Below are 117500 nucleotides of genomic sequence, written 5' to 3' on the forward strand. Positions count from 1 at the left end.
CATGCTACTGATTAGCATTAGCGACAATTTTAACACCTCCAACTTTGTTAATGAAAACTACAACTAAGATGCACGTTGCAATTAAACAGCTGGTGGGTAATAGATACAATACTTGCAGTATGAACACATTGATTTTAAATCATTTCAGTGGGAGACATTGATTTGAGATTAGATTTAGATTTATTGGTCCCCGTTGGAGAAATTCATTTTCACTGCCGTACATTTAAACAATAGACATAACACATCACAAACAAAAATAACAAAAAGACATCATACATGACCAACACATTTACAGGCTTGTCAGACAGGTCGGCCGGGCCTGCTGCTTAGGGCGGCTATAGCTGCAGGGATAAGGCTTTTCTCGAGATACAAGTGTTTTGAGTTAAGAGCTTCATCACCGAACCAATTAAGCGTGTAGGTAGGTTTAGGTACTGCTGTACATACAAAACCTAAATAAGGCTTAATTTAACACTTAATTTCGGCCAAAAATATGTAGAATATGCTTTAAAAAAAAACCTGCTATGTAGTGAAGTTGCGGTATTTTGAAGCGCGATGTAGCGAGGGACGACTGTACACAGTCCGGCGCTGAGGACTTTAACATTAACGTAGTTTCTGGAGCTCAAGCAACGAGCAGGTAGCAGTGGTTTGTCAGTCACATCCTCCGCCACCCCAGCTCGGACCTTCTTTTGCCAACAACACCTCAGTGGTTGGGGGGAAAGCGGGCAACATATAGTACAGTCCAGCCTAGAGTAAAGGTTTGTCCTTTTTTTGACGTATTAGAAGCAAATATGGCACTTTTTTTTTAAACTTACCTTGTCATTAATTTGTATTTTTTTGTTTTTATTCCGTTAGAACTACGCCATTGTCTGTATTTAATTATTTTTCTGATACAGTTGGTGTCTTACTTGTGTCGGGTGCGTCCCCCGGATGGAGCAAAGCCATACAACTTCATCAAACCTGCACATGCAAGGTTCCGTCAGTCACAGGCATGTCTGGAGAGTTGTCCCTAGGGGCGTGAATCTTTAGGCACCTAACGACTCCTGGGTGACGATTCAATTCTCCATTCAACACGATTCTTAATTCAAACCGACTCTTGCAATATTATATTTGGTATAAATATCATATTGAAACTATTTCAACACAGGTTAGAATAGCTTCTTCCGGTTGCACGGTGATGCCTCTAAAAATATATTTAGAAAAATGGATTCTTCTTGTTTTAATTGATTTTTTTTTTTTAATTATGAATCTATTTAGAATAGAGATGAAGAAGACTTGCGATTTGGATGTAAATCGATTTTCCTTGTGCATCCTTACTTGTTATAATTATAAGGAAACTTTTCCAAAACAGTTTAGAGGTTAGAAAAGCTCCTTCTGGTTGAATGCAGATGGCCTAAAAACATATTTTTTAAATGTATTCTTAAATTTTTTTTATTTTTTTTTTACCAATCGATTTTTCAAAAAATTATGAATCGATTTAAAATCTTAGATTTTTTTTAAATGTATCAATCTATTTGGAATCGGTATAAAGAAGAATCACAATTTGTGCACACTTATTTTGGTATAATAATTATGAGGAACAGTTTACACGTGAGAAAAGCTCCTTCTGGTTGCATGGAGATGGCTTAAAAACCTATTTAAAAAAAATGTACTCCTAAAAAAAAAAAAAAAAAAAAAAAAAAAAGTTGTATTCTCCCAATCAAATATTCAAAAAATTATGAATTGATTTAAAATCGGGATGAAGATTCATCGCGATTTGGATGTGAATCGATTTTTTGTGCACTTTTTAATTTGGTATAATTATAAGACCTAAAAATTTATTTTTGAAAATCAATTCCTAATTAAAAAAAAAAGTCTTCATTCCATTTTTTTAAATTATCAATCTATTTAGAATCGGATAAAAGAAGAAAAAATTATGAATCTATTTAAAATCGGGATGAAGATTCATCACGATTTGGATGTGAATCGATTTTTTGTGCGCTTTTATTTAGTATAATTATAAGACCTAAAAATGTATTTTTGAAAATCAATTCCTAATTAAAAAAAAAACAAATTCTTAATTAAATTTTTTAAAATTATCAATCTATTTAGAATCGGATAAAAGAAGAAAAAAATATGAATCGATTTAAAATCGGTATGAAGAATAGTCGCGATTTGGATGTGAATCAATTTTTTTGTGCACTTTTATTTGGTATAATTATAAGACCTAAAAATTTATTTTTGAAAATCAATTCCTAATAAAAAATACATTTCTTAATTGATTTTTTTTTTTATTATCAATCTATTTAGAATCTGATAAAAGAAGAAAACATTATGAATCAATTTAAAATCGGGATGAAGAAAAGTCTCGATTTGGATGTGAATCGATTTTTTTGTGCACTTTTATTTGGTATAATTATAAGACTTAAAAAGTTATTTTTGAAAATCAATTCCTAATTTAAAAAAAAAAAATTGTTCTTTATTAAAAAAAAAAAAGATCAATCAATTTAGAATCTGATAAAAGAAGAATCACAATTTGGATGTGAATCGATTTTTTTGTGCACACTTATATGGTATAACAATGATTTAATTACTTATTTGGTATAATAATTATTGTTTCTTTTGATATCAACAAAAGAAACAATAATGTAATACAAAATGTTGTCTGTCTGTAAATAAATAAATATTTAAAAAAAAATTCTAAGGAAACTTTTCCAAAATAGTTTACAGGTGAGAACAGCTTCTGGTTGCATGGCGATGGCTTCAAAACATCTATTTGAAAATTGATTCTCATTAAAAAAGTTTTAAAAAAAAAAGTTTTTAATCAATATTGGAAGTTTATGACCCTATTTAGAATCGTGATGAAGAATAATCGTGATCTGGATGTAACACAAATTATTTTTTGTGCACCCTTATTTGGCATAATAACTATAACAAAATGTGTTCACAACAGATTACAGGTTAGAAAAGCTATTTCTGGTCTTTTTTGAAAATTGATTTTTATATTCAAATAAAAAAAATATTATGAATGGAAATAGAATCGGGATGAAGATTTGCGATTTAGATGTGAATCAATTGTTTTGTGCTGCCTTGGTGCTCACTAAAGTAAACGTCTCCATGTATTAAATAGGAAAGAAAAAGATAATTGGGGGAAAAAAAATCTGTTTGTACGAATTGGCTTTTTTTTTGTTTGTTTTTTTTTTACAAAAAAAGCCAAAGATGTTTAAAAGATTACCAGAATGTTCTCATGCTACACTTTTTAATCACCAACTCCTCAAGATTGGATTTTTTTTTCAAACCTGATTGAAATGTCCTTAGTGGGAGTGAGTGTATAGAGGATGTGGGGGGGATGACAGTCCGGGGGGGATGACAGTCCGGGGGGGATGACAGTCCTGTTGGGACAACATGGCCCAGCAGTGCGCAGGGTGGCCACACTTGGAGTGGAAAACTGTCCCCTGAAGTCAATCTAATCCCCCCACAAAAAAAAAAGAAAAGTCCTCGCGTCCCTCCGGGGAGACATGGATGCGCCCGCTGAACTCAATTAGCAAAATGACAGCTGGGAGGATTGTGCCAAACACGGGCCGAGCCTCGCTTACGTTGTTTCAACGCCAGAACTTTTCCCGATGGCAACTTGCAGCAAACTTGTCAAATTGTAGCTGATCTGTGCGTTCTCCAATCACTGTGATTTCCATTGACCAAATCTGTTGTCATCGGTCTTATAATTGGTAGTAATCACTACAGGAACTAATGATGCTGGACCTCTCAGGTAAACGCAGAGTGACCTATACGTAAAGTTTACCATAAACAAATATAGCTGATTAAATAAACTATATGATTCCATAAAAGGATCTGGGGTTTTTATTTTTACTTTGTGCGTGTGTTTGTGTCTACCCTTCTTGAGACATCAACAAGGAACATTTTTGTACCTTCCATATGAAGACCGGTGAACAAGTTAGGACAGAAAAGCATCGCATCTAATAGAAAATGTCACGTTTGCACCTGTGGTGGTGAAATCTATCAAAATTAGAAATGAGGGTGGTCCCAAAACACAGGGATTTTTCAAATTGACCGTGTGTCGGTTTTAAAAGTGCTCCGCCCTCTGGTCAGCATATGAAATAACAAGTTTGTCAAAATTTGAAGTGCTCCCCCTCTGGTCAACATATGAAATAACAAGTGTGTGTAAGAAATTGAAATGCGCCCACGGAACTCACGCTTTTTAGTACATTTCTCTCCCATGAAGAGGACATTTTGCACCTTCCCCACTCTCACCATGACTATAAATAGTATCATTTGTCTATAAAGTGTTTATAAGTACACCTCTGCATAACATTGTCTCTTTATTAACATTAAAGAAAACATAAAATAAACTACCATAATTTTATTAGTCTGTGACAGAAAATGTTTAACGTGCATCAATTTGTCTGAAAAAAACAAAAACAAAACAACCATCCATTTTCTACCGCTTATTCCCTTCGGGGTCGCAGTAATCCTTATTTAAACCTTTTTTTTTTTCTGACCAACTTGAACTATTTCATACTAAAAAAATACAGTCAATAACTTTATTAACATTGTTTTTAGTCTGTAACAGACAATTTAAAAGTGCATCAGTTTGTCTGGGGAAAAATGTCATCCTTATTTTTGACTGACTTGAACCAGTAAATAAACTCTGTGATCAATAATAAATTCCAATAGACTTTAAGTCTCAAATAATAATCATATAATAAAACTGTTTATTTTTAATGTTTTGGATAAAAATGCAAAAATAAAAATAGTTGTTTTGCCTCTGAAATTATGTAGTTCTGTCGCTGCGTGGAGTGTCAGTTTTGCCAACTGATTGTCAGCCGTGGGTTTATTTAAAAAAAAAAAAAAAAGATTTTCTTCCAATTTCTGATTTTTTTTTAAAAAAAGTAACATTTTGAGAAATATTGGAAAATCATAACTCAATAACCATGCTTTATAAAAAAAAAAATTAAAAAACGTGTTTTTTCTAACACTAAAATCTGAAGGTATTTGCTTAATATTTTAGATTAAAAAATATATATATAAAAACAATTTTGCGGTAAAAATTAAATGCCATCAAAATCGTAGCTTGAAGCAAAAGTCAGTTTAGCTCGCGTCAACATTTGGCCATGATTTATTGTTTTAAATTGTTTTGTTTTGCCATTAAAAAAAAAGATAAATTTGAATGTTCTGAAACTGCACAACATTTTTGGTTGGGAAAATCTTGAAAAAAAAATCCTGTAAAAATCTTGAAACTTCTGCATTTTTCAAGCAACGTGAAAAGGGAAGAATTTTGTAAGATAAATATATCTCGATCAAAATCAACGCAGACTTTCCTTGTTTTTCCAGCAGTTCACTTCTTTTTATTAACACAGTGACTAACTTATTTTTACACTTGCACGATAAGAAACATCCCAAATGTTGTTTATTCTTATGTCTACTTATTTTTACACTGATCATGGTTTTATATGGCGACAGTTTGACCCTGGAACAGATGAGTGATATTTGCTAGAGTAAGGTTGTGTCTGTGGTCACTGAGTAAGTTAGGGAAGCGTGTCATCATGTCAACAACAACAAAAAGTGTCGGATAACGTTCCTCGTGTGTGTGTGTGTGTGTGTGTGTGTGTGTGTGTGTGTGTGTGTGTGTGTGTGTGTGTGTGTGTGTGTGTGTGTGTATGCTCTCTCCGCTCAGATGCGGAAAGACGCCCGGCCTGAAGTGTTGACGTGAAACGCCCTCCCTGCGCTCCCAACCGCAGGCGAGCAACAAAAAAAAAAGGTCAGGAGCTTTTTGAAGGTGAAGTGCAGTCGCCATAGTAACACATGTTGTCTCCCCTGTCTCCTAGCAACGGGATGTGGAGTGATGTCAATGGAAAGCATGCTATTTTTTCCCCGCTGACAGAATGTCACTTGTGTGCGTGCGCATCTCTGCCCTGCTTAGGGAATGGAAATGGGGGGGGGGGGGGGGTGGAGGGGAAGGTGGGGTGATGTTGCGACATATCCCTGGGAGAGTCGGTGATAAACTAAAATATCCACAGGGAGAGGAATGATGATGCACGCGCCAATTAAGGCTGCAATTAATGCTACCGGCGCTTCTGACAGCATATCCCCTCCCCCCCTTTTCCCCCCCACCCAAAACAAACAAACCAAAAAAAAAAAAAAAAAGCGGCGTCATCTGCATTTAGAAACGTGCTCCGATATTTAGGACATGTCATCACTTCGTCAACACATTTCCCAGTGAGAGATGACAGTGTTTCCCACACGTTTATTTGTGGCGGCCCGCCACGAAAGAATTACGTCCGCCACAAATTTTAAAAAATAAACTTTTTTTTTTTTGTCCTGTCCAGCTTCTCAGGTAAATCATATAGCAGATGTAGATGCCCATATAGGCTGTTCAGATTTACTTTACAAAAGAGAAGTGTAGGATACTTCTCTTGTTGCCTTATTTGTATTTGACCACTACTGTTTTCTGTTTATTTTGTTACTGACTGTGGCAGGACACCTCTGCCTCTGTTTCACTTTATGTTGCTGGTAAATAATATGGTTGTAGTAGTAGGCTAAAGTAAAATTATTTAGTATGCACTAATTAAAGGGGCAGAGCTTTAAGAGACATTTTAGCTTTTATATTTTATAAGATATTTATTAATAAATGTATTTCAGTGAATAACTTATTGTTCAAATCTGTATATAAATATGTACATAAAGTGTAATTATATTGTAAAATGGATGGATGGACGTTTAAAACAAAACTGCTATTATTAATTAGTAAGTATACATTTTTTGAGCCTTTTTAGAGAAAATCATATCATTGTAGTACATTGTGCAAATGACTCGATGATGTCATGGTGACCACGCCCATAGCCACGCCCCCACCGCCACAGGTATCTTGGCAGTTTATGGGAAACACTGGATGATCACTTTCTCCACATGTTGTGTTACAGCCTCATTCCAAAAATGGAATACGTGCATTTTTCGCCTCAAAATTCTCAACACAATACCCACCCATTGACAATGTGGAAAAGTTTGTTTTCAAGATTTAGCAAAAAAAAAAAAAAAAAAGCAATACTTTGTGATGATGCACTTATCTTACTAATGAATGCCGTATTTATCTTTACTGTCGTGATTGAGGTTCACGCCCAAGTAAGTCCCTGCAACAGCCATCTCTGTGGCCGACGTTTCTCCAGGAAGCACAAATAAATTCACATTCCGTTTGTAGTTGCAAGTTGATGCTCTTGTTTTGAAGTGATTCATTAATTAAATGATTAATCAGTGATTAATCATCATTCATATTCTTATTGATCACATGGATGACAGCCCTAATATAATATATAAGTATATACATAGGCGACGATCTACATTTCTGCCAGTGGGTGCTCGGTGTGTGTGTGTATTAGTGTTGTCCTGATACCAATATTTTGGTACCGGTATCGGTACCAAAAGTATTTCGGTACTTTTCTAAATTATGTCATTATTGGCTTTATTTTAACAAAAAAATCTTAGGGTACAAGGCTTAGTTGGCCACATGCGTGGACAGCACCTTTTAGGGGGGGGTGTATATTGTAGCGTCCCGGAGGAGTTAGTGCTGCAAGGGGTTCTGGGTATTTGTTCTGTTGTGTTTATGTTGTGTTACGGTGCGGATGTTCTCCCGAAATGTGTTTTGTCATTCTTGTTTGGTGTGGGTTCACAGTGTGGCGCATATTTGTAACAGTGTTAAAGTTGTTTATACGGCCACCCTCAGTGTGACCTGTATGGTTGTTGACCAAGTACCCTATTTTTCGGACTATAAGTCGCAGTTTTTTTCATAGTTTGGCCTGGGGGTGCGACTTATACTCAGGAGCGACTTATGTGTGAAATTATTAACACATTACCGTAAAATATCAAATAATATTATTTAGCTCATTCACGTAAGAGACTAGACCAGGGGTCGGCAACCCAAAATGTTGAAGGAGCCATATTGGACCAAAAATACAAAAACAAATCTGTCTGGAGCCGCAAAAAATTAAAAGCCATATTACATGTGTCATGAGATATAAATGTAATTAAGAGGACTTAAAGGAAACTAAATGACCTCAAATATAGCTACAAATGAGGCATAAATGTACACATCGCTAGCCTAAATAGCATGTTAGCATCGATTAGCTTGCAGTCAAGCAGTGACCAAATATGTCTGATTAGCACTCCACACAAGTCAATAACATCAACAAAACTCACCTTTGTGCACTCATGCACAACGTTAAAAGTGTGGTGGACAAAATGAGACAGAAAAAGAAGTGGCATAAAACACGTCCTAGAAAGTCGGAGAAAGTTATGCATGTAAACAAACTATACGGTGAGTTCAAGGACCGCCAAAATAAGTAGGACAAAACGGCGCTCGCCAAATACTTGAATCAGTGAAGCATGTTTAATATAAACAGTGTGATTTATAACAATTAGCGAGGTTTGTGTCATGTTTGTCCTCCTGCAGAAAACATTCTAAAACAAAAAAAATAGATTTTTTTCCCCTCATCTTTTTCCATTCTTCATACATTTTTGAAAAATCTCCAGAGAGCCACTAGGGCGGCGCTAAAGAGCCGCATGCGGCTCTAGAGCCGCGGGTTGCCGACCCCCGGACTAGACGTATAAGATTTCATGGGATTTAGCGATTAGGAGTGACAGATTGTTTGGTAAACGTATAGCATGTTCTATATGTTATAGTTATTTGAATGACTCTTACCATAATATGTGACGTTAACATACCAGGCACGTTCTCAGTTGGTTATTTATGCCTCATATAACGTACACTTATTCAACCTGTTGTTCACTATTCTTTATTTATTTTAAAATGCCTTTCAAATGTCTATTCTTGGCGACTTATATATGTTTTTTTCCTTCTTTATTATGCATTTTCGGCCGGAGCGACTTATACTCCGGAGCGACTTGTACTCCGAAAAATACGGTACACGTTTGTGTACTTATGGACTAAGTACATCATATCAAAAGATGATTCTTAATTTTTATTCTAATTAGGGTCCAATAAGCCCAAATAGCAAAGAGAAATAAAAAAAAGCATTTATCGGCCGATAATATCGGACATCCCTAATTGCTGTATGTATACTTTTGACCCAGCAGATTTGGTCACATTTTCAGAATACATTCATAAAAGAAGCAAACTTCATGAATGTTGCTTGTGACCAACAAGTATGTGCTCCCATCACTCTATCACACAAAAATAAGAGTTGTAGAAATGATTGGAAACTCAAGACAGCCATGACATCATGTTCTTTACATGTGTATGTAAACTTTTGATCGGGACTGTAAGTATCGTGGATGGTTTTGGGGGGAAAAGTCCAGTTCCCTTTTTAAAAGAGGTCCAGATTTGTGTGCAGTCCGGTTATTATTATTATTCTGGCGATGAAGCGGCGGGGTGTAATCATCCTTATCAGGGCCAGCTGCCTTTTTTCCCTTTCAGAGACGTAGCAGACGACGGCGAGGTTGCGCGGGGACAAAGTCAAAAAGACGAGTATGGATTATAAAGCAGCGGGAGCTCTCTTGGAAGACGGCGCCCTCGGTCCTGTCCGGCATTTAAAGACCCCCCCCCCTTTTTATGTGGCGTCATTTGTCATCTTGCCAGCACCGCGGCTGCTGCATCTGCTACGATTAGTAATCAATGAGGAGGCTATGAATAACTCCACTGCAACAAACGTGGAAGTGGGTGGATTGGGTGAGTGAATCACCCCCCCGGCCTATTTATAAAGCCACTCAGACCCCTGCAGGAGTGGCGGACCACGCAGGTAGAAGGGAATCGGATGTGTGCTCCGCTCACCCTCTTCCATATTTGTTTTTTTCTATGGCTGCAGGGAACATCATTTTGCAGTGACACTACACACTATGTGCGAGGCGCTGACGTCAGAGGGATGGAACATCAGGCCTCCCTGGATCACATCTTCAGGCACACTTAAAGAGCTTGTAGCGACACTGCCACCTACAGGCCGGAGAGCGCCATTGTCTCCCTTCAAGAACACTGCAAAAACTGAAATCTACCGTATTTTTCGGAGTATAAGTCGCTCCGGAGTATAAGTCGCACCGGCCGAAAATGCATAATAAAGAAGGAAAAAAACATATATAAGTCACACTGGAGTATAGGTCGCATTTTTTGGGGGAAATTTAGTTGATAAAACCCAACACCAAGAATAGACATTTGAAAGGCAATTTAAAATAAATAAAGAATAGTGAACAACAGGCTGAATAAGTGTACGTTATATGAGGCATAAATAACCAACTGAGAACGTGACTGGTATGTTAACGTAACATATTATGGTAAGAGTCATTCAAATAACTATAACATATAGAACATGCTATACGTTTACCAAACAATCTGTCACTCCTAATCGCTAAATCCCATGAAATCTTATACGTCTAGTCTCTTACGTGAATGAGATAAATAATATTATTTGATATTTTACGGTGATGTGTTAATAATTTCACACATATGTCACTCCTGAGTGTAAGTCGCACCCCCGGCCAAACTATGAAATAAAACTGCGACTTATAGTCCGAAAAATACGGTAAGTGAGATGAAATATCTCAAATAAGGGTGATATTTGCTTATTTTCTGTCTGATAAGATAATTCTTCTCACTAAGCATATTTTATGTTACAGTGTTTTGTTACTTTATTTTACTTGTTGTTGCTGAGATTTTATGACCTATATTGAGTAAAACATGCTTATAACTAGAATATCAATCAATCAATCAATCAATGTTTATTTATATAGCCCTAAATCACAAGTGTCTCAAAGGGCTGTACAAGCCACAACGACATCCTCGGTACAGAGCCCACATACGGGCAAGGAAAAACTCACCCCAGTGGGACGTCGGTGAATGACTATGAGAAACCTTGGAGAGGACCGCATATGTGGGTAACCCCCGCCCTCTAGGGGAGACCGAAAGCAACGGATGTCGAGTGGGTCTGACATAACATTGTGAAAGTCCAGTCCACAGTGGATCCAACACATCAGCGGGAGTCCAGTCCACAACTGTTGCAAAGCTGTGTCATCATCACTCACAAGTATAAAACTGCTTTTTTAAAGTAATAATTTCTTATTTCAAGCATGAAAAAAAAAATCATGATTTTGACACAATTGTGTCTCATAATTAAAACGACTGTTTCATTTTCAATGAAACAAGAAAAATACGTACTCATATAGTAGTACAGTTGGCACAGTACAGTAAATGGTGAGTTAATATTTAAACATTTAACATTTCAAACCATTTTGAACAGAAATAGTTCATGCACGTTCAGATAAATTCTTCAAAATTACAATTAAAAAATTGTATGCGCACTAATTGACTGAAAGAGCACGCACTTGTCGCGATGATGTCATGTTATCGATGGAAAAATGCATTTTTAGACAGTATGATTTGCCTGAGCGGCTAGGAGACCCCGAGAGTAACAAGCGGTTGCTTTGTTGCCTTTCCATTAAGAACAATAAATTAGTTTTTAGTATAAGTTTGCTGGTTTTAAGAAATGTAATGCCAAGCACATATCATTATGTCAAGATAATGGCACTAGCATTTACTTAATTTAAGAATATTTTTCAACATATTGAGCAAAAAGGTCTCTTTTTTTTTTCTACCAAGAAAAGTGCACTTGTTATTAGTGAGAATATACTTATTTTAAGGTATTTTTGGGTTCATTGAAGTTAGCTAATTGAACTTGTTTTGGTAAGTCTTGACAGCCAAATTTTGTTGTTCTATTGGCAGATAATTTTGCTTAGTTCAAATAAAATACCCCTAATTTTTTATATTTTTTTCCTTGTTTTTGAACACTGACTTTTTACAGTGAAGCTATTACTTTGTTACACTGCAGCCCCTTTTTGTTTCTTTTTTTTTTGCATATCTGCAGAAGACACCCTGGTGAATTTCCACTTGGAGGTAGTATGAGTGGCGGGAATTAACCCTTATGAGTGTGCGGGTCAAAAAAAAAAATTAGAGATTTAATTTTGGGAGAACATCCGCACCGTAACACAACATAAACACAACAGAACAAAATACCCAGAACCCCTTGCAGCACTAACTCTTTCGGGACGCTACAATATACACCCCCCGCTCCAGGTAGAATTTAGCATGCTACTTTTCAGCTAGCGATTAGCGGCACAATACTGTTATTTGAATATAGTCAGTACAGCACAATAACAAAGCACTAGTTTAATATACATTTAATTGTCAGCGAGCGATTAGCGCTCGAGTTGTTATTTAGTGATTATCACGCTAGTTGTCAGCTAGCGATTAGCGCTATCGTATCCAGCTAGACATCAGCAGCACAGTACCATTATTATTTGAATATCGTTAGTTTATCGACCAGTTTACAATTAATTTTTCAGCTAGCGATGGCACCCAAGTTGTCAGCTAGCAAATGGCACGATTGTTGTCAGCTAGCGATTAGCGCTCTGGTTACCAGCTAACAATTGGTACGCTAGACGTCAGCTAGCGGTTAGAAGTCTAGTTGCCAGGTAGAAATTAGCGCACTAGTTTTCAAATATTAGCGGCACAGTACTGTTTTTATTAGAATATTGTTAGTATTGGACGATAAAGTACCTTTGGAACCAGTTTAATTTAAATGTAATTGTCAGCTAGCGATTGTAGCCCTAGTTTGTCAGCTAGCAATTAGCGCTCTGGTTGCCAGCTAACAATTGGTACTCTAAATGTCAGCTAGCAGTTAGCAGTCTAGTTGCTAGGTAGAAATTAGCGCACTATTTTTCAGATATTAGCGGCACAGCACTGTTTTTTTTTTCAGTTTCATTTAAATTTAATTGTCAGCTAGCGATTTGCGCTCTAGTTGCCAGGTAGCAATTGGCACACTAGTTTTCAGCTAGCGATTAACACCCTAGTTGTCAGCTAGAGGTTGGCACTATTTTTCAAGCGATTAACATTTTAGTTACCATCTAGCGATTAGCGCCACAATTCTGTTATTTGAATATTGTTAATATTGCACGATAAAATGGTCCAAAATGTACTTTGTTAAAACAAACTACAATCATGATTTTATACAAGATATATAAATAGGGGCCCGTGCTCCTTCTCTCCATCAGTTTGGGGTCCTTGACCTACTCAGTGGCCTAGTGGTTAGAGTGTCCGCCCTGAGATCGGTAGGTCGTGAGTTCAAACCCCGGCCGGGTCATACCAAAGACTATAAAAATGTGACCCATTACCTCCCTGCTTGGCACTCAGCATCAAGGGTTGGAATTGGGGGTTAAATCACCAAAAAGTATTCCCGGGCGCGGCCGCCGCTGCTGCTCACTGCTCCCCTCGCCTCCCAGGCGGTGAACAAGGGGATGGGTCAAATGCAGAGGACACATTTCGCCACGCCTAGTGTGTGCGTGACTATCATTTGTACTTTAACTTGACCAAAAAAATTTTTGACACCCCTGGTGTAAAAGATGCCAGAGATGAGCCTTAAAATAAAAACTACTTAAAACTCATAAAAGCTACAAAAACGTCACAGCAAAACTACATTTTTATTCATAAATTACATCACTTTTTTTAGCCACCCAAGTTAAATGTTTTTCTCCAATCAAATAAATGCACTAAATGTGGATCAAATGATACAACAAATAAAAACAACACGCCTGTAAGAAACCAACAGCCTGTCATATTCTTTTATATAAAATGATAGAATCATAAGCAGGCGCAGGGAAAAAAAAAAAGTTATGATAAAGATGTGAGTTTTGTTCCCATGAATATGTATCATCTTTACAGAAGAGTCCCAAAAACCGAGTTGAGCACACGTGAAGGGACCTCGGCGCGTCTTCTCTGATTAGCCACAGAAAAACTAAAGGACCTTTCCAAATGTTCTTGTAATCAGACAATATTTTCGGTATATTAGATGGAATTTTGTAATAAAAAAATCCATCTAATATACCGAAAATATCAATCAGACAATATTTTCGGTGTATTAGATGGATTTTTTATCCAAAAATTCCATCTAATATACCGAAAATATCAATCAGACAAATCCTAAACAAATGTTCATTAGATCTAGAAGTATTGATCATTGAAAAGTCAAAAGCTGAGCAGTCAAAAAAACTTGAAACCATAAAAGCTCTTGAGACAAAAATTCACAACCTCCAGGGATTAGAGGAGGTCACCCAAATGGAAGAGAAAATGTTGAAGTCATTGGACTCATTCAAGATACAACTCAAACAATACAAAATGAAGAAATACCAACGTGATTTGAATGACTACAAAGAGGGAACAGTTTACCAATGGCAAAAACCAACCTACAGAGGAAGACAGAGAATCAGAGCCAAACCAGGTGTCTATCGTCAATCTGATGACTATCCCTCAGCTGTGAGTGACCAATCAAGTGAGAGTGAGGATCTGACAACCAACCGCAGAGCACCTTTTTTAGATCTACCCCACCCACACCAACGTGGAAGAGGAAGAGGAAGACAGCGTTCCTCTTTTTTGATGTGAGCAATAAATCAAGTGAAATGTGAGTATTTTGTCCTACTAGTCTTAATTTTGGGATGTGCTACCTTTTCAAACATTTTTGAAACATTTACTGGATTACTTTTTTTTGGGTTTGGCACTCCATCTTGAATCACATTGAGAAGCGCAATCTCCTTTTTGAACCAGTTATCTTTTGAAATTGCTGCTCCAATCTAAAATCGGACAAATACAACCACAATGGCCACATCATTTGAGCTACTCAATCAGCAGACCGAAGCAAGGTCAGAGACATTTAACTATTCAGAGGAAGACATAGAGAGTATTCTGTTGCCCCACACTGAATTTGAAAACTGGGTCCAAACTGAAAATCAAAGCACACATACTAAAGGCCTTTTTTCTGAACTTGAAGATTTAAAGAAACAGGAGACACGATTACTGTGGCATGCTGTTACACTGTCTGAGTACAGACGACAGCAACGTATCCCCAGAGGGCTTCGAATCAACAAAATTCCAGCCTTTGGCACAGATGACCCTGACTTTATGAAGAAGTGGGAACAAATCCTAAACAAATGTTCATTAGATCTAGAAGTATTGATCATTGAAAAGTCAAAAGCTGAGCAGTCAAAAAAACTTGAAACCATAAAAGCTCTTGAGACAAAAATTCACAACCTCCAGGGATTAGAGGAGGTCACCCAAATGGAAGAGAAAATGTTGAAGTCATTGGACTCATTCAAGATACAACTCAAACAATACAAAATGAAGAAATACCAACGTGATTTGAATGACTACAAAGAGGGAACAGTTTACCAATGGCAAAAACCAACCTACAGAGGAAGACAGAGAATCAGAGCCAAACCAGGTGTCTATCGTCAATCTGATGACTATCCCTCAGCTGTGAGTGACCAATCAAGTGAGAGTGAGGATCTGACAACCAACCGCAGAGCACCTTTTTTAGATCTACCCCACCCACACCAACGTGGAAGAGGAAGAGGAAGACAGCGTTCCTCTTTTTTGATGTGAGCAATAAATCAAGTGAAATGTGAGTATTTTGTCCTACTAGTCTTAATTTTGGGATGTGCTACCTTTTCAAACATTTTTGAAACATTTACTGAATATTTTCGGTGTATTAGATGGATTTTTTATCCAAAAATTCCATCTAATATACCGAAAATATCAATCAGACAATATTTTCGATGTATTAGATGGATTTTTTAATTAAAAAATTCCATCTAATATACCGAAAATATATTCATTATGTCTCCTTCTTCATATAATTTTAAATTTTTCTTCCAATCAGACAATATTTCCGGTGTATTAGATGGATTTTTTTAAATCTAAAAATTCCATCTAATATACCGAAAATATATTAATTATGTCTCCTTCCTCATATACTTTTAAAATTTTCTTCCAATCAGACAACATTTTCGGTGTATTAGATGGATTTTTTATCCAAAAATTCCATCTAATATACCGAAAATATCAATCAGACAATATTTTCGGTGTATTAGATGGATTTTTTAAAACTAAAATTCATCTAATATACCGAAAATATATTCATTATGTCTCCTTCCTCATATACTTTTAAAATTTTCTTCCAATCAGACAATATTTTCGGTGTATTAGATGGATTTTTTATCCAAAAATTCCATCTAATATACCGAAAATATCAATCAGACAATATTTTCGGTGTATTAGATGGATTTTTTTTATCTAAAAATTCCATCTAATATACCGAAAATATATTCATTATGTCTCCTTCTTCATATAATTTTAAAATTTTCTTCCAATCAGACAATATTTTCGGTGTATTAGATGGATTTTTTTATCCAAAAATTCCATCTAATATACCGAAAATATCTATCAGACAATATTTTCGGTGTATTAGATGAATTTTTTTATCAAAAAATTCCATCTAACATACCGAAAATATATTCATTATGTCTCCTTCTTCATATACTTTTAAAATTTTCTTCCAATCAGACAATATTTTCGGTGTATTAGATGGATTTTTTAATCCAAAAATTCCATCTAATATATCGAAAATATCAATCAGACAATATTTTCGGTGTATTAGATGGATTTTTTAATCTAAAAATTCCATCTAATATACCGAAAATATATTCATTATGTCTCCTTCCTCATATACTTTAAAAAATTTCTTCCAATCAGACAATATTTTCGGTGTATTAGATGGATTTTTCATCCAAAAATTCCATCTAATATACCGAAAATATCAATCAGACAATATTTTCGGTGTATTAGATGGATTTTTTAATGTAAAAATTCCATCTAATATACCGAAAATATATTCATTATGTCTCCTTCTTCATATGATTTTAAAATGTTCTTCCAATCAGACAATATTTTCGGTGTATTAGATGGATTTTTCTTTCAAAAATTCCATCTAATATACCGAAAATATATTCATTATGTCTCCTTCTTCATATACTTTTAAAATTTTCTTCCAATCAGACAATATTTTCGGTGTATTAGATGGATTTTTTAATCCAAAAATTCCATCTAATATATGGAAAATATCAATCAGACAATATTTTCGGTGTATTAGATGGATTTTTTTTATCAAAAAATTCCATCTAACATACCGAAAATATATTCATTATGTCTCCTTCTTCATATAATTTTAAAATTTTCTTCCAATCAGACAATATTTTCGGTGTATTAGATGGATTTTTTATCCAAAAATTCCATCTAATATACCGAAAATATCAATCAGACAATATTTTCGGTGTATTAGATGGATTTTTTAATGTAAAAATTCCATCTAATATACCGAAAATATATTCATTATGTCTCCTTCCTCATATACTTTAAAAAATGTCTTCCAATCAGACAATATTTTCGGTGTATTAGATGGATTTTTCATCCAAAAATTCCATCTAATATACCAAAAATATCAATCAGACAATATTTTCGGTGTATTAGATGGATTTTTTTATCAAAAAATTCCATCTAACATACCGAAAATATATTCATTATGTCTCCTTCTTCATATAATTTTAAAATTTTCTTCCAATCAGACAATATTTTCGGTGTATTAGATGGATTTTTTATCCAAAAATTCCATCTAATATACCGAAAATATCAATCAGACAATATTTTCGGTGTATTAGAAGGATTTTTTAATGTAAAAATTCCATCTAATATACCGAAAATATATTCATTATGTCTCCTTCTTCATATGATTTTAAAATGTTCTTCCAATCAGACAATATTTTCGGTGTATTAGATGTATTTTTCTTTCAAAAATTCCATCTAATATACCGAAAATATCAATCAGACAATAGTTTCGGTGTATTAGATGGATTTTTTTATCAAAAAATTCCATCTAACATACCGAAAATATATTCATTATATCTCCTTCTTCATATGATTTTAAAATGTTCTTCCAATCAGACAATATTTTCGGTGTATTAGATGGATTTTTCTTTCAAAAATTCCATCTAATATACCGAAAATATCAATCAGACAATAGTTTCGGTGTATTAGATGGATTTTTTTATCAAAAAATTCCATCTAACATACCGAAAATATATTCCTTATATCTCCTTCTTCATATACTTTTAAAATTTTCTTCCAATCAGACAATATTTTCGGTGTATTAGATGGATTTTTTAATCCAAAAATTCCATCTAATATATCGAAAATATCAATCAGACAATATTTTCGGTGTATTAGATGGATTTTTTAATCTAAAAATTAAATATAATATACAGAAATTATTTTTCATTATGTCTCCTTCTTCATATACTTTTAAAATGTTCTCTAATCAGACAATATTTTCATCAAAAAATTCCATCTAATATACAAAAAATATTGTCTGATTGGAAGAACATTTTAAAAGTATATGAGGCAGGAGACATAATGAACCTTTTTGAGCAACTAAAGAACCGTTCCTGCTTCTCTGCTCTTCAAACCAAAAGACCGGGGGTTAAGAATGTTGTTTTTTTGTGTGCGGACACAAAGCCTGATAGGCGTAGTGAAAATAACAAGTCACATGTGTGCACGCTCTCCGTGGTGATGAATGAAGAGAAGAATGGCGCCTAATTGCACGGCGGCATGAGTCAGACCCCCCGACCATCATGCTCGCCCTTTGTCGTACGCTGCTCTCGCTACACCCGTGTGACGTCAAAGCTGTTCTTTCCACCGCTGTGCAATGTCTGGATCACAATGTGGGTAATGATTCTAATAACCTCGCACGAGCTCGTGAAGCTAATTATGATGTTTTGTTACAGGTTCGGGAGATTCATTGTTGACTACTGAAGCAAATGTACCCATCTGAAGTCTCAGCTGCACGACCTCAGCCCCGACGAGTTGAGCGACATTCTAGATTTGAAAGCAACATTTTTCTTCCTTTATGACGCTGGCATGGAAACAGGAGCTCAGAACGTTAAAAATAATACCTTCAAAGTCCAAAAGCCCCCAAAGCGGTCCACAATCGTCCGAATAAAATATCGCTCCAAAGTGCATGGAATTCTTATTGGTATTGATACTGTTGTTGATGTTATTCATTTTTGTTTTGACTTCTTTTGGATTGTTTTGTGTCATGTTTGTGTGTCCTCTCAATTGCTCTGTTGATTGCTATTCTGAATGTTGCTGGCTCGGGTTTGGTTTTGGAATTGGAATTGTATTATTATGGTATTGTTGTGTATAATTTTGTTGGATTGATTAATTAAAAAAATGTTTATTAAATAAATAAACACCCTGTAATTTGATTTTGATATTATTTTTTGATCTTAAAAGATTGAAAATTAACACCAATGAGTTGACTGATGAACATTATCAGATAATTTATTCAGAAAGTATAAATAATGACAATTAAAAGGTAGAATACTATTATTAACTTAACATATAAGTGTAAAAAAAACAGCAACATTATGATTTGTACATTTTCAGAATGTGCTTGTTCTATTTTTAAACAAAGAAAACAATCTGAAGTTGTCTTTGTTTTTAAGTTATCGTGCCATGATTTTACTAGTCCGGCCCACTTGGCAGTAGATTTTTCTCCATGTGGTCCCCGATCTAAAATGAGTTTGACACCCCTGATATAAATGATATTTCAATATTATGGTCAAATCACTGTAGCTTCCTCAATAGCGAGCTTGCTTCTAAATTACTATCTTATTTTGCGGGCAATAGAGAGCACCCACCAAATTTCAGAAGGAATAAATGTATACATATATTTTGTAAATGTACCTTACTTGTTTCCAAACGGTGCCTGTCACACAGAAGTCATCGTCATGGACCCACTAGCTGCGGAAGCTAGTTTTCCAATGGCACTCAGCATCAAGGGTTGGAATTGGGGGTTAAATCACCAAAAATGATTCCCGGGCGGGGCCACCGCTGCTGCCCACTGCTCCCCTCACCTCCCAGGGGGGTGAACAAGGGGATGGGTCAAATGCAGAGGACAAATTTCACCACACCTAGTGTGTGTGTGTGACAATCATTGGGACTTTAACTTTAACATTAAACAGACCCAGTAACGCCACAAAGACTTTTTGGTAAATTTACGATATTGAAACAATGTAAGTTAAAAACTTGTAAACGTGTTAGCATATTAGCTAATGCTAACGACACTAGCTTGATTATGTTACGATAGCACGTACAAATATGCATGACAGCACTCCGACAGACATCACACATGGGACTGTTTAGTAAGTATGGATTGTTTTAGTTATATTGTAAAACTTACAAACGTTGCTTGGAGCGACCAATGAAGAATCCTTTCGAGCAGAAACGCTATGGAAAACTAGTAGATGAAAACGGGATATACCGTATTTTCCGCACTATAAGGCGCACCTAAAAACCTCCAATTTTTCTCAAAAGCTGACAGTGCGCCTTATAATCCGGCGCGCCTTATATACGGACCAATATTGAGCGACAACAGGTCTCGCATCCCCAGCCTCTATTGTAGCGTCTATTCTACGCACCTTATAATGCGGTGCGCCTTATATATGAACACAGTTTTAAAATAGGCCATTCATTGAAGGTGCGCCTTATAGTGCGGAAAATACGGTAACATGTTGCATTAACACTGCGTATCACGAGGGGAGGTGTTGACGTGATTGGATTATCGCTGTCATATTTTTTTTTACCAGTAACGGAGCAGGAGGCAGCTCAGAATACGTTTATGGAAAATTTCATATGAAGTACCCTGCCATTCATTAACTGACATTTCATGTTTCTTCATGCGAAATGCGTGTAGGAAGCGTACAATTTGTAGTTCTATACCAAAATGTACAGGGAGGGGAGGAAGCAGGGGGGAATGCCTCAAAAGTCGAGTCACTTTAGAACTCAGTATAAAGCGCTTTAGTTTTTCTCTGGCTTTCTTGTGACGCCCCAACAGATGGATACCAATAATGGCCAAAGAGGAAAAGTGTGACGATAGCCATAGATTTGTCTGCTCAGTACAATATGACCAATTAAATAATACATCTTCAATTTCATTGTGCCTAGCTGATGCTAGCATGACTAATTCAAAGAATTGTCCACCGTAGTTGACTTTTGTGAAATGTCCTCGTATTTGTGTCCTAGGTTGGGGTATTAAGTTGTGCGAACCAGGAAGTACTTTTAGCAATAACGTCACTAAGTCTGCCGACGGCATGTGGAGGTAAGCTCACGAGTTGTCGGAGGGAACGTGCTCCTCGAAGCCCTCGCTCTCGCGGACCAGCGCCCTCTCCAGGATGACGCGGCCCTCCTTGTAGCGCTGGCTGTCCTCGGTGGCGAACTCGTAGATCCAGCCCAGCTTGCTGTTGCAGTTCTTGCAGCTGACGTCTCTCACCATGTGTCTGCCGGTCAGCATCACGCGGTCCTGGACCTCGCTGTACTGCAGGTTGACCACCTGCGCGCACAATTGAAAGGTACGTAAGAGTATACGCAATGTATATGCTGAAACACTAAATTGGCCCTAGTGTGGGAATGTGAGTGTGAATGTTGTTTGTCTATCTGTGTTGGCCCTGCGATGAGGTGGCGACTTGTCCAGGGTGTACCCCGCCTTCCGCCCGAATGCAGCTGAGCTAGGCTCCAGCACCCCCGCGACCCCGAACGGGACAAGCGGTAGAAAATGGATGGATGGATGGATGGTGTCTTATATTGTTCCGGTCTGAGCCTGCAGGTGGCGATAATACGCACTTTGCTCCTGTGTTAAAAGCATACTTGCCAACCCTCCCGATTTTTCCGGGAGACTCCCGAATTTCAGTGCCCCTCCCGAAAATCTCCCGGGGCAACCATTCTCCGGAATTTCTCCCGATTTTTACCCGGACAACAATATTAAGGGCGTGCCGTGATGGCACTGCCTTTAGCGTCCTCTACAACCTGTCGACGGGTCCGCTTTTTCACCATACAAACAGCGTGCCGGACCAGTCACATGTTGTATGCGACTTCTGCATACACACGAAAGTGACTGCAAGACATTACTTGATCAACAGCCACACAGGTCACACTGAGGGTGACCGTATGAACAACTTTAACACTGTTACAAATATGCGCCACACTGTGAACCCACACCAAACAACAATGACAAACACATTTCGGGAGAACATCCGCACCGTAACCAGGGTTGGGTATCGTTTAAATTCGAACGATTCTGATTCTTTGTTTCGATTCCGATTCCTGACGATTCTCGATTCCGATTCTTTTAAGAGGCAGGGTCAAAAAAAAGTTTAGGATATTTTAAATGAGCTAGCTAACCTACAATCTTTCTGAATGAAATAGTATGACATTCTCCATCAATTTTAATTCTATTAACTTTTTATGAACTTTACTATAAATTCCTCACAGGGCTGTTTTCAACTAGAATATAAATATTGAATCTATGAACTTGAATATAAATATTATAAATTATGAATACGTTTTCCCAGGGGTACACTTTCCTCAAGAGAGCTTTATTTTTGAAAACCTCATGAAAACACATTTACACATAAGTGTATGATGCTGCAGGAAACCTCATGAAAACACATTTACACATAAGTGTATGATGCTGCAGGAAACCTCCTGAAAACACATTTACACATAAGTGTATGATGCTGCAGGAAACCTCATGAAAACACCTTTACACACAAGTGTATGATGCTGCAGGAAACCTCATGAAAACACCTTTACACACAAGTGTATGATGCTGCAGGAAACCTCATGAAAACACATTTAGACACACAAGTGTATGATGCTGCAGGAAACCTCATGAAAACACCTTTACACACAAGTGTATGATGCTGCAGGAAACCTCATGAAAACACATTTACACACACAAGTGTATGATGCTGCAGGTACTTAAAAATGTTACCGTGCGCCCACTGATGGGCTAACCTGGTGCAGAAAAGCAAATAAACAATAAGAAACAACTTGCAAAACCCAGTCCAGATTAGCAGCAGGTACAGTATAAAATCAGAGACAGTTCTTGTTTAGGAAAATGACCATATCCGCCTTCTCAGGCAGGATGCGTGAGCGTTCTGGACAGATAGTGTCTCCTGCTGTGGAAAATACACGTTCGCTGGGTGTGGAAGAAGCTTGAACGCATAAATAGGAGAAAGCGAGATCTGACAGCAAAGGATAAGTCTTTTGTTGGCTCCACCGGACCACCACCATGCAGCAGGGTCGTCAGACATAAGTATCGGTGGAACGTCCTGGTACATCTGCAGCTCTCTCTCCACTCATTTCTTGATGGACATGGAGCTCTGTTATTTCGCGGTTATTTCATTTTTTTTTGTAATGTAAAGCCACACTTTCGACCGCCGACGCCCGCTATCCATGCTTGAGCTTGACTGACTCGCTCGGCTATGCTAACACTTCCGGCGGTGGGCGCTTCTTCGTTGGTGTTCAGCGGCTTCTTCTTCCGGTTCGGCGGATATATTTTTTTCCGGTCGGCGGACTGGGTATCGAAAACAGGAATCGAAATTTAAACTTTTGAACGATTCCGGGGGAATTGGAAAGTTAGTCCCGGTTCCAATCGATACTCGATACTCGATACCCAACCCTAACCGTAACACAACATAAACACAACAGAAAAAAATACCCAGAATCCCTTGCATCCCTAACTCTTCCGGGCTACAATATACACCCCCGCTACCACCAACCCCCCCCCGAATTCGAAAGTCTCAAGGTTGGCAAGTATGATTAAAAGCCTTTGTGTGGAAACAAGACTCGCCTCCCAGGCCCACTCAGTAATCATTAACAGAGCTACTGGTGAGTCGTTCATTTGTTTTTTAATTTGCCGATACTTGACTTATTTTTACACTTTTATGACAGCTTTGAATGTAACAAGGCACGATGCCTCCTAAGTATTTGTTCCTTTGAGTTTTATTGGCAGTTAGGAATGTTGAAATAATAATTTAAAAAATCACTTGTACAGTTAATAGACAATTTTGTCAACTGGTTTAAGTGTCTGAGAAGTGCCACAATAGTGACTTAAAGTGCTAACATGAGCGATGTCATTCAAGGCTAGCCCGGTCGCTAAAAGAAAAACGAAATGATCAGAGAGTTATCACAATCTAACTGACGGATAGTCAACAAAGGATTTTAGAATGTATAGCGAAGCTTGTTTTTTTTTGTTTTGTTTTTTTAACGCTATACAGTCTGTGAAGTTGTAAGCTGATGTCATTGAAACCCACAACTTCAAAAGCCACCGCATTTGCAAATAGTGGGTAAAAAAAAAAAAAGAAAGTCCTAACAAAAATGTTTAAAACTACATACAGTGGAACCTCTATCTGCGAACGCTTTTATTTGCGATCTTTTCGGTTTACGAACCTTGACATCGCGTCAAATTAGGGTTGTACGGTATACCGGTATTAGTATAGTACTGCGATACTAATGAATCATATTCGGTATTATACCGCCTCTAAAAAGTACTGGTCCCCCCCTCCAAACCCCACCCCCCAAAATGTATATTATGTTTATAAACTCAGTAAATATGTCCCAGGACACATGAGGATTTTCAATATGACCAATGTATGATCCTGTAACGACTTGGTATCGGATCGATACCCAAATTTGTGGTATCATCCAAAACTAATGTAAAGCATCAAACAACAGAAGAATAAGTGATTATTACATTTTAACAGAAGGGTAGATAGAAAATGTTGAAAGAGATACAGTCAATAAGCAAGTGGATTAATAATCAATGTTTTACAGCTTGTCCCTCATAATGTTGACAAAATAATACAATGATAAATGACACAATATGTTACTGCATATGTCAGCAGCTAAATTAGGAGCCTTTGTTTGCTTACTTACTACTAAAAGACAAGTTGTCTAGTATGTTCACTATTTTATTTAAGGACACAATTGCAATAAAAAACATTTGTTTGATGCACCGAAATATTTTTTGTTCAAATAAAGCCAATAATGCAATTTTTTGTGGTCCCCTTTTATTTAAAAAAGTATCGAAAAGTACAGAAAAGTATCAAAATACATTTTGGTGCCGGTACCGGTACCAACATATTGGTATCGGGACAACACTACACTAAATATGCCCCTGTGGGCGAACCATGTCTCGGCGTATGAACGTTTCATTAGTTCATTCATTTTGCGTGCCGCTGGAGGCCATAGGACGCTGCCATTTTGACGACATCACTACCTGTACACAGGGGTGCGGTCATTTTGAAGAGGCGGAGCCCCCTACGTCACATCCTGTTTGCACAGTCATTACTCGGTCGTCACTTCTCAGTGCTTAAGCGTGTTTATTTCTCGCCCTTCACCAAGTCTTGTCTATTTTAAGGCAACAAACCATCCTGGAAAGCCTGCGAGCGCTTTTGGATGGGGCAGGGGCCCACAGCAGCACCAGGTGTTCGTTGAGAAGAGCAATGCGGGCTTTCATTTCAAAGCCTCTTAAGGTTTTGCCGCTTTTTTGATTAGAGTATTTTAAGGCCTTTGATTACTCACTAAATATAACGACTAAGGTCGCAACACGAATTATCAGTCCTACTACGTCTTCTTATGCTCTGGCAGATCAGGTGACCAGTACTGCAGACGATCACCATGAATTGTTTTACGTGGACCCCGACTTAAACAAGTCGAAAAACTTATTCGGGTGTTACCATTTAGTGGTCAATTGTACGGAATATGTACTGTACTGTGCAAGCTACTAATAAAAGTTTCAATCAATCAATCAGCACTGCAAGGAGAACAGTGGGGCGTGGACCCGTGAGCACCGCAGTGAATGCAGCTGAGCAGACTGAAGAAAATTCTCACAAGATCTCAAATAAATGCCCTTTCAGATATCAAAACATTTTTGGGGATACTTATTGAAAAACCGAGTATTTTTTGTTGTTAAATTATTATTTTTTTTAAATTGGGCTCCAACAAAGAGAGAACTTAGCAAAGAGCTGTGGTTATTACTATCTACTTACCTCATTATTTTTTTATCTAAATAGTAAATACTGGTATCCTATGTGTATATATTGTATCTGCTACTGTAGTTATTATGTAATTGTGAACATAAAGGCAGATACTGATAATTGAGGCCAATACCAATATAGGTCAAAATGCCAAATATTGGCGCCGATAATAGGTCAATCCCTAAAATCTACTCCACATGATAGGTTGCCATGAATAAATTAATGTTCAGAAAACACTAACATGTCCCGAGTCCCATAAGGGCAGTGCAGGTGTGGCTAATAAAGTACCTTGTTAAAGAGGAAAGCTCTACCCGTGGCGCCCGTGAATCGCGTGGAAATGAGCTCGGAGCGGTTGGTCAGGATGGTGTCACAGTTGGCACAGGAGAACAGGCGCGTTCCACCGATGTGGTCCAGGAAGATGCGCCCCATGTTGACTGCACAAACAATCACAATGACTTTTGTTGTTCAAATGGACCATTAAGTACTTTAACGTGAATCAAAACAAAATCTTGCAAGAGATTCCTACCACGTTTAAGGACAAAAAAAAATAAATGTTTTGCCTTCATCATCTTTTTAAGGCAATGTCGTTCAGATGATAAACTATGGCAGTCAACTTGTGTCTTTTTTACAAAAGTTTTTTTGTGAAACTTAATTTGAATTTTGTGAAGGGATATTTTTTAAAACAATTATGCTGACAATTTAATTGTCTGTATAAAAATTCAGTGTGTAAAATGGTGCTTAAAAATTCAGTGTAAAAAATATGGTGCAGTGCGAAAATATTTGTCGCTTTAAAATTATAGACCCACTTCTTGTAAAATAAGACTGAATCACTTCATTGGCTGGTTCTGAGACAAAATCGATTGCTTCAGTCTTAATTTACCAGAAGTGAGTCCTGAGTTAGAGATCTCGCCCAATGTGGAAGAGTTCAAGTACCTCAGAGTCTTGTTCAAACGAGTGAGGGAAGAGCGGATCGTGAGATCGACAGGCGGATCGGTGCGCCGTCTTCAGTAATGCGGACGCTGTATCGATCCGTTGTGGTGAAGAAGGAGCTGAGCCGGAAGGCAAATCTCTCAATTTACCGGTCGATCTACGTTCCCATCCTCACCTATGGTCATGAGCTTTGGGTTATGACCGAAAGGACAAGATCACGGGTACAAGCGGCCGAAATGAGTTTCCTCCACCGGGTGGCGGGGCTCTCCCTTAGAGATAGGGTGAGGAGCTCTGCCATCCGGGAGGAGCTCAAAGTAAAGCCGCTGCTCCTCCACATCGAGAGGAGCCAGATGAGGTGGTTGGGGCATCTGGTCAGGATGCCACCCGAACGCCTCCCTAGGGAGGTGTTTAGGGCACTTCCGACCGGTAGGAGGCCACGGGGAAGACCCAGGACACATTGGGAAGACTATGTCTCCCAGCTGGCCTGGGAACTCCCGGGAAGAGCTGGACGAAGTGGCTGCACTGCAAAAAGTCAGTGTTCAAAAACAAGAAAAAAAAAAATAAAAATTAGGGGTATTTTACTTGAACTAAGCAAAATTATCTGCCAATAGAACAAGAAAATTTGGCTTGTCAAGACTTTCCAAAACAAGTAAAATTAGCTAACCTCAATTAACCCAAAAATACCTTAAAATAAGTATATTCTCACTAATAACAAGTGCACTTTTCTTGGTAGGGAAAAAAAAGAGAGACCTTTTTGCTCAATATGTTGAAAAATATTCTTAAATTAAGTAAATGCTAGTGCCATTATCTTGACATAATGATATGCGCTCGGCATCATAATTGAAATTATTACTTTAAAAAAGTACTTGTATACTTGTGAGTGTTGATGACGCAGCTTTGCATCAGTTGATATTCTAGTTTCAAGCATGTTTTACTCAATATAGGTCATAAAATCTCAGCAACAAGCTATAATATCTTACTGAGATAATTTAGGACCAAAACACTTAAAACAAGTAAAACACTCTAACATAAAATCTGCTTAGTGAGAAAGATTATCATATCAGACAGAAAATAAGCAAATATCACCCTTATTTGAGATATTTAATCTTACTTAGATTTCAGTTTTTGCAGTGTGGGGAGAGGGAAGTCTGGGCTTCTCTGCTTAGGCTGCTGCCCCCGCGACCCGACCTCGGATAAGCGGAGGAAAATGGATAGATGGATGGAGTCTTGAAACAACGAATATTTCTGCGTTGATTTTTCTATATGCAAAAATTTTTCACACTGTTTTTTTTTAATCACACCGACTTTTTACACAACGAGTTTTAAGAAACTGAGACCTTGCTCATAAGTTGTATTCAATTAAATCGTCAGCATAATGTGATGACACAACAAACGCGCCACATGTTCATATACATAATCAGTGTATAACAAAAAGCTTTCGTAATAAAGATACACATTAACCTGCATTCAGTGTATAACAAAAAGCTTTCGTAATAAAGATACACATTAACCTGCATAATCAACAGCCTTTTTGAGTTAACTGCAGTTTTATATTTTTTAATGCTGAATATTTTACTCCCAGTTATTGGGTTTTGTTGAATAGCGCATTATTCACACGTCCAACTGTTAAACAAAGCGAACAAACACAACATTAATCGGTTATAAATATCAGAACCAGCAGACTGTACAGAGCTAACGCCACGTTAGCCACTTAGCTAGCATCGACAACAAGCAGGAAAACAACACAAGACTGATAGAAAAAAGACGTCTTTGACTACTTTTTTTTTCAGGTCGTCGACTTCTCGAAACGTTGGCCGGCGTGATGCGAGGTCTACACGTCCGTCGAGTAGCGACGTCAGGGGTTGTTGTTGTTGTTGTTGTTGTTTACAGACGGGACATTCCGCTGTAAAACCGAAATGCTTTGTTGTTCCCGTCCAGCTGTTCCTGTCAAGTGACCCTCTGTCAACATCCGGTGATGACGTAGGCAGGCGGACGCGCTATGACGTCAGCTGCTGTGCTATGCTCAGACCATAGACATTTTAGAAGTAGACGCAGCATCGACCGCTACTGCTTACTGGCGCTGACGAGACGCGGGGCCGCCATCTTGGAGTGGTGATCCGCTCCACTCAGTGCAATCCATTTGGCAGGAACAATGAATTGTCAGCGCATTTAATTCATTTTACCTCACTGAATACCACTGATTTTCAAGCAGTTTTTTGTCATACGTGTAGCTATGATAAAGGACACATGTTTTGGGCGTGTTTTATTATTCATAGTTTGTTTAACAGTAATAGAATATTCTTATATGCTATAAGTGACCAGACGCCCGAGATCAAAACTGGGAATATAATCCCAGAGAAGGGGGAAAAAACGGTCAGCTATTTTGAAGTTCAGGAAACAATATGATTAGGTTATATATACATGCGTATATCCTACATAAACAAACATTAGATATCTATATATATCTTAAGGACCTATAGACTGTATCTCTGTTACTGCAGCAGCAGAGAGTTTATGCTGTTTTGACACTTTGTATTGATATTTTGTATTACATTCTTCCCTTAAATGATAATGTTTACAGTGATTGTCCATCCATCCATTTTCTACCGCTTATTCCCTACTGGTCGCGGGGGGTGCTGGAGCCTATCTCAGCTACAATCGGACGGAAGGCGGGGTACACCCTGGACAAGTCGCCACCTCATCACAGGGCCAACACAGATAGACAGACAACATTCACACTCACAGTCACACACTAGGGCCAATTTAGTGTTGCCAATCAACCTATCCCCAGGTGCATGTCTTTGGAGGTGGGAGGAAGCCGGAGTACCCGGAGGGAACCCACGCAGTCACGGGGAGGACATGCAAACTCCACACAGAAAGATCCCGAACGCAGGATCTAACCCAGGACCTTCGTAGAAATCCACCAAATCATAATGAAACTTGGTCAAACCTTTGTAAGTAGATATTTTGCACAAATATATTTAGTTTGTTTTGTATTGAAATTGTTGACTTTGTAATGTTTATTGTATTTGTGGTCGCATGGTTTTTTTCTGAGAGTAACCCTAGAGGGTGATAACACTACACCTTTGGTTTAGTTGTGAGTCAAAGACACATACATCGTGTCCAATGTTGGATGTGGTTTAATTTCTATATGCGGAAACATCTGTACTTTGTTGTGTGAATGTCTTAACATGAAACCTTCTATTTCATTTATGTAAAATACACAACAGACATTATTTATGTAAAATTGTTTTATATGTATTTTTTATGTATGTCGCTTTGGATAAAAGCGTCTGCCAAATACTTAAACATAAACATATATAAACACCTGAAAGTCTTTATATCAGCTAAAGCCACCAATCTGTTTCACTGGATTCTGGCTAAAACCAAATTCTGTCTTACCCAACAATGGTAGTATTTGAATATCTGATTGTCTAGTTAGCTAACATATATTAACCCCCCTACACAATCTGGACTGTGGTCCTAACTATTACCCCTGTTGGCTTTTACAATCTTTATCTTTATAATTTATTTCAACTTTATGTTATTTAAGTATGACATTTTTAAATGTAATTAATATCATTGACAAGCAATTCTATTATGGTCATACTCTTGTTTGCTAGCGGCTACGATTTTAGTACTATTGAAGATCCTTGCTCCTTCTCAACTCTGTGGTAATATTATTTTCACAAAATACAACCAATAGTACGTTAATGTTAAATCTTACTTGTGAAAAGTAATCCCCCGATTCCTATTTTCAACAGTCCGCTCATTTGAGCAGGAAAACGCTGAACACCAGCCCGGCATCTTTGTTTTCTACCTGTCAACTGTCAGTTTAGGCTGCTCGCCGGCTCCTCGTCACCACTTCAAGATGGCGGCCGAATTTCTCGCGTCACAGCAGCCAAAGCTGTGTCTACTTATAAGATGTCTATGGCTCAGACGACACATGGAGACAGCATCGAGCAAAAATAAATGTACCGGCTGCTTTTTACAGCAATATTTATATGTATATTATTTACCAACACAGACATAACATTAAGGAGAACATAATAAATAAACATAATACATGTTGTTGCTTGTAATGCTCCGAGAAATACCATGTTTGTGGTCAGGCATCTATACGGACACCTATTAAACTTGAACGTGTTGCTTGTTTTCTGTTCCGTGTATTTGTTTATTTATGGGTGAAGGCCGACATCCGGGCAACTGAGCTACATACGGGTTCTTCGAGCCATAGCAACCAGACTGGCGTTGAAAACAAACCGTTGCCATTACTCTTTAACCTGTCGACCTACGCTGGTTAAACCCGTCATTCTGCCTCCAAAATGCCCAAAAACGGTGTTGTTTTTGGTTGTGCTAACCACAACTGGAAACAGGGAAAACAAAGGTTGTATTTTGTTCTGCCAAAGCGTGATAAAAGCCCACAGAGACGAGACAAATGGCTCGCAGCTTTACACTGGGAAAACGAGGACGGTTCTCACTGGAGTCCCCCAAAGTCCCGGGTCGTGTGTTCGGATCACTTCGTTTCTGGTAAATATAAGGAATAAAAATCCACCTTCTTAACCACAACTTGGCTTTTCGTCCGTGCTAATGTTCTACTTGTTGAATTTGTACATTATAACGTTCGACAGCTGAAGTTGTTGTTGTACAAAAATAACATGCGGTATATACTATATAGTCTATAGCCTAGCTAGCTATTTTCGAAAACCGGACAACGAGAGCATCCCAAAGGCAGCGTTAAGATGGACACCACCGGGAAAACGTAAGCCAGGGCGGCCAAAGAACACCTGGCGAAGAACAGTTGAAGGGGAGCTGAAAGAGATGAAGCTTACATGGGGCGAGGCACAGCAGCGAGATGAATGGCGTCGAGTCGTCGAAGCCTTATTTCCCATCCGGGAAGAAGAGGATTAAGTTAAGTAAGTAATATACTATATAGTCTATAGCCTAGCTAGCTATTTTCGAAAACCGGTTTCGTTTAAATTTGCACTTAACAGTTGGGTTTTTAAAAACCAATAAACCCTATAATTTTCATGTTGCCATTCAATACATGTAGCCCTCAAATCTCTCAATATTTTATACACTAACACTTGATCTTGTTGTTGATAACTTCCGCGTCTCTTTCTTAGTAGCGCGCAGGCTAAGCTAACTAGCAAGCTAAGCTAAGCCTGAGAAGCTTTAAAGTTCACTGAAACGAGTCTGACGCAAATAATACATTTTCGTTTTTTCACACGATATGCGAATAAGTAAAAATGCGTAAATGAAGGATTTAACGCCGACTTCCAAGCCCCAACGCTCGTTAAATGCTTTTTCTGTCAATGCTGTGTTCGCTGTGAGCTGGTTTGTTTTCAACGAAATCCCGGTTGCTAGGGGATTGGTAGGCGGAAGTGACGTAGGTCCGCCCTCACCCATTAGTGTGTTATGTAGGGATACTATTCCTGATTTTAATATGTCAGTTATTGTCTTACATGCTATTTGGGTACTATATTTAAGGAATAATGTTGGTTATTTGTCAGTGAACAGTAGCCTATATAGTTTTAGAACAAGGGTGTCCAAACTTTTTCAGCGACGGCTGCATAATTAAAAATTGAAGGCCACATTAATACATTGTGTACATACTAAAACCAAATCAATATAGGTCAACCAATATATGCTAATTGTATGTAAGTTTGCCCTAAATTGAGCATTTTCAAATATAAAAATGGTTAAATGAAGTAAAAATACAAACAAAATGGTAGTATAGGCCACAAGACGAGACCAAAACAATCATTGATTATTGTGGCCACTGATTGGCTCAGGCTGAGGCAGCATAACTAACTTTAATAATAATAATAATGAATTCCTTTTGTAACTTGAGCTTAACCCCCCTAAAATAGGCCTAACAACGCCAATGTTTTAAGGTATTTTTGGGTTCATTGAAGTTAGCTAATTTTACTTGTTTTGGAAAGTCTTGACAAGCCAAATGTTCTTGTTCTATTGGCAAATAATTTTGCTTAGTTCAAATAAAATACCCCTGATTTTTGTATTTGTGTTTTTGAACACTGACTGTTCTAATCCGGAATGTTTTTATTTTGTCTTTTGAATGTGTCGCGGGCCAATAAAAAAAAAAAAGCCGCGTGCCGCAAATGGCCCCCGTACCGCACTTTGGTCACCAGTGGTTTTAAAATGATAATATTTTAGTTTTAGAAATTATTATATTCTTTATAATATCGGATAACATTTTTTAATTGTTGTTTTACACAGGTATTTTGTATTCATTTATAACATTTATCAGTCTATATGTATCCATGTGTAATATGTTTCTCAATAATTTTGCCTCAAATGTAGCCAAAATAACAAATAACGCCACAATATGGAAACCTTTACTCCATTTTCCAGCATTTTTATGTTGCACGTCCAAATTATATCTTTTTTTGTTTTGCTGTTGATGGTAATCTGATTACAACGTCATCAAGATAAAGCATCTTCTTTTAGCCTCTCCCATGATTCCAAGGGTCAGGTTATCAGTTAAGGCAATCTTAAGGACAGGCTCGTAAAACATATCTCGTTATCATCATCATCTCCCCAAAAACTCAACTATAACGTTTGACCGAATTGCTGGTCGTTAATTGCGCAACATGTTGAACTTTGAGGAAGTCTGGGAAGTTGCGTTAAAGCACAAGTTAAAGATCAACTTATTTCCGCCATTTTTTAAACCACATTTGTGTAAGTATGTTCTTCTAGAGTCTTTATAAACTTGCCAACTAATAAGCATCAAAAGTAGGCTATCGTTCAATTACAACCAGGATATTTACACCCAAATGACTTTTATTACTATCGCTTTCCGGAACAATCTCTCTTGGTTACTATCACTGTGTCCACACATGATTACATTTTAGGACGCCTTTATGTCAAAACAACTGTAAAATTGTCATTTAGCCTCATGCGCTTTTTCAATTGCCTCATCGTTTATGTACAAACCCCGTTTCCATATGAGTTGGGAAATTGTGTTAGATGTAAATATAAACGGAATACAACGATTTGCAAATCCTTTTCAACCCATATTCAATTGAATGCACTACAAAGACAAGATATTTGATGTTCAAACTCATAAACTTGATTTTTTTTTGCAAATAATAATTAACTTAGAATTTCATGGCTGCAACACGTGCCAAAGTAGTTGGGAAAGGGCATGTTCACCACTGTGTTACATGGCCTTTCCTTTTAACAACACTCAGTAAACGTTTGGGAACTGAGGAGACACATTTTTTAAGCTTCTCAGGTGGAATTCTTTCCCATTCTTGCTTGATGAACAGCTTAAGTTGTTCAACAGTCCGGGGGTCTCCGTTGTGGTATTTTAGGCTTCATAATGCGCCACACATTTTCAATGGGAGACAGGTTAGGACTACAGGCAGGCCAGTCTAGTACCCGCACTCTTTTACCATGAAGCCACGTTGATGTAACACGTGGCTTGGCATTGTCTTGCTGAAATAAGCAGGGGCGTCCATGGTAACGTTGCTTGGATGGCAACATATGTTGCTCCAAAACCTGTATGTACCTTTCAGCATTAATGGCGCCTTCACAGATGTGTAAGTTACCCATGTCTTGGGCACTAATACACCCCCATACCATCACAGATGCTGGCTTTTCAACTTTGCGCCTATAACAATCCGGATGGTTCTTTTCCTCTTTGGTCTGGAGGACACGACGTCCACAGTTTCCAAAAACAATTTGAAATGTGGACTCGTCAGACCACAGAACACTTTTCCACTTTGTATCAGTCCATCTTAGATGAGCTCAGGCCCAGCGAAGCCGACTGCGTTTCTGGGTGTTGTTAATAAACAGTTTTCGCCTTGCATAGGAGAGTTTTAACTTACACTTACAGATGTAGCGACCAACTGTAGTTACTGACAGTGGGTTTCTGAAGTGTTCCTGAGCCCATGTGGTGATATCCTTTACACACTGATGTTGATTGTTGATGCAGTACAGCCTGAGGGATCGAAGGTCACGGGCTTAGCTGCTTACGTGCAGTGATTTCTCCAGATTCTCTGAACCCTTTGATGATATTACGGAGCGTAGATGGTGAAATCCCTAAATTCCTTGCAATAGCTGGTTGAGAAAGGTTTTTCTTAAACTGTTCAACAAGTTGCTCACGCATTTGTTGACAAAGTGGTGACCCTCGCCCCATCCTTGTTTGTGAATGACTGAGCATTTTATGGAATCTACTTTTATACCCAATCACGGCACCCACCTGTTCCCAATTTGCCTGTTCACCTGTGGGATGTTCCAAATAAGTGTTTGATGAGCATTCCTCAACTTTATCAGTATTTATTGCCACCTTTCCCAACTTCTTTGTCACGTGTTGCTGGCATCAAATTCTAAGTTAATGATTATTTGCAAAAAAAAAAAGCGTTTATCAGTTTGAACATCAAATATGTCTTTGTAGCATATTCAACTGAATATGGGTTGAAAATGATTTGCAAATCATTGTATTCCGTTCATATTTACATCCAACACAATTTCCCAACTCATATGGAAACGGGGTTTGTAGTATCTGACTACAACAAGGCATGATGTAAAATTCAGCACTCAATGACCCTCACTGTTGCTATCGTGCTAAAAAGGCTAGCTATCTAATTGTTAGCATCTTATCCATTCTCTGTTGAAATAGTATCTGACGACCTCAGGGTCTACCTTAGCACTTCTGGCTCTCAAGTTAGAAACTGTTTGCATGTTTACATTCTACATATGTCGCATTGGAATTTAGTCCTTCTGCCTCGATAAGACGGGTTCCCATATTTACTTCACATACACTACCGTTCAAAAGTTTGGGGTCACATTGAAATGTCCTTATTTTTGAAGGAAAAGCACTGTACTTTTCAATGAAGGTAACTTTAAACTAGTCTTAACTTTAAAGAAATACACTCTATGCATTGCTAATGTGGTAAATGACTATTCTAGCTGCAAATGTCTGGTTTTTGGTGCAATATCTACATAGGTGTATAGAGGCCCATTTCCAGCAACTATCACTCCAGTGTTCTAATGGTACAATGTGTTTGCTTATTGGCTCAGAAGGCTAATTGATGATTAGAAAACCCTTGTGCAATCATGTTCACACATCTGAAAACAGTTTAGCTCGTTACATAAACTACAAAACTGACCTTCCTTTGAGCAGATTGAGTTTCTGGAGCATCACATTTGTGGGGTCAATTAAACGCTCAAAATGGCCAGAAAAAGAGAACTTTCATCTGAAACTCGACAGTCTATTCTTGTTCTTAGAAATGAAGGCTATTCCACAAAATTGTTTGGGTGACCCCAAACTTTTGAATGGTAGTGTAGGTACTGCAGATATTTGCACTGTCAAGTCGTAGGGCTTCTACCAATGTTAGAATATGTATTGTCCAATGTTTAACCAATTGTTTAGATGCGTCACTGCCACTTTTTTTTTACACTTGTTGTCATCTGGATCTCCAGAGGTAATACAAGTGACTTAACACGTTCATAAAATGTCTCTTTGCAAGTTAGCCTCTTGCTCTTATGTGTGAAGCAAATGCAATGACTGTTAATTCTATGACTTCTTCCTCTCTGCAGGCCGTCCTCCTGGACTGTCATAAAGATGAGGAGGGAGATATAGAGACGAACAAACCGCCTCATTTCTCATCATCATGGATCCCATCATGACTGGATCTATTCTCCTGATTCTTCAGGTTCTTATTGGGTCCGGTGCCGTGCTCTCAGGTAAGCTTTTTTTTTTTTTACCGTAAACAACACTTATTGCAGCCTAAAACTGTTGGGTGTGCTGAGATTTGAATTTGCTACAATGACTGATTTATATGTGTATTTAAATTCATCCTGTCAAACAATTAAATTTTTAATCAGATTAATCACAACTTTTGCAATTTGATTAATCGCGATGAATTGCGGTGAATCAATTGAGTGGATAATTTAACTTTTAAAAAAAAAACACAAATGCAATAGTATGTTCAGAATGTCATAGAGGAACACTTTGTAAATGTTTTACTTAAATGCACGTCATTTATTTGCTCAGAACTTGGCAACAGTTTTATTCAAAGTCCAGGCGGGGTTTTATTTTGGAGTGAAATTTGCCACATTCTCCTCAGTCAACTTTGCAATGACGTATGCACTGAGGTCTCAGGGGGGGCCTGAGCGGCAAGGGACTTCCAGTATTAGCGTCCTTTTTCATTCATGAGCGATACACAAGCCTGCAGCTAGGTGGCAGCACTGCTCAGATCATTCAACTGGCTCAACCAGGAAATAAGACCAAGTAAACATAAGTACTGTATAGCATAAAACACTTGTGTCAAACTTAAGACCCCGGAGCCAGATCTGTCCGGCCTTATTAATGTGGCCTGCCATGTCATTCAATGTGGTCCGTATCGTCATTTAATGTTGTCCGCCATATCATTTAATGTGGTCTGCCACATCATTTAACGTGGTCTGCCACGTCATTAATTGGGGCCTACAATGTCATTTAATGTGATCTGCCACATCATTTAATGTGGTCTGTCACATAATTTAATGTGGTCCTTCAAGTCATTAAATGTGGCTCGCCATATCATTTAATGTGGTCTGCCACAACATTTAATGTGGTCTGCCACATCATTTAATGGAGCCTGCCATATCATTTAATGTGTTCTGCCACATCATTTAAGGTGGTGCGTCACATCATTTAATGTGGTCCGTCACATTATTTAATGTGGTCTGCCACATCATTAATGTGGTCCGTCACATCATTTAACATTGTCTGACACATCATTAATTGGGGCCTACAATGTCATTTAATGTGATCTGCCACATCATTTAATGTGGTCCTTCAAGTCATTTGATGTGGCCCACCATATCATTTAATGTGGTCTGCCACCTCATTTAATGTTGTCCACCATATTAATTAACGTGGTCCATCACATCATTTAATGTGGTCCGTCACGTCATTTAATGTGGTCCATCACATCATTTAATGGGGCCCGCCATGTCATTTAATGTGGTCTGCCAAGTCATTTAAAATGGCCCGCCATATCATTTAATGTGGTCTGCCAACATCATTTAATGTGGTCCATCACGTCATTGAACGTAGTCCGTCACATCATTTAATGTGGTCCGTCAAGTCATTTAAAGTGGCCCGCCATATCATTTAAAGTGGTCTGCCACATCATTTAACGTTGTCCACCATGTCATTAAATGTGGTCTGCCACATCATTTAATGTGGTCCGTCACATCATTTAATGTAGTCATTTAAAGTGGTCTGCAACCTCATTAAACGTGATCCGTCATGTCAATTAATGTGGTCTGCCACATTATTTAATGTAGTCCGTCACATTATTTAATGTAGTCCATCACGTCCTTTAAAGTGGCCCGCCCCATCATTCAAATTGGTGTGCCACATCATTTAATCTGGTTCGTCTTGTCAATTAATTAGGCCTGAGATATCATTCAATGTGGTCTGTCAAATTATTTATGTGTTCTGTCACATCATTCAGTGTGGCCCGCCATATCATTTAAAGTGGCCCGTCACATCATTTATATGAGGCCCTCCATGTCATTTAATGTGGTCTGCCAAATCATTTAATGTAGTCCGCCAAATCATTTAATGTGGTCCGTCAAGTCATTTAATGTGGCCTGCCATGTCATTTAATGTGGTCTGCCACATCAGTGGGATCTGAGCCGAGGATGTCGTTGTGCTTTTGTGCAGCCCTTTGAGACAGGTGTGTTTAAGGGCTATATAAATAAACTATGACTTTGATTGATTGATTGATTATTGTTGTCCGCCATGTCATTTAATGTGGTCCGTCACATTATTTAAAGTGGTCCATCACGTAATTTAATGTGGTCCGTCACATCTTTTAAAATGGCCTGCCATGTCATTTAAAGTGGTCTGCAACCTCATTTAACGTGATCCGTCATGTCAATTAATGCGGTCCCTCACATTATTTAAAGTGATCCATCACGTCATTTAATGTGATCCGTCAATTCATTTAAATTGGCCCGCCCTGTCATTCAAAGTGGTCTGCCACGTCATTTAATGGAATCTGCCACAACATTTTTAATGTGGGCCGTCATGTCAATTAATTTGGTCTGTCAAATTATTTATGTGGTCTGTCACATCATTAAGGCTGGCCCGCCATATCATTTAATGTGACCCGTGACATAGATTAAGGAGGCCTGTCACATCATTTATGTGGTCCGTCACGTCATTCAATGTGGTCCTCTATGTCATTTAACCTGGTATGTCACGTCATTTATATGGTCCGTCACGTCATTTAATGTGGCCTACCATATCATTTAACGTGGTCCAACACATCAATTAATGTGGCCCTCCGAGGCCAGCCATACTTGCAATGTATCCCTCAATAAAAACGAGCTTGACAACCCTGCCATAAGGTGTCAGGGGGGCCACATGAAAAAACAATAAACAAGTCTTCAGCCCTGTGGCATGTAATTGCTGGTGGCAGCAACTCAATGAGTGGTTTGTACGTCATTTATATGGTCCGTCACGTCATTTATGTGGTCCGTCACGTCATTCCATGTTGTCTGCCACTTCATTTAATGTGGTATGTCACCTCATTAACGTGACCCGCCATGTCATTCAATGTGGTCTGCCGTATTGTTGTTGTTTTTTATCCAACCAATTTTTTTCCCATATCCCATTCAGACATTGACAGCATTGACATGCAAGACAATGACCAGGTACTGTAAATGCCACTTATGATAGATATTACGCTATATCACTTATGTATATAATATGTTACAGATAGAAAGCTACAAGGCATTTCTCTGTTCACCATCACCACTTTCCTCACTCTCTACTCCCTCCTCAGGTAAGATGCATATAATCTCTATATACACACAGATATACAGTATATACAGTAAATAATCCAATTTTGAGTGGCTTCATGTATTTCTCTTATTTTCCCGCCCGTATCAGTTCATGCTGTCCAACCTGCAGATATCTCAGCGTTGTATTCCCTGAGCACGTCGCTGTCTGGCAGGTACACATACAGTATATTACTGTAGTATGTACCACATACTGTAAAGCCCCACTAACAGATTCATATAATTATTTGTTTAGGAATGTAACGTCCAGGCTAGTCAGTCAAGTTGCCGGTAAGGAAAATATTTGTCTATTAATATATAATATTCACATTATTGTATTTAATGTATAAGTTGAACTTTTTATTTATATATATATATATATATATATATATATATATATATATATATATATATATATACATTATATATTAGTAATGAGATTTGCAAAAATGGAAAAAACACTTTTTCAAATACATATAATATTTAGAAAAAATAGAAAAATTATAAAGAGATACTGTTTTATGTTAAATCACTGTACTTACTGAACTATACTATCATGGTATATTGATTTTTTTAAATAATTTTTATAGTATAACTATTTGTCAATAGTATAATTTTGGCTTTTTCATTGTTTTTTACATACAAAAAGTAATACATACTTGGTATAAAATATAAATATGTAAAATCAAGTGAAGTGCTCTGGGGTGAGAGGCAATAGCGTACCGTAATTTTCGGACTATAAGGCGCACTTAAAATCCTTTTTTTCCCCTCAAAACCCGACAGTGCGCCTTATAACCCGGTGCGCCTAATGTACGGAATAATTCTGGTTTTGCTTACCGACCTCGAAGCAATTTTATTTGGTACATGGTGTAATGACAACTGTGACCAGTAGATGGCAGTCAAACATAAGAGATACGTGTAGACTGCAGTATGATGGCTAAATTCTGGATACATTCGGATTTTGCTTACCAACCTCAAAGCAGTTTTATTTGGTACATGGTGTAATGACAAGTGTGACCAGTAGATGGCAGTCAAACATAAGAGATACATGTAGACTGCAAAATGATGGTGATATGACTCAAATAAAATAAAAAAAACATTTTATATGTTCCATTGAAAATATAGAACATTACACACGGGCGCTCAAAAATCTATCAAAATATTTTAGTATGACTTTGGTAAGCTATGATGCTGCACCGCTTGATGTGCATCAACATACGAGTATTATTAGGGTGTGTGTATAAGTAAGACATATTATCTGGCGCTTTGTTTCGCAATATTATGCAAAAGGAACTTTTCTTACCTTCTGGTACCTGCTGATCTGTATTTGGGATCTGCATAAATCCTGAAAAATTGCGCGCTTCCACCTTTGTAGTCCGTGGCAACACCACCGTCGATAAGCTTCTTCTTTTTCTCTATCTTCTTGTTATGTGACATTCATCCTCCGCTGTTGCCATTTCTAATATAAAGTAGTGTAAAGTTCTTACTTATATCTGTCAGTAAACTCGCCATAAAAGCGCTAAAACTTACTGGTGTAGTGAGTTTACATTATTCACCCAAGGAACTTTAGTTATTAGAGTTCAGGTCGGACGGTTTTTCACGGGACACATTTCCAGTGTTGTTGTTTCCCAATGAGGAGATGCTGCTCCGTTATTGATTGAAGTAAAGTCTGAATGTCATTAAAACAGTTAGCGCCATCTTTTGACACTTCTTCCACTTCCGTCCTTGCACGCTACACCGCTACAACAAAGATGACAGAGAAAAGACGCTGTCGAAGGTGAGCCACGTAAATAAGACCGCCCACAAAACGGCGCATCCGGAAGCAACTGTCAGAAAGCGGCTTGAAGATGATCTGTAAAACATCATCTATGCAACACTTTGACCAAAGAACATCCATTACATGTTATGTAGACCACAAGGAAGTGTTTTACATTTAGAAAAAAATAAAAATAATATGACTCCTTTAATGCGCCCTACAATCCTGTGTGCCTTATACATGAAAAAAGATATTTTTTAAAAATAGACCATTCATCGGCAGTGCGCCTTATATTCGGAAATACGGTAATACCGTGTGTCTTGAAATGTACAGATAAGTAAATAAACAGCGTGAGAGGCAATGGTGTAATAGCATCCTTTGTGTCAGTAAAGAACTATCTTGACACATACAGATAAAAATACATGAACATTATCTTCAGGGGAGGGCGTGAAAAAAGTCTGTCTCTTAAGGGGAGTGTGACAGAAAGTAATTGAGAACCATTGCTTTGAACAAATAAAACCCACAAATAATTAATCTGTCATTCACCATGTATAGAGCTGCTGTCTATTTTTAACCCTGAGGTGATCACTGCAAATGGGGAAGCATCATTACAACCCAGGTATACACACACACACACACACACACACACACACACACACACACACACACACACACACACACACACACACACACACACACACACACACACACACACACACACACACACATTCTTGTAGTTGTTACTTTCTTGAGACCTCCGAAAAATGCCTACCTCTTTAGAACCACCCTTTCTAGATATATAAAGATTTGTATTTACAACATTAATAATATATACATACTATACAAATATAAAAAAGCTTGTTGTGAAAATGAGTTGGAATTTCACAAGAAAAACTTAGAATTTTGGCAGTATTATAACAAAAGTCGTAATTTTACTCAACGCAAGTCAGAATTTGACAATAAAAACTGAACATCTGTGCAATATTATGATAAAAGTTGGTATTTTACTCAATAACAGTCGCAATTTTACAAGAAAAGCTTAACATTTTTGTAATTTTTTTAGAAGAGTCGTCATTTTCGTCACAATTTTATAAGAAAACTTTAAAATGTTGGCAATATTATAATAATAATCGGAATTTTACATGGAAAGTTTATGACAAAAGCCACAATTTTACTCAAAAAATGTCACTACTTTATAAGAACAACAAAAAAATTGGCAATATTGTGATAAAAGTCAGAATTTTATATGACAAATGTCACCATTTTGCATTAAAAAGTAGTAATTTTACATAAAAAAGTAGTAATTTTACAGGAAAATATTGCAATATTACGGAAAGAGAAAGAATATGAGAAATTGTTCCCAATTTTATAAGAAAAAAGTCGACACATTGTGAGAAAAAGACTGCTTTTATTTTATTTATTTTAAATTTTTGATTGTAATTGGTTTTTAATCTTCATTATTTACTTCAAGTTATTACAGTATGTCTATATATACATATTTATTTTATGTTTTTTTTATTAATTTTGACCAAAGGGGGCGCATTTCAATTTGTTACACACACTTGTTATAACATATGTTGGCCAGAGGGGGAGCATTTTTAAAACTGACACACAGTCAATTTGAAAAATCCTTCCTTTTCCCTTAATTTAGATATATTTCACCGCCAGGGGTGCAAATGAGACATTCTCTATTAGATGTGATGGTTTTCCGTATTGGGACCATGATTTATGTCCTAACTTGTTCACCGGTCATCATATGGAAGGTACTTTTCCTTCTTGATGTCTCAAGAAAGGTAGAAATAGAAGAACACACACACACACACACACACACACACACACACACACACACACACACACACACACACACACACACGCACACACACACAATGTCAACATGACTGAAGTGAATGTGTTGCAGGAGTTTGTTGCAGGAAGTGGAGGACCTGTCTTTACCTCCGTCACATCAGGTATACTTTGACCCTTGCAGGGCACCATATTGTATTTAATGTACGGGAGTACTCAACTGCAGAGAGTAGCATGCACTTATCAGGGGCCTAATGCAATTTTATTTAAAAAATTTGAGCATACTTCCCCATAGATCAGGGGTCTCCAAAGTGCAACCTGGGGACTAATATTTACCCCGTAGCGCGCTTTTTACTTAACCCTCGATGAATTGTAAAAAATAAAATGAATTAATTGTTACTGAGATACTGTATGTTATCAGTAGTGCTGTCTAAAGATGCAGCTTTTTGAAAAAGTTTAACCACATGTTTAAATGTGGATTACCGTATTTTTCTTAGTATAAGTCGGAGTATAAGTCGCACCGGCCGAAAATGCATAAAAAAGAAGGAAAAAAACATATATAAGTCGCACTGGAGTATAAGTCGCATTTTTGGGGGAAATTTATTTGATAAAACCCAACACCAAGAATAGACATTTGAAAGGCAAAATAAAATAAATAAAGAATAGTGAACAACAGGCTGAATAAGTGTACGTTATATGAGGCATAAATAACCAACTGAGAACGTGCCTGGTATGTTAACGTAACATATTATGGTAAGAGTCATTCAAATAACTATAACATATAGAACATGCTATACGTTTACCAAACAATCTGTCACTCCTAAACGCTAAATCCCATGAAATCTTTGACGTCTAGTCTCTTACGTGAATGAGGTAAATAATATTATTTGATATTTTACGGTAATGTGTTAGTAATTTCACTCATAAGTCGCTCCTGAGTATAAGTCGCACCCCCCGCACTATGAAAAAAACTACGACTTATAGTCCGAAAAATACGGTAATCAGTATTAATCACAAGTATTACTAACTTAAAAATGTCAATTAACTTAAAAAAAGACCCCAATATTTGTACACAAATGCAATGTTGTTAGAATAGATTAGAAAGTAAAGGAGCAAAATAAATTGCGTGATTAATCTGCGTATTTACATGATTAATGCAATATTCTTTGTCAATAATTGCACAGGTTAACTTGTCATTTTTGACAGCCCCAATGTTATTAAATATTACACAAATGTTCTTTGTCACCTACAACAGTGGTCCCCAACCACCGGGCCGTGGTAAACTGGTAAAATAAAAAATAAAAAATATTAATTTTTTATTTTTTTATTTTATTAAATCAACATAAAAAACACAATATGTACATTATATATCAATATAGATCAATATAGTCTGCAGGGATACAGTCCGTAAGCACACATGATTGTATTTCTTTATGACAAAAAAACACACAAAAACACCCCCCGGTCCGTAGGACAAATTTTCAAGCGTTGACCGGTCCGCAGCTTCAAAAAGGTTGGGTATCACTGACCTACAACACACAGCTAACGTGGATGTTTTGTTCAGCTATCTTGGTATAAATTGACGTGCATCGGTTTGCTGTTGGCATCTTTGACGTACAAAATGTATCGAATACCGTACCATACCGTAGGTCGGTGGTTCTCAAACTTTTTCCCACCAAGTATCACCTCAGAAAACACAAGTACCACCATAATGACCGACGGCTTAGTTGGCCACATGCGTGGACAGCACCTTTTAGCTCTTGTTTCCAAAATTGTGTACACTACTGAATAGGGGTCTTATGGCCGCTTATGTGGACACTTATACTGCCATCTGCTGGTGTCAGAAGAGTATAACATAAAATGGAATTTGGAAAAAAAAGTGTAAAAATAAGAATTAGCATGTCACTAAACATGAAGTACCGTATTTTTCGGACTATAAGTCGCAGTTTTTTTCATAGTTTGGCCGGGGGTGCGACTTATACTCAGGAGCGACTTATGTGTGAAATGATTAACACATTACCGTAAAATATCAAATAATATTATTTAGCTCATTCACGTAAGAGACTAGACGTATAAGATTTCATGGGATTTAGCGATTAGGAGTGACAGATTGTTTGGTAAACGTATAGCATGTTCTATATGTTATAGTTATTTGAATGACTCTTACCATAATATGTTACGTTAACATACCAGGCACGTTCTCAGTTGGTTATTTATGCCTCATATAACGTACACTTATTCAGCCTGTTGTTCACTATTCTTTATTTATTTTAAATTGCCTTTCAAATGTCTATTCTTGGTGTTGGGTTTTATCAAATAAATTTCCCCCAAAAATGCGACTTATACTCCAGTGCGACTTATATATGTTTTTTTCCTTCTTTATTGTGCATTTTCGGCTGGAGCGACTTATACTCCGAAAGATACGGTACACGTTTGTGTACGTATGGACTAAGTACATCATATCAAAAGATGATTCTTAGTTTTTATTCTAATTAGGGTCCAATAAGCCCAAATAGCAAAGAGAAATAAAAAAAAAAACATGTAAAAAAAACAGCTTGGGCCTTAAGAGGTTAAAATACAGTAGCCTAGTAGGCCTAAATATTCATTAAAAACAAGGCATATGATTTATTTAACAAGTGTAGTGGATTGTCCGAAGCTTAAACAGCAACAAAAGTGAGTTTAGTACAAAAGGTTTATTTACCAATAATCAAAAGTACAAAGTTGGATAGAGCTGCCCATGCAGACAAACAAACGTCCTCCGGAGGACACAAGAATCAAGCAAACTCCACAGCCCTTGTCAGTTGGCCATTTTATCTGTTTTCTTCATGCGTCAAGGTCCTGATGTTTTCCACCTGTTTGTTCTGCAACATGCTTGAATCCCTTAGTCATACTTAGACAATCAAAACATTTTGTAGAATGGTCAGAGCGACTCCATATTCAACTTTGGCCTACATCTGGTCCTTCAATAGTTTAGAATAGAAAAGAAATTAAACGAGCAGACATTCTTGACAGACACGAAATATAGCTCAAAGGTCAGAAATTCCACTACACAAGCATATTTAATATTTTTAGCCACTGTAACATTACACACAGTTTGAACAGTAACACTGTGTGTGAATGTTTAATTAAGCAATTATTTGGGGTACCACTAGATGGAGACGAGAATCACTGCCGTAGATACCTGCTACATTATTTCAGTACAGTACCTACAAAACGAGCAAGTGTCTTCATGCTGGAAAATGTTTGGTGAATTGACTCGTAGGACAGCGCCCTCTGCTGGATTCATAGCTGCAGTACTCTTTTCCGCCAACGGCCAGCACCGTCACACTACTTTATATTCAAGTTACCATTTAAAAAATGTGCTATTATTATTATAAAATGAATATGCGAATAACGAGGCTTCTAATAATGCTTGTGTGTCTTTTTTTGCAGGCGTCGGACTGGAAGTTAGTGCTGCTGTTTGTCTCCGCGGATCACCTGAGCGCCTGCACACAACACGTAGGGGGATTGCGTTCGCTCCACAGCTGCGGTAAAAATAGGCCAGTAAAACCGGAGATTGAGGAAAGTTGTTTATTTTGTGCTGCAGATTGATGCTGAGGTCGGCGCCATCACGCGGGAGGTGGAGGCGGCTCTCGGGATTTTACAAGAACAGGTATTGGTCCTGTTTGTTCCGATTGGCTATGCCACTTTATTAGGTACACATGCGCATTCTAACCAGAGTCACACCAATTGCCTAGAAATAATAACACGGTTTTGGAAGGTTTTACTACAACAAAGTGTTTATTTTTATTGTTGTAGTTTTTTTTGCAGCAATAATTTGACCCTCCTGTGTGTCTTATTAGAGTGGCCAAAACATTAGGAACAGCTTTTAGAATGATGCAGTGAAATTGTACATCGCCTGTACAACTCCTCTCTGGGGAATGGGGGGGGGGGGGGGGGGGGGGTGACAGGGGATGCAAAACAATAACATATACCCCCATTATTTATTATTTACTTTTTACTTTTTAAATTATATCTCAGTTCTGTACACTGCTGCTGGAATTTTAATTTTCCTGAGGGAACTCTCCTGAAGGAATCAATAAAGTACTATCCATCTATCTATACAACAATATTGAACACTTTTATTTTTTATACATTGTTGGTGTACCTAATGAAGTGTCTGGCAAGTATTTATTTTGTTATAAAGCAAAGTCAGTTGATGAACCGCTGAATATTAAAAAAATAAACAAAACATTAAATATGACCTTCTTAGGAAGGAATATTAGGTGAAGTTATGAGAAAAAAGTGGCGTGCTATGTTAAAAAGAAATTCCACAAAAATGTTGAAAACATTTTTAAAGGTCACATAACAGAAGTTCGTTAAAACTTAGAAATACATGAAATAAATAAAAATATATATAGCATTTAGTCATCTCCCAATATAATTGCTTTTATTGACGATGAAAAAATATTTTGGTCAGTGTTCAGTAATCATCATCTACTTTACATTATATTTGATTTTGTCCAAAGAAAATAAAAATAAAGTTTATTGGCCTATATATTATTAATAAAAATACAGTGGTACCTGGTTAGTAATCAGTTCCAAAAGCCCCGACGTAAACCAAATCGTACAAAAAAATGTCAGCAATTTTTCCCATAAGAAATAATCTAAGTAATCCATTCCAGACACCCAAAAATATGAACACAAAACATATTTTATAATGAACAATTATAGTTTAATATGTAAAAAAAAATGTGATATGCTTAAAAATGACCAATAAAATGGATACATGAACATTTAACATCACTTTTATCACTCTTGTTTCAAAAAAGGAGAAGGGGAGAGACCGCCTTTGTACTTTCCTAAATTCAAGAGTGTTTCTCACCTTTTTTTTTAAATCAGAGTGCTGTCACTCGCAATTTTCTTTGGCCCCATAAAAAAGGAGGGATGTGCAGACTTTTTCATTTCCAATATTATGTCTATCATGGAGCCTTAAGATATTGGCCAATAGCGATATTAATCCGATACGATATCAGCACGAATCATAGTACAACTGCATACTTTTGTTTAGTAGTGTGGAATGTTAGAAAATGCTTAATCAAGTGAATTTGTCAAGTATGAAAACACTCATCTTATGAAAGATTCATCATTTTGAAGTGGAGTGTTAATTTATTTTTGCTCTCGTGCTCACAATAACTCATTAAGTTCCGCTCATGGCGCAATAAGGTCATTGATGCGGACACGTTTGTTAGTGGATACTTTCTAATACGCTTCTGCCTTGAAGACTCTGTATGTGTGAGTAATATGTACAACTATAATTATTTGATACTTGTTTATATTGACAAATGTGCTGTTTTAGACTGCAATATTGTTCAATGAAGGACACTTATGTATGTCTAGCTTGTTTGCTATTGTGTGTTAAGCTGTTGTGTAGCTGCTAGCTCCTGCTAGCCTATAGCCTACAGTACCATGTTTACCTTTTGCAAAAAACTTGACTAAAATAGGAGAAAAGACCAAAATTGTGTGCTTATTGGAGGACATTTAGATGTGAACTGGCTGTCCAGCTTTGCATGCTGCAGGACTGCTTGTATCGGACATTTTAGATCCAAACCCATATATTATGTCATTTGTTGATATCGAACCGATATCAATATTGGACTTTGGATTGGATTTGACTGCTTGTATCGGAGATTTTAGATGCAAGCCAATATCATCCGATACTTGTTTTTTTCTGCTGATATCGGACCAGTAGGATAGAAAAAACACAGACTGAGTGGGGTTCTTTATTTTGGATCCATAAACCGCAGGTAAAAGGACGATTTTTGTTAAGTGTGATGTTTGGCCTTTTGTGTGTAATTTTGATGTCCATTACACATCAGTGTGTTACGGACATCACCACATGGGCTCAGGAACACTTCAGAAAACCACTGTCAGTAAGCTCACAGTCGCTACATCTATAAATGCAAGTTAAAACTCTACTATGCAAAGCCAAATATATTTATCAACAACACCCAGAAACGCCGCCGGCGTCGCTGGGCCCGAGCTCATCTAAGATGGACTGATGAATATGTGTGGCGCATTATGAAGCCTAAAATACCACAACAGAGACCCCCGGACTGTTGAACAACTTAAGCTGTACATCAAACAAGAATGGTAAAGAATTCCACCTAAAAAGCTTCAAAAATGTGTCTCCTCAGTTCCCAAACGTTTACTGAGTGTTGTTAAAAGGAAAGGTCATGTAACACAGTGGTAAAAATGCCCCTGTGCCAACTTTTTTTGCAATGTGTTGCTGCCATTAAATTCTAAGTTAATGATTATTTGCAAAAAAATTACAAATTTCTCAGTTCGAACATTAAATATCTTGTCTTTTCAGTCTATTCAATTGAATATAAGTTTAAAACGATTTGCAAAACATTGTATTCTGTTTTTATTTACGAATTACACAACGTGCCAACTTCACTGGTAATGGGATTTGTAGGTAAACACAATTTTACTTTTCAAACTGTGTGTAATGTTACATTGGCCAAAAATATTAAATATACTTGTTAAATAAAACATCTGCCTTGTTTTAATGAATATTTAGACCCACTGCACTACTGTATTTTAATGTTGGTCATTGTTGTAGTACTTGGAGAGACAGGTTTTTTCTGAGGTGGTACTTGGTGAAAAAAGCCACTGTCATATAGGATTAAAAGAGTGTAAAGCTGATTAAAGAGTGTTAGTTAATGTCTGGAGGTCTCCATAATATTAAAAAAAAAACATTTAAAATGTAGTTAACAGTTTTTGAATGTTCTACCTATGAAAATATTTTTTTTTATAATTAATTATTCCTACTTCGCGGAAATTCAGTTAACAATTATCAGCGATGAATGAGTTATATATTTTTTGTTTTAATACATTTTCTGTAGGAGAACAAACATGACACAAACCTCCCTAATTGTTAGAAATCCCAATGTTTATGTTATACATGCTTCACTGATGAGAGTATTTGGCAAGCATCGTTTTGTCCTACTAATTTCAGTGATCCTTGAACTCATCGTAGCTTGTTTACGTGTAAACACAGAAAGCCGTGTTTAATGCTACTCCTTTGTCTCATTTTGTCCACCAAATGTTTTATACTGTGTGTGAATGCACAAAGGTGAGCTTTGTTGATTTTATTGACTTGTTGGAGTGCTTATCAAGCATATTTGGTCAATCCATGACCGCAAGCTAATCGATGCTAACATGCCATTTAGGTTAGCTGTATGTACATTTTGCATCATTACGCCTTGTTTGTAGGTATATTTGAGCTCATTTAATTTCCTTTACTTTTGTCCTCTGTGTATTTAATTTATATTTGCATGTCTCAAGACACGTTATCTGTATGTAGTATTGGCTGCATTTCTCATAGTTGTGTGTGTGTGGCATGTTGTTCCAGACCACAGCAAACGTTACCCAGCTTGCTAAGATTGTAATAAATCCATTAGAAGAAGACAGCCTGCTGTTTCCTTAAACTTGGACACACACATCTATACTTTTGGCCATTCTGAGCCAGTAATTTCCAGAAGTTATCTCATCCTGTGAGAAGCCTCCATTTTACTAATGATTTCCAATGTTGCAAAAATGTGTAGAATAAAAATTTGCGTCAGCCTCTGATAGTAGGCTAATATAGCTAATATAGACAAACCACACGTTGCCTTCATTATAACACTTATGTGTATGTAAGGCTTTTAATTTTTTGTTTGTATTTTTGGTCCAATGTGGCTCTTTCAACATTTTGGTTTGCCGACCCCTGCTGTAAAGTCTGGTCACTCCTGTCATAATAATGTGATTTTTTTTTTTTTCCTATACTTTGACAGTTGCATCACACTCTTGTTCATGTTGTGGTGTGTCACTCAAGTCAACACAAGGACAAGTAAGTGCTTGACTGGGGAAAACATAAATAAATATAAATGTAATGTGCGTTTTTTTTTTGCCTATTTGCTGTAATAGCGCGTACATTGGTGCGAAACAACAACATAGTCGACTATGTGAGGCCACGCTTGTGCAAAAAATGCAGGTAAAGATCATTTCTTAGTTGATTTTTTTTTAAGATTTCCACTCACAGGTTTTATTCTCAGGATTCTTTAGGTGGTGCGTTGGAACATCCGAAGTGGCAGCAGTTGAACTTCAGCGCTCTGCTGCAGCCACGACCTCTCATCCTGGAGCACAGCTCAGTAAGAACCCAATGAAGTGGAAAGAACCGCATGAAGAACCACACAGCTCTTCTTCTGTTTTTATTCAGGAGGACATTTTGGCTGACGTAAGCAAACTGGCCGTGCAGCTGTGGACAAGCCTGGTGAGTTCAAGCAAAAGTAAAGGACGTCACCAATGAGCCTTTTATTACCCTGTAAAGTAGATTAGATTAAAATAAGATATAAAATAAGATATAAAGATTAACAGTGGCAACATTGTCTCTTTCTCCCTTTGTGTTGCCCTTTGAAATGGTGTAATCTGCAGCTTCAGGCCTCACGCAGTCCATCACAGCTCAGCGCGTGTCCAACTCAAGTAAGACAAAAACAGAAATGGTCGATTCCACCAAACTTTTGTTGTGGAATAAAAAAAATTTTTTACTTTTGGCTGCTGTGTGATTCTGAAGGAGCGACCTTATTTGAGGACGCCGCTCAACTTGCTCGACAACAGACAGGAAGTGGATAACCGCGGCGCTGCTTTGCAAACAGACCCGGTAATTTCTCCATTTAAAATAATTCATAATTCATTACTGTATCCATCCATCCATCCATTTTATTCCGCTTATCCGAGGTCGGGTCGCGGGGGCAGCAGCCTATGATTAATGTACTGTAATATTAATATGTACAAGGTGTGTATTATCATTGTTAGAACAGTTCTGTACTATTTTACATTTATTATTAATGTTCTAATTATAACTCATCATAGTTTGTATGTGCTTCCGTGTTGAATTGATATTGTATTGTCACGTATTATGAATCATAATATAGTAACAATAAATATAAGTTGCAATACATGGCAATACAACATAAATACAACAAGGAAATACATTTAAATAATAATAAAAAATATATACAATACTAAAATAAATCTAATATTTTCCTAATTTTCATTAAAAAGTTATAATTATAATAATTGTAAAAGATGATGAATACAATGAATAAATATAAATATAATTATTAAATATGAAAAAAATGCAATAATATTGATATTGATTATTGCGCAATATTATATTTGTTGTTTTATTTATTAGTTATTTTTATTTTATTTCTAAGTTATTTTCCTGTTGTATTTTTGCGTAGAATTTTTTAAATACTATAATACATATCATGACGCGAATACTACTACTAATAATAAGTACAAAAACCTATATTTTGTTTGATGTATAAATATATATATATGTATACACAGTATATATGTGTGTGTAATAGAAATACAACAGTACATTAAAATAATACAACATATTAAATACATATTAAAATAAAGGTAATATTTTCATATAAGTTCTAATTTAAATAATTGTAAATGATAATCATTACAATTATTTTGATAATATAATGAATAAATGTACACATATTTTAGTAATAATAATAGTGTTTTGCATTAAATAAATATAAAATATAGTAAATATAATATTTTCCATTTATACATTTTTTTTACTGCTTGACCCTCTCGGAAGAAGTACATATAATAATTTTACATTATATATTTAATAATAAACTATTACAATATAATATTTACTGTTGTATTAATTTGTTATTTCTATTTGTTGTCTTGTTGTATTTATGTTTTATTGTGTCAAAACATAATATAAATAATAATATTACTAATAATAACAAAGGGCAACAAAAAAAAAAATATATATATATATATATATATATATATATATATATATATATATATATATATATATATATATATATATATATATATATATATATACATATATATATATATATATATATATATATTTATATATATATATATATATATATATATATATATATATATATATATATATATATATATATATATATATATATATATATATATATATATATATGTATATATATATTCAAACAATTACAATATACAATAAGTACAGGTATACGTAATATACAATCGGCTAATGTTTATACTGCATGTATACACATTATATATACATAAATGTATATATAATATATGTGTGTTGTTCAGGTCATGGGAAGTGAGATACCTTGCACAGACCGTCGTCCATCTCCAACAACACCAAAGTCAGGTACTGAAAATGACAACATGATCCTTTCATGTGAGTGACAACATCGCTTTGACTCTTGTGTGCAGTTCATGACCTCCGACCCGCAGACATCAAGGTGGTGGCAGCTGTGGGTGACTCTCTGACAGTCAGTGTCTTCTCCTATATATTGATCTATATTGCTCGATTTCCTGGGTAATCAATATGTCAAGAAACATTTGGCTACTGTGTTGTGTAACGTGGCAGGCAGGAAATGGCGTTGGTGCAAAGTCTGACAATCTTCTTCTGGTCATCAACGAGTACAGAGGACTGTCATGGAGGTAACATTAAAAATAAGTACGTTCAGTATCTTGGTACATCTAGCACCTTTATGTGTTTATTTCTTACCTTTTCAGCATTGGTGGGGATGAAAATATCACCACAGTCACCACTCTGCCAAGTATGTATTCAGATTATATGTACTGTATATATACACTACCGTTCAAAAGTTTGGGGTCACATTGAAATGTCCTTATTTTTGAAGGAAAAGCACTGTACTTTTCAATGACGATAACTTTAACCTAGTCTTAACTTTAAAGAAATACACTCTATACATTGCTAATGTGGTAAATGACTATTCTAGCTGCAAATGTCTGGTTTTTGGTGCAATATCTACATAGGTGTATAGAGGCCCATTTCCAGCAACTATCACTCATTGCAATTGCAATCATGTTCACACATCTGAAAACAGTTTAGCTCGTTACAGAAGCTACAAAACTGACCTTCCTTTGAGCAGATTGAGTTTCTGGAGCATCACATTTGTGGGGTCAATTAAACGCTCAAAATGGCCAGAAAAAGATATATATATATATATATATATATTACAATATTCAAAATATTTTATTTTTTTTAGAAGAAACTGTAAATGTAAATCTTGGCTGCATCATGTCATTGGGAAAAATATACATAGTAATATGACGGTTGCATTTCATTCAGAGAGTACGTCAATTGCAAATTTGCCATATGTTGCCTAAAATGATCAACATGCACAAATGAAAAATAATACATAAATAAAAGTTTAGTTTATTTCACACAAAAGCACAATTCAGCGCATCTGAAAAGGAGTAGGAAGAAGCAGATTTTATTTATTCTTAACTCTTCTCCTTGTCTCAAGAATTTCTGGTAGTTAATCCACTTCCATTTTACCATTTATTAGTGATTAGGTAACAACAACAACAACAAATATACATGTATAATTAAAAAACAGAATGAAATTAAATTAACATTTACTTCAACATGTCAAATATCTGTGTTATATAGAATATAAGTACTGATACTTATGTATTTGTTCTGTCAGAGACCCTATGTAATGTGTGTGTGTGTGTGTGTGTGTGTGTGTGTGTGTGTGTGTGTGTGTGTGTGTGTGTGTGTGTGTGTGTGTGTGTGTGTGTGTGTGTGTGTGTGTGTGTGTGTGTGTGTGTGTGTGTGTGTGTGTGTGTGTGTGTGTGTGTGTGTGCGTTTATTGCGCAGACATCCTAAAGGAGTTCAACCCTTCTCTGACGGGCTTCTCTCAAGGAATAGGCAAGGCCGACTCTCCTGGAGCCTTCCTCAACCAGGCTGTAGCCGGGGCCACGAGTGGGTCAGTCATCCTCACTTCCTACTGTCATTCCACTTTTTACTAACTTTATTTAACTCTCACTACTAATCAATGCAGCTTGTGCAGGTCGTATTGTTCGTAACATACTTAAAAGGTAGCTTCAATTTACAACACGACTGTCATAAATTGTATATTCGGGGTGTACCGATCCAATATTGTTATCGGTCCGATATCAACAAAAAACAAGTAACGTAATATGTGGGTTTGCTCTAAAATGTCCAGCGTTTGTACTTGTGCAAAGCTGGACAGCCAGTTAAAATCCAAATGTCCTCCAAAAAGCACACAAGGTTGGTCTTTACTTGTATTTTAGTGGAGTCATTTACAAAATGTAAACATGGTAGGCTACTGGAAGCAAGCAGCTACACAACAGCTTAGCACACAATAACACACAAGCTAAATATACGTAATAAGTGTGCTTAATTGAACAATATCGTAGTCTAGACAGTGTTGGGACTAACGCGTTACTGTAACGGCGTTATTTTCGGCGGTAACTAGTAGTCTAACGCATTATTTTTTATATTCAGTAACTCAGTTACCGCTACTACATTTTTACGTTATTTTTTATATAGTATCGGCTAGAAACTGAGAAGATCTGAGTGTGTTTTATTGGAGAGCTGCGGTGTCGTCCTTCTGAATCTTTCTGTGTCACAAGAGGCGCGCTGTGTGTGGGGGGGTGGGGGGTGTGGGGGGGGGGGCGTGGCGTGTCTGTGTTTACTAACAAGACATCATGGCGCAGCCGTAGTTGAGTTTCTTAACATGGAGATATTCTCACTACTTTTCTTTTGTCGAGCACAAAGAAAAGAACATTTTAGTTAAATGTAAGTTGTGTCTCGGATCAAAGAACCCATCTACTGCCCAAAACATCAATTCAAATCTGCTGAAACACCTACAAAAGCAACATGCTTCGACGAAGCTAGTAAAGACAGAGACAGACTCCGATGCCACTTCACCTCCACTTCCACCTAAGCAACAGCGGCTGGATTTTAACGGAGGGACTGCTAGCCAGGACAACAATGATAGAGTTAAAGTTAAAGTACCAATGATTGTCACACACACACTAGGTGTGGCGAAATTATTCTCTCCATTGTAGCGTATGTGCTAGAAGACATGCAGGCTATTTCTACAGTGGAGTCACCCGCTTTCAGGCAGCAAAATTAGCATGATACCGGGCATCAAACAGCAAATGGCACGGAGAACATGTTCCAAGTACCTGGACACAGTAGACAGTGAGTACATAAACATGGAAAGCGAGCTAAAGAAGACACTCCAAACTCTGCCTCTGCTCAACATTCAGCACTGAAGGTACACACTCTGTGAATTCTCTTATATACTCTTTCATTCTAGACTTCTAGAGTGTTTGATTATCACATCACTCTAAATGTATGGACTATAAAGTTCACAAACATAAAGAGGGATCCTAGTGGGCCAGGTCAATCTTTCCTTTTCTCTAAACTAAAACTGGGGAAATGCGTAGAGTGTTCTGGGCTTCAGTACAGTGTTGATCTCCTGAAGACATGATTTTATTTCACAATTCCTTGAGAGAAAAAAACGCCTGGTTAGGCTTTGTGTATAGCAGTATGTGTGCTGTATATAGTGACATGACATATAATCATGTCATCTGTGCCTTCCTTGGGTGAAGCCAGGTTTACAGCTATGTTGTGACATGTTGTTATCATGCGGTTTGTTACTTATGTATGTTATGTTGCAGCTATTTCAAATAGTTGTGTCTATTTGTTCTGGCCCGAAATAAATTGGCCCTTTGAAACATATCTTTGTCTTTGTGTGTTGTATGTAGACCACGTTGCTTAGCAGAGTTCAGTGGTGCAAATGCATTTAAGTTGATCAACATATTGTATTATTCTCCAGTGCAATAACAGTACTGAAATGAAGGCTAAAAGGGCATTAATGGGAGCCTTAAACATATATTTTTTTAAATAAGTAACTAAATAGTTATTTTTCACAGTAACGCATTACTTTTTGGTGTAAGTAACTGAGTTAGTAACTGAGTTAATTTTGAAATTAAGTAACTAGTAACTGTAACTAGTTACTGGTTTTCAGTAACTAACCCAACACTGATAACAACATAGCTGTAAACCTGGCTTCACCCAAGGAAGGCACACATGACATACACAAAGCCTAACCAGGCATTTTTTTCTCTCAAGGAATTGTGAAATAAAATCATGTCTTCATGAGATCAACACTGTACTGAAGCCCAGAACACTCTACACATTTCCCCAGTTTTAGTTTAGAGAAAAGGAAAGATTGGCCTGGCCCACTAGCATCCCTCTTTAAGTTTGTAAACTTTATAGTCTATACATTTAGAGTGATGTGATAATAAAACACTCTAAGTCTAGAATGAAAGAGTATATAAGAGAATTGACAGAGTGTGTGCAACTTCAGTGATGAATGATGAGCAGAGGCCGAGTTTGGAGTGTCTTCTCTAGCTTGCTTTCCATGTTTATGTCCTCACTGTCCACTGTGTCCAGGAACTTGGAAAATGTTTTCGTGCCATTTGCTGTTTGATGCCCGATTTCATGCTAATTAGTTCCCTGAAAGCGGGTGACTCCACTGTAGAAATAGCCTGCATGTCTTCTAGCACATACACTGCAATGGCTCTATCAATGTTGTCCTGGCTAGCAGTCCCTCCGTTAAAATCCTAAGGTGAAGTGTGTCTCTCTTTACTAGCTTCGTCGAAGTATGTTGCTTTTGTAACTGTTTCAGCAGATTTGAATTGCTGTTTTGGGCAGTAGATAGGATCTTTGATCCAAGACACAACTTACATTTAGCTAAAATGTTCTTTTCTTTGTGCTCGACAAAAGAAAAGTAGTGAGAATATCTCCATGTTAAGAAACTCGACTGCGGCTCCGCCATGATGTCTTGTTAGTAAACACAGACACGCCCCCCCACACACAGCACCTCTTCTCTCCCTTGTGACACAAGAACATTCAGAAGGACGACACTGCAACTCTCCAATAAAACACACTCAGATCTTCTGTTTCTAGCCGATACTACATCAAACATAACGTAAAATAACGCAATAACGCATCATGTAGTAACGGTAACTGAGTTACTGAATATAAAAAATAACGCGTTAGACTACTAGTTGCCGCCGAAACTAACGTCGTTACAGTAACGAGTTACTTTGTAATGCGTTAGTCCCAACACTAGTTGTTATTATGCTGTTTGTTACTTGTGTATGTTATGTTGCAGCTATTTAAAATAGGTTTGTCAATTTGTTCTGGCCTGAAATAAATTGGCTCTTTGAAACATATCTTTGTCTTTGTGTGTTGTATGTAGACCACATTGCTTAGCAGAGTTCAGTGATGCAAATGCATGTCAAGTTGATCAACAGATTGTATTATTCTCCAGTGCAATAACAGTACTGAAATTAAGGCTAAAAGGGCATTGATGGGAGCTTTGAAAAAAAAAAGAAGAAAAAAAAAAAGAAGTAACTAAATAGTTACTTTTCACAGTAACGAATTACTTTTTGGTGTAAGTAACTGAGTTACTTTTGAAATAAAGTAACTAGTAACTGTAACTAGTTACTGGTTTTCAGTAACTAACCCAACACTGGCTTTAATTGATTATTAAATGCGCCAGAAAATAACCTGTTTTGTACACTGTTGATGTGGTTCAATGCACAGTAGGGCGTAAATGTGCTCCTTTATAGTATTTCTCCAGCAAGGGTCATGTACTGACATCAATTACGGTATTTTGAGAGGTAATCTTTGAAGTCAGACATCAGTGAAGGCCTAGGTGAGAAACGCACGGCCCGCCACTGACTAAATGTCACACTAGAGAGAGTACAGTATCATGAACTGGGACTTCTCATATGTGAAAATAGAAGAACCTGGACTATTTGATAAATTATACACATTTAGTGAATGGAAATGATTAATGAATGACTGTTACTTTCTTTTCTTTTCTTTTTTAAGCGATGTGGTGAAACAAGTGCGCGCCTTAGTGGCCAGGATGAAAAAAGACACGGTAAATGACACAGGCCTAAAACAATACTAGTACAGTAGTAATAATATATGTTGTCATGTTTAATGCAGAGAATTGATTTCCACAACGACTGGAAAGTGATCACCATGTTTATTGGCGGCAATGACATATGTGACTTCTGCACAGACAGCGTGCGTTTTTCATTATTTCATTTGCAATTTAAATATTGCTTTGGTATTAACGTGAGCTCTGTTTTTCTTCTTAAACAGGTGTTTTTCTCACCCAGGAATGTGGCGGCCCGTATCCGTCGAGCTCTGGATATACTCCACGATGAAGTACGGCTGACTTTCACATGCACAAAAACCCCCCTAAAGCGAGTTTACGAGCTGCGTTTTCCTACCGTGTGCTGTAGGTTCCACGTGCGCTGGTCAACCTGGTAGAGCTGTTGGACATTATACCGCTGCGTAATCTGCATAAAGATAATACTCTGGGCTGCCCCACCTGGTTTGTCAGGTCAGCCGTGCTTGCCGTTATTCAAGTTCAAAAGCTTATGATGCGGCAATCGATGCCATGTTTCATGTGTTTGTGTTTCAGAATAGTTTGCCCCTGCGTACTGAAGCCAAGAGATGGCTCGGTGGAACTCCAGAAGGTCAACGAGTACAGTAGAGCCTATCAGGTACTTACTGTGAATACTTTAGTACTTCCTGGCCACAACATGCTTTAGTTTGTAGATGTGTATCAAATTAATATATAAAAATAAATACAATGAATGTATTTAAAATAACATATACTATTTTCCATGAGTTAATTAAGCTGTGAATTAAAATCTGAAAGAGTTGTATTAAGATAGATAGATAGATAGATAGATAGATAGATAGATAGATAGATAGATAGATAGATAGATAGATAGATAGATAGATAGATAGATAGATAGATAGATAGATAGATAGATAATACTTTATTGATTCCTTCAGGAGAGTTCCCTCAGGAAAATTAAAATTCCAGCAGCAGTGTACAGAATTGAGATCGAATTTAAAAAGTAAATAGTGGGGGCATAAATGGAAACAAAATAGAAAAATATTACAATAAGATTAAAAATAAAAAGCCACAATGAGAATAAAAATATAACAGTGACATAATAATATAACAAGAGAAACTAGGCAGTAGTGACAATGTTATGGAAAAAAAATATATATATATATTAATATAAAATTATTAATAAAATAAATACAATTTATACATATATTTATATTAAACCTATTTACTTATTTATTGGCCTATAAATGGCCAATTTCATATATTTCAATAGGGATGAAAAAAATTGAATGAATTCTAGTTGTAATCAATTATTAATTGATTAAATAATAGCGAAATCTAATCAGAAATGTAACATATTCATTTATTTATTTCATGGCATAATGTATATATTTTATGGAGGTCTAGAATTGTGTATACAGTATAAAAATAATTATTTATTCAATTAACTATTGAATATTTAAATTGTGGCAGCACGGTGGCACAAGGGTAAGTGCATGTGCCTCACAATACGAAGGTCCTGGGTTCGATCCCCAGGCTCGGGGTATTTCTGTGTAGCGTTTGCATGTTCTCCCCGGGGTACTCCGACTTCCTCCCACCTCCAAAGACATGCACCTGGGGATAGGTTGATTGGCAACACTAAATTGGCCCTAGTGTGTGAATGTGAGTGTGAATGTTGTCTGTCTATCTGTGTTGGCCCTGCGATGAGGTGGCGACTTGTCCAGGGTGTACCCCGCCTTCCGCCCAAATGCAGCTGAGATAGGCTCCAGTACCCCCTGCGACCCCAAAAGGGACAAGCGGTAGAAAGTGGATGGATATTTAAATTGTAGCTAGTAAATTATCTCTGAATGACCCTGCTAATTTATTTTTTGATGACCAATGCATTTATTCATCTCATGACTCATATATTAATTTGTTTTATGTTCGATATAATTTCGTACATTTTTTTCACGACTGACTTGTTGATTTGTTTATTTTATGACCAATGTATTTATTTTGTCACCAATTTAGTAATTTATTTATTTCACAATTGATTTGTTAATTTAATTTTATGACAAATGTTTTTATTTCATGACAAATGGATACATTTTGTGACTAATTTCTTAATTTATTTAATGACTGATGTTTTATTTATTTATTTATTTATTTTTATGGCCAATATGTTTATTCTGTCACTAACTTAGAAATGCCTTTATTTTGTCACCAATAGTTTTACTAAGTTACCAATTTAGTAATTTATTTTACGACTGATTAGTAATGTATTCATTTTTGACCAAAGTACTTACAGTATATTGTGACAAATATATTGGATGTTTTTTTTTGACAAATGTATTTATTTTGTGACCAATTTTATAATTTATTCCATGACTGATTTCTTAGTTGTTTTATTGTATGGCCAATGTATTTGTTGTTACCAATTTAGTAATTCATATTTTTCACGACTGTTTTGCTGATAAAATTTATGACAAATGTATTTATTTTGTCATCAATTTGTTAATTTGTTTATTTCCCAATTTAGTAGTTTATTTATTACATGACTGATTTTTAATTCATTCATTTTATAGCCCATGTATTTTTTTTATTACCAATTTTATATTTTTTAAAATTTTAAGACTGATTTAACAATGTATTCATTTTTTGACAAAAGTATTTATTTTGTGACACATAATTAAATATTTCTTGACAATGACATGACAAATGTGTTTCTTTTGTGACCAATTTCTTAATTTATTTTATGACTGGTTTTATTTTCTTAATTTTATGATTGATATTTTAATTAATCTATTTCATGACATATGTATTCATTTTGTGACCAATTTCCTAATTTATTTCACGACTGATTTCTTACATTTTTATATTATGACATTTTATGAATTTATTCCATTGCAAATTTAGTCATTTATTTATTTCACGACTGATCTATTAGTGTATGTATTTTATGACATTTGTATTTATTTTTTGACCATTTTTTTGTTATTTATTTCATGACTTATTTCTTAATGCATTTATTTTATGGCCAATGTATTTATTTTGTTTCCAGTTTAGTAATTTATTTAATGACTGATTTATTCATTTGTTTATTTCCTGACAAATGTACTTATTTTGTGACCAATTGCTTAATTTATTTCATGATTGATTTCTTTTTTTTTTAGTTTTATGACCAATGAATTTATTCCATTACAAATTTTGTAATTTATTCATTTCACGAATGATCTATTAGTTTATGTATTTTATGACAACCGTATTTATATTGTGACCAATTTTTTAATTTATTTAATGACTGATTTCTTAATACATTTATTTTATGGCCAATGTATTTATTTTGTTTCCAGTTTAGTAATTCATTTCATGACTGATTTAGCAATTCATTAATTTTTTTTGGCAAATGTATTTATTTTGTGACCAATTTTATAATTTATTCCATGACTGATTTCTTAGTTGTTTTATTGTATGGCCAATGTATTTGTTGTTACCAATTTAGTAATTCATTTTTTTCACGACTGTTTTGCTGATAAAATTTATGACAAATGTATTTATTTTGTCATCAATTTGTTAATTTGTTTATTTCCCAGTTTAGTAGTTTATTTATTACATGACTGATTTTTAATTCATTCATTTTATAGCCCATGTATTTTTTTTATTACCAATTTTATATTTTTTTAAATTTTAAGACTGATTTAACAATGTATTCATTTTTTGACAAAAGTATTTATTTTGTGACACATAATTAAATATTTCTTGACAATGACATGACAAATGTGTTTCTTTTGTGACCAATTTCTTGATTTTTTTTGCATGACTGATTTCTTTCTCTACATTTTATGATTGACGTCTTAATTAATCTATTTTATGAGAAATGGATTCATTTTGTGACCAATTTCCTAATTTATTTCACGACTGATTTCTTACGTTTTTATATTATGACATTTTATGAATTTATTCCATTGCAAATTTAGTCATTTATTTATTTCACGACTGATCTATTAGTGTATGTATTTTATGACATTTGTATTTATTTTTTGACCATTTTTTTGTTATTTATTTCATGACTTATTTCTTAATGCATTTATTTTATGGCCAATGTATTTATTTTGTTTCCAATTTAGTAATGTATTTAATGACTGATTTATTCATTTGTTTATTTCCTGACAAATGTACTTATTTTGTGACCAATTGCTTAATTTATTTCATGACTGATTTCTTTTTTTTTTTAGTTTTATGACCAATGAATTTATTCCATTACAAGTTTTGTAATTTATTCATTTCACGAATGATCTATTAGTTTATGTATTTTATGACAACCGTATTTATGTTGTGACCAATTTTTTAATTTATTTAATGACTGATTTCTTAATACATTTATTTTATGGCCAATGTATTTATTTTGTTTCCAGTTTAGTAATTTATTTCATGACTGATTTAGCAATTCATTAATTTTTTTTGACAAATGTATTTATTTTGTGACCAATTTTATAATTTATTCCATGACTGATTTCTTAGTTGTTTTATTGTATGGCCAATGTATTTGTTGTTACCAATTTAGTAATTCATTTTTTTCACGACGGTTTTGCTGATAAAATTTATGACAAATGTATTTATTTTGTCATCAATTTGTTAATTTGTTTATTTCCGAATTTAGTAGTTTATTTATTACATGGCTGATTTTTAATTCATTCATTTTAAAGCCCATGTATTTTTTTATTGCCAATTTTATATTTTTTTTAATTTTAAGACTGATTTAACAATGTATTCGTTTTTTGACAAAAGTATTTATTTTGTGACACATAATTAAATATTTCTTGACAATGACATGACAAATGTGTTTCTTTTGTGACCAATTTCTTGATTTTTTTGCATGACTGATTTCTTTCTCTACATTTTATGATTGACGTCTTAATTAATCTATTTTATGTTGACCTGGGAAGGCAACTCAAGTTCCCGGCCAATATCGCTTCCACGTCACTCCGCCCAGACATGGTGTTAACATCGGAGTCATCCAAGCAAGTGGTGCTACTGGAGCTGACTGTTCCCTGGGAGGAGCGAATTGACGAAGCAAATGAGCGAAAGAGGGCCAAATACGCTGAGCTCACTGTAGAGTGTCGGAGTAACGGCTGGAGAGCCCGCTGTGAACCAGTCGAGATTGGGTGCAGAGGTTTTGCTGGTCACTCACTACAGCGTGTGTTCAGAATCCTTGGCATTAGAGGACTGCAGTCGAGAAAAGCCACCAAGAACATCCTAGAGGCCGCAGAAAAGGCCTCCCGGTGGCTGTGGATCCGTAGGGGGGATCCGTGGTGCGCTACTTGGACACAGGCCGGGGTCTGATCACCCCCGGCTGGGTCGCCCGGGCGAGGGTGTCTGATGATTAAAGACCCGAAACACCCTATGACCCCGGGTTTATCACTGATGACGTGTCCAAGCATCACCGTGAGGTGTATTCAAGTTCTATCACATCTGGCTGAGCCAGTGACCTCCAGGAAAGGCTGGATGACGTCCACGAAAAGAGTGGTGACAACTGGAGAGACAGTGGACAGCCCGGAGAGACGGCAACCGGGGTAGGGAAGGCCAGCCCCCTGACCTACAGCTCCCGCGAGGGGGCACCCAAATCTTGCTACGAAGAACCCTACAGGAAAATACCCCCAGGGATGCCCGAGAGGGGGGGAGGATGAGCATCCCAACAGGACGGATTTAATGGTTATGACCCAAGCAAATGGACAACGGATTACGAGCGCAGTCTGCATATGCGGCAAGGTCTGCAAGAACTCGAGAGGTCTGAAGATCCACCAGACTAAGATGGCCTGCCTTGGGAGGGAACAAGTGAAGCGACGCTCAGAAACGGCAGCAGATGCAACAGTTCCTGTTGTGCCTGCTGCAGAACCTGGTCAGACGGAGGAGGAGCCAGGTCCGGAGTCTCCCCACAGTACCCGGAACCTCCAAGCAACACGTTTCCCCCCACCAAGCAGAAAATCGGAACACCGCCGGGTAAAGTGGCCTGTCGCTAACAGCAAGGAGTGGACCAAGCTGGATGAGGACGTAGATGAAGCCCTGGAATCCATTTCGAAGGGTGACGCTGACCAGAAACTTCAAACCATGTGCTCCCTCATAATGAGCATAGGAGGTGAGCGTTTTGGAGTGGAACAGAAGCAAGGAGCAGCTAGAAACCCAGCAAAACTCAATCGGCGCGAAGTCAAGATAAGCGAGTTGAGGCAAGAACTCAAATCCTTAAGACGTCAGTTTAAGGCAGCCAAGGAAGAGGAGAGAACTCCTCTGTCGGAACTCACTAACATCGTAAGAAAGAAGCTCATCACGTTGAGGAGGGCCGAATGGCACCGAAGGAGGGGAAAGGAAAAGGCACGGAAGCGAAGCGCCTTCATAGGCAACCCCTTCACCTTCACTAAGAGGCTTTTGGGCCAGAAGCGAAGTGGTCACCTCGCTTGCCCTGTAGAAGAGATTGACCATCATCTCAATGCCACCTTCAGTGACTCTTCAAGAGATCAAGAGCTTGGCCCTTCTGAGGCACTGGTGACTCCAGCAGATCCAGTGTCCCAATTCAACAGTGATGAACCCACCCTGGCAGAGGTTAAGGAAGTTGTGAAAGCTGCTAGATCTGGTTCGGTCCCCGGCCCCAGCGGTGTACCCTACAAGGTCTACAAGCAGTGTCCACGGCTCCTCAAGCGTCTGTGGAAGATCTTGAAGGTGATTTGGCGGAGAGGGAAAGTCTCTGCTCAGTGGAGATACGCGGAGGGCGTCTGGATCCCGAAAGAAGAGAACTCCAGCAACATCGAGCAGTTTCGTATAATCTCGCTGCTCAGCGTTGAGAGCAAGATTTTCTTTAAAATCCTGTCCCAACGACTTACCGAGTTCCTCTTGAAGAACGCCTACATTGACACCTCTGTCCAGAAGGGGGGAGTACCTGGAGTGCCTGGGTGCCTGGAGCATACAGGAGTGGTGACACAGTTGATCCGGGAGGCAAGGGAGAACAAAGGAGATTTGGCAACTCTCTGGCTTGACTTAACCAACGCCTACGGATCTATCCCGCACAAACTTGTTGAAATAGCACTGACAAGACACCATGTTCCTGGGAAAATCTGTAACCTCATCATGGACTACTACAACAACTTCGAAGCAAGAGTCTCCTCAAGCCAAGTAACATCTGCCTGGCACCGCCTGGAGAAGGGCATAATCACTGGTTGTACAATCTCAGTGTCACTCTTCTCCTTGGCAATGAACATGATTGTCAAGTCTGCGGAGGTTGAATGCAGAGGGCCAAAATCAAGATCTGGGACCCGGCAGCCCCCCATAAGAGCTTTTATGGATGACTTGACAGTGATGACCACATCTGTGCCTGGGTGCAGGTGGCTCCTCCAGGGGCTTGAACGGCTCATCACATGGGCAAAGATGAGCTTCAAGCCAGCAAAGTCCAGGTCTCTGGTCCTAAAGAAAGGTAAAGTGGCCGACCATTTCCGCTTTACAGTTGGAGGGTACTTGATTCCAACGGTGACCGAAAGACCTGTTAAGAGCCTGGGCAAGATCTTTGATAGCTCCCTGAAGGACGCAGTGGCCTTGCAGCAGACAAAGAGCGACCTGACCTCATGGCTCACAGCCATCGACAAATCTGGTCTCCCAGGAAAGTTTAAAGCCTGGATGTACCAACACGGAGTCTTGCCTAGAATACTCTGGCCTCTGTTAATCTACGAGGTACCAATGACAACGGTTGAGGTACTAGAGAAGACCATCAGCCAGTTCCTGAGGAGATGGCTGGGGCTCCCTCGGTCCTTAAGCAGCATTGCTCTTTATGGCCATTCCACCAAGCTGCAGCTCCCTCTCAGGGGACTGTTGGAGGAATTCAAAGTCACCCGCTCCAGAGAGGTAATGATGTACAGAGACTCCGCAGATGTCAAGGTCGCCTCGGCAGGAATCGTTGTTAAGACCGGGAGGAAGTGGCAGGCACAAGAAGCCGTAAGCAGAGCAGAGGCGCGGCTGAGGCACAAAACCTTGTTGGGTACTGTGGCAAGGGGAAGGGCAGGCCTCGGCAGCTTTCCAAAGCCACGTTGGGACCGGGCCCGTGGCAAGGAGAAGCGCCAACTGGTCCAAGAGGAGATCCGTGCAGAGGTGGAGGAAGAACGTTGCTGCCGGATGGTCAGCATGTCCAAACAAGGGGCGTGGACAAGGTGGGAGCATGCAGAACCTCGAAAACTCACCTGGGCAGAGCTCTGGAGAGCTGAACCTCTGCGCACAAAATTCCTCATACAGTCTGTGTACGATGTCCTCCCATGCCCCGCCAACCTGCACATCTGGGGCCTAGCAGACACTCCGGAGTGTAAACTGTGCCAGAGGAGGGGCACCTTGGAGCACATCCTGAGCTGTTGCCCAAAGGCACTAGGGGAGGGGCGGTATCGCTGGCGCCACGACCAAGTTTTAAAAGCCCTGGCGGATTCTATCTGCGCAGCGATACAAAACAGCAAGTCCCAGGCCGCCCCGAAGCAGTCAATCACCTTCATCAGGGCAGGACAGAAGGCAAGCCGCCAGCCCAACTTCTCAGGAGGGCTCCTGGCCACCGCTCGTGACTGGCAGCTCCATGTTGACCTGGGAAGGCAACTCAAGTTCCCGGCCAATATCGCTTCCACGTCACTCCGCCCAGACATGGTGTTAACATCGGAGTCATCCAAGCAAGTGGTGCTACTGGAGCTGACTGTTCCCTGGGAGGAGCGAATTGACGAAGCAAATGAGCGAAAGAGGGCCAAATACGCTGAGCTCACTGTAGAGTGTCGGAGTAACGGCTGGAGAGCCCGCTGTGAACCAGTCGAGATTGGGTGCAGAGGTTTTGCTGGTCACTCACTACAGCGTGTGTTCAGAATCCTTGGCATTAGAGGACTGCAGTCGAGAAAAGCCACCAAGAACATCCTAGAGGCCGCAGAAAAGGCCTCCCGGTGGCTGTGGATCCGTAGGGGGGATCCGTGGTGCGCTACTTGGACACAGGCCGGGGTCTGATCACCCCCGGCTGGGTCGCCCGGGCGAGGGTGTCTGATGATTAAAGACCCGAAACACCCTATGACCCCGGGTTTATCACTGATGACGTGTCCAAGCATCACCGTGAGGTGTATTCAAGTTCTATGACAAATGTATTCATTTTGTGACCAATTTCCTAATTTATTTCACGACTGATTTCTTACGTTTTTATTTTATGACATTTTATGAATTTATTCCATTGCAAATTTAGTCATTTATTTATTTCACGACTGATCTATTAGTCTATGTATTTTATGACATTTGTATTTATTTTTTGACCATTTTTTTGTTATTTATTTCATGACTTATTTCTTAATGCATTTATTTTATGGCCAATGTATCTATTTTGTTTCCAGTTTAGTAATTTATTTAATGACTGATTTATTCATTTGTTTATTTCCTGACAAATGTACTTATTTTGTGACCAATTGCTTAATTTATTTCATGACTGATTTCTTTTTTTTTTTAGTTTTATGACCAATGAATTTATTCCATTACAAATTTTGTAATTTATTCATTTCACGAATGATCTTTTAGTTTATGTATTTTATGACAACCGTATTTATGTTGTGACCAATTTTTTAATTTATTTAATGACTGATTTCTTAATACATTTATTTTATGGCCAATGTATTTATTTTGTTTCCAGTTTAGTAATTTATTTCATGACTGATTTAGCAATTCATTAATTTTTTTTGACAAATGTATTTATTTTGTGACCAATTGTATAATTTATTCCATGACTGATTTCTTAGTTGTTTTATTGTATGGCCAATGTATTTGTTGTTACCAATTTAGTAATTCATTTTTTTCACGACTGTTTTGCTGATAAAATTTATGACAAATGTATTTATTTTGTCATCAATTTGTTAATTTGTTTATTTCCCAATTTAGTAGTCTATTTATTACATGGCTGATTTTTAATTCATTCATTTTAAAGCCCATGTATTTTTTTATTAGCAATTTTATATTTTTTTAAATTTTAAGACTGATTTAACAATGTATTCATTTTTTGACAAAAGTATTTATTTTGTGACACATAATTAAATATTTCTTGACAATGACATGACAAATGTGTTTCTTTTGTGACCAATTTCTTGATTTTTTTTGCATGACTGATTTCTTTCTCTACATTTTATGATTGACGTCTTAATTAATCTATTTTATGACAAATGTATTCATTTTGTGACCAATTTCCTAATTTATTTCACGACTGATTTCTTACGTTTTTATTTTATGACATTTTATGAATTTATTCCATTGCAAATTTAGTAATTTATTTATTTCACAACTGATCTATTTGTTTATGTATTTTATGACAATTGTATTTATTTTGTGACCATTTTTTAAATGTATTTCATGACTGATTTCTTAATACATTTATTTTATGGCCAATGTATTTATATTGTTTCCAGTTTAGTAATTTATTTAATGACTGATTTATTCATGTGTTTATTTCCTGACAAATGTACTTATTTTGTGACCAATTTCTTAATTTTGTTCATGACTGATTTCTTTTGTTTTTTAATTGTATGACCAATGAATTTATTCCATTACAACTTTAGTCATTTATTTATTTCACGACTGATCTATTAGTTTATGTATTTTATGACAACTGTATTTATATTGTGACCATTTTTTTAAATTTATTTTATGACTGATTTCTTAATACATTTATTTTATGGCCAATGTTTTTATTATGTTTCCAGTTTAGTAATTTATTTCATGACTGATTTAGCAATTCATTCATTTTTTTTGACAAATGTATTTATTTTTTGACCAATTTATTGATTTATTTTGTATGACAAATGTATTTTCATTTGTTACCAAATTAATCATTTATTTATTTCATCACTGATTTTTTTCCATTTATTTATTTTATGACATATTTTTCTATTTTGTGACCATTTCAATTATTTCTTTATTTCAGGAACAGTTTATAGACAAAACGTTAAAAAAGCACCAATGACGTTAACTTCGACTGCGCTACCTTTTACTGTGTTTGTTCCCAGCATGCAATGCGGGAACTGGTGGACTCCGGGCGCTATGACACACACGACAACTTCTCTGTAGTACTGCAGCCTTTCTACAGAGAAGTTTTCCTTCCTACGTTGCCGGTAAAAGAAGGCCCGTGTCCCAAACGTCCCTTTCCACGAAAACTCACTCATGCACATGCTTCCTAACTCCATGTATTCTCTGAAGGACGGAAGGCCCGATCGCTCCTACTTCTCACCTGATTGCTTTCACCTAAGCCAGAGAGCTCACACTCTGATGGCGAGAGCTCTGTGGAACAACATGGTAGGAAGCGGCAACGTAAACACGCACATTTTGGCTCGGATGCTTGAATATTTCAAAGTGAATCGCTGACTTTTCCTGATCTTGTAGCTGGAGCCGGTCGGAAACAAGACGTTCACGCAAGACTTCACGGCCGGGATTGATTTAAAGTGTCCTTCTGAGGTGGACTGTTTATTAACCGTTATTACATGTGCATATTAATAAATGTGTTTGTTTTGGTCCCTGTCAGGCTGCTCCGTTCTTCAGAACAGCTGCCAACAGCAACTACACTTTCCCAGGACCTACGCCGACTCCTCCTCCAGTGACCGTAAGTTGACTCCATTTCCTGTCTATGCTGAGTGTAATCTTCCTTTTAAAACATTTATTATGTTTAGAATTGGGGCAGCGACTTCTCCTGCCTCAACACGCATCCATCTGACCCTGTGCCCACGTCAGGTAAAACTCAATCAACAGATTCTTTCACACAGAGAATCTGCCAAACTGAGATCCGGCATCTCTTCGCCTATGCCTTTCATACAGAACCCGGCGAAGACTCTTCTGTGCGCTTTCACACTGCGTTTCAAAATCAGATTGTGGTGTTGCTTTTTATACAGAACCATGACATAACAAAAATAGGTTTTTATCATCTTAAGAATATAGCCAGAGTTTGCCCAATTCTCTGTCAGGGCAACACGGAGACGCTAATGCATGCTTTTATTACGAGTCGTATAGATCAGTTGTCCCCAACCCGGTACCGGTCCGTGGATCGATTCGTACCGGGCCGCACAAGATATTTTAAATTTTAAAAAAATAAATTTCAATTTAAAAAAATTTTATTTTTTTTTTTTTATTAAATTTTGTATTTTTTTTAATTTTTTATTAAATCAACATAAAAAACACAAGCTACACTTACAATTAGTGCACCGACCCAAAAAACCTCCCTCCCCCATTTACACTCATTCACACTCATTCGCACAAAAGGGTTGTTTCTTTCTGTTATTAATATTTCTGGTTCCTACATTATATATCAATATAGATCAACACAGCCTGCAGGGATACAGTCTGTAAGCACGCAAGATTGTATTTTTTTATGACAAAAAAACAAAACAAAAAACAATAATTACCATACCCGTTCCCCCCCGAAATATGCCGTTTATACAGTAAAGTAACAAGGAAAACACGTATGCAAATCATGTGAAAGGGCCTGTGAATACTATCTCAGAAGGCAGAAAATATTTTATACAAAGAAAAGACATGGAAAAATGTCTACTTTTACAGATAGCGTGAAACAGCCAGGTCAGGGCCTTTTAATACAAAAAAGTAACAATAAAAACATTTTTTAGACAGAGTGAAAGGGGCTGAGAATGTTTCCTGAGAAGGCAGAAAATGTGTGTGATTTTTATTCTAAGAAAATGACATGAAAAATGTCAACTTTTACAGATAGTGTGAAATAGTTGGGTCAATGCCTTTTTCTACAGTACGGTTGATGTTTACAAATAGTGCCTTTCATACAAAAAAGTAACAAGAAAAAGTTGATGTTTACAGGTAGTGTAAAATAAGCAGTGTGTTTTTTTATATAAAAAAGGTCAATGTATACAGATAGTGTGAAATAGCAGGTTAGTGCCTTTTATACAAAAGCGTAAGAAGAAAAAAGTTGCCATTTACAGATGGTGTAAAATTGTCAGTGCCTTTTTAATACAGAAAGTAACAAAGACAGTTTTCAGACAGTGTGAAAGGGAATGCGGCTTCTAGCTCAGAAGGTAGAAAATAGCCAGGTCAGTGATTTGTATACCAAAAAAATTACATTCAAATTTTAGATATAGTGTGAAATAAAGTAGTCGTAAAATAGGGCCAGTGCCTTTTTATACAAAAAAAAAAATGTTTACAGATAGAGGAAAATAGCCAGGTCACTTCTTTTCCATACAAAAAATGACATGAAAAATGTCCGCTTTTCCAAATGGTGTGAAACAGCAAGTCAGTGCCTTTTTTATACAAAAAAGTAACAAGTATAAAATACTTACAGAAAGTGAGAAAGGGGCTGCAGATTCTACTTCAGAAGGCAGAAAATAGTCGGGTTGGTGATTTTATACCCAAAGAATTACATGAAAAATGTTAACTTTTACAGATAGCATGAAAAAGAGTCAGCACCTTTTTATACAAAAAAAAAAATCAATGTTTACAGGTAGTGTAAAATAGCCATCAGTGCCTTTTATACAAAAAAGTAACAAGAAAAGAAGGCGGTGTTTACAAAGAGTGGAAAATAGTTGGTCGGGTCAGTGCTTGTTCACAAATAAATAAAAAATTACGTGAAAAATTACAACTTTTATAGATGGAGTGAAACAGTCAGTGCCTTTTATACAAAAAAGTAACAAGGAAAAAACGTTCACACTCAGAGTGCTGAGAATTCTATTTCAACTTTTATGGATACAGTACTGTAAAATAGCCTTTTGTACAAAAAAGGACCATGAAAAGAAGTCTATATTCATAGATAGTGTGAAATAGCGGGTCGGTGCCTTTTATACAAAAAAGTAACAAGAAAAAAGTTGACATTTACAGATGGTGTAAAATAAAAAAAATGTTTACAGACAGTGTGAAAGGGAATGTGGCTTCTATCTCAGAAGGTAGAAAATAGCCAGGTCAGTGATTTGTATACAAAAAAAAATTACATAAAAATGTCAAATTTTAGATCTAGTGTGAAATAAAGTAGTCGTAAAATAGGGCCAGTACCTTTTTATACAAAAAAATAATGTTTACAGATAGAGGAAAATAGCCAGGTCAGTTATTTTTCATACAAAAAATGACATGAAAAATGTCCGCTTTTCCAACTGGTGTGAAACAGCCGTGTCAGTGCCTTTTTTATACAAAAAAGTAACAAGGATAAAATACTTACAGAAAGTGAGAAAGGGGCTGCATATACTACTTCAGAAGGCAGAAAATAGTCGGTTTGGTGATTTTATACCCAAAGAATTACATGAAAAATGTTAACATTTACAGATAGCATGAAATTGAGCCAGTGCCTTTTCATACAAAAAAAAAAAATCAATGTTTACAGATAGTGTAAAATAGCCATCAGTGAGTGCCTTTTATACAAAATAACAAGAAAAAAAGGTGGTGTTTACAAAGAGTGGAAAATAGTCGGGTTCACAAAATAAAATAAAAATTATGTGAAAAATTACAACTTTTATAGGTGGAGTGAAACAGTCAGTGCCTTTATACACAAAAAAGTAACAAGGAAAAAACAATTCCACCCAAAGGGCTGAGAATTCTATGTCAACTTTTACAGATACAGTACTGTAAAATAGCCTTTTTGTACAAAAAAAGGACCATGAAAAGAAGTCTATGTTTACAGATAGTGTGAAATAGCGGGTCAGTGCCTTTTATACAAAAAAGTAACAAGAAAAAAGTTGACATTTACAGATGGTGTAAAATAAAACAATGTTTACAGACAGTGTGAAAGGGAATGTGGCTTCTATTTTAGAAGGTAGAAAATAACCAGGTCAGTGATTTGTATACAAAAAAAAATAGTCGGGTTTGTGATTTTATACCCCAAACATTACATGAAAAATGTTAACTTTTACAGACAGCATGAAATTGAGTCAGCGCCTTTTCATACAAAAAAAAGGCAATGTTTACATATAGTGTAAAATAGCCATCAGTGCCTTTTATACAAAATAACAAGAAAAAAGGTGGTGTTTACAAAGAGTGGAAAATAGTCGGGTCAGTGCTTTTTCACAAATAAAATAAAACTGACATGAAAAAGTACAACTCTTTATACAAAAAAGTAACAAGGAAAAAACGTTTCCTCTCAGAGGGCTGAGAAGTAGCCTTTTTGTACAAAAAAGGACCATGAAAAGAAGTCTATGTTTATAGATAGTGTGAGGTTGGAGTTCAAATCCCAGCCGAGTCATACCAAAGACTATAAAAATGGGACCCATAACCTCCCTGCTTGGCACTCAGCAACAAAGGGTTGGAGTTGGGGGTTAAATCACCAAAATGATTCCCGGGCGCGGCGCCGCTGCTGCCCACTGCTCCCCAAGGGGATGGGACAAATGCAGAGGACAAATTTCACCACATCTAGTGTGTGTGTGTGACAATCATTGGTACTTTAATCTTTAATCTTAAATAGCGAGTCAGTGCCTTTTATACAAAAAAGTAACAAGGAAAAAACGTTTCCTCTCAGAGGGCTGAGAAATAGCCTTTTTGTACAAAAAGGACCATGAAAAGAAGTCTATGTTTATAGATAGTGTGAAATAGCGGGTCAGTGCCTTTTATACAAAATACAAAAAGTAGGTGTTTACAGGTAGTGTCAAATAGGTCAGTGCTTTTCCTACAAAAAAAGTAACATGGGAAAAACATTAAACTTTTCCAGAGCAGTGCCTTGTTAACGGAAAATGTGGTATTTCCAGATGGTTTTTAAAAGACTGTGTAAAAGGGGCTGCGGTGTTGAACATCTGCTGTCTATTGAATGACTTCATTGCTCCCTTGTCAGCTCACAGAGTGCGGCCAGCTGACATCAAGGTGGCGGCCGCTTTGGGAGACTCGGTCACGGTAAGTTTGCATGAAAACAAACAATTGTTCAAGACGACAACAAACAAAACGTTTTCTTTCGTAATTAGACCGGCTTTGGCGCAAAGGCAAAGAATCTGCTGCAGCTTACAACGGAGTACCGAGGAGTGTCATGGAGGTAAAATATGACAATGGATTCCAGCCTCTGTGGTTTGTTTACTATGTGTTTTTTTTTTTTTACAGCATTGGAGGAGATCAAACCCTTGAGACTGTCACCACCTTAGCCAGTAAGCACGTAATGCACAACTATGCCACTAGGAGGCAGCATGGGGTCTTTTTTTTTTTTTATAACACATGCTGTTACTTTAGACATCCTTAGGAAATTTAATCCCCACCTGAAAGGAGTATCAAAGGGTCAAGGAAAGAGGAGGAGCGGCTTCAATATGTCTGTAGGGGGAGCCAAAGTGTCGTGAGTTTTATTTTATAGCTTTGCAATATTTATTCCCTGTGCTCATGAAATAATAACAATAATAATAATAATGTCTCAAAACACTGCAGGGGAATCCCAGCGCAGGTCAGGCGCCTGATTGACACGATGAAAAACGACACTGTGAGTCTCATATGTGGCATCAAAAGTATTTTAAAAATTTAAAATAACTAAAAATAAATGATGTACTATATTTTTGATTTTACCTAATGAACCTTTTGATCATTTTTCACATTTTATTTTGCTGAATTGTTTTTTTTTCTTATTAGCTGCAAGCTATGACAAAATACATTGGTTAAATATTTCACTGTGTATAGAATAATATTTTCAAAAAATACACTTTTCAGAGATTTTCTAATTATATATGTATGTATTTATGTATATACACTACCGTTCAAAAGTTTGGGGTCACCCAAACAATTTTGTGGAATAGCCTTCATTTCTAAGAACAAGAATAGACTGTCGAGTTTCAGATGAAAGTTCTCTTTTTCTGGCCATTTTGAGCGTTTAATTGACCCCACAAATGTGATGCTCCAGAAACTCAATCTGCTCAAAGGAAGGTCAGTTTTGTAGCTTCTGTAACGAGCTAAACTGTTTTCAGATGTGTGAACATGATTGCACAAGGGTTTTCTAATCATCAATTAGCCTTCTGAGCCAATGAGCAAACACATTGTACCATTAGAACACTGGAGTGATAGTTGCTGGAAATGGGCCTCTGTACACCTACGTAGATATTGCACCAAAAACCAGACATTTTCAGCTAGAATAGTCATTTACCACATTAGCAATATATACAGTGTATTTCTTTAAAGTTAAGACTAGTTTAAAGTTATCTTCATTGAAAAGTACAGTGCTTTTCCTTCAAAAATAAGGACATTTCAATGTGACCCCAAACTTTTGAACGGTAGTGTATGTATATATATTATGGCTGTGAATCTTTGGGTGTCCCACGATTTGATTCAAAATCGATTTTTTTTTTCAATTCAACACGATTCTCGATTCAAAAACGATTTTTTTCCCGATTCAAAAGGATTCTCTATTCATTCAATAAATAGGATTTCAGCAGGATCTACTCCAGTCTGCTGACATGCAAGCAGAGTAGTAGATTTTTGTAAAAAGCTTTTATAATTTTAAAGGACAATGTTTTATCAACTGATTGCTATAATGTAAATTTGTTTTAACTATTAAATGAACCAAAAATATGACTTATTTTATCTTTGTGAAAATATTGGACACAGTGTGTTGTCAAGCTTATGAGATGCGATGCAAGTGTAAGCCACTGTGACACTATTGTTCTTTTTTTCTTTTTTTTATAAATGTCTAATGATAATGTCAATGAGGGATTTTTAATCACTGCTGTGTTGAAATTGTAACTAATATTGATACTGTTGTTGATAATATTCATTTTTTTTTCACTATTTTTGGTTTGTTCTGTGTCGTGTTTGTGTCTCCTCTCAATTGCTCTGATTATTGCAGTTCTGAGTGTTGCTGGGTCGGGTTTGGTTTTGGAATTGGATTGCATTGTTATGGTATTGCTGTGTATTGTTTTGTTGGATTGATTAATTAAAAAAAAAAATTTAAAAAAGAAAAATTTAAAAAATAAAATGAAATAAATAAATAAAAATCGATTTTTTAAAAATGAGAATCGATTCTGAATCGCACCACGTGAGAATCGCGATTCGAATTCGATATATATATATATATATATATATATATATATATATATATATATATATATATATATATATATATATATATATATATATATATATATACATACATCTATATATATTTGTTTTCTATATATATATAGATATATATGTATATGTGTGTATATGTATATACACTACCGTTCAAAAGTTTGGGGTCACCCAAACAATTTTGTGGAATAGCCTTCATTTCTAAGAACAAGAATAGACTGTCGAGTTTCAGATGAAAGTTCTCTTTTTCTGGCCATTTTGAGCGTTTAATTGACCCCACAAATGTGATGCTCCAGAAACTCAATCTGCTCAAAGGAAGGTCAGTTTTGTAGCTTCTGTAACGAGCTAAACTGTTTTCAGATGTGTGAACATGATTGCACAAGGGTTTTCTAATCATCAATTAGCCTTCTGAGCCAATGAGCAAACACATTGTACCATCAGAACACTGGAGTGATAGTTGCTGGAAATGGGCCTCTATACACCTATGTAGATATTGCACCAAAAACCAGACATTTGCAGCTAGAATAGTCATCTACCACATTAGCAATGTATAGAGTGTATTTCTTTAAAGTTAAGACTAGTTTAAAGTTATCTTCATTGAAAAGTACAGTGCTTTTCCTTAAAAAATAAGGACATTTCAATGTGACCCCAAACTTTTGAACGGTAGTGTATATATATGTATATGTGTGTATATGTATATATATGTATATGTATTTATTTTTTTAACCTTCCCAATATAAACAGACTGTGGACTTTGCTAACGACTGGAAGCTGGTGACCCTGTTTATTGGTGGCAATGACCTGTGTCAGTACTGCAACGACCGGGTAAGTCAGCTCCTTTCACACAGCCTGTAGGAGACACCATTGTTCCAACTACGCTGCCGTTCTGTGTCCATCATAGAAGAACGGCTCCCTGAAGTGCCCGCAGCCACATCTAATATTCAGGATTTCTTTGTGAAAGCGGCTGCTGAAACTGTATACTTTCACACAGAAACATACAAAAAACTGGGTATAATTTTGGCGCACGCAGGGCACACACACGCATACGAACGCACACACACACACTAAAAAAACACATTATTGCATGGGTTTGGTTGAAAGCAGCTTTTTAAAAAAAATTCCAAAAAAAAGGGGTTAAACCCTCAAGGTTTTTGACATTTTAAAAATGAGATTAACATATCTAGGATATATCTAGATTATATATATGTGTGTGTATGTGTATATATATATATATATATATACACGTGTATATATATGTGTATATTTGTATATATATGTGTGTATATATACATATATATGTATATATGTATTTATATATGTGTATATGTACATAATATATATGTGTATATGTACGGTATATATATGTATATGTACAGTACAGGCCAAAAGTTTGGACACACCTTCTAATTCAATAATGTTTTCTTTATTTTCATGACTATTTACATTGTAGATTGTCACTGAAGACATCAAAACTATGAATGAACACATGTGGAGTTATGCACTTAACAAAAAAAGGTGAAATAACTGAAAACATGTTTTATATTGTAGTTTCTTCAAAATAGCCACTCTTTGCTCTGATTAGTGCTTTGCACACTCTTGGCATTCTCTCGATGAGCTTCAAGAGGTAGTCACCTGAAATGGTTTTCACTTCACAGGTGTGCTTGAAGCTCATAGCCCGCCACACACATACAGCAATATTAATAATAATGTTCTGCTTAAAGCAATAGTCTGCTTTCAGGCTTTCAAAAAATGCTGGGCCTTCTGTTACGAGGATGATGCAACATGTTTACAGTCCTTACTTGTGTTTGTCTAATGTCCTCCTCTTCAAGAGCTGACCAATGATATCACCCTCCAAACAGCACAGAGCAATGCAGTGTGTAATAATGGAGCTTTGTCAAGTCCAAAATGTTTTTATTGTGCCCTGGTGGGACGTGAGCAGACATGGCGTCCTTTGAATGGACGCATTATGTTCTGTCTTCCTCCTCCTCTGTTTCAGCCTGCATTCTGCAGGCTTGTTGCACAGTGTCAGACCTTGTTTGTTGACATAGATGACGCACAAGTCAACACACTCTGACCTCCCCTCAGATTTGCCCTCTGACACGGAGGTTGCCTTTTGGAAACAACTAAACCAGGGCTATATTTAACTGGGGCCAAATCTTTCCCAGGAATGAAGTGAAGTGAAGTGAATTATATTTATATAGCGCTTTTCTCTAGAGACTCAAAGCATTTTACATAGTGAAACCCATTACCTACATCTTTGAGCTACATTTTAAACTAGACTAGGTGGCCATAGGACAGGAGTGTCAAACGTAAGGCAAATAAAAAAATTAAAAGCCTTATATAAATTTTATAATGAAGGCAACACATGATGTAAGTGTCTATATTAGCTACACTACCGTTCAAAAGTTTGGGGTCACATTGAAATGTCCTTATTTTTGAAGGAAAAGCACTGTACTTTTCAATGAAGATAACTTTAAACTAGTCTTATCTTTAAAGAAATACACTCTATACATTGCTAATGTGGTAAATGACTATTCTAGCTGCAAATGTCTGGTTTTTGGTGCAATATCTACATAGGTGTATAGAGGCCCATTTCCAGCAACTATCACTCCAGTGTTCTGATGGTACAATGTGTTTGCTCATTGGCTCAGAAGGCTAATTGATGATTAGAAAACCCTTGTGCAATCATGTTCACACATCTGAAAACAGTTTAGCTCGTTACAGAAGCTACAATACTGACCTTCCTTTGAGCAGATTGAGTTTCTGGAGCATCACATTTGTGGGGTCAATTAAACGCTCAAAATGGCCAGAAAAAGAGAACTTTCATCTGAAACTCGACAGTCTATTCTTGTTCTTAGAAATGAAGGCTATTCCACAAAATTGTTTGGGTGACCCCAAACTTTTGAACGGTAGTGTATATTAGCCTACTATCAGAGGCTGACGCAAATCTTCGTTGACAGAAATGTTGTATTTTTAATTTTTATTCTACACAATTTTGAAATCATTAGTAAAAATGGAGGCTTCTCAGAGGATGAGATAACTTCTGGAAATTACTGGCTCAGAATGGCCAAAGGTATAGATGTGTGTGTCCAAGTTTCAGGAAACAGCAGGCTTTTTTCTTCTAATAGATGTATTACAATCTTTGCAAGCTGGGTAACATTTGCTGTGGTCTGGAACAACATGGCACACAAACGACTATGAGTAATGCTGCCAATATTACATACAGATAATGTGTCATGAGACAAGCAAATATAAATTAAATACACAGAGGACATAAGTAGGGCTGCAACTAACGATTCATTTGATAATCGATTAATCTGTCGATTATTACTTCAATTAATAATCGGATAAAAGAGACAAACTACATTTCTATCCTTTCCTGTATTTTATTGAAAAAAGCAGCATACTGGCACCATACTTGTTTTGATTATTGTTTCTCAGCTGTTTGTACCTGTTGCAGTTTATAAATAAAGGTTTATTTTAATAAATAAAATTTTAAAAAATAAATAAAATATATATATATATATATATATATATATATATATATATATATATATATATATATATATATATATATATATATATATATATATATATATATATATATATATATATATATATATATATATATATATATATATATATTTAAACGACAACAACAAAAAATGCCTCTGCGCATGCGCATAGCATAGATCCAACGAACCGATGACTAAATTAATCGTTAACTATTTTTATAATTGATTTTAATCGATTTAATCGATTAGTTGTTGTAGCCCTAGACATAAGTAAAGGAAATTAAATGAGCTAAAATATACCTACAAACAAAGCATAATGATGCAATATGTACATACAGCTAGCCTAAATAGCATGTTAGCATTGATTAGCTTACAGTCATGGATTGACCAAATATGCCTGATAAGCACTCCAACAAATCAATAAAATCCACAAAGCTCACCTTTGTGCATTCACGCACAGCATAAAACGTTTGGTGGACACAATTGAGACAAAGAAGGAGTGGCATAAAACACGTCTTTCTGTGGCAGCATCGGAGAAAGTTGTACATGTAAACAAACTACGATGACTTCAAGGATCGCTGAAATTAGTAGGACAAAACGGTGCTTGCCAAATACTCTCATCAGTGAAGCATGTATAACATAAACATTGGGATTTCTAACAATTAGGAAAGTTTGTTTCATGTTTGTTCTCCGACAGGAAAAATATATATATTTTTTCATCTTTTTCCATTTTCACACATCTCTGAAAGAGGTCCAGGGAGCCACTAGAGTGACACTAAAGAGCCCCCAAAACAACTTAGTATCATTTTTATTGATAATTGCGTTGAACATTTTAGTCACAGCAGACATACAGTATCAGTCTATTGTGGGATAGAATGTTTTTGGTCACTGTTCTGTATGAAAGGCATTGAGGCAGAAACGGGCGTTGACCTCGACAATATTGCGGCTTGGGAGGTAGCACCAGAGCTGCGTGAAAGGGTGCATACATGACGCTTTGTTGGCTGTTCTGCAAAATCTCGCAGAACAGCGAGTATTCCAGTATTGCCACCGTTACTGACGTTTTTTTTTCGACCACTCGCAGGCGTCCTTGTCACCTAAGAACTTCAGCTACCACTTGATGATGAGTTTGGATATGCTCTACAAAGAGGTGAGGTCATGCACAAAAAGAACTGTATTTGTCAATACACGAGGAACAGCTAACTTCCATACGTGTACCAACTGTGCTGAACTGGTGTATTATTTGCCCTGGTATGCTGTCAGTGTTTTTACATTCCTGGGGGGATCTCGCGTGAGAGGAAGAGTGGGGGTTAATCGTCTTGCAATGCAGTCTGCTGAAAATGATGCTAAGCGCCACTCCACATAGCAACTGACTCTGTGGTCAAATTGCCACAACACACGTTTTTAAGATATTCAACACTCTACTGATAAAGTGGATAGTGCAATTCGTCACGTTTCATGTGTCAGGTAAACCGCTACGAATGGGCCTAAATGAATCCCCGTTCTATTGATTGATTGATTGATTGAAACTTGTATTAGTAGATTGTACAGTACAGTACATATTCCGTACAATTGACCACTAAATGGTAACACCCGAATACGTTTTTCAACTTGTTTAAGTCGGGGTCCACGTTAATCAATTCATGGCTACTGTGTTAGCAGTCCAAGATCACCATTTATTCTAGTTTTATAATCTATTCATGTGTGTGAATGTACTGTATTAACGTGTCCATGCGTACATTCTACGTTCTGTAGGTTCCCAGGACCATCGTCAACATTCTGGAGATTCTGCAGCTTGACGGCCTGCGTAGGGTGAAGAAGGATAGCCTCGGGTGCAACGTGTTACAACAGTGTGTTGATTGTTTATTGGGTAACACTTTAGTATGGGGAACATATTCAACATTAATTAGATTTGATTTGATTTTTTATTTTTATTAAGGATCCCCATTAGCTGGTTGCCTCAACAACCCACTAGTCTTCCTGGGGTCCACAATTCAATACAATTACAAGTAAAAGCATATAATTATAACTACACAATACAGAAAGAAATTTTTTAATTTTATTTTTAAAATAGAATAAAATAAAAGCATCCATAAAAAAACAAGCAAACAATTTACAGTCACAGAATAATAATTACCATATAAATATAACTACACAATATAAAACCAAACACATCATCAACGAGCAAACTAATTTAAAAACTCAGATAAAATATTACTCTCCTTTTAAAAACCTGTTTACTTTCAATGCTGGTGAGAATTCGAGGCAGGTTATTCCAGAGCGATAAAGATCTATAAATAAAAGATTTCTGTAAAGCATTCTTCCTGGGACGAGGGAGTACAAAATGCCCCTCACTGGACTCCCTGGTATTGTGATTATGTATAGTGCTACTGTGAACTATTTGGGCCATGAGAAAAGCAGGAGTTTTACTACCGGTTACTGATTTGAACAACCCCTATTCTGGACAATCTGGAGCTTACTGATCTCACCACTTGCAGCAGACGCCCAGACTGTAGAACAATAGTCAAGATGACACAAGACTAAACTCTTAACAATTTGACAAAGAAGAGGTGGATCAACAAAGATTAGTTGCTTATTAAAGTAACAAAGACTTAATTTAGAGTTAGTTGGACACTAGGGGAACAGATAAGGGTTAGGGTTAGGGTTAAGGTTAGGGTTACTAATAAGAAATAATTCTGAGATTATTGAAGGAAGACTCTTAGTTAATGGCTTACTGGTTGGTTAATAAGGCCATGCAGAATAAGGCACTACTTATGAGCCAATATGTTACTAATTTGCATGTTAATAAGCAACTAATTAATGGTGAATATGTGTTCCCCATACTAAAGTGTTACCGTTTATTGTTATATCCAGGAATTTTCATTATATGTCTGGGTTAAAATACGATTTTTTAATTTTTTTTACACCTTCAGGTTGGGTTGTCCGTGCTTTATGCTGCCCAGTGATGACTCCCTGGAGCTGCATGAAGTCAAGAGGATCAATCGAGAAGTGCAGGTCAGATAGCTTCACGTGTAAAAATCAATTGTAATTCATTTTATTTTAGTCCACCCGTATGGACAAAAGACAGCAGGACGGTGCCATTTTCAATTTCTTGCAGGGGGGGGGCACACTGTCATGGGAAACTACTACTTCTGCCTGGTGGTACCGTATGGGTTTAATTGTGAACGGTACCCATCCCTAATTGTGTGAATGCTCCAAAGCATCCACACATATGGTTTTCTACACCAAAATGCATCTATTTATTATTATTCAACAACTTCTTCGTCTCCAGATTTTGCACTCTACCTTCCACATTTTTCCCCCAATTCAAACCGTTCCAACTTCAAACTGAATCGTTGGCTTTCCCTTGGCAAATTCCAAAAATTCTCAGACTACCAGACATTTTTCCCATTCAAAATGAATTGGCCATTTTTCACATTTACACCATTTCCACATTTTTTGTACATATTCAAACCATTCCCCCTTCAACACATTCCACCATCCTGGAAATTCAAACTACCCTTTTCCAAGTTCAAAACAATTATAGGATTTTCCAGAATTCCTGGTTTTTCAAAGCCCTATTTTCACCCTTTTTTCTGGCGACTACTCCTTCCACATTTTTCAACCCACTTCAACCATTCCACCGTCAAAACATTCCTCTTAATTAGGACAAAAAACAACGTTGTTTTTTGAACTGGAAAAATTCCCGGTTTTCCCGAAATTCCAGGAATTCCGTAATACCATTTCTCAATTCAACATGCTACTACTTCAACATTTCTCGACCGATTTGAAAAATTTCAGCACCAACCATTTCAACTCATTTTAGACCATTCAAATTTTTTACCATTTTAATAAAAATTCCCCCTTCAACACATTCCACCATCCTGGAAATTCAAACTACTCTTTTTCCAAGTTCACAAGAATTCTAGGATTTTCCAGAATTCCTGGTTTTCCAAAGCCCTATTTGCACCCTTTTTTCTGGCGACTACTCCTTCTACATTTTTCAACCCTCTTCAACCGTTCCACCATCAAAACATTCCTCTTAATTAGGACAAAACAAAACCGATGGTTTTTTTTTAACTGGAAAAATTCCCAGTTTTCCTGAAATTCCAGGAATTCCATAATACCATTTCTCCATTCAACATGTTACTACTTCAACATTTCTCGACCGATTTGAAGAAATTTCAACACCAACCATTTCAACTCATTTTAGACCATTTAAGTTTTTTTACCATTTTAATAAAAATTCCCCCTTCAACACATTCCACCATCCTGGAAATTCAAACTACTCTTTTTCCAAGTTCACAAGAATTCTAGGATTTTCCAGAATTCCTGGTTTTCCAAAGCCCTATTTCCACCCTTTTTTCTGGCGACTACTCCTTCCACATTTTTCAACCCACTTCAACCGTTCCACCGTCAAAACATTCCTCTTAATTAGGACAAAAAACTAAGTATTTTTTTTAACTGGAAAAATTCCCCGTTTTCCCAAAATTCCAGGAATTCCGTAATACCATTTCTCCATTCAACATGTTACTGTTACTACTTCAACTTTTCTCGACCGATTTGAAAAATTTCAGCACCAACCATTTCAACTCATTTTAGACCATTCAAATGTTTTACCATTTTAATAAAAATTCCCCCTTCAACACATTCCACCATCCTGGAAATTCAAACTACTCTTTTTCCAAGTTCAAAAGAATTCTAGGATTTTCCAGAATTCCTGGTTTTCCAAAGCCCTATTTCCACCCTTTTTTCTGGCGACTACTCCTTCCACATTTTTCAACCCACTTCAACCGTTCCACCATCAAAACATTCCTCTTAATTAGGACAACAAAAAAACGACGTTTTTTTTTTTTAACTGGAAAAATTCCCGGTTTTCCTGAAATTCCAGGAATTCCATAATACCATTTCTCCATTCAACATGATACTACTTCAACATTTCTCGACCGATTTGAAAAATTTCAGCACCAACCATTTCAACTCATTTTAGACCATTCAAATGTTTTACCATTTAAATAAAAATTCCCCCTTCAACACATTCCACCATCCTGGAAATTCAAACTAGTCTTTTTCCAAGTTCAGAAGAATTCTAGGATTTTCCAGAATTCCTGGTTTTTCAAAGCCCTATTTTCACCCTTTTTTCTGGCGACTACTCCTTCCACATTTTTCAACCCACTTCAACCGTTCCACCGTCAAAACATTCATCTTAATTAGGACAAAAAACTACGTATTTTTTTTAACTGGAAAAATTCCCCGTTTTCCCAAAATTCCAGGAATTCCGTAATACCATTTCTCCATTCAACATGTTACTGTTACTACTTCAACTTTTCTCGACCGATTTGAAAAATTTCAGCACCAACCATTTCAACTCATTTTAGACCATTCAAATGTTTTACCATTTTAATAAAAATCCCCCCTTCAACACATTCCACCATCCTGGAAATTCAAACTACTCATTTTCCAAGTTCAAATGAATTCTAGGATTTTCCAGAATTCCTGGTTTTCCAAAGCCCTATTTCCACCCTTTTTTCTGGTGAGTACTCCTTCCACATTTTTCAACCCACTTCAACCGTTCCACCATCAAAACATTCCTCTTAATTAGGACAAAAAAAAAAAACACGTTTTTTTTTTAACTGGAAAAATTCCCGGTTTTCCTGAAATTCCAGGAATTCCATAATACCATTTCTCAATTCAACATGCTACTACTTCAACATTTCTCGACCGATTTGAAGAAATTTCAACACCAACCATTTCAACTCATTTTAGACCATTTAAGTTTTTTACCATTTTAATAAAAATTCCCCCTTCAACACATTCCACCATCCTGGAAATTCAAAGTACCCTTTTTTCAAGTTCAAAAACATTCTAGGATTTTCCAGAATTCCTGGTTTTCCAAAGCCCTATTTCCACCCTTTTTTCTGGCGACTACTCCTCCCACATTTTTCAACCCACTTCAACCGTTCCACCGTCAAATCATTCCTCTTAATTAGGACAAAAAAACGAAGTTGTTTTTTTTAACTGGAAAAATACCCTGTTTTCCCGAAATTCCAGGAATTCTGTAATACCATTTGTCCATTCAACATGTTACTACTTCAACATTTCTCGACCGATTTGAAGAAATTTCAACACCAACCATTTCAACTAATTTTAGACCATTCAAGTTTTTTACCATTTTAATAAAAATTCCCCCTTCAACACATTCCACCATCCTGGAAATTCAAACTACTCTTTTTCCAAGTTCAAAAGAATTCTAGGATTTTCCAGAATTCCTGGTTTTCTAAAGCCCTATTTCCACCCTTTTTTCTGGCGACTACTCCTTCCACATTTTTCAACCCACTTCAACCGTTCCACCGTCAAAACATTCCTCTTAATTAGGACAAAAAACTAAGTATTTTTTTTAACTGAAAAAATTCCCCGTTTTCCCAAAATTCCAGGAATTCCGTAATACCATTTCTCCATTCAACATGTTACTGTTACTACTTCAACTTTTCTCGACCGATTTGAAAAATTTCAGCACCAACCATTTCAACTCATTTTAGACCATTCAAATGTTTTACCATTTTAATAAAAATTCCCCCTTCAACACATTCCACCATCCTGGAAATTCAAACTACTCTTTTTCCAAGTTCAAATGAATTCTAGGATTTTCCAGAATTCCTGGTTTTCCAAAGCCCTATTTCCACCCTTTTTTCTGGCGAGTACTCCTTCCACATTTTTCAACCCACTTCAACCGTTCCACCATCAAAACATTCCTCTTAATTAGGACAACAACAAAAAAACGACGTTTTTTTTTTAACTGGAAAAATTCCCGGTTTTCCTGAAATTCCAGGAATTCCATAATACCATTTCTCAATTCAACATGCTACTACTTCAACATTTCTCGACCGATTTGAAGAAATTTCAACACCAACCATTTCAACTAATTTTAGACCATTTAAGTTTTTTACCATTTTAATAAAAATTCCCCCTTCAACACATTCCACCATCCTGGAAATTCAAAGTACCCTTTTTCCAAGTTCAAAAGAATTCTAGGATTTTCCAGAATTCCTGGTTTTCCAAAGCCCTATTTCCACCCTTTTTTCTGGCGACTACTCCTCCCACATTTTTCAACCCACTTCAACCGTTCCACCGTCAAATCATTCTTCTTAATTAGGACAAAAAAACGAAGTTGTTTTTTTTAACTGGAAAAATACCCTGTTTTCCCGAAATTCCAGGAATTCCGTAATACCATTTGTCCATTCAACATGTTACTACTTCAACATTTCTCGACCGATTTGAAGAAATTTCAACAACAACCATTTCAACTCATTTTAGACCATTCAAGTTTTTTACCATTTTAATAAAAATTCCCCCTTCAACACATTCCACCATCCTGGAAATTCAAACTACTCTTTTTCCAAGTTCAAAAGAATTCTAGGATTTTCCAGAATTCCTGGTTTTCCAAAGCCCTATTTCCACCCTTTTTTCTGGCGACTACTCCTTCCACATTTTTCAACCCACTTCAACCGTTCCACCGTCAAAACATTCCTCTTAATTAGGAGAAAAAACAAAGTTGCTTTTTTAACTGGAAAAATTCCTGGTTTTCCCTAAATTCCAGGAATTCCGTAATACCATTTTAAAGTGAGTTGAAATGGTTGGTGTTGGAATTTTTCAAATCGGTCGAGAAATGTTGAAGTAGTAACATGTTGAATTGAGAAATGCCATCCATCCAGAAAATAGATGGCATTTCTTAATTCAACATGTTACTACTTCAACATTTCTCGACCGATTTTAAAAATTTCAACACCAACCATTTCAACTCATTTTAGACCATTCAAGTTTTTTACCATTTAAAAAAAAATTCCCGCTTTTCCTGAAATTCCCAAATTTTGGGGAAATTCCCATTTAAATCAATTGGACAAAGTTCCACAATTCCCACATTTTTAATCTGATTCAAACTGTTCCGATTTCAAAATATGGGACGGCGTGGCCGTGCCAGCAACCTGAGGGTTCCTGGTTCGATCCCCACCTTCTACCAACCTCGTCACGTCCGTTGTGTCCTTGAGCAAGACACTTCACCCTTGCTCCTGATGGGTCGTGGTTAGGGCCTTGCATGGCAGCTCCCGCCATCAGTGTGTGAATGTGTGTGTGAATGGGTGAATGTAGAAATAGTGTCAAAGCGCTTTGAGTTCCTTAAAAAGGTAGAAAAGCGCTATACAAGTATAACCCATTTACCATTTAACCCATTTACCATGTTACTACTTCAACATTTCTCGACCTATTTGAAAAATTTCAACACCAACCATTTCAAGTCATTTTAGACCATTCAAGTTTTTTTTACCATTTTAATAAAAATTCCCGCTTATCCTGAAATTCCCATTGAAATCAATGGGACGTTCTTCAAAATTCCCCAATTTTACCACATTTTTCATCTGATTCAAACTGTTCCAACTTCAAAATATTCAGCTTGTTAAGGAATTGTGTACTTTATTTCAACAATTCTAAAAAAAATTCCAGGATTTCAGTTCAACTTTAGCATTGGCGCATTCACACACGGTTCCTTCAGGAATTGCCTCATCTAGTTATTATTAAATTAGCTGCTGTAAAAAGGTATTTCTTCCGGTCGCTAACATTAAAACAATTTGAAAATACAAATATGCTATGCTTACATTTTGAAGCTTACTTTGCATTGAACAGGAATTAACTGTTCACATTTGAAATGCTGTGTGACAAGGGAGAAGTTATGTTTCACGCTGCTGAGCGATAATGAAGAAGTTAACAATCCTACAACATTAACAAAAACTTTTTCTTTTTTTTTGTAAAGAAATAGCCCTTATAGCTCTCAAATCATTTTTTTGTGGACACAAGTGACATAGGCAGGCACTTTTTAGTCATAAAAACAACATGAAGAGTCAGTCCACAATTCTGGTTAATTTGTGGTCTCTTCCAGATGGAGACGGAGAATTTGGCCTCAAGCAGTCGCTATGACAACAGGGAGGACTTTGCCGTGGTGGTGCAGCCCTTTTTTAAAAACTCTATCATTCCTTTGAACGCTGTAAGCGAACACACACACACACACACTGCTATTTAGCAGTGAAGCTAACCATTCACACAATAGCGTGTGCTCTCATCTCCAGGATGGCAGACCTGACGTCACCTACTTCTCTGTGGACTGTTTCCACTTCAGCGAGAGGGGGCACGCCGACATGGCTGTGGCCATGTGGAATAATATGGTGAGCGAGGATGGACGAGTCGGAGCGCTCGGGAAGGACGCGGTCGTCCTGCAGCCTCACCTCAAAACGTGGAACTAACCTCTTAGGGGTTGAATGCAGTCTGATCTGGTTCCAAATTTCACATAAGAAAAACATACAGGGAATTCATCAGTTCTAGGGTCAAGCTCTTGCCTATGTAAAACAGTACAGGCATGTACCGACATGCTACTTATTAGCATTAGCGATTTTACATGGCGATTTCAACACCTCCAAATTATTTTTGAGAAAACTACAACTGAGATGCACGTTACAGTCAAACAGCTGGTGAAAAAAAGGACAATACTTACAGTACTAACACTTTTTAGGGCGCAACAAAAGACTAGATTCAGCCAGGACTGAACTGACTCGCCAAAACACCATAAACTATACACTACTGCCACCTAACTTCTCGGACTTGCAACTGGGATTGCAACTTAATGTCATACTTGAAAAGGAGACTCAGAAAAGCGCTAACAAAACTAGCTTTCATAATTAGCTTATTTTAAATGTTGCACTAAAATATGAGATTTTATTATCAAAAACAATATTCATTAAAACACACAAAAGTACCAAAAATTGGTACCATTGATTACCCGGTATCAATTCTCAGGTACCTTGACTTGGTACCGTATCGGTTCAAATGTGAACAGTAACCACCCCTAATTGTAACTGTCATACAAGTGTAAAAATAAGTTAACCACTATAATATGTTAGACTGCAAAGACAAGATACTTAATGTTCGAACTGGAAAAGTTTGTTATTTTTTGCAAATTTTAGCTCAATTGGAATTTGATGCCTGAGACATGTTTCAAAAAATCTGGCTATTACCACATGGGCTCAGGAACACATCAGAAAACCACTTTCAGTAACTGTCGTTTGTTGCTACATCTGTAAGTGCAAGTTAAAACTCTACTATGCAAAGCGAAAGCCATTTATCAACAACACCCAGAAACGCTGCTGGCTTCGCTGGGCCCGAGCTCATCTAAGATGGACTGATGCAAAGTGGAAAAGTGTTCTGTGGTCTGACGAGTCCACATTTCAAATTGTTCTTGGAAACTGTGGACGTCGTGTCCTCCGGAACCAAAGAAAATATTCATTAAAACACACAAAAGTACCGGTAGTTGAGTTCCGGTATCAATTCCTATGTACCTTGAATTGGTACCTTGTCGGTTCAAATGGGAACACTATCCATCCCTACATGTAACTGTCATACAAGTGTAAATAGAAGTTAACCACTAGAATATTTTAGTTTTTAGAAATGATAATAAATACAATGATGAACTTGTGTTAAAATTCATGTCTTTTTTAAAAGTCACAAGTGTAAAAATAAGTTAGCCACGGCAATATGTTAGTTTTTAGAAATGATATTAAAACAAATGACGAACGCCTGATAAAATCCATGCATTTTTTAAACTGTCACACAGATGTAAAAAGAAGTTAAGCCGCGCATTGTAAAATGTGTTTACTTACTTTAGGCTATCATTAACAGGAAACGCAGATGACTAAGAAGACACGCTTGTTTGTCTAATTAATTCAATAACTTTTTTTTCTTGCTATGCGAGACGACCCTTTGTGAAGACCCATCCATTTTCTCATTTTTCAATTTCATACATTTAGTGATGAAAATGTATCGCTATCACATCATCGCTGTATTGTTGTATATTAAATATTGCAATAATATATTGTCTTTTACTCTTGTAGTTAAACCTTTACCGTATTTAAAAAGTTAAATATCGTGTAGTCAACATTTACTGATGTGACTGGGAGGTGACTCTGGACATTAAAAAATAACGTATTTTATCAGTGAATATTATCCCCATGTTGTACTGAGCAGCCATGACAGATGGGCGTAAACTGCTTTTTTTCCTTTTTTGTCGCTATGCTACCCCGCCTGTTCTATGTTTATCATCACACCTTCAATCTATGGTACTTCTGCACCAGGGGTTCTTAACCTTCCTGACTTTTCCACTACAGAGTGCCCACCCAAATATTAACACTGAATTAGGTAAATTACTCTTGATTTTAATCGTATTCAATAATTATATCTTACAGTTTAACAGGATAAACCTTGTCAAATGATATGAAACATGTGTTAATCACAACGATTATTATTAAGGTTTAGGTCAGGCTGATTACAAATATAAATACTAAGCAAATATACTACAAAAGAAGAGACTCATAAATATTGATGAAAAATAAATTGAAATATGATCACGCAATGCTAAAATAAATCTATTCTAACTAAATTAATAATAAATATTAATAATTAATAATATATACCGTATTTTCCGGACTCTAGAGCGCACCGGGATATAAACCGCACCCCTAAATTTTAAAAGAAAGAATGTTTCCATATAAGCCGCAGATATATATGTTAAGAAATACGTTTTTTTACACAAAAATATTTTGTAAATGTTTATTTACATACCTTAAATGTTTCCGAACGGTGCCTGTAACACGGCAGTAAAACAGCTGATCAAACAAAACAGAAGTCATCGTCATGGACCCACTAGCTGCGGAAGCTAGCTCTCCAATCAGCTAAACAGACTCCACGCTCACGTTTTGGTGACTTTAAAAACTAAAACAATACAAAAATAATGCCATTGTAAGTTAATAATAATAACACAAACACTCGCAGACATGTTAGCATATTAGCTCATGCTACCGATACTAGCTACATTACATTACAAAAGTATGCACAAATATGCATGAAAACACTCCTACAGACATCACACATGGGACGGTTTAGTATGTATAGTATTAATTGTTTAGTTATATTGTAAAACTTACACACGGGGCTTGGAGTGATGAATGAAGAATCCTTTCGAGCAGACAACGCTATGTACAGTTTTACTTTAAACATTAGAATAGGAACACTATTATGCTAGATCCACTCGACGTCCATTGCACCGGTCCCCCGGGGGGGTTCTCATTGTTTCCAAGGTTTCTCATAATCCCATTGGATTGAGTTTTTCCTTGCCCTGATGTGGGATCTGAGCCGAGGATGTCGTTGTGGCTTGTGCAGCCCTTTGAGACACTCGTGATTTAGAGCTACATAAACAAACTTTGATTGATTGAAGTACATTTTCAACCCTGCAGTCCAACGTAGCACAAACAATAACACACAATTTCAGTCCTCTGTTTGGGTTTAATGAAAACTATTGAACACAAAACATTATGGCAAAGAAAAATCCTTAAACCCTCTTAAGGCCCAAGCTGTTTGTTTACATGCTTTTTTTATTTCTCTTTGCTATTTGGGCTTATTGGACCCTAATTAGAATAAAAACTAAGAATCATCTTTTTATATGATGTACTTAATCCATAAGTACACAAACATGTACTTCATGTTTAGTTACATGCTAATTCTTATTTTTACACTTTTTTCCCCCCAATTTCCATTGTATGTTATACTCTTCTGACACCAGCAGATGGCAGTATAAGTGTCCACATAAGCGGCCATAAGACCCCAATTCAGTAGTGTACACAATTTTGGAAATGAGAGCTAAAAGGTGCTGGCCATGCATGTGGCCACTAAGCCTTTAGAGCAGGGGTGTCCAAACTTTTTCCACTGAGGGCCGTACACGGAAAAATTAAAGCATGTGGGGCCATTTTGATATTTTTCATTTTCAAATCTTAACAAAATATATGGATTTTTTTTTTTAACCTTAGGGCTCCCGGGGACCATAAAGGGTCTCAGTCATTAAAATGTAAAAAATAAGTCAAATTATTATTATCTTTTATTTAACGCTTACAGTAAATCTCTATATCAACTGCAGGTTGATATAAAGTAAAACAAATTTTAAAAAAAAAGGTTTTATGCCTTTTCTGTCAAAGACAACTTTGTTTTTTATAGTAAAACTGAAATATGCAGTATTTAGTAATTAGAGTCCTAAAAGATCAATAATGCAGGACACCATTGATTTTAATTCTTTAATATTTGTGAGTAATCACAGTGAAATGTTAAATAAAATCCTACTAAATATATTTGGGATCCAAAAGGTCCCCCACTCATGAAGTGATACATTTTTATTAGGTTTTTTTTTACTTTTAACACTTAAATTACGAGATCAACTTCAGATATATCTGACGATTTTACGTTTCAACTATTATTTTGTTTGTATTATGCTCTTTTGTCAAATGAAACGTTGATGTTTTTTTTATGGCAACCACACAATATATGCAATATTTTTTCCACATAAAACATATTTTTAAAGTAATAATTCATTATAACATAGATTTTTAGTCTTTTTTTTTTTTTTAGCAATGGCAAAAAAAAGAAAAATAAACAAGGACAAAAGAAAAAAAAAACCGCCTGCATGGCAGCTTTGTGTCAACATTGCAACTTTTTCTTGTTAGATTTCACCTCATTCCACTTTTTTTAAATGTTTTTTTAAATTTTTGCAATATTATCAATTTTGCAATTTTTGCAGAATGTGTGGCGGGCCGGTAAACAATTAGCTGCGGGCCGCAAATGGCCCCCGGGCCGCACTTTGGACACCCCTGCTTTAGAAGTGTTAAATTAGCTGCACCGTTTCATAAGCGGCTTGGTTCAAACGTAGGAAAAAAGTAGCGTCTTATAGCCCGTAATTTACGGTATCTTTCTTAAATAAACTGCCGATTACACTAAAGTGCAAATGAGAAAACAAATTCACCATTTTATTTTTTTAGCGTAAAGAAACATCTCTATGACTTTAGCTCCAGACTTCTTCTGTTTGTTTGGTATTGTCATTACTGCCACAAGTGGTAGAAAAGTGCATTGCAACTGAGTAACGCTGCTGCCCATATGAATGGACCAAGACTGCTGTAAGCTAGGGAAAATCAAAACATTACTTTAAATGTGTATTTTGGGTGGATTTCTAAATGTTTTCGATTTGAGGTTCCACTGCAACGTAAATATGCGTTGTTGTTTTTCTTTCCAGCTGGAGCCGGTGGGGAAAAAGCAGACGTATAATCTTTTCACAAACGCCAGAAATAGAATCAAGTGTCCCACAGAGGTATGAAATCACAAGCTCACCGTTTCCCACACTGTTTTTGTTTATCTGGTGTGCTTAATGTACCTGCAACGTGTATTGCAGGAGCATCCTTACATCTTCACAAAGGTCAACAGTTTGCCCAGTGTGGACATCAGCACCACATCACCACCAACTCACAGCACGCCCACCGCAGCCGCGCCACCAACTTGCCCCGAGGGTGCACCGCTATGGCTGGCTGCAGTGTTGGCTGTTTGCGGCCTCCTCCTGGGCTGGGGCCTCACCTGGCTGCTCTTCACTTGCAAGGCCAAGAGGAGCAAGATGAGGATGAACGCGACAACAGTGGAGATGAAGAGCGCCTTGTTTTAAAACATGGAACACAACCCCCCCCCCCCCCACCACGATGGGAAGTCACCTCTCCACACTACAATCACAATGATCACCCTTTAAAATGGCGCATGAATTTACTGCGGCTCTTTTTACTTGATCTCATGGAGATAGTGCAGGTATGCAGAGTCGTCAAATTCAAGTACTGTACAATATCCTGCATCACCCAATTTCACTGTCATATTTTTCTATTCAAATGTACAAACAAAAATATTATTTTATTAGAATTATTTAAGTGTTGTAGCTGGTCTAACAACTAAATTGACAACCCAATCAAGACAAATCAAATTAAGTGCCAGTCTTCCGAATAAAATATGAATTTTATTTGTTTTTTGGGTCCAATTCGAACCTATGTAACAGGCCCGGGGGCCATTTGCGGCTCGCAGCTAATTGTTTACCGGCCCGCCACACATTCTGGAAATACTATTGTAAAAATAAAAAAGAACATTAAAAAAAGTGGAATGAGGTGAAATCTAATGAGAAAAAGTTGCAATGTTGACACAAAAGCTGCCATGCAGGCTGGTTTTTTTTCTTTGTCTTTCTTCATTTTTCTTTTTTTGCCATTGCTCAAAAAAAATATATAATGACACAAAATCCATGTTACAATGAATTATTTTCAGGGCTCCCATTACTTCAAATATTTCACTTTAAAATGTTTTATGTGGTAATAAATATTGTATATATTGTGTAGTAGCCATATAAAAACATCAAAGTTTTCTTTGACAAAAGCGCATAAAACAAACAAAATAATAGCTCCAGCTTAAAATCGACAGATACATCTGAAGTTGATCTCGTAACTTAAGTGTTGAAAGTAAAAGAAAAACCTAATAAAAATGTATCACTTTATGAGTGTTGCACCTTTTGGATCCCAAATATATTTAGTAATTTTTTATTTATCTTTTCACTGTGATTACTCAAAAATATGAAATAATTAAAATCAATGGTGTCCTGCATTATTGATCTTTTAGGGCTCTAATTACTAAATACTGCATATTTCAGTTTTACTATAAAAAAACTAAGTTGTTTTTGACAGAAAAGCCATAAAACATAATAATAATAATTTGTATTACTTTATATCAACTTGAAGTTGATATAGAGATTTACTGTAAGCGTTAAATAATTTAAAAAAAATAATAATCTGACTTATTTTTAACATTTTAATGACTGAGACCCTTTATGGTCCCCGGGACCCCTAAAGGTAAATTAAATTTAAAAAATGCATATATTTTGTTATGGTTTGAAAATGAAAAATATCAAAATGGCCCCCACATGCTTTAATTTTTCCTTGTGCGGCCCTCAGTGGAATCAGTTTGGACACCCCTGCTATACAGCCTCATAGTAAGTTATGCATTTATTTGAATTACCGTATTTTCCGGACCATAGGGTGCACCGGATTATAAGGCACAGTGCCGATGAATGGTCTATTTTCGATCTTTTTTCATATATAAGGCGCACCTATCTGTGTTGGCCCTGTGATGAGGTAGCGACTTGTCCAGGGTGTACCCCGCCTTCCGCCCGAATGCAGCTGAGATAGGCTCCAGCACCCCCCGCGACCCCGAACGGGACAAGCGGTAAAAAATGGATGTATGGATGGGGTATGAACACATTATTTCATATCCTACCCTATCCTAGAAGGCACAAATCCTAGTGTTTCAACATATAGGATTGATATCTAACAGAACTACACTTTGGATTGGTCAATTGTATAATAACATTATTGCGGGACAGCTGCACTCTACACACACCCACACCCACACACACACACAAACACACATGTAGTATATACAGTATATATATATATATATATATATATATACAGTCGTGGTAAAAAATGTACATACACTTGTAAAGAACATAATGTCATGGCTGTCTTGAGTTTCCAATAATTTTTACAACTCTTCTTTTTTTGTGATAGAGTGATTGGAGCACATACTTGTTGGTCACAAAAAACATTCATGAAGTTTGCTTCTTTTATGAATTTATTATGGGTCTACTGAAAATGTGACCAAATCTGCTGGGTCAAAAGTATACATACAGCAATGTTATTATTTGGTTACATGTCCCTTGGCAAGTTTCACTGCAATAAGGCGCTTTTAGTAGACATTCACAAGCTTCTGGTTGTTTTTTTGACCACTCCTCTTGACAAATTGGTGCAGTTCAGCTAAAAGTGTTGGTTTTCTGATATGGACTTGTTTCTTCAGCATTGTTCAAACGTTTAAGTCAGGACTTTGGGAAGGCCATTCTAAAACCTTCATTCTAGCCTGATTTAGCCATTCCTTTACCACTTTTGACATGTGTTTGGGGTCATTGTCCTGTTGGAACACCCAACCGCGCCAAAGAACCAACCTCCGGGCTGATGATTTTAGGTTGTCCTCAAGAATTTGGAGGTAAGTGAAAATTAATATCCCCAACAGGGACCAATAAATGAATATAAATCAAATTCTCCTTTTTCATTGTCCCATTTACTCTCTGTAAATCACGAGTTCCATTGGCAGCAAAACAGGCCCAGAGCATAATACTACCACCACCATGCTTGACGGTAGGGATGGTGTTCCTGGGATTAAAGGCCTCACCTTTTCTCCTCCAAACATATTGCTGGATATTGTGGTTGGCCAGCTCATTTTTTGTTTCATCTAACCACATAACTTTCCTTCAGAAGGTCTTATCTTTGTCCATGTGATATATATATAGATATTTGATCCATCCATCCATTTTCTACCGATTGTCCCTTTCAGGGTCGAGGGGGTGCTGGAGCCTATCCCAGTTTTCTTGATAAGTTTCTTTGAACTATGACAAGGCAAGTTTCTTTGAACTATAGAATAGAATAGAAAGTAATTTATTGATTGAATTCAGCACCACAGTTCGCTCTCAATAAACAATACTACTCAGTGGCCTAGTGGTTAGAGTGTCCGCCCTGAGATCGGTAGGTTGTGAGTTCAAACCCCGGCCGAGTCATGGGACCCATTACCTCCCTGCTTGGCACTCAGCATCAAGGGTTGGAATTGGGGGTTAAATCACCAAAAATGATTCCCAGGCATGACCACCACAGCTCCCCTCACCTCCCAGGGGGTGGGTCAAATGCAGAGGACAAATTTCACCACACCTAGTGTGTGTGGCAATCATTGATACTTCAAACACTTAGGTATTTTTTACATGTGGATAATATAAATATAGTCTATTATACAGCATTATTCACATGGGAATAATATAAATACAGTCTATTATACAGTATTATTCACATTCAAGATTCAAGATTGTTTATTGTCATATGCACAGTTAAACAGTTTGCCGTACAATGAAAATCTTACTTTGCTAGTCCACCCTTCAACAAGTCACACCGTACTTAGCTAAAATAAAAATAAAAAATGTTATATACAAGGCACAGTGAGTAACATAACATTATTGCACATTCTGGTTCACAGTCAACAGTATAAATATGGAGGTGACATTGGGTCACAGCAGCAGTTTAAAGTGTCTTTAGTGATCAAAGGTGAAAAGTGTCTACAGTGATGGTTCACAGTTCTGGGGTGGTCATGGTAGCTGTCTTTTGTTCAAAAGATAAAAGTAAAAAAGGGGTGGGGGTTATGTACTGAGCAGTTTTAATCACTCGCTGGAGTGCCTTCCTGTCCTTAGCAGCGCAGTTTCCATACCAGACCGTGATTGAGCTGGTAAGGACACTCTCAACCGTACTTCTATAGAAGTTGCTGAGAATTTTGTGTGGCATGCCAAATTTTCTCAGCCTTCTTAGGAAGTACAGTCGCTGCTGGGCTTTCTTTACTGTTTGTTGGGTGTTGTGATCCCAGGTGAGGTCCTCGCTGATGTGGGTCCCGAGGAATTTAAAGGTTTTCACCCTGTCCACCTCTGTCTCCCCTATGTACAGAGGTGTGTACTGTGCATTATACAGCATTATTCACATGTGAATAATATAAATACAGTCCATTATACATTCAAGTACAGTCAAAAAGGAACATATGCATGACATCATTTGTTGAACTATGACAATACACAAATTAGAAGCAGCTAATTAAATGAACTATGACATCATTTGACATCAGATGTCTCTCCAGAGAGTGGTGAGGACGGCGGAAAAGATCATCAGGACTCCTCTTCCTCCTATCCAGGAGATCGCAAAAAGCCGCTGCCTGACCAGGGCTCAGAAAATCTGCAAAGACTCCTCCCACCCCCACCAAGGACTGTTTTCACTGCTGGACTCTAGAAAGAGGTTCCGCAGCCTCCGAAGCAGAACCTCCAGGTTCTGTAACAGCTTTTTCCCTCAGGCCGTGAGATTCTTGAACGCATCATAATTAAAGTATCCCCTCAACTCCCCCCAAAATGGATTAACTCGCTGGAATAAAAAAGACAATACAACATCCATCCATAAACGTGGACGCATGGGGAAAAGTGCACATATTTATCTGTACAGTAATCTATGTATTTATTTATATATATTTATTTATTTTATATATATACATTTATATATTATTTATTTATATATGCACCTTATTGCTTTTTTATCCTGCACTACCATGAACTTATGTAACGAAATTTCGTTCTTATCTGTGCTGTAAAGTTCAAATTTGAATGACAATAAAAAGGAAGTCTAAGTCTAAGTCTAATTTGTTGAACTATGACAAAACACAAATTAAAAACAGCTAATTAAATGAGATATTAATTAAAACAATAGTATTCAAATGACACTTTAGGATTACTGAATTGGAAATGACAAGATATTTGAAGAATATTTTAATGATAAAATAAATCCAGTTGTTGGTAACCGGGTTTACAACAGCGACTCCCAGCGTGCATGAGGAGAAATGCAAGCGGCCAACACTTGTACTCCATCAAAGCGAAGATGGCGGAGGGTGAATTGAACGTGGACAGCCTCATCTCTCGGCTCTTGGAAGGTGAGGAGGATTTAAGGGAAAGCTCTCGAACGTCACAGCGGTTGTGTTGGCCTTCACTCGGACTCGTTATTCTCCGGTTCTCCCGTCCGCTCACCGCAATTACGTCGCAAAAAAACTAGTGGGCTCTCGCTAACGTTAGCCTAGCGGCGTTTCCTTGCCAGCTAGCTCGGAGCCGCTGGTGTTTATAAACAGTCGGCGGGGTGAACGCCTACGTGTCGCCGTTAAAAAACGCTTCGTAAACCGCCTAATAACCGTCTAATACCTACTTTGGTATTTCGCGTTTGGCTTGTGTTAGCGCGGTATATTCCACATTGTTATTCGGGGCATGGAACTAGCGTTACACCGAGAAGGAGTGGCAGTTACGTGTGTGTTTAGATGCGTCCAAATGACTCTGGAACGTTACCAACGTTACTCGTTATTGTTTGTATACCTCGGAACATGTGTACAGTTGCAATATGACACGTTTTCATGTGGTCATTTCTCATGACATTTAGGAACAAATAAGTAGGAGGAAGCAAAGCTTTTTTGAACCCTACCACTTTTCGTACCATAGCAATTGGTAACGTATGTTCTAGGCCAGTGTTTTTCAACCTTTTTTGAGCCAAGGCACATTTTTTTTGCGTTGAAAATATCCGGAGGCACACCACCAGCAGAAAACATTAAAAAACGAAACTCCGTTGACAATAAAAAGCCGTTGTCGCAATTGTTGGATATGACTTTTAAACCATAACAAAGCATGCATCACTAAAGCTCTTGTCTCAAAGTAGGTGTACTGTCACCACCTCCTATTTTGGTGACTTTTTCTCTGTTTTTGGTATTTTCCTGTAGCAGTTTCATGTCTTTGAGCGATTTTTCCCGCACCTGCTTTGTTTTAGCAATCAAAAATATTTCAGTTGTTTTTATCCTTCTTTGTGGGGACATTGTTGATTGTCATGTCATGTTCGGATGTACTTTGTGGACGCCGTCTTTGCTCCACTGTAAGTCTTTGCTGTCGTCCAGCATTCTGTTTTTGTTTAATTTGTAGCCAGTTCAGTTTTAGTTTCGTGCTGCATAGCCTTCCCTAAGCTTCAATTACTTTTCTTAGGGGCTCTTACTTTTTGTTTATTTTTGGTTTAAGCATTAGACACCCTTTTACCTGCACGCTGCCTACCGCTTTTCCGACATCTACAAAGCAATTCGCATCCGGCTGCTACCTACTGATATGGAAGAGTATTACACGGTTACTCTGCCGAGCTCTAGACAGCACAGACACTAAACAACAACACATCATTTGCAGACTATAATTACTATACTTAATTACTATATTTTTAACCCAAACAGGTGAAATTACATAATCTTCCACGGCATACCAGACTGTATCTCATGGCACACCAGTGTGCCGCGGCACAGTGGTTGAAAAACACTGTTCTAGGCCAGTGTTTTTCAACCTTTTTTGAGCCAAGCCACATTTTTTTGCGTTGAAAATATCCGGAGGCACGCCACCAGTAGAAAACATTAAAAAACAAAACTGTTGACAATAAAAAGCCATTGTCGCAATTGTTGGATATGACTTTTAAACCATAACCAAGCATGCATCACTATAGCTCTTGTCTCAAAGTAGGTGTACTGTCACCACCTCCTATTTTGGTGACTTTTTGTCTTTTTTTGGAATTTTCCTGTAGCAGTTTCATGTCTTCCTTTGAGCGATTTTTCCCGCACCTGCTTTGTTTTAGCAATCAAAAATATTTCAGTTGTTTTTATCCTTCTTTGTGGGGACATTGTTGATTGTCATGTCATGTTCGGATGTACTTTGTGGACGCCGTCTTTGCTCCACTGTAAGTCTTTGCTGTCGTCCAGCATTCTGTTTTTGTTTAATTTGTAGCCAGTTCAGTTTTAGTTTCGTGCTGCATAGTCTTCCCTAAGCTTCAATTACTTTTCTTAGGGGCTCTTACTTTTTGTTTATTTTTGGTTTAAGCATTAGACACCCTTTTACCTGCACGCTGCCTACCGCTTTTCCGACATCTACAAAGCAATTCGCATCCGGCTGCTACCTACTGATATGGAAGAGTATTACACGGTTACTCTGCCGAGCTCTAGACAGCACCGACACTAAACAACAACACATCATTTGCAGACTATAATTAGTATACTTAATTACTATATTTTTAACCCAAACAGGTGAAATTACATAATCTTCCACGGCATACCAGACTGTATCTCATGGCACACTACTGTGCCGCGGCACAGTGGTTGAAAAACACTGTTCTAGGCCAGTGTTTTTCAACCTTTTTTGAGCCAAGGCACATTTTTTTTGCGTTGAAAATATCCGTAAGCACACCACCAGTAGAAAACATTAAAAAACGAAACTCCGTTGACAATAAAAAGCCGTTGTCGCAATTGTTGGATATGACTTTCAAACCACAACCAAGCATGCATCACTATAGCTCTTGTCTCAAAGTAGGTGTACTGTCACCACCTCCTATTTTGGTGACTTTTTCTCTTTTTTTGGTATTTTCCTGTAGCAGTTTCATGTCTTCCTTTGAGCGATATTTCCCGCACCTGCTTTGTTTTAGCAATCAAAAATATTTCAGTTGTTTTTATCCTTCTTTGTGGGGACATTGTTGATTGTCATGTAATGTTCGGATGTACTTTGTGGACGCCGTCTTTGCTCCACAGTAAGTCTTTGCTGTCGTCCAGCATTATGTTTTTGTTTAATTTGTAGCCAGTTCAGTTTTAGTTTCGTGCTGCATAGTCTTCCCTAAGCTTCAATTACTTTTCTTAGGGGCTCTCACTTTTTGTTTATTTTTGGTTTAAGCCTTAGATACCCTTTTACCTGCACGCTGCCTATCGCTTTTCCGACATCTACAAAGCAATTCGCCACCGGCTGCCACCTACTGATATGGAAGAGTATTACACGGTTACTCTGCCGAGCTCTGGACAGCACCGACACTAAACAACAACGCATCATTTGCAGACTATAATTACTATACTTAATTACTATATTTTTAACCCAAACAGGTGAAATTACATAATCTTCCACGGCATACCAGACAGTATCTCATGGCACACTAGTGTGCTGCGGCACAGTGGTTGAAAAACACTGTTCTAGGCCAGTGTTTTTCAATCTTTTTTGACCCAAGGCACATTTTTTTTGCGTTGAAAAAATCCGGAGGCACACCACCAGCAGAAATCATTAAAAAAAACGAATCTCAGTTGACAGTAAAAAGTCGTTGACGCAATTGTTGATATGACTTTAAACCATAACCAAGCATGCATCACTATAGCTCTTGTCTCTAAGTAGGTGTACTGTCACGACCTGTCACATCACGCAGTGACTTATTTGGAGTTTTTTTTGCTGTTTTCCTGTGTGTAGTGTTGTCTTGCGCTCTTATTTTGGTGGCTTTTTTTTGTATTTTCCTGTAGCAGTTTCATGTCTTCCTTTGAGCGATATTTCCCGCACCTGCTTTGTTTTAGCAATCAAAAATATTTCAGTTGTTTTTATCCTTCTTTGTGGGGATGTACTTTGTGGACGCCGTCTTTGCTCCACAGTAAGTCTTTGCTGTCGTCCAGCATTCTGTTTTTGTTTACTTGGTAGCCAGTTCAGTTTTAGTTTCGTTCTGCATAGCCTTCCCTAAGCTTCAATGCCTTTTCTTAGGGGCACTCACTTTTCTTTATTTTTGGTTTAGGAATTAGACACCTTTTTTACCTGCACGCTGCCTCCCGCTGTTTCCGACACCTACAAAGCAATTTACTACCGGCTGCCACCTACTGATATGGAAGAGTATTACACGGTTACTCTGCCAAGCTCTAGACAGCACCGACACTCAACAACAACACATCATTTGCAGACTATAATTACTGGTTTGCAAAAAAATATTTTTAACCCAAACAGGTGAAATTACATAATGTCCCACGGCACACCAGACTATCTCACGGCACAGTGGTTGAAAAACACTGTTCTGGGCCAGTGTTTTTCAACCTTTTTTGAGCCAAGGCACATTTTTTTCATTGAAAAAATCCGGAGGCACACCACCAGCAGAAACCATTAAAAAATGAAGCCGATATTGACAATAAAAAGTTGTTTTCGCAATTGTTTGATATGAATTCAAACTATAACCAAGCATACATCACTATAGCTCTTGTCTCAAAGTAGGTGTACTGTCACGACCTGTCACACCAAGCCGTGACTTAATTTAAGTTTTTTGGTGTTTTCCTGTGTCTAGTGTTTTAGTTCTTGTCTTGCACTCCTATTTTAGTGGCTTTTCCTGTTTTGTTTTGTAGCAGTTTCATGTCTTCCTTTGAGCGCTATTCACAGCACCTGCTTTGTTTTAGCAATCAAGACTTTGATTAAGTTTTGCGGATGCTATCCTTCTTTGTGGGGACATTGTTGATTGTGATGTCATGTTCGGATGTACTCTGTAGACGCCATCTCTGCTCCACACGCCGTAAGTCTTTGCTGTCGTCTGCATATTGTGATCACGACAAACCATCGTCGTCGTTACCGACATCTATAAAGCAATTAGCTACCTGCTGCTACCTACTGATATGGAAGAGTATTACACGGTTACTCTGGACAGTACAGACACTCAACAACGGCACATTATTTGCAGATTATAACTACTGGTTTGCAAAAATATTTTTAACCCAGTTAGGTGAAATCACATAATCTCCCACGGCACACCAGGCTGTATTTCATGACACGCCGCGGCACAGTGGTTGAAAAACACTGTTCTTGGCAGTGTTGGCGCTAGGAATTTAGGGTTAGGGAACCCCATCAAGTCATAAAAATGGGGTCCCACAGTAAATGTTTGTGGTCCCACTGTTTTGTAACCGTTTTGACAACAAATGTATGCATTATCCTGTTATATCTCACATTATATATTGTGTTTTGGAAAAAGGTTGTCATAAACGTTACTTAATTCATTAAAAAAAATAATACAAAAGAAAACAAATTTGTATGCATATATACATTTATTCAGTTATAAACATTCATTCACTTTCTTCTTTCCTTCATGGATCTAAACTTTACCGCTGCTGGTAGTTTTTTCTATATTTGTTTTTAATAAGTTGTAGGTGTATTTATTTCAGTATAAAAGTGTAAAAAGTTGTTTGCTTCTGTCATGAAATTATGATAATCGTGTGCCAGGTCATACATACATTATTTATGTAACGCTTAAATCTCTAGAGTCTACATCAACTTCAGATTTATCTGTCAATTCTAATTCTAATTTATTTTTTAATGTTTGTTTTCTGCCCCTTTTGTCAAAGAAAACTGTTTTTTTATGGCAAACGCACAAAAATATTTTTCAAAGTGGAATATTTGATGTGAAGTAATCCGATTCTTGGATAAGTCAATAATTCATAAAAACATTAATTTTGATTCAATATTATGTTTTGAGCAATGACAGTTTTAAAGAAAAAAAAACTGCTTTGTTTTATTAGTCAACATTGCAACTTTTTCTAGATTACATTTCACCTGTAAGCTTTTTTATTCCACTTTTATGATTAGAATGTGCCGTGGGCCTTTAAAACATTAGCTGCGGGCCACAAATGGCATCCACCTCCACTTTTGACACCCCTGCTATAGATAATAAAAAATTAAATCTGATAAGTCTATCGATAAAAAGCAGAGCCTGGCGACGCATGCGCGTTTATCACCCGACTTTTAACAAACACAAGAAAAAGAGAGCACATTACTCCTGTTTTAGCCTCCCTCCACTGGCTGCCTGTGTCTTTTAGAGTCCATTTTAAAATTATCTTGTTTTTAAAACCTTACATGGTCTTGCCCCACCTTACCTCTCTGAGCTGCTCCACCTCTATGCCCCCACCCGGTCCCTCAGGTCAGCTGATCAGCTGATCCTGGAGGTACCCAAATCCAAGCGTAAGCTCAGAGGGGACAGAGCCTTCTCTGTTGCGGGCCCCAAACTCTGGAATGATCTTCCACTCCATGTGAGACAGGCCCCTTCTTTGGCTATTTTTAAGACCCTTCTTAAAACCCATTTTTATTCACTGGCTTTTAACCCAGCATGAGACTTTAAACTGTTTTTAACCTTTAACTTTTTTAACTGCTTTTTATCTAACAAAATTGTTCTTAGGGTAATTTTGTATTTGCTTTTTTAATGTGTATTTTACTTCTGTTTTAAATTTTATTTTTTAGTCTGTCCTTTGCCTTTATTTCTTTGTGGTGTACAGCCCTTTGTTTTTCAACTGTGGTTGTTTTTAAAGGGCTTTATAAATAAAGTTGGTATGGTATCATAAGGCACAGTCAGCATCTCTGCTTCAGTAAGCAATGATGGTGATGACCTCACTGTCAGCGATGCGAGCGACACTTGCTAACTTGACAGCCACTTCTCCAAGAGACTCCTTTTGAACACTCCTCGCACATTAACACTTCAAAAGGCACATATTTGCCCCGTTTGTTGACCTGCAAAGTATGTTTCTGGGGTGGAGGAGTCTGGTCTGGTGCTGGTTAGCTTGAAGCTAACAGCCAGCCTGTCTCCATCCTCGAACGATGTTGATCCAGCAGGAGATAAAAGTGAAGTTTCCATGGACTCACAAAGCCTAAAACAACTCATTTACTGGAGACATTGCACAGGATGAAGCTAAAAAGGTTGACTTTACACTCACCTCATTCTTTCTTTTGACAGCTCCTCGCGGCAAAGTTGTCCGAGTGCAAACTGAGGCAGTATTTGTGATTGATAAAACTTTCGGCGAATCAGAATTTACGACTAACAAAAACGCAATAAACGGAGACGGAAATTTGACCCGGCAAATATAAACAAACAAAACACCGGCGGAAAGCGATAATCGATAAAAAAAAACAAGCAAACCGGAGTTTTAACCCGAAGAAGGCAGGGTCGGTAAAAAAAAAAATCTGCGTCCCACCGGAAATGCTCATCCTTTCTGATTTCAATGCGTAAAAAGCCACAAAAAGTGTGTTAACGCCTACACTGTCTTGGGGTTTGCAAGGATTAGTTTTAACAATAATTTGATTCGATACAGAATTAGTGGTTGCAGATACGATCGGAATGATTCAGTGAGTTAAAATTGATTCAGTAACTTTATTAGTAAAAAAAAAAAAAAAAAAAAAAAAAAAGCAGCGTTAGTGTGAAATAAATACTGGACACTGCAGTTGAAGTTTCCTATATTGCTGTTATTTCTTAAAAGGGAATTAGGTATACATAATTATGGATACAAACAAGCAGTAAACCATTAATGGGCGATAGATTCACATTTTATTTGAATAAAGTGCAACCAACACTTTCGGTTTAATTAACATGAGGAAACACTTTTCAACGTTCAAGCAATTTACAACAAAAGTACAGTAAGCAACATTTTAACAGTAGATTTACCTGCTAAATAAAGTTCCCAGATTTGGCCATACGGTATCTGTTTTCCTCTGTGGCATCGCCGATGAAGGACAGCGTCCCAGTTGTGCAGAAGCATGTATCCATGCTCCCTCATCCCTGCTGATGGTGTTGGCCCCTGCTTCCTAATTCCCATAGCCTCATTGACCCATCGTTTGTATTTGTTAATCATGAAATGACTTTTCCTTGGCTGCCAGTTGTAGTGTTGTCGCATCATGTTGTGTTACGGAAGTCATCGCGTCGCCGTAACTAACCAGCTCCGCTGTCACTTCTGTTGTATGGGCTGGGTCCTTTGTGGCTTAACGTCCTTAGTATTAAAATTGCTGAACTTGATATAAAGTCTGACATTCTTAAACTCGATGTTCTCCTCTTTCTAGTATCAATAAAATGGATCAATCCCTCTTTAAAACGATCTTGGATCGATACCTATCTTCTGGAAGGCAAACTTGTCGAACACAGATCGATGTAGTTGAATCTAAGGAGTATAAATCGATATATCGATGAATCGTTACACCCATATTATGATAGCTTTCCGTTTTCATTTCATAAGATAATTTATGTCAAAGAATTCTAAATACAACTGTTCTCTTAAATAAATAGTTTGTTCAGTTAGGATTCACATAATGAGGTGAATAATATCTCTTTTTCAATAAAGTTCACAATGTCTATCAAAATTCTTCTTGTACTTTGTAAACATTTGTTGTTTGAACAGCCTCTTAAAGTGTATCATATTAGTACATAGTGCTGCGCGATATGGACGAAAAAGTATATCAATATATTTTTACTTAAACTCGATATTCGATATATATCTCGATATATTTTCCGGTGATTCACGGAAATCGAAGTGAATGACAACTGTACTGTAAGCAGTCAGTGGGACTTTTATTAACCCAGATAGTCAAGATGGGTATTAACAGCACAGAAAATAAACTGTTTAAGTCGCACAGAATTACATAACATAAATAAAATAGAAAAATATTATTTTTATTTAAAATAAATAACATAGCTGTGCAAATAAAACAAAATGTTTCAAACTCAGAACATGCCTTTTTTTGCCATACCAGAATATGATGAAGCGTATGTAGCACTTGGCTTCACTGGATCCACGGTGGGAGACGAGGAAATACCGGTGTGTTGTTTTCTTTAATGTTAATAAGCTTACAATGTTATGCAGAGGTATACTTATATACTAATTGTATAGACAAATTATATTATTTTTAGTCATGGTGGAGAGTATTTTCTTCTTACTTAGCAATGGGAGGGCGCAACAGAAAATATTTGAGAAGCACTAGCTAATCCATTACATAATTTAATTCCACATACTGACTGATATGCTAAATGATTTAAGTGTTATAAGTGTATTCTAATGTTTTAAGTTAGATTTTTCTCTAAGGTTATATTTCTCCTCTTTTATTGAGAAGAATTGTTGTACATTTTTGGGTAGCAGGGGATAGTTTGCTTTGTGCATAATTGTAACTGTTTACAAATGCATTGAACTGAATTTCAATATTTTTGAATCAATAAATAAAGGGTTGGTATGTTCTCTACATCCAACATTATGTATTATTCTAACTGACCTTTTCACTTAGATGTTCACTTAACTTCAATGCTTCTGTGACGTTTACAGCTAATGAAAAGGTTTTTAACATTTACAAAGAATGTATGTCACGTTATCCGTTTGGATGTGTTCTTCATTACATTGTTTTGACGTCGGCCGTGTCTTTAAAACATTTAAAATCCAGCTTTTGGAAAACGTTTCAGATGTTTTCCAGCTCGTAAAAACCTTTGCACATCTGCATTATTTACGAAAAGAAATTTAATGTAACAATGTAAACCTTCATCGTTACATAACTTTGATATCATATCTACTAGGGTTGGGCAACAAGGCTGAAAACTGTTTTATATCGGTTGATATCAATACTTATTGATAGGTTATAAAAAATATCGAAATTAAGGACCAAGAGAAAATATATTAAATTTAAGCATTTTTATATCAAATGTAACCATCCATCCATCTTCTTCCGCTCATCCGAGGTCGGGTCGCGGGGGCAGCAGCCTAAGCAGGGAAACCCAGACTTCCCTCTCCCCAGCCACTTCGTCCAGCTCCTCCCGGGGGATCCCGAGGTGTTCCCAGGCCAGCCGGGAGACATAGTCTTCCCAAAGTATCCTGGGTCTCCCCCGTGGCCTCCTACCGGTCGGACGTGCCCTAAACACCTCCCTAGGGAGGCGGGCGTTCGGGTGGCATCCTGACCAGATGCCCGAACCACCTCATCTGGCTCCTCTCGATGTGGAGGAGCAGCGGCTTTACTTTGAGCTCCCCCCGGATGCCAGAGCTTCTCACCCTATCTCTAAGGGAGAGCCCCGCCACCCGGCGGAGGAAACTAATTTCGGCCGCTTGTACCCGTGATCTTGTCCTTTCGGTCATAACCCAAATGTCATGACCATAGGTGAGGATGGGAACGTAGATCGACCGGTAAATTGAGAGCTTTGCCTTCCGGCTCAGCTCCTTCTTCACCACAACGGATCGATACAGTGTCCGCATTACTGAAGACGCCGCACCGATCCGCCTGTCGATCTCACGATCCACTCTTCCCTCACTCGTGAACAAGACTCCAAGGTACTTGAACTCCTCCACTTGGGGCAGGGTCTCCTCCGCAACCCGGAGATGGCACTACACCCTTTTCCGGGCGAGAACCATGGACTCGGACTTGGAGGTGCTGATTCTCATCCCAGTCGTTTCACACTCAGCTGCGAACCGATCCAGTGAGCTCAGCTCTCAAATGTAACCGTCTTCTGATTATAATCCCATCCGCTATCAAGGCAAAAAGGAAAGAAAATGTCAACACAACCATGGAAAACACTTAAACAATCAATGTTAATACAATTCTAAAATCAATTTGAACACTTAACTGTAATCTATTTAAAATGGAGGTGCAAATATAAGGAATATGTAAAAAATGCTTTAATAAATAGTGCAAAGTGTGAAAATGTAAACAAAGAGAAACCAGAGAAGAACTATTTTCTGCAGGTTTCATGCCAAGAAGTTACGGCTGTGCTATAAGGAGTGAGTCTGGCTTAATTATTAAAGAATATGTTGAGAATGGATGCTAACAATGTAACATTAATATGATGGAGCTTTTTCATAAATGTTTTTGTGATGAACGGGAAACAAAAAAACAAAACAGAACAAAATAATGTACAACTGCATGCATAACACATTAGTAGTTTTTTCTGTTTTTATTTTGTAAATACTCTGAGATATGTGTAATAACCTTTTAGATTCTGCTTATTCCATTTTAGACTGTATGTATAAAACATGTTTTCTCGTTATCTGCCAAATGTTTAAATGTCTGTGTAAATGAAACTTGAAACTTGAACTTGAAGGTGGTGTGGTATTACCGGTCTTGGTGGGGCGGGCGCCCTGCATAATTTACACAACACATTAGACTTACTATCGTGTTTTTTAAAACCCAAAAAGCTGATGTGACTTTTGCTGTTTCATTGACAATTAATTCGCTCTCTGAAGCACACATTTTTAGTATGTTTTTTCACGCCATGCAAAGAATCAACCGTGAGACAACATGGCGCAACCAAATAGATAGTTGATACTCTTACCTAATTGGCTGATAGCGTGTCACTCCCACTGAGCAGTGATCACTTCCTGCGTTGCTCGGTTACCAGAGAGCGAGTGTCTTTGTTCATACAACCAACCTTGCTTTGCAACTTTCGACAGAAGAAAAGAAAATCTTGAACGTTTTGTTGAACACATTTTTTGTTCACATTGATTATTATTATTATATTGTCTACCGCAATATATATTGATATACCGTATAGGGACAAGCGGTAGAAAATGGATAGATACGTGCGCACATAGGTACTTGTACACATTCACTCTACAAACATACTTATTCACATACTGTACATACACAAGCACATATACATGTACACTCATGCATATAATCACGTTTCATCAAACATATATTAACATTCCCCGTGGGGAAACTAGGTGAAACACGGCACACTGATTAAGCTTAACTTATTTTTACTGTAACAATGTACAAGGTTAATATAGTTTGCTTCTCTTTACTCTCCTCCATTCACCTACTTTCTTTTGTAATTCAAGTGTTCATTACATATATGTATTGTTGCATTTGCAACAATTGTATTGTTGACAATAGAGGTAATTATTATTATTCATTATCAATAGTGCTATTTCTATTGGTATTTTTATAGATTCATCTGTAGTGCTATAATGTTAATTTTCATGATATGATGATATATATATATATATATATATATATATATATATATATATATATATATATATATATATATATATATATATATATATATATATATATATATATATATATATATATATATATATTATTTTTTTTAAATTTTATTTCAAATATGCAAAAAAAAACAAGAGCAAACCTGATCCAATACAGTTGCTATAGCCTTAACAGCCATTATAACAAAATGAAAACAATGGAGAATAAAAAAAGAAAATGAACAATGGACTTTCTTTTCTTTTTATTTCACATGTTTGAAAAGGAGTGAGAAAAAGTTTACACTTGTTCATTTTCATTTTTGTGTTCTTAATATTTACTTCACTAACCGCTTCTCTGCTATCATTTTCATATCATATTTGTACATATAGTATTTGCTGATGTTGTGCTGTCGTTGTTTGTGTCTATGTCTTATCTCCCTCTTGTCCGATTTCCACCTCTGTCTTCTTTTTCTTCTTCTTTCTATCCCTTCCTGCTCCGGTCCGGCTGGCCCAAACATTAAATACATCTATTTAATAAAGTCAAACACAAAACAGGCAACAAGAGAAGTATCCCACACTTCTCTTTTGTAAAGTAAATCTGTACAGCAGATATAGACATCTACATCAACAATTTGATTTGTCTGAGTGGCTGGACAGGACAAAAAATATATATGTATATATTAAGATGGTGCTTCGGATCACCCCCAAAATCGGATCACTTGTTCCTTACTGCGTTTATGACATTTCCTTAAAGATTCATCACAATACTGTCATAACTTTTTGAGTTATGTTGCCAACTAACTGACAAACAAACCCGAGCAAATACGAAACCTCCCAGGGGATGTAAAACTGGGTCGTTATGTGAACCATTTTAATATTTAACTTTTAGGTGAGCAACATGGGCATGTTTGCTAACTTGGGCAGCCAGTTGTTAAATAAAAAATGTTATAGTGGGACGACCAGATTGCAAGCAAGCAGGGTGTTAAAGCAACAACAAAAAAAGAATATGATTTGCATCTCTAGTTTATCTTCCTAATAATGTTCCCCTAAGAGGTCGTTTCTGAGTGGTGGACCAAGCAAGCCACTTTGGCAACATAAAGTGTCCTTGGCACACTTTGAAGCAGCAGGAAATAAAATGTGTTTTATTCGATGCAGTTATTTTCACTGTGGAAGTGTCAGTGCTGTGATGAATGCACATAGACGGCAGCATTGTTAATACTTTAATGATGAAGAACAGCCAATGTGTCATGTTGTTTTTGCCTGTTGTGTGAATGGAGTGTTGTCTTGTAAAGGAGGCAGCATCTTCAGTTGAATAAATGAATCTACCCAAATAACAACCACAGTACCACGAACATCCATTTTTGTTTATAGCCGCTAAATTAGTGTACGGTTTTATTTGAGGGAACTGGTAAATAGAGCTATTAAAGCTGGGACTTTTGGCTGGTGAATAAATGCCGGGTCCTCCTCCGTATCGCCACAGTTCATAATTATATAAAGAATATGTTATCTTTATGGAGAATTACAGTGATTTTATATTTGGGGAGTGAGTTTAATGATGCGTTGAGTTAATATACTGTACATTCAGAAGGAAACACCCTACCATGTTGTCCAGTAGAGGTGGGAATCTTTGGGCACCTCACGATTTGATTCCGATTCTTGGTGTGATGATTTAATTCAGAATCGATTCTTGATTCAACCCGATTTTTGTAATATATTTATTGTTATATACATTATAATAAAACCTGTCCAGAACAGGTTACAAAAACTCATCTTGGCTGCTGACTATGGCTGGGCAATATGAACCAAAAGTGATACTGTGGTATTTTTAGTTCGAATGTATGTTCGATATGTATCAGTATATATTAAAAAAAATCGTTCAAAGGACTTAAGATTGCCTCAGTGTTGTATGGGTAGATATGCAGTGTTGAGAGCTCTCAGATTATTTTTGTTGTAAGTAGTAATGTAATGTTGTGTTTATTTTTTTTAAAGTAATGGGTGAGCCATTACAATGGCAAAGCAATTTTTGTTCATTTTGTTTATGAATGTTAGGTTTACAGCTTCTACTCGCTAACTGCGGTGAAAGTTGCTGGCTGTTAAGTTAAAAACTACTTTTCAGCCACCCAGCCACTTCACTAGTGTCCGCCCTGAGATCGGTAGGTTGTGAGTTCGATTCTGAAACCCCGGCCGAGTCATACCAAAGACTATAAAAATGGGACCCATTACCTCCCTGCTTGGCACTCAGCATCAAGGGTTGGAAGTGGGGGTTAAATCACCAAAATGATTCCCGAGCGCGGCCAACAATGCTGCTCACTGCTCCCCTCACATCCCAGGGGGTGGAACAAGGGGATGGGTCAAATGCAGAGGGTAATTTCACCACACCTAGTGTGTGTGTGACTATCAGTGGTACTTTAACTACAGTACCTTAGTCTGCACAGGCTATGGGGAGAGGCACTTTTAAATTGAGTTGTAGTTCAATATTTGACACACCGAGAAAATTGGTGTATGTTTAAATAAAGCTGCAGTCACTCACTAAAAGCCAAATGCAGTCGCTGACCAAAGCATTGTATCACACCCGAGAGTCGAGAAGTCGGTACCGCACGCCCTCTTTTTTAAAAAGTTTGATGCGCAGCTGGTCATTGTACGTTAGAGATGAGCAACAAGCGAGCAGAAATGGACAAAGGAAAGTCTACCTTATGCAAATATCAGGTTCAAAGCTGTGGCAAGTTCTCCGGACAAGAAAGGACTATTTTGCGCTGTGACCAAACACCTGAATCGCGCGTCGAAAGAGGTGGATGGTGCTTCACTTCCGTGTTCAGATTACGATTAAGGTGCAGTGATAACATAACATTTAGATTGTTACTGTTACATGTTTAGTAGGTAAGATGACATAAAAGCTCAACAGAAATGAAAGGCGTCGGCGGGATGGCGATAGGAGACTTTTTTTCTTGAAAACAGTCGGATCCGACATCAAAACATGTCAGGACACTTTCTCAAAACAATCACACACTTTTCCGGTTTCAAAATAAAAGCGCTACGCTATACATCCAGTTTAACTACATTTAGGGTTTCTCCTTAATGTACGGCTTCATATTAGCCGCCACACCTAACAAAATAAAGTAATATGATGTATTGTAGCGCCCAGGAGAAAGCAAACAAAGTCTGACTTTCTTTTTAGCTATTATTGCCAATTTTATGCTAACAACGGGCCCAATTCCAACAAGTATTTCCGTGCACCCACGTCTGCCTCCTTGTTTCACTTCAAGACACACATTTGTTCATTCTCCGCCGACACTGTGTTCAAATACCATGGGAAAAATGATCACCATAACACAATAACATAACAAAACCGATGTTGTGATGACGTACACCAGGGGTCACCAACCTTTTTGAAACCAATAGCTAATTCTTGGGTACTGATTAATGCGAAGGGCTACCAGTTTGATACACACTTAAATAAATTGCCAGAAAAAGCCAATTTGCTCAATTTACCTTTAACTCTGTTATTATTAATAATTAATGATATTTACACTTAATTGAACGGTTTAAAAGAGGAGAAAACACGAAACAAACGACAATTAAATTTTGAAACATAGTTTATCTTCAATTTCGACTCTTTAAAATTCAAAATTCTACCGAAAACAAGAAGAGAAAAACTAGCTAATTCGAATCTTTTTGAAAAAATTTAAAAAATAATTTATGGAACATCATTAGTAATTTTTCCTGATTAAGATTAATTTGAGAATTTTGATGACATGTTTTGAATAGGTTAAAATCCAATCTGCACTTTGTTAGAATATATAACAAATTGGACCAAGCTATATTTCTAACAAAGACAAATCATTATTTCTTCTAGATTTTCCAGAACAAAAATTTTAAAAGAAATTCAAAAGACTTTGAAATAAGATTTAAATTTGATTCTACAGATTTTCTAGATTTGCCAGAATAATTTTTTTGAATTTTAATCATAATAAGTTTGAAGAAATATTTCACAAATATTCTTCGTCGAAAAAATAGAAGCTAAAATGAAGAATTAAATTAAAATGTATTTATTATTCTTTACAATAAAAAAAATTTATTTACTTGAACATTGATTTAAATTGTCAGGAAAGAAGAGGAAAAAATTTAAAAGGTATATGTGTTTAAAAATCCTAAAATAATTTTTAAGGTTGTATATTTTTTCTAAAATTGTCTTTCTGAAAGTTGTAAGAAGCAAAGTAAAAAAATTAATGAATTTATTTAAACAAGTGAAGACCAAGTCTTTAAAATATTTTCTTGGATTTTCAAACTCTATTTGAGTTTTGTCTCTCTTAGAATTAAAAATGTCGGGCAAAGCGAGACCAGCTTGCTAGTAAATAAATACAATTTAAAAAAATAGAGGCAGCTCACTGGTAAGTAGGGATGATGTTTGATAAGAAATTATCGAGTTCGAGTCTGTTATCGAATCCTCTTATCGAACCGATTCCTTATCGATTCTCTTATCGAGTCCAGATAGGTTGTTGTATATGGAAAAAAAAACACAATATTTGGTTTAACAAAAGCTCACTTTTATTTTATAAGAAAACAATTCAATCTAATAAATAAATAAATATTGACTGTTACCCCACTAAAAAAATAAAATAAAATAAATAAATATTGACTGTTGTTACCCAAAGTATATTAAGTGGGATTTTTTCAGAAAAACAAATATATACAGTAACACAAAAGCAACCTGTCTCTGTGATCACTATAGGTGTATAAATAATAATATAGTGTTAAATAAAATCAGGCCCTTGGGCACAAAACTGAAAATAATACAGCTCTCCAAAAAGTGCACTTCTGCTGCTATTTGACAGAACTGTTTGTTATGATGCTTTGACATTTTTGCACTTTATTTGTTTATTGAAAGAAAATTCTATGAAGAGAAAAGTTCTTTGCAAATGTGGATACAATGCTAAAAAAATGAAAAGTTAAAGCTAATAAAAGAAATACACTTTGAGTTAACATTATTTCCTTATATGGGGAAATATGTTATGAGCTAGGGAATATAACAACTACACTACCCAGCATGCAACGGGAGTGACGAGCATGCGCGGTAGCCCCGAAAAGTGTTGTTGCATATCGTCACCCGGCAGCTAAGAATGAGCACGCTGTGAAAGTAAACGTCAAGAACTCAGCCAACACGCCTCGTCTGCATTATTTATAATTAGACAGACAACACATATACAGTGTGATTTGGTTTTGTTTACAAGGCAAGAAAAACGAAAGTTAAAAAAGGGAGATGTCATATATGTATGTGCTGCGCTTGCTTTAAGAACGTTGTGACAGCTGCCGTAAAGGAGGTACGTTGCTAGCCTGGTTGCTATGTTTCCGGTTGGTCGTAAAAGTGTTGGTCATGTGTTTGTACCCTGCTCAAATCTCTCAGTAAAGTTATTCATTGGATTATACCTTTTGTTTTGAACTTTATTACACCTTGGAGCGCTTTTTCCCCTGCTTTCGCTATCTGCGCCTAATGACTGAGCTACGTGACGCCATTTCTTGTGATGTCCCACGGAGCATTTCTGGTCGGGACGGGATTCGTTCCCAGGGATTCGAATAAAGAACCAACTCTTTTTCTTTACTATAGTGGTCTCGATAACGGGTACCGGTTCTCAAAAAGGGATTCGAGTCCGAGGACTCGGTTCTTTTCTTATCGAACAACCGAGAAAACCGGTTTCGAGTATCATCCCTACTGGTAAGTGCTGCTATTTGAGCTAATTTTAGAACAGGCCAGCGGGCGACTCATCTGGTCCTTACGGGCGACCTGGTGCCCGCGGGCACCGCGTTGGTGACCCCTGACGTACACTATACGCACGGGGTTGTCTAAATGAGGCAGCGCGTCCGCGCTGTGTACGTACTTTAATATATTTGAGATATACCCGCGGACAGCGATCTTCACAATTTAAGATGACAGTGGCCGCTTTTAATGACAGAAAGGCTCCCAGCAACACGAAGCAAGTGTGACGTCAGACTCCCTTTTCGTCACGCACATGGCGCGACAGAAGTATCCACACAGAGTCGCCAATA

At 37.0% G+C, this 117500-nt stretch overlaps 2 protein-coding genes across 3 annotated transcripts; one reads left to right on the forward strand and one right to left on the reverse strand.

The window, feature by feature from the left end:
• Positions 1-19180: 19180 nt before the first annotated feature.
• Positions 19181-31955, reverse strand: LOC133646247 (protein yippee-like 5). Of its 2 annotated transcripts, none has more exons than XM_062041415.1 (3): positions 31512-31955; positions 26038-26183; positions 19181-21260 (listed from the first exon to the last, which is right to left on the reverse strand). In XM_062041415.1, the coding sequence occupies exons 2-3, from the start codon at positions 26176-26178 to the stop codon at positions 21036-21038; spliced, it is 366 nt and encodes a 121-aa protein (XP_061897399.1). In that variant the 5' UTR covers positions 26179-26183; positions 31512-31955; the 3' UTR covers positions 19181-21035. The 2 variants fall into 2 exon arrangements, with proteins under 2 accessions (XP_061897399.1, XP_061897398.1); XM_062041414.1 differs by lacking the exon at positions 31512-31955 and adding an exon at positions 28458-28638.
• LOC133646246 (phospholipase B1, membrane-associated-like) lies at positions 30877-95346 on the forward strand. Its single transcript, XM_062041413.1, has 44 exons — positions 30877-31209; positions 36247-36393; positions 39326-39360; positions 39425-39491; positions 39599-39662; positions 39743-39777; positions 41798-41861; positions 43161-43209; positions 46478-46543; positions 46632-46697; positions 50863-50918; positions 50996-51062; positions 51124-51219; positions 51288-51341; positions 51503-51550; positions 51642-51728; positions 53210-53270; positions 53336-53394; positions 53493-53566; positions 53642-53685; positions 54756-54864; positions 58818-58869; positions 58938-59018; positions 59097-59162; positions 59240-59340; positions 59422-59503; positions 69882-69986; positions 70072-70167; positions 70255-70326; positions 70394-70471; positions 70539-70599; positions 74633-74691; positions 74760-74827; positions 74893-74936; positions 75019-75118; positions 75208-75259; positions 77581-77661; positions 81433-81498; positions 82104-82198; positions 83282-83363; positions 89278-89382; positions 89465-89560; positions 94498-94572; positions 94654-95346. Exons 2-44 carry the CDS (start codon positions 36321-36323, stop codon positions 94915-94917), a joined length of 3255 nt encoding a protein of 1084 aa, XP_061897397.1. The 5' UTR covers positions 30877-31209; positions 36247-36320; the 3' UTR covers positions 94918-95346.
• Positions 95347-117500: the final 22154 nt, after the last annotated feature.

This window comes from Entelurus aequoreus, linkage group LG03 (genome assembly GCF_033978785.1).
Source record: "Entelurus aequoreus isolate RoL-2023_Sb linkage group LG03, RoL_Eaeq_v1.1, whole genome shotgun sequence".
NCBI lineage: Eukaryota > Metazoa > Chordata > Actinopteri > Syngnathiformes > Syngnathidae > Entelurus > Entelurus aequoreus.

Bases quoted from the DNA above. Each gene is read 5' to 3' on its own strand.
- LOC133646246 (XM_062041413.1), top strand. From the start codon at position 36,321: ATGGATCCCATCATGACTGGATCTATTCTCCTGATTCTTCAGGTTCTT. The intron at 58,870-58,937 runs GTAAATGACACA...TGTTTAATGCAG, and splicing joins CCAGGATGAAAAAAGACACG to AGAATTGATTTCCACAACGA. The intron at 69,987-70,071 runs GTAAAAGAAGGC...TATTCTCTGAAG, and splicing joins TTTTCCTTCCTACGTTGCCG to GACGGAAGGCCCGATCGCTC.
- LOC133646247 (XM_062041415.1), bottom strand. From the start codon at position 26,178: ATGGGGCGCATCTTCCTGGACCACATCGGTGGAACGCGCCTGTTCTCC. The intron at 21,261-26,037 runs GTACTTTATTAG...TTGTGCGCGCAG, and splicing joins GAGCTTTCCTCTTTAACAAG to GTGGTCAACCTGCAGTACAG.